Source organism: Microcaecilia unicolor, chromosome 4 (assembly GCF_901765095.1).
Source record: "Microcaecilia unicolor chromosome 4, aMicUni1.1, whole genome shotgun sequence".
In the NCBI taxonomy this organism is placed as follows: domain Eukaryota; kingdom Metazoa; phylum Chordata; class Amphibia; order Gymnophiona; family Siphonopidae; genus Microcaecilia; species Microcaecilia unicolor.
This window is the reverse complement of record NC_044034.1, coordinates 296,753,734-296,897,912: the sequence shown is the minus strand read 5'-3', so window position 1 is coordinate 296,897,912 and position 144,179 is coordinate 296,753,734. Positions and strand designations below refer to the sequence as shown.

The 144,179-nt window shown below is 42.1% G+C and overlaps 1 protein-coding gene across 5 annotated transcripts; it reads left to right on the top strand.

Moving 5' to 3' along the window:
* The first annotated feature begins 38,523 nt into the window (after nucleotides 1-38,523).
* On the top strand, nucleotides 38,524-118,272 carry UBE2D4 (ubiquitin conjugating enzyme E2 D4 (putative)). 5 transcript variants are annotated; one of them, XR_003941982.1, is made up of 8 exons: nucleotides 38,524-38,726; nucleotides 57,506-57,569; nucleotides 69,432-69,463; nucleotides 69,598-69,675; nucleotides 72,448-72,553; nucleotides 85,827-85,920; nucleotides 106,374-106,437; nucleotides 117,698-118,272. XR_003941982.1 is itself a non-coding variant. In XM_030201770.1 (7 exons), the coding sequence occupies exons 1-7, from the start codon at nucleotides 38,703-38,705 to the stop codon at nucleotides 117,741-117,743; spliced, it is 444 nt and encodes a 147-aa protein (XP_030057630.1). In that variant the 5' UTR covers nucleotides 38,525-38,702; the 3' UTR covers nucleotides 117,744-117,801. The 5 variants fall into 5 exon arrangements, 2 of the variants coding, with proteins under 2 accessions (XP_030057630.1, XP_030057631.1); XR_003941981.1 differs by lacking the exon at nucleotides 106,374-106,437 and adding an exon at nucleotides 91,673-91,784; XR_003941980.1 differs by lacking the exons at nucleotides 106,374-106,437; nucleotides 117,698-118,272 and adding exons at nucleotides 91,673-91,784; nucleotides 92,681-93,049.
* The last annotated feature ends 25,907 nt before the right edge of the window (nucleotides 118,273-144,179 follow it).

Sequence of the window (144,179 nt, the reverse complement as noted above, 5' to 3'; positions counted from 1 at the left end):
TCGGTAGTGTCCAACTCAGAAGAGTATAAAGATTGGTAAACTTCAACAAACTGAGCCTCAATACCTTTCGAATGTGTGATCAACTTCCCGGTCTTATCTCTAATCTGTGTAATAGTAGACTTTGGGCCCCTTTTACCAAGCTATGGTAAAAAGGGCCTTGCGATAGCATTGGTGTGTGGATTTGGCAAGTGCCAAGGCCCCTAAACCACAGCGGGTAAAAAGCCCAAAAAAGGAAATAGCCATATAGTGAACACTTGCTGTGTGGCCAGTTCTGGGAGACCCCTTACTGCCACCCATTGAGGTGGTGGTAAGGGCTCCTGCACTAACCCAGCGGTAAGAATTATAGCTAATTTCTGGGAACACCAGAAATGGTGTGCCTGCATAAGGCCGACAGTAGAGTCGGATTGCTTCTCAGCAACCCTTTAGTAAAAGGACCCCGTTGTGAGCTGTTGTCTCAGTTGAGCAGCTAAAAGCCTGTTTATCTTCCTCCTCTTAGCATAATAATGATAAGAGGACTTCCTATATGCCTGTTCTACAGAATCATCAAGGAATTCATTGAGCCACCTTCTGCAGCTCAAGACCCCAAGAGTGGTATCCTCCATTTGTAACTCTATGTGTATCTGCATGCACTTTGGACTAAAATCTGGGAATAACAGAACTCTACGCCCTTGAACCTCGAGCCTCTTCTATTTCCTGGCCCAAGCAGGCAGTAGTTCTTTGTGGCAAAAATTTTGAATTTACACCATAATCGGCTTTAGGGGTTTTTCCTGTGTCTTGGCCATTAGAATGCATGGGAACGCGATGAGCTCTCTCAATGGTGAAATCCTTTGGGAAGGACTCTGACAGAAATAACTCACAAAGAAATTTGTCTAAGAAATCCACCATATTGTTAGTGTCTCCCTTCTCAGGCACTCCAGTTATTCAAATATTTGATCTCCGACTTCTGTTTTCCAAATCGTCTAGCTTTTGCAGCAAATTGGCTATTGTAGTATCATGCAAATCTGTGTGCTTCCTCAAAGTGGTAATGTAATCCTCTACTGCTATAATACATTGTTCTGCTGCCTCCACCCGACTGGCAAAGACCTCCATGTGAACCCCCAGTAAATCATTTTGTATAGTGGTTAGTTGTGTCTCCAGTCTTGCATTGCCTTCTTTAGTCGTCTGCAACACAGAATCAAGTGGATTACCAGAAAGATCCAATTGATTGTCCGCTGAAGCAGTGCTAGATAGGGTTTTGGGGAGGAGGTAAAGCTTGCCGGTGGTGAGGTGCCATCTTGCTGCACCAAGCACTGAAGCATGGTTGGCTGCCTCTTGGATTTTTTTGATTATGCCATTGAATCCATCGATTTGCCAGCTATCTTTGAGTTCTGGCCGAGGAGGAATGCCAGACACCAGCAGAGAGATGACTAAGGTGGGAAAATTCACCTAGAGTTGAGGTTTAAGTGATTCTGTTTATCCCTACACAGAAAACTGAAGAGCAGTAACTACATGATTTAATTAATTGTACATTGTAAATGTGACTAAAATAATGCAAGTGTAACGTTTCTTTCAGTCACCTCAAATTATCGCTTCTACATACACATACAGAAACCTCTACTGGCTCTACCAGGTAAATGACTTGATATTGTCAAAAGTTAACTTGTACATGTCTAGGGGGTTCTGTGTAATGAAATAAGTGTAGGAGAACCAAAAAAATGCGAGAATTAACATCTTATAAACAGTACATCTAGAAAAGGTTTTTGTCTTTGGCTAGGCCACTATTCTATACAGTCTTCGTATCCTTGGCCAACTAAGCCTCTACACCAGTGATTCCCAAAATGGGTTCCTGGGAACCCTAGAGTTCCTCAAACTCTCTTCAAGGGTTCTGATTTTTCAGCGCCGTTTATAGAATTCAGTCCTTTATCACTAGCCCAAAATGTTGGACCGGGTCTGGAATTTTTGTAAATGTAAATGTCATATTGAATGGACAGTAAGCTGATTCCACTGGAAATAAAAAAGATACTCACAGCTCTCCAGACACCCCTTGGATTTCTTTGGAAATATTATTTGGAAATATACATTCCTTGCAATACAAGAAACACCAGCTTTTTGTTGGGGTTTTCTTTTTTCACATTTGTCAGAAAGCAATAGAAGGGAGAGGAGAGAAAATGAGAAGGGAAGCAGGGACAGAATTTTTCATGAATTGTTTCCAGATGTGAGTGGGGCTAATGAATGCAATCAGGCTGTGCACATGAAGTTGGGGGTGGGGGGAGAGGAAGGCCTGTATAGAACTGGAAACAACTAGACCTTCCTAGGGTTACCAGGTCATCCTGACAAGCTGATCCACTCCTGATTGTATCCTATGGCACCTCTGCTTTTGTAGGTCCTGCTTTGCTTACAGAACCTGCAGCTACAGCAAGTTCAGAGATGTCATAGGGATAAAATCAGGACAGGGTCAGCCTCAGCTAAGGAACTGAAGCCCGTCTGTTGCTGTTTGCAGCACTCATCATTTACCCAGCACTACAGCTCTAATCTAGGCTTCCTGACAGCTTGTGTGTCATTGTTGTAATCAGGTACCTAGAATGGAGGAGTAACCTAATGGTTTAGTGTAGTGGGCTCAGAACCTGGGGAGTTGGGTTCAGTTCCTTCTGATCCTGGTCAAGCCACTTAACATTCCATTGCCCCTAATACAAAAAAAGCTTAGATTGGGAGCCCACAAAGGGCAGAGAAAGTACCTACATATAATTAAATGCAAACCAAGGTGGTATATCAAATCCATGATCCTTCACCCTTTTGATACTCTGAATCTCAAGTATATGTCTATCATTTACCTCAGGGGTGGGTAACCTTGGTCTTCAAAGGCCACAACCCAGTCAGGTTTTCAGGACTTCCCAGTGAATATGCATGCAATTGAGGCATTGTGTGCAAACAGATCTCAAGCATATTTATTGGGGAAATCCTGAAAACCCGATTGGGTTGCAGCCCTCAATGACCAAGGTCCCCACCCCTCCGGTTTACCTCTTCCCTCCTTATACGTCTTCTTTCCCCTGTGTTCTGGAGCAGTTTGTGAAGTTTTAGATACAGATCATGAAGGTGTTCTGAATAGAACTAAGATATAGCATGGCATACATGTATACAAAACAAATGGCTGGTGTGCACTCCACTATTGTGAGTCTTACCATTGAATAGTGTAGTGTTATATCATCCCTCCAGGAGACTCTGCAGAGGTTTCAGTGGCACCTGGAAACAAGCACACTGAATTTCAAAGTTCCTTTCTTGAGTTGGGGAGGCAGCATCCACAGGCCGGAGGTGGATGAAGTCCCAGTCATTGCTCAATGGTGGCTCCTACTGGCTAGAATTAGGGTGCACACTCACCAAATTCTAAACTTCAGAATTGTGGTCTGTGGTTTCTGGCCAAGGTCTGTTACTGCAATGGCCAAACTACAGAAAGTTAAAACAATAGGAAAGAATGCCCTAGCAAGTTGTGAATAGGGATGCCTCTTGACTCCATGTCACAAGTAACAAGTTAATCCAGTCCTAGCTTTACACTACTGCATGCATGTAGTTCTGGTTGTCCCATTGAGTTTCCCGAGAAAATCAGAATTCCAAATCCATACATACTATAGGCTAAAACCAGGACTGGAGAAGCCTGTTCTCTATGACATGAAGTTAGGTGCCCACCCTAGTTGTGAATAAAGGCTCATGGCACTGTTACCCAACAGACTGATTTTAATTGAACTAGAAGCCCCTAGGAGCAGAAGAAAACTTCTGATCCAAAATGCAATAATTTCCCCTCCCTTTCCCCAAGAGCTTCCAAAGATAGCTTTCTCTAAGCGTGAATAGCGTTGTAAACTGGAGAGAATCTAAGGGGCAGAGCTAGCTTTCAAGCTGAGCAGAAGCATGGTGTGAGCTCTTTCCAACTTTGAGGCTGTTTTTTAGAACACTGTTCTCTTAAACATACTTATAACAAAGCACACCAATTGTATTCTACAATGGCCTGATCTAAACATGGGTAATCATAGGTACCACTTTCTATATGCTCGGGACAAAAGAGGCACAAATGAGATCAAACCACACCTGAAATGCTTCATCAGATTTGAAGTTCAAAGAACTGCAATTTCTCAAGGATCTTACGAACTCACAACTGGAAGTAATAAAGGGCATTCAGAAAGATCTAGAAATGCTTACTTCTCGAATTTTATCTTCACAACTGAGGATAGAAGATTTGGAAGACCACACAAAGTGCTTGGAGCAATCTGCTGAACAAATGCAGAAAAATACACAAGATGTTCAATGTCTTCAACAAGATATTGAAGATGTATCAAATAGGAACAGGCATAACAACATTAGAACTGGGAATAAATGAAGGCACCAGCATAGGGGATAGGTTATGACATACGGCCTTTCAAAGTGGTTTAGATATTATTGGTACTTATTTTGCTGGACAATGGAGGCTCAAGTAACTTGCCAAAAGAGCTGCAGTGGGAATCAAACCCAGTTCCTGAGTTCTTAGGTCACTCCACTATTAGGCTAGTTTTGTGATTGCTTAGCTCACCACTGTGATTCCATAACTTCTTGGAGAAACTTTTACACCTTTATTAAATAAATAATATACTCTAGCCTTGGCCAAGGAACTCAACAAGACTGCCCTTTATCACCATTGCTTTTCAATTTAGCATTGGAATCGCAGCTACTAGCAATATGTCAAGCTTCCAGCATACATGGAATTGGTATCACTCAAACACCGTTAAATTGACAGCTTATGCCGATGATATTTTATTGTTTGTATTCAAACCTCAAGACTCAATTTCAAAGATAATGTAAATTGCTGATTCTTTTTCTCAATTAGGCTACAAAATTAACTAGTAGAAGTCTAAGTTAATGCTGCTAAATGACTCCACCACACAAACAAACATAGGACTTGTTAAGCTTAAAGGACACTGATGCAACTTAAATACTTGGGAGCAGAACTAAATAAGGATCCAGCTCAAACACCTTCATAAATATGAATAAGATTCTTAACCTGATCAACAATGCAATTAATAATTGGTCAACTCTCTATCTCTCATGTTGGGGAAGAGTGTAATCTATTAAGATGGTACTAGCTCCTCAAATTATTTTTTTTTCTGGCTGTTACCTGGTCTGTGCCCAAAGAAATGTTGTAACCACCTAAATAAGAAACTCAACAAATTTTATTGAAAAGCAAAATGCCTAGGATCACCTTATGCACACTCCAAGCTACTAAAGGTAAGGATGACCTAAATCTCCCAAATTTTTGTAATTATCATTTAGCTTCACTTGCTCAATATGGAGCATATTAGTTAAAATCATCAAATGAATCAAATTTTGAATCTGCATGGTTTAAAAGTGAAAGTGGTTTGTTTTCCCCTATACCATTGAATACTATGGTGCTCATTTTCAAAGCACATAGACTTACAAAGTTACATGGAGGGGCATTTTCGATATGACGTCTAAGTCCGACTTTGAACATTTTGTTCAATACATCCAGAATCCAAATAATGAACATAGTGATTTTCGAAACAGCAAAATCTCTATCTTTTTTTATTTCAAAAAATGGCCACTTGCTAGATGTTTTTGAGCTCTCTGCATTAATCTTTTAGTCCATTTTTGAAAAAAAATGTCCAAGGGAAAAATGTACAAAATCAAGCCATTGGGATATAGGAGGACCCAGCATTCTTAGTAAAACTGGTCAAACAGACATCCCAGCAGAGCAGTAGGGCACCCTAGGGGGCGCTGCAGCAGTGGCGTACTAAGGGGGGGCGGTGGGGGCGGTCCGCCCTGGCGTGCACCCGGGGGGTTCTTTCGGTGGGGTTGGGGGTGTCCTTTCGCCGGGGGGGGGGGGCGCTGCACCCGGGGGGTGGGGCGCATTGGCGATCCGCCCCTGGTGTCAGCCCCTCTGGGAACGCCACTGCGCTGCAGTAGCCTTCACATAAAAGGTCCCAGGTACACATCTCACCATTACCCCTTATATTGTATGGGGAGCCCTACAACCCCACTAAAAACCTACTTTACCCAACTATACACCACTACAATAGCCCTTATGGCTGCAGACGTCACCTATATGTGGCTACAGTTGGTTTATGGTGAGTTTTGGGGGCTGACACTTTCCACAACAAGTGTAACAGTTGGAGTGGATTATGGGCCTGGGTCCCCTTCTCCACAATGCACTGCACCTACCACTAGGCTACTCCAGGGACCTACTTGCTTCTCTAATAAGACTGGCCATAACATCTGAAGCTGTCATAGAGGCTGGTGTGTACTCCTTTCACATCTTTTGGGGAGGGGGAAACGGGACAGAGGGGGGTCAGTAACCACTGAGGGAATAATGGAGGTCACTCCTTCATTTAGGGCACTTTTTTGTCTTAGTCATTATTAAAACAGGTCTAACTCTTAACATTTTAATTTTAGTCCTGGACTTTTTGGTTCTGTACCAATATGACAGAAAAATATCCAAGTGTTAGGAATGCCCCAATCCCACCCCAACACACCCCTGACATGCCCCCTTGTGATCTGGTTTCACTGCAGATGAAATGCATAGATAAACATCTGCAAAATAGGTTTTGAAAATAGCAATTTGAATAATTTGGCAAGCAAAACATCCAAATGCTGTTTTATGCCAGTTTTTAGATGTTTTTCTCTTTTGGAAAATGAGTCCCATAGTAACTTATGGGACTTTGTAAGTCTAAGTATAAGTCTAAGAACGTGGTGAAGACGGTTAGCTTGGCAGAGTTTAAAAGGGGGTTAGACGGTTTCCTAAAGGACAAGTCCATAAACCGCTACTAAATGGACTTGGGAAAAATCCATAATTCCGGGAATAACATGTATAGAATGTTTGTACGTTTGGGAAGCTTGCCAGGTGCCCTTGGCCTGGATTGGCCGCTGTCGTGGACAGGATGCTGGGCTCGATGGACTCTTGGTCTTTTCCCAGTGTGGCATTACTTATGTACTTATGTACTTACTTAAGTGCTTTGAAAATGAACTCCTATACTTTCTATTGATGTTCCTAATTCTTTGAATGCCATACTGTCTATGGAAATAGACAAGTCCTACTAGATTTTGACTGCACTGTAAAAATCTCCTATTGACAATTAGGTTGTATCTCCTTATGGAATAATCTCAAACTTAAAATTGCTAATACAACAATAGCTTGGCCAGTATGGCTGAACTCTGGCATTTGGTCTTTGAATAAAATCACTAAACAAGGCAAATTACTTTCATTTCAAGAAATACAGCAGAAATTCTCCTTACCACCTAATCAATATTTCAATAGAATACAATCATTACGTACTATTTTAAGAAGTTCTATAAATGTAAAGATCTAAAAGAAATTTCAGATTTGGATGCCTTGAGTGATGCTGTTATAAGCATAAAAACTGTTATAAAACTGGATCCATAACCTACAAATTACTGAGTAACAGTAATAACACACTGCCAAGAGGTTTACTCAAAAGGTATGGGAAAATGATCTACAATTGAAATGAGAAAATCTAGATCTAATCTCAAATAATTAACTATGATAGAAGTGAATTCTACTGTGGGTGTCAGTTAGGTGTCCTTTTACGAAGCTGAGGCAAAAGGGGGCCAGTGCTGGCATTGGCGCGTGTTTTTGATGCGTGCCGAGGCCACTTTTTACCACAGCAGGTAAAAGGCAGGTCTTTGTTTTTTTTCAAGAAATGGCCATGCAGCAAATGAAGCACTTGCCTCGTGGCCATTTTGGGGGGGGAGCACTTACCGCCACCCATTGAGGTGGTAGTAAGGGCTCTAACGCTAACTGGGCAATAACCGGGCACCGCACAGCACTGCTCAATTACCGCCAGGTACACATTGGCACTACAAAAATTGAAATATTTTTGCAGCTCTGAAAATGGTTCTCGCTGGGGTAGGGAACTACTGCTGGGCTGCAGTTCTTCACTTTTAGCATGCAGTAAGCCCATGTTGGGCTTACCGCCGCTTCGTTAAAGGGCTCCTTAGAGTGATAACAGCCCAGAAGGTTTGAGGCTCTATTTTCAGTCTATGGTGAATGGTGCACATTTATCACTAAGCGAAGTTTGTGTGCAGGCCTCTAAGACTTGTTGCTATAAGTCCTATATCCCGCCGTACAACCTTGGCACACCAGTTCACACCTGGAGACTCTATCTGTCTGAAAAGTCCTTTATTGAGTAACAAAGTTTACTCACAGTTAACTGCAGATCAGAGGTTCTGCCCACTGGCACAGAGTCTCTGTAGTACTGAGATTAGCAGTAGCTCAGAGTTGGCAGAATTGAATGGTGTACAATGCCCTTTTTTCAGCAACCTTCAAGGTAAAAACTAAGTGCACTAACCAAGGGTAACACAAGAAAGGGTTCTGAACTGTCTTACAAGATGGCAACTACCTCATGACCAGGGTTGCCAGGTGGAAAATTTTTTTCCAGCCCGATGGAGCCCAAAAAACAGCCCAAAACCCGCCCAAACACAAACCCCGCCCCTGACACCCCCCACCCCCGCGTCATCAACCCCGCCCCCGCCTTCATCAACCCCGCCCCCGCCGTCACCGGCCCCGCCTCCCACGTCACCGGCCCCGCCTCCCCGTCATCGCCCCCGCCTCCCACGTCATCGGCCCCGCCTCCACGTCATCGGCCCCGCCTCCACGTCATCGGCCCCGCCTCCCACGTCACTAACCCCGCCCAAAACGTCATTAACCCCACCCAAAAACGTCACTAACCCCGCCCCCCCGCGGCCGAAAAAACCGCCCTGAAGGCCAAAAACAGCCCAAAAAACCGCAACCCGCCGCGGGCAAAAATTTCCCGCGGCGGGTCGCGGAAAACCGCCCAATTGGGCGGTAAAACCGCCCACCTGGCAACACTGCTCATGACTAGAGGGAATAAAACAGGGGAAGGGATGCTCTGACTCAGTAACCAGGGGGGAAACCCACCAATGGGAACAGAGCTTACCAACTGGCAACAGCTTAACCAATCATTTAACAGTTCTAAACAGACAGGCAAGTGGAATCACATTGCCCTATAACTACACTCACCATAATGCATTGCTGATGTGACTCTGCAGTGAGCATAACAGAAAAAGTGTCACACTCACCCCAGAGCCACATCACAACCAAGGAAAGGCTGTCAGAGGACAGAACAGTTTGTTTATAGGAGTAATCAAAATCTAGATCTACCCACCTATGGAAAAAGTTAATAGACCTACACTCTCGAGTAGTCTCCAGCAAACCCTATTTCTTATGGCTCATTACAATTTGAGGGCACCGTGAAAAAGTGGAAAGCTAATCTGAGTATGCATAATTCTTGGCACTGTAGTAAAGCACAGGCTACCCTTTCTCATATGCTGTTTGAATATGAAATACTTTCTTCCTTCTGGAAGAAAATCTGGGCATATATTAAAGCTATCATTCCAATTAAGATAGAACCTTCATTTTCTCGAATCTCTACATCCCTCTTTAAATTTACCCAAATACCAAGATACCTTGGGGTCCTTTTACAAAGGTGCGCTGAAAAATGGCATGCGGTAGTGTAGGCATGGGTTTTGGGCCCGTGACGATCCATTTTTTAGCGTGCCTGTAAAAAAGGCCTTTTTAAAAAATTTTCTCGAAAATGGACATGCGGCAAAATGAAAATTGCCACACGTCCATTCTGGGTCTGAGATCTTACCACCAGCCATTGACCTAGTGGTAAAGACTCACACAGTAACTGGGTGGTAATGACCTACGCGGGCCAAATGCTGCTTGGTGCGTCTTCGTTACACGCACACAAAAATTAAAAATATTTTTCAGATGCGCATATGGGGCGCATGCCAAAAATGAAATTACCACAAGAGCCAGGCGGTAACTCCATTTTGGCATGCATTGGGCTTAGTAAAAGGGCCCCTTTATTTGATAGTTTAATATCAATTACCATTCAACAAAATATAAGCAATTGGAAGGACATATCTTTAAATCCAGTTTTTTGGTGGAACACGTTATGCTTAGCATAGAAATATGAAATGAAGGCACCTGTTAAAACAAGAAAGCATCTAACTGTAATGAAAATATGGAAACTTGTGGAGGAGTATCTTATTAATAACTCTAAATTTAATCCTTGACATTCCATTTGTACACAATCTTTCTTTTTTATTGGACTGACTTGGACTCCTTTCATTTATTGTATTTTCTTAATAAGCATTGTTTTTGTTCTCATTGTGCTTTGTTAAATCTGTGAATAAATCTATACTGATTCTTAATGTACAATTTAGATAATGTTTTCTTTTTTCCTTTGTCAATTATATAAAATAAAATGTTTAAACTAAAAAAAAAAAAAGTAAAAATGAGAGAATTTCAATGTAAATAATATTTGGGATTGTTTGGGTTGCAATACTTTGTTAAGGCACCATTCCATTGGTCATCAAAAGAGGTGCTGACAATGAGGGGCATAATCGACCAGAAACGCCTATCTCCATGGGCGTTAATCTCCGAGAACGGGTCCGTGAAGGGGCGGAGTGAACCGTATTTTTTAAAAAAAATAGACGCCCATGCTTTATTCGCCAAGGTGTGAGCTGGGCGTTTTTGCTTTTCACCGATAATGGAAAATGAAATCGCCCAGCTCAAAAACGAATAAATGCAAGGCATTTGTTCGTGGGAGGGGCCAGGATTCATAGTGCACTGGTCCCCCTCACATGCCAGGACACCAACCGGGCACCCTAGGGGGCACTTTTACAAAAACAAAAAAAAAGGTAAAAGAGCTCCCAGGTGCATAGCACCCTTCCCTTGGGTGTTGAGCCCCCCAAATCCCCCTCAAAACCCACTGCCCACAAGTCTACACCAGTACTATAGCCCTAAGCGGTGAAGGGGGGCACCTACATGTGGGTACAGGGGGTTTGGGGGGGTTGGACGACTAGTAGCATTAAGCAGCACAATTGTAACAGGTAGGGGGGGGATGGGCCTGGGTCCACCTGCCTGACGTCCACTGCACCCCCTAACAACTGTTCCAGGGACCTGCATACTGCTGCTTGGGAGGAGGGTATGACATTGAGGGTGAAAGTAAAAAGTTGTGAAACATCATTTGTTGTGGTGGGAGGGGGTTAGTGACCACTGGGGGAGTCAGGGGAGGTCATCCCCGACTCCCTCTGGGGGTCATCTGGTCATTTAGGGCACTTTTTGGGGCCTTATTCGTCAAAAAACAGGGTCCAGGAAAAGTGCCCTAAATTCTAGCTACAAACGCATCCATTATCGGCGAAGGGCGCCCATCTCTGTTCGGGTGATAACCACGCCCCAGTTCCGCCTTCACCACGCCTCCGACACTCCCCCGTCAACTTTGTCCGTATCCGCGACGGAGTGCAGTTGAAAGCGTCCAAAGTTCGGCTTTCGATTATGCCGCTTTATTTGTTTTTGTGAGAAGAACGCCCATCTCCCGATTTAGGTCGGAACTTGGGCGTTATTCTCGTTCGATTATAAGCTGGAGTGTCAGTTTGTATTTATTTTTATAGCTTAGTTTTGTTGCTATTTGTGTTAGTGAATATGCCATGACCATGGTTCTGACAGTGATGTCCTTGGATCTGTCCTCCTCTACTTGTTGCAGCCCTCTACCCTATCTGAGCTCATGTCGCTGCTTATCCCTCAAATGGACCAAGAATCCTTGTTATATGTGAAAATCCCATTTTCTTAAGATTCAACATGTTTGACCCTTTCCAGGTGTTTACTAGTGAAGGAAGGGGAAATGTTGACCTTCTACCCCAGTCACACTATCATGCTTCAGAATGCTGGCCATCATTGTGAACTTTGATGGGTCAGATGTCCCTGTTTCCTAAAATATTATTCAGATTTTCCATAATTGCCATAGACCTGAATTTGTGTCTGGACAAAACTGTGTCTGGCTTATAGTCTATGCCCAGTGAATTACAGCCCTAGTAATCATAAACAATATGGAGTAGGAAGTTGGGCTAGAAGTGAGATCTGAGCTATAGCTGGGAGGGATCTGATGATTAATATTTCATTTCTGACTTACATATAAAAGAATGCATAGAATTGAATTGGGCAGAGTTTATATTAGGTCATGTCCAAGGTGGTAGAGCTGCAGGCTTGTGCTATAGAAACCTTTTCTTAATGTTCCCCCCTCCTCACCCTCAAAAGCAGACTCAGAAATATCATTGTCATACATGCTAGCGCCAAATTGGTACATTGCTATGATGTCACAAATGACAACACATATACATTTACCAATCAGATACTAATATGTATGATGTCATTAAAGTCTTTGTAGATACTGGCAATATGATGTAGATGTACCTGCAGTCTGTACCTTGAATGATATCTATAACTCTCTTGCTAACAGAGAATTAAAGAGAAGCAGTCTACAGAAATATCAAGAAAGTTCAAGGATTTTCTTTATTAGCCTGGCAGTCGCTAATTGCTCCTTAGGCTTCCAGCTTAGTCAGAATAAAGGCTGGGATCTGTCTCCATGAGCCTTCATTTGCAACTCCCTTTTCCCTGTTTTATATCCTTTCTCCCCAAATCAAGACGACATCACAGTAACAGTGGGAGCCATGAGCTGCAGCTATTCATTGGAATATGGACCTTTAATCTGGCCACTAGGTTTCTTCTTGAACAGAGCTAACACTCAATTCAACCAAGGAGCTGGGGACACTGCCTCTAGTATCCCCAGCTCTGGCTAACCCAGAGAGCAGAGGCTGGGCCTGGGAATCAAACAGGTCCCTCTGAATTACAGTGCTCAGCTCAGCCCAAAAAGAAAAGTGATATTAGCACCTTACACAAGTTCTTTTGCAGTATTTTGTGGTGCACAGAGGGAGTATAAATTATTCTTTTATCTTCTACATTGATACAACTTTAATTCATCATAATTAGAATGCTATTATTCATACATTGCTACTAGATTAATATTCACCTAGAGTACAATGAGAACTACAAAAATGATTGATTTGGGGGTAAGCTGAAAGAATGATCTGTTAAAGCCTTGGAATTGGCAATGCACTTTGAGAAAAAGATGCATAGGGGTTTAGATTAGGGTATTGAAGGGTTGATTATATTGTTAGATCATCAGGCAGCTTCCAATGCAGTTAATTATATAATTTTGTTGATACAGAGGGTGAAGGATGTTCTTCATAAATGAGTGCTTGCTTTTATTCTGTAATGGTTTTACCATTTTGTGTCTTCTTGTTTCTTCATACATTTTTCTGTACTGAATATTTGCTGACACTCAATAAAAATTGCTTTAACTATATAATTTTGTCGAAAAGGCTTTAGGAGGCAGAGGCTATACAAAACTACTAGAATGATTTTGATCTTAATTGGATGATAGAACCCAATTAGTAAGATGAGGTAGTATGTATTCTCCACCTAGATTAGTTAAGTCAAGTGTACCATAGGGATCTAGTATTTCTCCTATGCTAATGAATGCATATTTGCATCCCTTGGCCAAGAAGATTGAGAATATGAGATGTGCGGACAAGATTCAACTATTCTGTCAGTTTTCTGAGGATAGGGAGGAGATTATAAAGAGTTAATATGGGACTGAAATAGATAGGAAAATAGTTGAAGACAAATAAATTGAAACTCAGCTAGTCAACAACTGAATTATTGGGGCTACGTTGGCCATTGGCTGCAACATGTTGTCAACAGATTATACTGTCAGATATTGTATTGGAACTAGTACAGGAGATAACATTGTAGGGGGTTATTCTGGATCACTTATTGGATATGGGAAAGCAGATTGCAACTGTTATTAGAAAATGTTAGTACCATCTTTGGAGCATTCATTACTCGAGTTCATATTTTGGGCTGGCAGAGTTGGTAGTGGTAGTGCATACTTGGAGAGCTGTGTGATTGGATTATTGTAATTCACTATCCCCCAGAGTCTATATAGCATGACTGAAATTGCGCATACAAATCCGGTCATAATCTGAATTTGTGCGCACAATATAATTACCTTAACAAGCCAATCAGCACTGATAATTGCCACTTAAGCAATAATTGACACTAATTGGCATTAATTAGCATTTACACACACAACTTGCTAAGCATATTCTCTAATATGGTGTGCGTAAATTTTAATGTGTGCTGCCAAAAAGGGTGTGGCCATGGGCGGGTCATGGGCATTCTAAAAAATAATGCTCAGGGTTATAGACTACACCTGCTCCATGCCTAACTTAGGTGCCGGTATTTATACCAAGTTTTACTTGGCGTAAATGGCGCACCTAGAGTTAGGTGCAGGCATGACTGCTAGGCGTATTCTATAAACTACGCCTAGATTTAGGTGAGGTTTATAGAATATACCTAGGCAGAAATTTTTTCAGCATCAATATTTCAGGCACCATATATAGAATCTAGTCCTAGACGCTGGATTACCAAAATATCAACTGCACAGACTATAATTATTACAGAATACTGCAGTGAGGGTGGTATTCAACCAGTCTTAAAAGAATTTCATTGGTTGTCAACAGAACACAGGGCAGATTTCACAATCTTGGTTCTTAATTTTTAAAAATTTACATGATCAGCCACCCAAGGCCTTGGTAATATGTGTTCAAAAGTACAAACCAGTCTAGCCTTTGCACTCATCACAAGGGGGTCTTCTGGAAATTCCTGCGGGCATAGTTCTGAGTGAAATAAATAAACAAAAAATTAGTTCCTTTTCTTGTGTGGAGCCAGTACTCTGGAACAAGCATTCTGATGAATGAAAGATACTACTACTACTACTATTTAACATTTCTAAAGCGCTACCAGGGTTGCGCAGCGCTGTACAATTAACAAAGAAGGACAGTCCCTGCTCAAAGGAGCTTACAATCTAAAGGACAAAAAGTGCAGTCAATCAAGATTGAGGCAGTCTAGATTTCCTGGATAGAGGTACAATGGTTAGGTGCCGAAAGCGACATTGAAGAGGTGGGCTTTGAGCAAGGATTTGAAGATGGGCAGGGAGGGGGCTTGGCGTATGGGCTCAGGGAGTTTATTCCAAGCATAGGGTGAGGCAAGGCAGAAAGGGCAGAGTCTGGAGTTGGCGGTGGTGGAGAAGGGTACTGAGAGGAAGGATTTGTCCTGTGAGCGGAGGTTACGGGTAGGAGCATAAGGGGAGATGAGGGTAGAGAGGTAGTGAGGGGCTGCAGATTGAGTGCATTTGTAGGTTAGTAGGAGAAGCTTGAACTGTATGCGGTACCTGATCGGAAGCCAGTGAAGTGACTTGAGGAGAGGGGTGATATGTGCATATCGGTCTAGGTGAAAGATAAGACGTGCAGCAGAGTTCTGAACGGATTGAAGGGGGGATAGATGGTTAAGTGGGAGGCCAGTGAGGAGTAGGTTGCAGTAGTCAAGATATCAATGATGTATTGCAATTTGACAAATAGTGGGCCTTTTTTTACCAAGCTGCGGCAAAAGGGGGCCTGTGCTGGCATCAGCGTGTGCTTTTTACACGTACCAAGGCCCCCTTTTACCCCAGCAGGTAAAAGGGAAGTCTCTCTTTCCTGCAGGAAATGTTCGTGAGGCAAGTAAAGCACTTGCCACGTTGCCATTTTGGGAGGAGCCCTTACCGCCACCTCAACCTGGTGGCAACTGGGCAGCACGCAGCACTGCCCAATTACCGCCAGGTGGTACTTCCTGTTTAGCGAGTGGTAAGCTTGCATTGGGCTTACCACTGCTTAGTAAAAGGGGCCCAATGTAAGGCATGGCTTTTTGTGGCTGTGTATGATGAGCTGATGTTGAGGAATGGTTTCTTATGGAATTGTGTTCTTTATGGTAATGTTATATTGTAAACCATTTTGCTGCATCTAAGGAAAGATGGCATAGAAAAATAAATGTAAAAAATTCTCTTTTTGCTAGATTAACTTAATATATCTGTGACAAGATTTTCAAGGTCAGTGAAGAAACAGTGCAGCTACACTGGGTTTAAATAATATGGAATAATCTAGACCTTAGACTGTCTGCCTATATCATTACAACTCAGTAAAGAGGGATGAGACAATAACACTTTAGGGTTGAGAATGGGTGAGAAAGCCAATGTCTCTGTGTTGCTCTTTTGTGTTAGTTTAAATATTTCCATTATTGTGCACTCCTGAAGTACTCTTAATTTCATGGTGTGGAACAGAATAACAAAGCAGTTGCCAAAGAAAGAAACTCATATATAATAGCCAGGGTACTGGGCACACTAGGCAAATCAGCCTTGTGTCTTCCCTGCCAACCCCAACTTACTTGCCACTCTTCCTCCTCCTTAAAGCTGACACCATGAGCACATTCAAGACACATGGCCACAGGGCTACTGTTTTTCCTGATGCTAATATTGCTGACCCCTTACCCGCATATTTTGAATGTGTTTGCAGTGCCAGTCTTAAGGAAGAGTGATGGGGAGTAGTTTAGGCTCCCATGGCCCTGTCTGATCAACTTTCAGCTGGCAGAGTATGGGTACCACTGCTAGCCATGTTGTTTCTCTCAACCGGCTCTACTGCCTGTTTATCTTCCCCTCAAATTCTGGCACCCTAGGAGACCATCTAGGATGGCCTAAGGGTAGGGTCAGCCCTGATAATGAGCAAAACTTGCCTGCAAGCTCAGATTTGAAAGCTGTCTTAAGGTGAGAAATGATTATTACTGTTTGCAGTTCCATATGTGTGTGGTGCTCAGTTTGCATTCCCTGTGTTTTAGCACCCTCTAGCTGTAGAAAGCGACAGTCATAGATTGGATGCTCCTGAATCCGTTAGAGATCAGCAATTCTAAAGACAGCGTACTAGGATCACGAAATCACAAGGGAAAAGTGCAGAAAAAAAAGAATGTAGACTTAAACTGGCCTACAAACTGCCATCTAAAAGCTTTTTACAAGGATGTTGACTAGGACTGGCATCTCACCCCAGTCACCCAAGCTGGCTTTCACCCAATGTATGGACAGAGTGTTCTCCTTTTCCCACTGATTTGCCTAAAACATGGCTTTCCAAACTTTTCTGGGAGACCCTACAGCCAGTTGGATTTCAGTATATCCACAATGAATATGTAAGAGACACATATGCTAGGTCTCTGATGCATACAGATTTACCTAATGCATATTCATTGAGGCTATTCTGATAAACTAATAAATGGGTCTCTGACAGGTATGAAAATGTACTTTAAGAGAATCAAATCAGAACTACAAATCCTTGAATGCAGTGAGGCAGATTCTGGACAGGATCGGCTTGTTTGATTGACATAGATGAGGTGGCAATCCTATGCTGAAAGGCAATAAATGGAAAATTTGCTTGGAGTGGGAAAGAGGTTTCAAAAAATCTAGGTGTACTTCTGACCAGAGATCTGTCCCTAAAGGACCAAATTACTTTGGTCATAAAGATCTCTCTCTCTCTCTCTCTTTTTTTTAAAACTATTTATAATCCACACTATCTAATATTCGAGACAGAGTATAAACAATATACCAATAATTAAAATCAATGCACAAACATATTAAAAATAAACACACCAATACTAACATCAGACATATATTCAATGCCTACATTACATGGCCAGACCTTAATTATGATACTCTTCAGTGGTCTATACAACATTATTTTATTATCATGACCATGTATCAGTAGATTGCAAAAATGTGCCCTTTTCAAATAATTTTAACTTTGATCCATACCATATGCTTGCTGAAATAAAAAGGTCTTCAATCCTTTTTTAAATGCATCGATATTCTTTAATATTCTTAGATATGCCATGGTATTCCACAATCTCGGACCAATTATGTAAAATATTGAGTCAAGATACTCGTCTAATCTGATTACATGAGACAAGGGCACTTCCGACAATGCTGCATTAGCCGCTCAAGGCCCTTGGTGGCTGATAAATCTTCAGAGTGGAAGCAATAACCACAGAAACACAATTATTTATTTTTTACCAGTTTACATAGGGCTTCTTTTATCAAGCTGCCCTAGTGAGTCCCATATGGCAACACCAATGAAGCCCAATCAAAGTAAATGGACTTTGTTGGCATTCCCGCATCGGGGACCACTAGCGCATCTTTGAATGGGCTTTGTCGGCATTGCTGCACCACGGACCACTAGCGCAGTTTGATTTAAAATGCCCATAATTTTTATTGTATTTTAGACAAAATACAATATAAACAATACTTAACAGTATAAAATAAGAACTATCAATAACCATAGAAACAATAACCAATACAATAAGATGATGGAAAGTATCATGCAAATAATACTATTAAAATCAAAGTAGTATATAATATCCAAAATATTAGAAGAAAAATATTTTTTATATATACAAATAATCCTTAAATAAGAAATTGTAAAATGAAAACTAAACTTAAAAAAAGAAATATCTTAATAGAAGTGTCTATGAGATGTTGAGATACACAGTGGAGAAAGGCGATTGGTGACCACATTTTTTATTGCCAATAACAGATTGGAAAATGGCTTCCTGGGGCAGAAAAAAATGCCCGGAATTAGACCTGCTTTAAAAAGCATCTAGAGAAAGGCTAAACCTGTCTTTAGACTCATTTGTGAATTTGCGGAGTTGGAAAGTGGAGAGGTGGAAGTGGTCACTTTTGAAAAATAGTGGAGAGTTGCTGAGTGCTTTGTTATCTTTTTCTGTTTTCCCCAGTCTGATCCATTCACAGTGAACTTGAGGATCATTGTAGCTGGTAGTACGTTTGTTGTAATTTTCATTATTGCAGAATACATTGTCAAAGTGGGCTCTAGGTCTTTCAAATCTTGTCTAAGAGCAAGAAAAGTTTTCCTTTTCATAGCAGTAGTTTTTGCGAAGTCTGCCAAAATAAGTATTTCCCTGCCTTGGTATAGGAAAGAAGACTTATCTTTTGCAACCATAAGGATTTGAAGGGCCTGTGGGTATCAGAGAATTTTTGCCACCAACGGTCTTGGATAATTGGCTTAATGGTGAGTGGTGGGCCCTTTCAATTTCTAAAACTGTGTTGACGTCAATATTCAAAAATGTAGGTAACGATTTATAAAAAGGATATCGTGTTCTGATTCTCTGCTCCTTCAGGGAAACCCAATATGTTGTTTTTACGAGATCTATTTGCTAAATCTTTGAGATCTTCCCTTAGACCTTTAATGGCTTCCATCTTAGATGTACATTTTTCTAAGGCATCAGCATATAATTGAGAAGCAGCGATTTTTAGCACATATCTCTTCAATATCCTTTCTCATATCGTGGGATAATTCTCAGGATATGAGAGTAACGGATGTCTTTAATAGATTTAAGTTCAGACAGTATCGTGTCTTCAGTGATCGAGAGCCGTCAGTCTTATCCAGAGATAGCAAGTCAGATTTGTGTCTCTTGAAACCAGAAGCCAGATTAAATTGATCATCAGCTTTTGCACTCTTCATTATATAGGGTAAAAGTAGAAGAATATGTTTGCAATAAAATAGGACACAAGCAGGGGTGACATGGTGATTTTCTATGAATATGATCTAGGTAGAAGAGAGGCAGCTCCAAGCGAAAGCAGCCATGCAGTCCACAAGTGGAACCTGAAGCCAAGAGGAGGAAAATAAAAATTCATCTATCCTTAGCCCTGTACATCAAAGACAGGCTGTGGCTCCATAGGACTGAAAATGGTCAGATGTTTTCCCCATTTATAAAGGTGATAATTAGGAGGAGCTTGCAGGTTACAAATTAAACTGCCTGACTTTGGTGGTAGGAAAATTAATGAGAGACTAGTCTGAAGAAAAGGAAATTTCTCTCTCTCATCATACCCTGGTCACAAATCAATGTTAATTTAAGAAGTCAATAATAAGAATAATATCAGTTAATATCAATATAAGAGGTCCTCTAACTAAGGTGCGCTGAAAAATGGCTTATGGTAGTGTAGGCACGGGTTTTGGGCATGCACCAATCCATTTTTCAGCATGCCTGTAAAAAAGGCCTTTTTAAAATTTTTGCCAAAAATGAATGTACGGCAAAATCAAAATTGCCATGTGTCCATTTGGGGTCTGCAACCTTACCGCCAACCATTGACCCAGGGGTAAAGTCTCACGTGGTAACCGGACAGTAATGACCTATGTGCGTCAAATGCCACTTGGCGTGAGTCCAATACGCGTGTCCAAAAATAAAAATTATTTTTTGGCCGCACGTATTGAACACGTACCAAAAATGAAATAACCGCAAGAGCCACGCGGTAGTTGGGAGGTAACTCCATTTTGGCGCACATTGGGCATGCGTAGACATTTACACGGCTTAGTAAAAGGGCCCTTTAGTCTTTATTAGAGTGCTGGTAAGTGAGAAACAGCAGAGTCAAGCTGTCTATGCAGTCTCTGTACACTTAAAATGAAGGAACGAGAGAATGTGTTGACATAACACAAAAGCAACTGTCTATACACAGAAATTAACAGAACAGGGATGGTGCAATTTTACAACCCCCTTCCCCCCCCCACGGTAACCTTTAAGAGCAGTCAATAAAATCCCAATAAATAAAATAAATAATAAATAAATAGGTAACACAGTCACAGGTCGTTCCTTCTCTGCAGCTGAATTTTAATTGTATGGTTATCTCCAATATATAATTCCCCTATCCCCTACCTCCCCACCACCACCATCCAACCTATATACTCCCTCCCTCCCTTCCCGTGGTAACAGAATCTCAGATATCCAATAATGAACTACATTCTCTATGGGAAAGCTCCTCCCAAAATGGAAACCATATTTGTGAAATAGATGCTAGGATTTCAGGGAAACATTTTTTACATTCCATTCTGTATAATTGGAGGGGGGGGCTCCGATGGCATCCAATTTTTTAGTATACATTTTTTGGCTAACCTCCTTTCCTCTTTACACAATGGAGGCTGCCCATCCTCCTTATCAAAAAGTCAATCTTGAGCAAGAGGGGGTGATGTGTAACTTTTTTGAAATAAAAGTAGGGCCTTTTCCCAGAAACATTTTATATATTTACAATGGTGCAGAGTGGAGGAGTGGCCTAGTGGTTAGAGCACCAGTCTTGCAATCCAGAGGTGGCCGGTTCAAATCCCACTGCTGCTGCTGTTGCTCCTTGTGAACTTGGGGAAGTCACTTAACCCTCCATTGCCTCAGGTACAAGCTTAGATTATGAGCCCACCTGCCACAGAGAAATATCCAGAGTACCTGAATGTAACTCACCTAGAGCTACTACTGAAAAAGGTGTGAGCAAAATCTAAATAAATCCAAAACATATGACCTAAGTTAGCCTGCTCTCTATTACATTTAGGGCAGACTCCGTGTTCTGAAAATTGTCCCAAAAATGTTTGCTGAAGGGAAACATAGAGCCCCTTTTACCAAAGGGGCTCTATGGTGGCATTGCCATGCGCATTTTCCATGCACCGATGCCCTCTTTTTGCTTCTGCCAGTAAAAGGCCTTTTTAAAAAATAAAATAAGGAAATGCCCATGTGATAAGTTAAACACTTGCCACGAAGCCATTTCCCGACGGAGCCCTACTGCCTCCACCGGGCACGACCCCAGCACTAGAAAATTAAAAAATATTTTCTAGCACTGGAATTAGCCCCATAAAAAATTATATTGTTGCTCCTGTAACACAGCTGATCGTGAAAGCCCTTTCAACTTTTTCGTCAGCCTACCAATATCACTGCTATCAATATAGGGTCATCTGTCAAGTCTGAGTTTCATTTGTCAAAAATCTGCTCTGGATTCCATGTCAGAAAGAAAGCCTGTATTATTTTTTGATAAAATATTAAGGGCTTTGGTATTTCTATTAAATAGGATAGTTTCTTATATGGAGGGGCATTTTCGATATAACGTCTACATCCAACTTTGAACGTTTTGCTGAAAATGTCCAAAAGTCAAGTAGTGAAAACATCTATCTTTTTTCTTTGAAAATGACCATTTCCTAGACATTTATTTATTTATTACATTTGTACCCCACACTTTCGCACACATAGCAGACTCAATGCGGCTTACATTGTTGTGCTTAATATGTCTATAGCCATTGGGATATAGGAGGAGCCAGCTTTCCTAGTACAATAGCCACACAGGCATCCCAGCAGAGCAGTGGGGCACCCTGGGAGGGGGGGACTGCAGTAGACTTCACATAAAAAGGTCCCAGTTACACATCTCACCATTACCCCCTTATATTGTATGGTGAGCCCTTCAAACCCCACAAACAACCTACTGTACCCAACTATACACCACTACAATAGCCCTTTTGGCTACAGGTGTCACCTATATGTGGTACAGTAGGTTTTAGGGGGCTGACACTTTCCACCACAAGTATAACAGAGTGGATTATGGGCCTGGGTCACCTCTAAACTGCACTGCATCAACCACTAGGCTGTTCCAGGAACCTGCTTGCTACTCTAATTGGACTAGCCATAACATCTGAAGTTGTCAAAGAGGCTGGTATGTACTGTTTCATTTACGGGGTGGGAGGGGGGGGGGGTCAGTGACCACTGAAGGAGTAAGGGGTGGAAATTTTTTTTAGAGCTTATTCATTAATAAAACAGGACTGGATCAAAACATCCAATGTATAGCCCTGGATGTATTTGTTTTGTTCCATTATGGCAGAAAAACGTCAAAGTGTTAATAATGCCCAGATCCCCTGACCCCCCCCCCCCCCCACCCTTGTGATTTGAAAGTACTTCTGATGAACTTGATAGAAAAACATCTAAAACTTGGTTTAGAAAATATCAATTTGGACGTTTTTGTGAGAAAAATATCCAAATGCCGATTTATGCCACTTTTTGGATGTTTTTCTCTTTTGAAAATGAGTCCCATGGTATCCCAAGAGTCCTCATTTAAATTACATGAGGGCAATGTCTTTAGTTAGTGATTTACCCAGAAACACTGTACCATTCATTCTCAGGTTACCCCAATTCAATTTTTAGGGCATTGAAGGATTTAAAACAGCCTTCTTTCATGAGAATATCTGCTAATCTGAGAGTTCGTTCCCCAAACCAGGCTTGTAATTGTGATCTATTTAACTAGCAGACTAAGTCCATATTGCCTACAATGGGTAGCAAAGGTGTAGCCCTACGATTTACCTGCATCCATGCACCAAGCCAATCCCATCCGTGCTTGATGATCTAAGAGGTAAAAATTTAAGGAAACTAAATTGTGTATGGCTTAGTTTTGCGTGCATCATATACACTATATCTAACAGGACCTTCAATTGTTTTTCCAATGCCAATGCAGTGTAATATTCTGTTTCCTTCAGCTAGTTCACTATGAGGGGCATTTTAGAAAGAAACATCCAAGTTGCAATTTGGACATTTTTGCAAAACGTCAAAATCCAGGGGTGGGGAAAACCATATTTCCAAAAAAAGATGGACGTCCATCTTTCATTTCAAAAATACCGTCAGACACGTCCAAATCCTTAAATTTGGACGTCCTTGGATTTGAACGTTTCTGACTTTCAGTGATTTTCGAAACCAAAGACGTCCATGTCAAAAACGTCCAAATGCAAGCTATTTGGACATGGGAGCAGCCAGCATTTGTGTCACGTCTGTGGCCGTGACCACCCTCAGACTTACCTTATTCCTGGGGGTTAGCTTCCTAGCTGGCTCCTGTTTCTTCTGTCTGTCCTTTCTGAGCTAGCTCTGGCTCTCTGTGCTGGCTGCATCCAGCAGCATGACACTAATTGCCTCACTATACTGCACCTGTGGGTGTTGCCTGGGTTAGCTCTCTCTCTCTCTGTGTGCTGGCTGCTTCCAGCATGACTCTAATTGCTTCACTACACTACACCTGGGTGTGGGAAGCCTCTCTGTGTTTCACTGTGCTTTCTGCCTGCTCTGTGGTTTGTGCCTGAACAGCCTCCGTAGTGCTTAGAGATTGCTGCAGCTGTGCCTTTGGTGTTGAAGGGCTTTATTAAGCACTTAGAGACTGCAGCCTTTGCCTTTGCATTGCCAATGCCTACGCAGTGCCTTAGGTCCCAAGGTTAGTGTGCTGTTTGTACAGTTAGCTTTCCTTGTCTTTTCTTGTGGGCTTCCAGCCCTTCTGCTTTGCTAGTTACTATCACCTGTGGGCTTTGCCTTCTGGCTCAGGGTATTATTGCTCTGTGGGCTTTCAGCTCTTCTGTGTTTATTGCTCTGTGGGCTTCCATCCCTTCTGTGTTTATTGCTCTGTGGGCTTCCAGCTCTTCTGTGCCCATTGCTCTGAGGGCCTCCAGTCTATCTGCGTATATCCCTTTTATCTGTGGGCTTCCAGGCCTTCTGGGGGTATTACTGCGGCCTGGGGGTTTTCAGCCTTTCTGTGAGCTTCTAGCCTTTCTGGGTGTATCTCTCTGACCTGCAGGCTTTCAGCCTTTCTGTGTTTATTATTCTCTGTGGGCTTCTAGCCTTTCTGTTATCCCTGTGCAGTGGTGCTGCTCCCTGTCTGAGATTGGTTAGTGGCTGATGCTGCAGCCATTTCTCTCCTTTCTATCTGTTAGCTACTGTAGCTCCAGTCTAACCCTTCCTCTGGCAAGCATAGCTGTCATTCCCATTCCCTTGAGCTTAGCTTGTATGTAGCTCCTGTGTCCTCTTCCCTGCCTGTCTGCCTTGCTTTAGCCTAGGTACCTGGGAGCACGGCTGGATCCTGACTCCGGTTGTTCCTGTTGCTGGTTCCAGTTCTGGTTTTCCTGTAAGCCCTACCGGCTGCTCGAACCTGAGGGCTCAACCCTCGGGGAAAAGCATAGGTGAAGCCTACTCCAGTTTGTTCCGGTCCGGTGTGTTCCAGTCCCGAGTGTTCCAGTGCAGGACTCCAGTCCGGGGTTCCAGTCCAGCCTTGTCTCTTCTCTGCTCCGAAGGTGATCTTGCCTGCCACTGCCGCTCCTCGGCCGTGGTCCAAGGACTCACGTACCCAGGGTTCCCGGGGAAGAAGCCTGACAGAATGCCAAGGTCCTCGAGAACACGACAATTTGTAGTGCACTGGTCCCCCTGACATGCCAGGACACCAACCGGGCACCCTAGGGGGCACTGCAGTGGACTTCATAAAATGCTCCCAGGAACATATCTCCCTTACCTTGTGTGCTGAGCCCCCCCCCAAAACCCACTACCCACAACTGTACACCACTACCATAACCCTTACAGGTGAAGGGGGCCACCTATATATGGGTACAGTGGGTTTGTAGTGGGTTTTGGAGAGCTCGCTGTTTCCTCCACAAATATAACAGGTAGGGGGGTATGGGCCTGGGTCCGCCTGTCTGAAGTGCACTCCAGTACTCACTAAAACTGCTCCTGGGACCTTCATGTGCTGTCATGGACCTGAGTATGACATCTGAGGCTGGCACGACATATTTTTAAAGAATTGTTTTGAGGGTGGGAGGGGGTTTGTGACCACTGGGGGAGTAACGGGAGGTCATCCCTGATTCTATTCGGTGGTCATCTGGTCATTTCAGGTGCCTTTTTGTGCCTTATTCGTAAAAAAAACACTTCCATGTGAAAACGTCCAAGTGCTCATCAGGGACTTCCTTGCTTTTTTTGATTATGGGTCAAAGATGTCCAAGTGTTAGGCATGCCCAAGTCCCACCTTTGCTATGCCTCCGACATGCCCCCTTGAAATTTGGACGTCCTTGCGACGGACTGCAGTTGGTGACGTCCAAAATCGGGTTTTGGTTATACCGATTTGGACGCCTCTATGAGAAAGAAAGATTTATGTCGAAAAATGGACGTCCTTCTCTTTCGAAAATGAGCCTGTATATCACACAGTAAACAAGGCAAGCTATGCTGTACCTATGTAATCAGGACTCCTGTACCAATGGTGACACAGCTATTTTTAAAAATTAATTGAAAACATCACAGGGAAACATCTGGTCTTCTTATCTTATGTTTTTCTCGTGCTTGTCTACATGGCCTCTTCTCACAACACAGGTTTTGTAACAATCACTCCTTCTCATACATTGATCTTCAGCTCTGCAAGTACTAGTTTCCTTTAAACTATTTCTTTACTTACTCTGTACAGTCATTTAACTTTCATTATACTTTCATAATTCCTCCTTTTGATCTTGATTCCATTAGAATCCATGGTCAACTTGGATTCATATCCATGAATCTCTTAACTTCATCTTCCATGTTTTTTTTCCCAGATAGTTAGTCTTTCTTCCCAGCAAGTCTTATATATATACGATCATTTTGTATGTATGGTTGTTAACTGCATAGAATTGTAGATTATCCTGCTTATTTTCGAACGAGATGGCTGGCCATCTTCCGACACAAATCGGGAGATGGCCGGCCATCTCCTAAACCCGGCCAAATCGGTATTATCGAAAGCTGATTTTGCCCGGCTTCAACTGCTTTCCATCACAGAGCTGGTCAAACTTCAAGGGGGTATGTCGGCAGGGTACCGAAGGTGGGATGGGGGCGTAGTTAAGAGATGGCCGGCTTTGGCCGATAATGGAAAAAAGAAGGCCGGCTCTGACGAGCACTTGGCCGGCTTTACTTGGTCCATTTACATTTAGGACCAAGCCTCAAAAAAGTGCCCCAACTGACCAGATGACCACCGCAGGGAATTGGGGATAACCTCCCCTTACTCCCCCAGTGGTCACCAACCCCCTCCTACCCAAAAATAATTTTTTTAAACATTTTTGTGCCAGCCTCTATGCCAGCCTCGAATCTCATACCCAGCTCCATGACAGCACTATGCAGGTCCCTGGAGCAGTTTTTAGTGGGTACTGAAGTGGACTTCAGGCAGGCAGACCCAGGCCCATCCCCTCCCCACCTGTTACACTTGTGGTGGTAAAGTGAGCCCTCCAAAACCCACCCGAAACCCACTGTACCCACATGTATGTGCCCCCTTCACCCATAAGGGCTATGGTAGTGTTGTACAGTTGTGGGTAGTGGGTTTGGGGGTTTTGGGTGGGCTCAGCACCCAAGGGAAGGGAGCTATGCACCTGGGAGCAATTTGTGAACAGGGCCGTGCCTAGGGTCTCTGGTGCCCCCCTGCAGACTATCAGTTGGCGCCCCCACCCCCGTCTAGCATAAAATACCATAAATACCAAAATACCATACTGTGCAAAATATAAAGACAGCAGATGTAAATTTGAAAAAACTAACAAGTACCAATCACCACTTTACAAATTAACAAATAGAAATAAAACAAATATAGAAAATAAAATAATACCATTTTATTAGACTAATACATTTAGCTTTCAGAGGCCAAAACATCCTTCCTCAGGTCAATACAGTATAGTGCTGTTACAGTATCCTATTCTGACCTGAGGAAGGGGGGTTTTGTTCTCCGAAAGTTAACCAAAATGTATTAAAATTACTCCAATAAAAATATTACCTTGTTTACATGTTCTATTATAAACATTTATTAACACAGCTACAATACTACTTTATCCTAAAGCAAAAAAATAAAAATATATATTTTATTTACAGTTTGTTGTCTCTGGTTTCTGCTTTCCTCAACTTCTTTTCATTGTCTTCCTTCCATCCAGTATCTCTTTGTTCTCGCTCTGCCATCCAGTGTCTGCCCTCTCTGTTGTCCCCTCCATCCAATGTCTGCCCTCTCTCCCTTTGCTCCTTCCATCTACATCTGCCCTCTATCTCTGCCCCTTCCATCCACCATCTGCCCGTCTGCCCTCTCTCTCTCCCCCTTCCATTCACTCTCTGCCCTTTCTATCCCTTCCATCCACTGTCTGCCCTTTCTCTCTGCCCCTTCAATCCACCATTTGCCCTCCCTCTCCCATCCATCCAGGATCTGTCCCCTTTCTCAGCCCCCAGTTCCAGCCCCACTATCCCACCAGTCCCCAGTTTCAGCCCCCAACCACTTCTCCCTGTCCCCTTTTCAGTCCCCAGTCCCCACAGTTTCAGCCCCTGCCCCTTTTCAGCCCCCAGTCCCAGTACTAGCCCCCTTATCCCACCTACCCTCCTTTTCAGCCCCTAGTTCCAGCCCCCTTCATCCACATGCCTTGCATTAGGGCCCCCCTTTTCAGCCCAACCCATTCTCCCTCCTGACCCAGGCATGCCCCATTTTCCCTCATGACCCCATCTCAGACCCTAGTTCCAGCCCCCTTCTCCCATCTGAGAACCCCCACCCCACCCGTCCCCTGCTCCCATCTGAGAACCCCCACAACACCCCTCTCCCATCTGAACCCCCCCCCCCTTCTCCCATCTGAGCATTCTATTTTTCTAGTTGGTCTGGTCCCAGTCTCCTTTCCACTTTCCATGTATCAATATTCTCCTAAATTCTTTTCCAGGTTGACTTTTCCATTTCTTCGCCCTTCTCTTGTCTTCTTACTGTCCTTCTCTGCATCTGTCTGGCACTGATCTTTCATTTTACGTGTCCCCCTCCACACACACCCATCCACACACTTTTCTCTCACTCTTTAGTCCTTAGTATCCATCTACCTACTGGCTTTGACCATCTTCTGCTCCTTCCCTCTGCTCACCATCCCTCCCAGTCCCATCCATCTCCTGCTCCCCACCCCTCGCAGTCCCATCCATCTTCTGTTCCTTCCCTCTGCTCACCATCCCTCCATCCCATCCATCTCCTGCTCCTTCCCTCTGCTATGCCTGACCTCTCCTAGTCCCATCAATCTCCTGCTCCTTCCCTCTGCTCCCCACCCCTCCCAGTCCCATCCATCTTCCCTCTGCTGCGCCCCCGCGAGGTCCAGGATTGGGCAAGCCCCCCAAAATGGCGATCGCGACTCCGTCTACCCCCTCTCTTCCTCCCTCCCTCTGGCACAGCAGCCTTTCTGTGCTCCTGGTAGGCAGCGGTAGCGACGTATACACGCTGCCTTCGGTCTGCCCCGGAAGCCTTCTCTTCAAGTTCCTGTTCCCACCTATGCGGGAACAGGAACTTGAAGAGAAGGCTTCCAGGGCAGAGCCGAAGGAAGCGTGTGTACGTCGCTACCACTGCCAGGAGCACAAGGCTGCTGCGCCGGAGGGAGGGAGGAAGAGAGGGGGTAGACAGAGTCGCAGTACCCATGGAGTCGGCGCCAATGAGGCGGAGCAGCGGGAGCGGTATGGTGGGGCAGCACCGCAGCGGCACCCTTGAAGGCAGGCGCCCCCCTGCGGTGCTTACCCCGCTTACCGTGTTGGCACAGCCCTGGGAGGAGGATGTTGTTACCAGTCGCAATTGCCTGTTTGAATGAGTTCATTGCGGACACTAGGACAGTTTCAGTGCTGTGATTTGTCCAAAATCATGATTGGGACTTGTGTAGAATTGAGTGTTTACTTAGGTATTCAGTAAGTTGTTTTGTCACTATGCCTTCCATGAGTTTGGTCATGAGTGGAATAGATGCTACTGGTCGATAGTTGGTTAGGTCCATTGTGCTTTTTTTAGCGTCTTTCGGTAACGGAGTGAGTAGGATGTTTCCTTTCTCCGTGGGAAAGAGTCCATTTTGCAGCCTGTAATTTATGTGGTTCGTGAGGTCTGTATTGAATTTTTTGGTACACTGGGTATTTCTCTGTCCCTGGGGGGCTCGCAATCTAGGTTCGTATCTGAGTACAGGGAGTCTTTTACTAAGGCGCGCTGGCATTTTTAGTGTGCTTTAAAAATAGGTGCGCTAAATGCTAAAGATGCCCATAGGAATACATTGGTCTTTAGCGTTTAGCGCACACCTATTTTTAACACGCACCAAAAACACCAGCACACCTTAGTAAAAGACCCACTAAATGACTTGCCCAAGATTACAAGGAGCAGCAGTAGGATTTGAACCATCCACCTCTGGATACTCCTCCACTATCAATGAAAGAATTTCATTTAAGCTCTGTGTTCTTGTTCATCAGATTCTTTATTATTATTATTTTTACATTTGTATCCCACATTATCCCTCCTTTTTGCAGGCTCAATGTGGCTTACAATTCATCGTGGATACTGGAAATAGAAAAGAATGTACATTTGGTTTTACAGCAAGTTTTGGGTACATGATGGTGAAATACACAGTACTGGAAATAGAAAAGAGTATACATTTGTTTTTGCAGAAGTTTTGGGTACATGATGGTGAAAAACATGATAGTGTTAAAGCCATAGACATTAGGTGCATGATAGTGTGGAAGCAAAAGACATTAAAGAACATTCCTGGATATCTTAAAAGAATGTAGAGTTACGCATGTTGTTCTTTATGATATATTTTGTCGAAGAGATAAGTTTTCAGGAGTTTGCGGAAATTGGTCATTTCGTAGACCATTTTCAGGTTACGTGGCAGTGTGTTCCAGAGCTGTGTGCTTGTATAGGAAAAGGTTGATGCATGCATTGATTTGTATTTCAAGCCTTTACATTTGAGAGGATGAAGATTGAGGAATGTGCGGGAGGATTTTTTTGCATTTCTGGGTGGTAGTTCTATTAGGTCTGACATGTAGGCTGGGGCATCACCATGGATGATTTTATGGACCAAGGTACAGAGTTTGAACGTGATGCGTTCTTTGAGTGGGAGCCAGTGTAGTTTTTCGCGAAGGGGTGTTGCACTTTCGTATTTTGGTTTGCCGAATATAAGTCTGGCTGTCGTGTTCTGGGCTGTCTGGAGTTTTTTGAGTATTTGCTCTTTGCAGCCGGCGTAGAGTGAATTACAATAGTCCAGATGACTAAGTACCAGTGATTGTACCAGGTAGCGGAAGACATTCCTTGGGGAAAATGGTCTGACTCTTTTTAGTTTCCACATTGAATGGAACATCTTTTTAGTTATGTTTTTTACATGATTCTCAAGTGTTAGGTGTCAGTCAATGGTGGCTCCAAGGATTTTTAGGGTGTCTGAGACTGGTAGACTTAGATTAGGTGTGTTGATGGTGGTAAATTCCTTTTTGTTGTATTGCGAGGTGAGTACTAGGCATTGGGTTTGTTCAGCATTTAGTTTCAGTCGAAATGTATCTGCCCAGGAGTTCATAATGTGTAGGCTTTGGTTGATTTTGTCGGAAATTTCTCTTAGATCGTGTTTGAATGGGATAAAGATTGTTACATCATCAGCATATATATATGGGTTTAGATTCTGATTCGATAGTAGCTTAGCCAAGGGTGTCATCATTAGGTTGAATATGGTCAGTGAGAGGGGGGATCCCTGTGGGACTCCGCATTCAGGTGTCCATGTGGCTGATGTAGTCGAGTTTGATGTCACTTGATATGAGCGGGTGGTTAGGAAACCCTTGAACCATCTGAGAACGTTACCCCCGATTCCGAAGTATTCGAGGATGTGTAATAAAATTCCATGGTCAACCATATCAAATGCGCTTGACATGTCAAATTGTAACAGTAGTATGTTGTTGCCGTTTGCTATCAATTGTTTGAGTTTGGTCATAAGCGTGACTAGTACGGTTTCCGTACTGTGATTAGAGCGAAATCCTGACTGGGAATCTTGCAGTACTGAGAACTTGTTTAGATACTCTGTGAGTTGTTTGGTCACCATGCCTTCTGTTATTTTGGTGAATAAGGGAATGGATGCTACTGGCCTATAGTTCGTTAGTTCATTAGTATTTTTCTTTGCATCCTTGGGTATGGGGGTGAGTAGAATATTACCTTTCTCCTTTGGGAAGAGTCCATTTTGTAGCATGAAATTGACATGGTTAGTTAGGTCCATTATAAATTGTTGGGGGGCCGACTTCATGAGGTGGTTTGGGCATATATCTGATTTACAGCGAGATTTGGCGAATCTTTTGAGTGTCTGTGAGATAAGATCTTCTGGAAGTATAGTGAATTCAGTCCAGATCCTGTCTGCTGCTTTATGGTATCTTACCATCTTATATGATAAATCTCATTAAGTTATCACCATGAAATGCCACCTCATCACATTTCCCAAGTTATAAAAACGTAACCTAGAAAACTATCCATAATGCTAATTTTTCTTACCACAGTACCATACTTTGTAACTCAGTAGCCAAGTATATCAGACACTCAGTTGATTATATGTAGTTTAAAAGTTTACTTAAAGCCCACTTCTTTAGATCTGTCTTCAGCTAATATGAAAATAATTGTTTAATAGTTGTATTCTTGTATTAATATTAATTGTCTTGAAATGCTTCTTCTTTGTTATGTAAGCCACATTGAACCTGAGCTTTCTTGGGAAAATGCAGTGTAGAAATGTCATAATAAATAAATATCAAGGGTTCACCCATGTGTTGCACAAGTGTGGATCTGCAGTTTAGAATCAGGCCCTTCAAGGCTTTCTTCAAGACTAGGGATAAATATGATAGGCTCTCCATATATCCCTAGCTCAGTTTCCTTCAGCTGTACTGTTGTCCTTTGGAATGTAAAGGTAAAGAGGGACTGTTTGTTGGGGGTGCAAAGGGATACTAAATAAGGCACTGCTGAGATCTATGACAGTGTAATAGGTAGAACATGCTGGTATAGCTGCCAGTATGGTGGCTGCATTTAAAATGAAGGAAAGGAAGAGATCACCGCAGCATTCACAGCCCAGTCTTGAATGAGCCTCCAGGCTTTCTTTTCTGGCTTAGACACAGGCAGTGCTGGAGTGCTGCAAGATGAATGTATTCAGCTTTAGGGCGCAATGGGACCTGAGCAACCCAAGAATCAGGTTGAGTTGGTACTTCCAAAATTGTCATCAACATATTAATTTTAGCTTCTTTTCCTGCACATGTAGGTACAAACCACCAGGTGTGCAGTAGATGGTACATCCCAATGGCAGCAATCCCCCCCCCCCCCCCCAAAAAAAACATGCACAAAAAAAGAGTGGTTCTGAAGGCTTGACACATGTAAATGCCAGCAACTGATTTTGCAATATACCTGCTGGCAATTCACGCCCCCCCCCCCCCCCCACCACCAATCTGTCAGCACAAGACTATATCGCTGCTGTCACAGAGTCAGGAGTAGTGAGTCCTTGGGCCACTGCCGGCAACCGGCAGCAGCAGGCGAACCACCCAAACAGGGATTGAGGCTGAAAACAGATAGGGCTGGCACAAGCAGGACTGGAACTGAAGCTTAAGGCAGGCAGTACTGGAACAACAGGACTGGAGCTGAAGGCAGGCAGAACTGGAACAACAGGACTGGAGCTGAAGCTGTAGGCAGGCAGGGCTGGAACCAGGGGCGTATCTGCGTGGGGCCACAGGGGCCTGGGCCCCCGCAGATTTCGCCCTGGCCCCCCTCCCCGCCGTCAACCCTCCCCCGCTGCTTACTTTTGCTGGCGGGGTCCGACCCGCAATCTCCATATTTCGGCTTCCTCCATGGCCATGTGCTTCCAGGAAGTAACGCTGCAGCGCTGATTCGTTGAATCTAGTTCGGCGTCTGACGTGCTGGGACGTCAGACGCCGAACTGGATTCAACGAATCAGCACTGCAGCGTTACTTCCTGGAAGCACATGGCCACGGAGGAAGCCGAAATATGGAGATTGCGGGTCGGACCCCGCCAGCAAAAGTAAGCAGCGGGGGAGGGTTGACGGCGGGGAGGGGGTGGAGAGAGGCGGCGGCGGGGGGGGGGGGAGGCAAAAATGTGCCCCCCCTCTCTGGCTCTGGCCCCCCCTACCGCCGGATTCCAGATACGCCCCTGGCTGGAACAGACAGGACTGGAACAGAAGCAGAATGCAGGCAGGGCTGAAGTAAGCAGGACTGGAACAGAAGCTGAAAGCAGGCAGGACTGGCACAGACGCTGAGGACAGGGAGGACTGGAGCAAGCACGAAAGAAGTACAAGAAGCACACGCAGACAAGAACTCGCCTGAAGACCTCTGTTGCAAAGGCAAAGCAGGAAGGTTTCAAGTCGCTTTATAAAGGTATTTACTGATGATGTCACGAGTAAGAGTGAGGCTTGGCAGCAGGAACACCAGTGCAAGGCTTAGCTGCAAGAACACCAAAGCAAGGCTGGAATGCTGGAGGAATGCTGGAACATCAGAATAGGACTGGAATGATCTCTGGAACACATTTGGGAAAAGGAAGAAGGCAGTCCACAGCAGCCACAGGGCCTGGTCACCAGGAGGAGAGGTGAGTGTAGGCATGGGATACAGCCACAACCATGACAGCTGCCATGGAATCCTGTACCTCTGACAGCATCAACACTCTTGTCCACTCCCACCCCCCTGGAACTGCATGACAACATCAATACCCTTATATCTCCACCCCTTGCACCCCTCTGGCTCATACAAAGGGCCTTCCAAGGCATTGGTCCAGCAAGGAGCAGGAATGATCACCAGTCGCTCCTGCTACATTTGGTTCTGGGTTCAGGTCTGAGCATGTCATTTATGTGTAATTGTTTAATTGCATTTGATAGACCCAAGGCCTGCCAAAATGATTATTGAGTTGCAAGCACCCCCCCCCCCCCTTGACTCAGTCTCTGGGCTTATTGGGGGTTCCTGGTACCTAGTGGGGCAGAATAGATACCCACCTATTCCTGCCTCATGGTTGCCAGAACTCTATTTGTCTCATATATGGAAGTCTGACCCCTAGCAGTAATACCACAATATTACCGCTGGCGGTCTCAGAAGCCATTTTGGATACCTGGTATGGCCATGAGATTCAAGTGAGTGGACATCACTCCCATCCCACTAGAGATCATGGACCCTCCTGCTAAGCCCAGGGACTGTGGTGGGGGTCTTGCAGCTCAAGGAATTTTAGTGAGGCAGGAGTGATGCCTACTCACTCCCACCTTGTGGCTGCAAGGTCTTCAAAATGGCCACTGAGACCTTTAGCAGAAATATCACGGTATTACCACTTGGTGTCAGACACCAGAGACCCCTGGTAAGCCCAGGGACTGGGTTGGGGGGGAGAGGACTTGTGGCCTAAGAGCTATTTTGGTGGGTCTTGGGCCCCACAAGGTGTGAGTCTTAGTAGGTCTTTGAGGGGGATGACTTTGCTGGCAGTGGGTCTGGGGTTTCATGTAGGTGAGGGTTAGGGAGGCTGGCATTGGAGTGAGGATGTGAAGGAGGCGGCTGTAGATGCTGGGATCAGGGAGCAGTGATTTCATAGAGCTGCACCCCTGTCTATGTCTTTGTGTGTGGTGGAAGGAGAGTACTTCCCCCCCCCCCCTTCCCACCCAACTTTCTGAAATCGCTGTTCCTTTTGGACATAGAGGGGCTTGAATAGGCAGCTTTGCTCCTATTCTACAAGCAGTTTTATGTTTGGCAGGGCCTCTTCAACATTTTCTCTCTCCCTCTTCCCAGCTCATCATCTCCCCCAACACATCCCCTTAACCCAGGGGTTCTCAGACTAATCCTTGGGACACACCCAGCCAGTCAAGTATTCAGGATGTCCACAATGAATATGTATAAAATAAATCTGCACGAATATGCTCCATTGTATGCAACTCTATCTCATGCATATTCATTGCGGGAATCCTGAAAACCTTACTGGCTAGAGATTGCCTGAAGACTGGGTTGAGAACCACTGCTTCCCCCCCCCCTAACCCCAGTTTGTCTCTCCCCACATTCTCTCCTGCAACCTCCCTTCCTCCAGCTCTGAGTCACCAGTTCTCCTGTCCTTCCCTCTTCTGCATAGGTCTTGCTGCTGCCAGCACACCCCTTCCATCAACATTTGTCTTCCAGCACTGTGCAGTCTTCTGAGATTGTAGACCATGGGGTGTCCAAATTCCACCACGGTTGTCAATATCTCACAGAAACAGTATTGGACTTTGGGCACCACATGGCTCATGCTCCGTGTGAAAGAATATGGAACAGCATCAATACACCCACAGATGGCTGCCCTGGCTCCCCCTTCTGTTGGTTTTGGGAATTACATGATTTAGCACTGGCTCATTACCGATAATTATGTATGTACCTAATAATGTAAATCCCTGGGGTGCTCAAAATGTGCTCACTGGAGAAAAGAAAGGAAAGGCAAATATGAAACAAACATTCAAATATTTATCAGGCCCAACTGGGAATTTTATAGCTGCCCTCAAAGGTGAAAATTGTTTTCATAGTTCTACTGCATTTTTCACTGCAGACTCTGCTGGATTTTTGATTCAAAAATTATTCCAAGGAAAATATCCATACACATTAACATCTACTAATTTTTGCATTTTTTTCACAGTTAAAATATGTGCACGCTTTTTAAAATTCCAAGGTATGTATGTGTAACCCTGGTCTCACCACAAAGTTCCAGGCACCAACTAGCCCTTCAGGTCAGCACCCGAACCAGGGTCACTACAAAAGTTTTAGTTTCTTTCTGAGCTGGGCACAGGTCGGGGCCAGACTTACTCCAGTAGGCCATAGGGTTTTAAGCTACACTTTATTATTTATTTTCTTTACCAGTTTGGGGGGAGCAAATAAACTTCACTCTCACTCCAAAGAAATTCTCCAGTCCAGGTTTTATAAAACAAACGTAATCTTTACTTGAATACTGTAGCAGCCAGTTTATCCAAACTTCATATTTTCTGGTAACAAACAATTCACTCAATAGCAAACAGTTCAATTTGTATCCAAGCAGTTTACTTGATATCAATTAGTTCCAAACTTGCTGAAAGAGGTTTTAGTGCCAGTCCAAGACTTTTGGTGTAAGCTTAATAGTCTTTTATTAATCCTAGGGTATTTGCATATTTACAGCTCCACCAGTCCAATACCCATCCTTTTGGGTAGAATAATCCAAGGCTGTGGACTAAGCTGCCAGACTCACTTAGAACCAGATCTCCCTGTCTGTCCTTACTCCACAGGTGCACTTCATCGTGCTGCTGCCTCTGGTACCGAACAGAATCTTTCTGTGTTCTGCTCCCAGGCTGGGTTAACCCTTCTATGCACCCAGAACACTCCTCACAATCCAGTTAATGCTTTAGTTGGCAGAAACCTCCTCTTAATTGGGCCTATCCAGGACACCCCCTCTCCTCACGGGTCCTGGTGGGGGTGAAGGCAACCAAAGATCATGTGGTCTGCACAACAGCTTTTATTAATTCTTAACCCCACCCCTATATGACATCTTCTATCCATCTAAACCCACAAACACCCCTTTGGTCTGGGCTTCTCAAGCTCCCTTTCCAACCCCCTCCCTCCCTCCAATGATTCTGAAGGAGGGGTCTCTCATCAGGTCTAGTAATCCCCAATATATTGGGGGATTACACTTGTAGCTCCAAAACTCACCCATCACCCCCCCCCCCTTCACTACCACCACCACCAAAACACTTCCCTCTACAATGGGTAGAAAGTATGCACAAAATAGCACTATGCAAGAACTTTTACTGACATATAGGGACGAGAATGGAAATAGTATTAAAATTACTTCCATGAAGTAGAAGAAAGTACAATTTTCAATAAAGAAATTTGAGGCAAAGGGTATAATTGTCTTGTGTAACATACCAAAAATGGGGGTAGTGAAGAGCACATGAAATATGAGGAAATACCTCTTTACAATGAAATATACTAATAAAACCAAGTACAAGAGATGGTAGAAACAGGGGCATAATCAGATGGTCAATTTTGATTGGGCCCGAGCCCAAGGTGGGTGGACGAGCATTGAATTAGTTCCCCACCTCCTACTTGCAAACCCAAAATATTAAATACCTGAGCTGGTGAGGATCCCCATTCCCCACCAGCTGAAGACCTCCTCCTCCTCAAGCAGCCAGCGCTCTTCCAAGTGGTAATCAGCCACACTGTACCTGGACTGTCAGGTCAGCTCGAGGCAAGTGCTGCTGGCTGCTGTTTGGAAGAGCCCGAGGAGGAATAAGGAAGTTTTCAGCTGGTGGGGTTTAGGGATCCCTGCTAGCCACAGCAAGAGTGCCACAATTTTGACCCCAGCCCACTCAGGCGAGAAAGCAAAACTGTTTGATGGAATTTAAGCACACTTGCAACAACTACAAATCATGACAGCAGTAATATGATTGAGAGACTGAGTAAAAGTCATAGATGGAATCTACAACTACTACCAATATACAGACATGCAGCCAATCTGAGTAACTGTTACTAGGCAGAGATTCATTCCTTCCAACTCCTTCCTAGGCTTACGGTTACCATATGTCCAGATTTCCCTGGACATATCCTTTTCAGAGGACTGTCAGGAGTCTGGGCAGTTTTTTTCAAGCCTGCCCATTTGTCCAGGTTTCAGAGCTGGGCTGGGCGGCTGGCTCGCCTTCCCCTGAGCCTACCTTAACGTGCCCTGATGGTCTAGTGGCCTCTTCGGGACAGGAAAGAACCCCACTCTTTCCTGTCCACCACCACTGACCAGCTCGCTGTAGCCACTTCTTCAAAATGGCTGCCGAGACTTCAAGTGGCGGCCTCGCGAGACTGGTGAGGGGACATAAATGGAGGGGGAGAAGGGAAAACAGGAAAATACAGCACATGGATAGAAAGGGGTGGAGAGGAGAGGGGGACATGCTGTTCATGGATGGGAGGAAAAGAAAAGGAGGACAAGCTGCTCATGGATGTTTTAGAAATGTACATCTTTTCTAATTTTGTATTTAGTAGAGTACAGGAGCAAATGTATTTCTGTTACTTTTACCAGTGTTTTCACTGCTTATAGAATCTGGCTTGCTGGGGGGGGGATTGAAGATGACTGTGGCAGGGTGCAGTGCTGGAGTGGGGCCGCATTTTATTTTTTGTGCCCTCTTTTTTTCTCTGCAAATATGGTAACCCTATTTCTAGGCACCGATAGTATAGATATTTGTAAATGTGCATTTGTTTTGCGTTCCTAAAGCCGCAGTGTTTGTGTGGGTTAATGCTAGAAAACCCAGATTTACATTTTGCTTGACAATCCTACCCCGCTTGGGGACTACAGCTCCCAGAATACCACGGTGTTTTGGCCTGCCTGGCGCAAGCGCACTACTCGTTTTTATGGGACGCTGTCAGCGGCGAGCGGCCCCTTCCTCTCTAGTGTCCACGGACAGAAAAAATAAAACCCTGCCCTCCCCTCACTGCACCACCAGCGTGTGAGTCAGGGCCGCGCAGGCTCCGCTTGCCGGCCGCTTTTGTGTGTTGTGTATGTGTGTAAATTCCCCCCCAACCCCCCATTACCATTCACATAATAAGGCGAGTAATGGCGCTGAAAAGAATCCAAAAGGTGAGGAGAGACCCTGACGCGCGTTTCTTTGTTGGTTGGGGGCGCCGTGAATTGCATGTAAGGTGACGGGGAGGGAGAAGCCAGACGAATTATTTATGTACGTATTTTCTTTAGTCATTTAGTTCTGTCTAGTTAAAAAAAAAAAACAATGAAACGAGGTAGTGATTTTGTATCCGAAGTGGGGCTTTGAAATAAAACAATCCCACCGCCCCGAAACTTTATTTTTATGCGAATGCTGGCCCCTGCACGCTCTGATTCACGACTCCTAGTTTCTGAAAAAGGGAATGGATTGTACAGCGTTACAGAGCGAGAGATCTGGCTAAAGGTGGATGTATCAGTCTGGAGCGATTGTACAAGGGCAGTTGAGCCTGTGGCTGCCAAATTGTGAGCTGCAGTGGGTTGCTAGGGAGCGCGCCGGTGCGGCGCATGCGCGGTGGGGGAGGGCTGGCAAGAGCTGCCAAATAGTGCGGCCTGTGCTCACGTTTCCTTTTAAGGGGAGCCCAGACTGGGGGCTGCTGGCCGGGTTGTGCTGCGTGTGCCCGTGGTAGTGGGGGAGGGGTAGCGTACAGAGGCCTACCAGTCAAAGGTGTGCCCCCTCCCCCTCTCTCTGCAGTATCTTAACAGTGAAGATGGTTTGGTCATGGGATGGAATTTTCTGTATATAATAATAATAATATGAAAAAGTCTGAGTAAGTGTATGAGAGTGGTTACTAGAAGCAGCAAGAATGCAGGCTAATATTTTTTCTTGTTGATCATGGAATAACCCAATAGAGAATAACGAGAATTAAATTAGTAAAACGATTTTTAGTGCTGTAGAAGAATTGGTATTCAGAGTAAATGTGGTCTGATTTATTGATGCGTTTTTCCTTTCAATGACCATGGAGAAAAAAAATTAGTAAATAAGAGTGCTCACAATAGAGAGTTCATGGACAGCACTTCTAATGGACTTAAACTTTAATTTATTTGTTTTGGTATTTGTCATATTCTAAACTACTTAACCAATTATATACAAATATAAATGATCCGTTCCCTGAAGAGCTTGTAGTAAGAATATGAAGTAAGATGACTTGCAAGTGTGAAAAAGCAGCGACAGATTCGTTGCTACTCAGGAAGTGAAGCGTTTGCTCCGTGGGTAAAGAGTTGACAAGTTAACCCAGTTTTAGGAGAGAGAGACGTTTCGGCCAGTCCTGGTTTTAAACTTCCCAGGACAGTGTGGGATTTGTAGTCCCTGTTTCTACCAACTGAAGTCACTTCCTCAGGTCCCATAATGCATTAGGATGCAGTGAGAGAGCCAAAAGACAGGCATAAAAGCGCCCTACTGAAACTGGATAACTTGGAGGCTCTGTGGGTATTCTTTTTGTTTTTTTTGCAAAGAAGCTACGTTTCCCTTGGGAGAGGCAGTTTCCCAAACGCTAGTACGGAGAAGCAAATAATTCTATTTGATTGAATAGTTAAATTGTTCAGCCTGTAAATGATACCTCTTTATATCATCAGACATACACTTTTCATTCAGTGTTACGGCATGTGGTCAGCTCATCTTTTTTTGTTTGAACTTGTAAGATGAGTTGCTCAAGGTCACAAGACTGTCAGTGGGAAAACGGTCTCCACTAGGCTGCACCCTTTTCCTAAGTTGTGCCTGTCATGATTCTAAGAATATTCTACATAGGATATTATTTTCATAGTTTCATTTACTTTAGTAATTGTATAGAGCTTCTCCCAAGTTTTTAGTTGAACTAAAAGATACCACTAAACAACTGTGTTTATATTATATAAAATACTTGTTTTGCCTGAGCAAATAAACAATCTAATCACCAAATGTAAGAATAAAAACAAACAATGCTATGGACATAAAATGCAGTTAACAGAAGAATGGTATGAAGTTGGTGTTTTGAATTGAATACAACCATACTAGACAAACAATGTTATGTTGATGGAAGAATCAGCCAGTAAATTGGCTGTTTAAGAGATGCACTTAATATTTTTTTCTGTGATGTAAGGGCATAGGTTAGGAGTGAAAACTTAAATTGTTTTCCCTTCCCTGAGTTGCATAAAAATGGTGCACTATAATGTGGGGGACTTGATAGAACCAAGATCAAGAAAGGTATAGTCTTTCTGGAGTCTTACAAATGTAACTTGGCAGCTGTTTTCTTAGACAGTTACTTGGAAAATGATATGATGAACTCTACAGTAGCATTCTAGATGTTATTGCAAAATCATAGTATAATGGGAAATTGGGTTTGATTTAATGGGCATATGTCAGGAGTTTTCATTTTTAGGGACCCTTTTACTAAGCTGCACTAAAAAAAAGTGGTCTGTGCTACCCCAGGCCTTTTAGGCCACTTTTAACGCAGCCAGGAAATGGCTGATTTTTTCTATTTTGGCAATAATGGACATGCACTACTTTTCCATTGGCACGTGAGCACTTATCGACACCTATTTTATAGGCGGTAAGGGCTCACGCTAACCATAGGCTAATTTGTTAGCATTCGGCAATGTAGCTATGCTAACTGATTATCACAGAACATGCTTACTCTCCACCCCAATGCTAAAAAATTAAAAACTTTTTTAGTGCATGGGTAGCGTGTGTAGAACTACCACAGTAGTGCATTTTAACCTGTGGTAAGCACACAATAGTACTTTCTGCAGCTTAGTAAAAGGACTCCTTAGTTTGGCGCTTTTTTGGGGGGGGGGGGGGGGAGAATTTCTGCTATGGAATGGATGTTTTTCTGCATTGTGCAATGTTCACATACCTCAAGAAATGTGTTTTTGTAAGAAACATTTGTGACAATATTATGGTATCAGCCAGACTATAGATCTAAGAAGGCAAATGGGAGATGCTCACTTTTAAAATTAGTTTTAAATGGGCTTCTGGTTCCGCTCATGACCAGCATGGCAGCTTAAGTGTGGCGCCCTCTCTTTTCCACCCAGATTATCGTTGCAGCAAATTATCTGTCATCCCAGTTGGTGTTCTTTTTCAATATTTTTCAATATTATTTTTTATAATGAAGTCTATGAAAGTTGAAAATCAATGTAATTTGGCCTCTGGTCTTAAATGCCACAAATCTGATTTACTTTCTCCTGACAAACCTGGCAGATCTAGAACTTCTGGGAGCACTGAAGACATGGTAATATCTGAACTTAAATCTATTAAAGACATTCTTTACTCGCATATTGAATTATCTCGTGATATGAGAAAGGAGATTGAGGAAATACATCTCAGTTGTATGCTGAGGCCTTCGTGAAACATATGATGAAAGTGGAAGCTGTGTTGCTTGTAATCCAATGCTGATGCCATTAAAGGCCTAAGAGAGGATCTTGAAGATTTAGCGAACAGATCCCATAGAAGTAATATAAGGATCTTAGGCCTTCTAGAAGTAGTAGAAAATCAAGATATGATATATTTTTTTGACAGATTGGTTACCTGGATTCTTGAATATTGCTTTCACTCTGGCCCTCGAAATTGAAAAGGTTCACCAGTCACCATCCTGTCATTTAGCTAATGTGTCACACAGACCTGTAGTGGAAAAATCCTGTGATACCCTCTGGCTGCAAAAGATAAACCTTTTCTATTGCCCACCTCTTTACCACTGCTTTTGACTCCTAACCATTGCTCACTTGCCCTATCCTTTATCCTCACCTCTTTATTCCCTTACCCTTAATTGTTCTCTGTCTGTCTGCCTGTCTTATCTAGATTGTAAGCACTTTGAGCAGGGACTGTCTTTTTGTGTATGGTGTACAGCGCTGCGTATGCCTTGTAGCGCTATAGAAATGGTAAGTATTAATAGTATCAAGGCAAGACCTAGCAAAAATCACCAAAGTAAAAAGGAAAGCATTTCTAGCCCTTAGACAACGTTTGAAAGATTTGGGAGCCTGTCTCAGATTAATGTACCCTGTAAGAATGAAAATTGCATATAGTAACTGTACCACCACTTGTAAAGAGCCTGAAGTTCTACGTGACTGGATCATGCAAATGAAAATTGGATGACTACTCATATACTGATAATATGGCTACATGGTTCTCCATAATGGGATTGCCTGTTCTTACCTTTTATATGTGAACTAGTAAAAAGGCCCATTTCTGACACAAATGAAACGGGCGCTAGCAAGGTTTTCCTGGGAGTGTGTATGTTTGAGAGAGAGAGTGTGTGTGTCAGAGAGAGAATGAGAGAGTGTGTGTGACAGAGATAGAGAGTGTATGCGAGAGACAGTGAGTGAGTGTGGGCCCCCCACCCCACCTCTCTGGTCTCAGGACCCCCTCCCCTCCAGCCATCCATGTCCAGCGACAACAATCTCCTGCCCTCCCTGAAGCCACCCATGTCCAGCGACCCTCCCCCCCCCCTGCCCCCCTCCAGCCAGGGATCTTACCCGCCCGCCCCCCCCCCCCCCCCGGTGCATTAAACCCGCTTGCCACCCGCAGCTGGCACTAGTAACACTGTCCGTCCGCTGGTGCTTCTCCTGTTGAGCAGTAGTGGACGCTACAAAAAGGGAAAAAGCATAAATGTTTTTAAAACTCACTTGCGGCACCACCGACAGCCATCAGGCATTGGCTGAAGGTTCTGCAGCTGCTCCTCCTCTCCCCTCTCACGTCGCTGCGCTCCTCCGGGGACTTCCTCCAGGGGCAGTGATGTGGAGGTGAGAGGAGGAACGGCTGCAGAGGTGACAGCCAATGCCTGATGGCTGTCTGCGGTGCCGCACTTGAGGTATACAAAACTTTTAGGGTTTTTTCTTTTTATAGTGGTCTCTGCTGGTCAACAGGATAACCAGCAGCGGCCGGACATTGTTTCCATTGGCAGGTGCGGATGGCGAGGGGGTTGATGTGGTTGGAGGGAGGAGTCGATGTGCTTCGGGGTTGGGGAGGATTTTTTTTGATGCGCTGCTCCCTGCCACTTGCAGCAAGTGTCTGCAAGTGGTAGGGAGCGGCACACGCACAGCTGATTCCCTACTCCTTCTCCGCGTGTTTCCCTACTCCTTCTCCTTGGCTGTGAATCAACTGTGAGTGACGTCAGCCTGTCATCCTTTCCATTGGCAGTTGCGGGTGGCGAGGGGCAGTTGCGGTTGGCGAGGGGGGGGTTGATGTGCTTCGGGGTTGTGGAGCTGCGCGGCACACGCACAGCTGATTCCCAGGCAGGGGAAGGAGTATGTTTCCCTACTCCTTCTCCTTGCCTGTGAATCTGCTGTGAGTGATGTCACAATGCGGTTGGTGACATCACTGATCTGCACAGTCTAGGCGACCACCTCAGAATGTTGCTTCAAGCCAGGCACAGAATGTTGGCGGTGAGAATTATTATATAGGATGAGTCTTGAACTTATCATAATAACAACTCTGAGGTCTTGGTAACTATATGATAAATTAATTACATATATTATTTGTTGTTATGTGACTGACACCTTTCTTATTATCTCGGCTATATGTGATTTGCAATCAAAAACATTCATGCTCTTCCAAAATTTATGTTGACTTTATTACATAAGCATTACTTCTTTTTCTTTTTCCCTATATCTGGGTTGACAGTTGTACCTTATTCATATAGAGATCGATAGCTGTTTAAGGACCCGATGCACAAAGCTTACTGTGCTGGGAACATTTGCTTCAGAAGGATTGTAAGCAGTCTAAAGCAAACGTTATTTAGCGCGTAATGTACAAAGGGGTTTTCCATGAGTAATGTGTGCCGTTTAGCAGCCACTGAGAACCCCATGCAAATGTATTACAATGAGCTCATTAGTACTGCCTGCTTGTGCTTTCTACCTCTCCTTGCAACCCCCCCCCCCCCCCCCCCCCCCCGAATCTTTTCAAAATTCCCTGGTGATCCCTGCATCCCTTCTGGACTCTCAAGCATAAAAGCTCTGGTAGTCCTGTGGACCTCACACCCCCTCCTATTCCCCCCAAATCAGCATGGTGGTCCAGTGGACCTAACCCCTCACCCCCTTTCAGACCCCCCAGCAAAGAACTATCTGGTGGTCTAGTGACCCCTCCCCTCACCTACCTTAAAAAGTTTGAGGCAGGAGCAGCATCTGTCCTTCCTGCCTCTAGGCCTGCCCTGAACAAAATGGTGGTGCCTAGCCCCTGCCCAGTACATTCTGGAATGTGCTGGGTGGGGCTAAGCAGCATTCCTTATATAGTGCCTAGCCCTGCCTATCACATCCCAGAATACACTGGGCGGGGCTGGGTCCTGCCTTTTGTTCCTGGTGGGCCCAGCAGTAGGAGGGAGGAGGTGTTGCTCCTGCCTTCCTGCCTCCAACTTCTTAAGGTATGGGAAGAGGAGGGGTGGGAGGTCACCAGTAATTCTTTGCTGGGGGGTCCAGGAGGGGGTACAAGGGGGAGTTGGGTCCACTGAACCACTATGGTGGTTTTAATTGGGGAGGGGGTGTGGGGTCTACCGGACCACCAGGGCTTTATACTTTGGGGTTTGGGAGGAGGTGCAGGGACCACTGCACCACCAGGAAATTTTTAAGAGATCTTTGAATGGGGGGGGGGGGTCGGGTCACGGATTTGGTGCAAGACAGCTTCAAGTTGCAACCAGTGATTGCTGCACGAAAGGGGATCTGTGCATCTCATTTGCATGCGAACACCTTTGTGCATTGGTCGCTGTTTGCGACCTGCTAACTTTTCCAGCGGCACCCATATCTACCGGGTGCTGCTGTGCATCAGTCCCTAAGTTTCCAAATGCTTGAAAAGGATATTAGAATGTCACTGGTTCTTTATTTTAATGATATTTTATAGGTCTGATGATGTAAATACTGATTTAGTCAATTTTTATTTTGATTCTATTGATGTCATGCATTTCCAATGCTGAATACGACTAATGGGCATAATGTGTTATTTAAGTTTTGTCTTGATATGATTTGATGTCATCCTTTTGAAGCATAGTCTCATGGAATGTCAATGGACTTAATCATCCAACTAAGTGCTAAAAAATGCAATCTTGACATATAACCAGTGGTGTGCTGGAGCAGGCTCTCACAGGCTCTCGAGAGCTGTTTGTTAAGTTTTTAAGAATTTTGGGAGCCGGTTCTCCATGGCTACTTTAACAAATGGATCCCAAAATGTGGGCTTGGGCCCCTCCTGAATTCTCTTTTACTTTGCTGGTGAGAGAGAGCCCCCTGTTAACAATTTACCAGCACACCCCTGCATATAACTATTGCAAGAGTCCCCACTTATCAGACAGATTGTATGAGGTTTAATCTTCCATGGATTGGCTACTCATTTTATGCACTTGATCAATCTAAAAAAAAAAGGAGGAATAGCTATTTTATTCAAAGAGAATCTTCCAATTCTTATTTTCCAACAATCTTTTGATCTTCATGGTCAGTGGGCAATAGCAATGCTACAGCTTGGACCTATAAAACTTTCTATCACAAATGTTTATGCACCCAGTATTGATACACCTGACTTCATACATCAAATCAGAGAGGTTTTATTAGAATACTAGTTAAAAAAGCCCATTTCTCATTGAAATGAAATGGGCGCTAGCAAGGTAATCACCTTTTGCCATTAATGTTTTTAAGGGAAGTTCCAGGGTCCCCCCTCTCCCTCCCTCCCTCCCCTCCCAGTTCCAGGGTCGTCATCCCTCCCTCTCTTCCAGTTCCAGGCCCCCTCCCTCTGAATTTTAAGTCATCCTGACTTACCTCGGGCGGTAAAAAGCATGCAGGCTCGGCACTTCAGTTTTCCCTTCTCTGTCTCTCAACTCTAGGCCCACCCTTGCGGAAACAGGAAATGAGGGCGGGACCAGAGCTGAGAGACAGAGAAGGGAAAACTGAAGTAAGTGCCGAGCCGGCACGCTTTTTACCGCGCGAGGTAAGTCAGGATGACTTTTAAAATTTGGAGGGAGGGGGTCTGGAACTGGAAGGGAGGGAGGGACGACAACCCTGGAACTGGGACTGAGGGGGGACCCTGGAATTGGGAGGGAGGGAGGGGGGACCCTGGAACTTGGAGGGAGGGTGGACGGACGACGACCCTGGAACTCGGAGGGAGGGAACGAACTTCCGGTGGGTGAATATTATATGCAGCCTTCCCTTCCCTCCGAGGGCGGAGCACTGAGAGCGAGTGCAAGTCCTGTGGTTGGTCCCTTCTCCTTCTGACCTCTCATTTCTTTCCTTGGCAACTATACAGAGTTCCCTCGAGGGCGGGGCAATTACGAACCCTACGAACAGTACACGGCTTCGCTGATGGTCACAAATACTCATTTTATTCTGCTCCACATCACTCATACTCGAACAGACCTTTTTCTTCTCTCTAAATCCTTAATAACTCAGACCACTGGCACAAAAATTGAGCCAATTTTAATCACACAGCTTGGCTATAGTAAACTGAAGCACAAATGGAGATTTAATAATAAATTCCTTGAGGATTCAGATTACATCCAAAAAAATGATAAATTTATAACAACCACCTACCACCTGGGAAGCCTTCAAAGCTTGTCTTAGAGGTAAAATAGTGATTCATTGCCTGGAAGAAAAATTAGGAATTTATGCAACTTAAAATAAAATTAAAGAACTGGAAAAACATATTAATACTAAACGCCACGATATACTTATGTCTCTTATTCAACTTAAATATGAATACAATAAATTTATGTACTATTAAGCTAATCACAGTCTGGTTGTGCATAAAATTGGTCACTACAGCTAATAAAGCCGGTAGATTATGTGCCAGATATATTGCTATAAGACAACAAGTACATCCTTTATCAACTATACATTAGATAATTATCACATAGCTACCGCGGATAAAGATATTTCCAGAGCTTTTGTCACCTATTATCAATGTTAATTCAGCACTTTATTACACAAATCCTACAGATACTATGAATAGCTTCATAGAAAGCCTGCCTTATCCAGTTCTTTTCCATGTACAAATGGATTCTCTTGGTGCACCAATTAAAGTTGAAGAAATAACCTTGACCATTAAATCTGTCTAGCAGCAAGGCACCCAAACCATATGGGTACACGGCTGAATTTTACCTCCTCTTTTATGGCAATGTGTCTCCCATTTTGTGCTCTTTATATCACGTCTTATGGTAGTATGCCACATCACAAGGTCAATTTGGTGAAGCTCAAGTTATTTTACACAAATCAAGGTGTGACATAACTAAAGTTCAAAATTTTCATCCCATATCTCAATTTAGACTGTAAAATTATGGCTAAAGATTTTTACCTACAAGATTAGAGTCTGTACTTGGTTCTCTAATTCATACTAATCAAGTTGAATTCATATCTGGAAGATTAATGGGAGACAATGCTAAAACATTTAATGACACTGATTTTTATAAACACCAAAATATCATCATCTGCCTTGCCTATCTCTGTGCAGCAGGAAAAGCCTTTGACATGGTCAAATAGCCATATTTATTTAAAATTCTTGAGTGGTTTGGATGTGAATTCAAAAATGCATGGGACAAACACAAAGGAATCCTGTTTAGAAGGATTGGCTCCAAAGAAGCGTAGTGGAGATTAGGTAGGAAAGCCAGTGCCAGGCAGACTTCTACGGTCTATGCCCTAAAAATGGCAAGGATAAATCGAGATCAATGGCATGGGGATGGGGAGTTGTGGTAAACCACAGTAATCCGTGGTAAAAAAAAAAAGAAATTGGCCCATTTACTGCGGGTTTGGGAGCAAAACCTTTTACCACCCCACGGAAATGGTAAAAAACTTTGCTCCCACAGTAAAAAAAAAGTTGCAGTTACGGCTCCCATGGGTCCGGTGTCTCTGTGCCTGCCTTCCTCCCTCCCGCAGCCTTATGCAGCAGCCAGCTGAACCGACATCGATCCCCACAGGCTTGCTCAGGGCCTTCTCTCTGCTGCGTCCTGCCTTCCGATGCAACTTCCTGTTTAATGAAAACAGGAAGTTGCATCAGAAGGCGGGTTCCAGCAGAGATTTCCAATCTAGAAAAACATTGTAATTTTGCCGTTATACTTGGGCCATACTACCTCATTCTTTTAGAAGAAAATGAGAAATAAATTGTTTCCGCGTAGTTCATCTTTAAAAACAAAATGGGAAGCAGATTCCAGTTGGATTGGTACTGACACGGAATGGCAACATTACTTTTGTTGTGTTAACAGCCTCACTCAAGCATTGTACTTTTTAACCCATAGAGCGCCTTTGACCCCACATAAAATGGTTAAGGCTGGTCTTTCACAAGATGACAAATGTTGGCATTGCACCTCATCACAAGGGGATCTAAATCATATGATATATATATTATTGCCCCTTGAATTTGTCTTCCTGGACATCTATGTAGGCGGAAATTAAAAAACTTTCTCCCTATAAATGAAGGTTTGACTTTCCCTATAATTCTATTTAGATCATTAGCTGTCTCCAAACCATTAGATAAATAGCAGTCTCTGTTACTAGATATTGTCTTAGCTGTTACAGTACAGATGATCTTCTCAAATTGGAAAACTGCACCTTTGCTTAATGCTAGTTTTTGGTGGCATACTATTTCTATGATTCATGGATATGAATACAAAGCCGCTGAATGTATTAATAGGTATAAATCAATTGAAAAGTTCTGTTCACCAGTTGACTCTTTCCAATATGTATCTTGACATGTCATAGGCATCCCTATTAGTTTATTTTACACTTTTAATTTCTACAGAAGTACTGTTTATATTCATAAAAGCTTTTTTTTTGCTTTTGATTCTATATATTGATTTGTACTGTATAGCAATACTTGCATTACATTTCCCATCATCTCATTGTAATGGTTATTGTTTATATTGTCAATGGTAGTTCTTGTTTTCTACAGTTAAGTGTTGGTTATATTGTATTTTTGCCAAAAATATAATATAATAAAATTGTGAACTTAAATTGCCAGTTAAAATTATTTTTTTTTTATCTGATTATAATCATTGTCAACAAATTACTTCTTTTTTTAACAGAAAAACTGTTAAGTAATAGCAATGTGTTCTTCTGACTTAGGTATTGCATGTCGCAAGTATGTTGAGCTGACTTGGTATGTAGCACTCAAATATGAGCGCTAGGCAAATTCGGTTGGGTAGAATTTGGTTAGTGATTCTAATTGACCCCTTGTTGTCTGGAACTTCTTGAAGAACTGTTTCCACAAAGCAAGATTGTAACATATGCAAAGGCCGCTGCAAAGAAATGTATGTCCCTGATGCATCTGCAAATTATGGAGCAGGTAGCTTTAAAAAAGATTTATAGCATTGTGTTTTGTCACTATACACAATTGATCTCTGTTGATGTTTTTGGTTGGTGGTAATAACTGCTGAAGGAGTGGTAAAATGGAGGAATGTGTGAGTTGGCTGCTGAGAGATTTGTGTTTTAAACTGCATATTACCTTTCACAGTGTGATTACTACTCTGTTACAGTAATGTTTCTTGCATGTTCAGACTTGAGTAAATGCAGTATGGCAGTAACTAGATATACAAAAGCCTCATCCTGACTTGGGGGGGGGGGGTCATTTACTAACAATGCCATTAGTGTATGTTATTACCGTAGGGTTCATCACACACAATGCATGCTAATATCATTAGCACATACTATTGGTAAATGACCCACTATATTAATTTGACCACCAGAATGCCATTTTAAACTTGAGCTCTTGAGCTATCTGGATTCAATGGTGTAAGGTCTAAACAAAAATTGTCAGTTTCCATCCTGGATAATGTAATTTCATGGTTCTGAATTGTTTCTGAAATTTTCACTTCAACCAGAAATTTAGAATCCTGAAAATGAATAAGGTTATTATGCACTCAGCAGTTGATCCTACACGTACAGTTCAGATCAAAATTGTGCTGCTTCTGGTTTAATTAAGTAGATTTCCTTGAGCCACCACTGCAAGCATCCAAGTCCTTAACCCTATCGAAAATGAGGGGTATTTTGTTTTTCTAAATATTTGGCCACCCAGTGCTTATTGGTGTTATAATTTTACTTATGGCTGCTCCTTGCAGAGCAGTCGCGCCTTCTTGAAAGCCTGATGCAGCCATACCCACCCCTAGCCCATTGACTCTGGTCTTTTTATAGTTTCTTATGACTGAGCAAATACTCGAGCCCCTTTCCACATTTTTTTTCTATTTGTTGCTCCCCACCTGCCCTTATCATTTGGATGTCTCATGCACATGCTGGGTACTGGCCATTGCAGCTTCAGATAATAGAACAATTTTATATTTTATCAGAACTCATTTTCCGCAACCCTTGTTCATGTTCTTTTTTTAAAAATGTTTTCATCTTGACATGGCTTCTATGGAACAGATTCTTGTATTCTCTGTTGGTAAGCCAGATGTAAGCAGGCACATAAGTGGATAACATCATGTCATGTTTTTAGGCCATGCACAGAATGTGGAAGAAGAATGCAGAACTTTGACACCCATGGCAGATTGTTCTTGGAACATACCTAGGCTGAATGCAAGCACTGTGGGAGAGTATCACTGCAAGCCTAAAAGATTGCGGCTGCTGATGTTTCTGCTTCCCTGCACAGTGATTTCAAATGTCAAATTTTAAAGGGGCAGATGTAAAGATCCTTTAGATAGTGCAGATCTTGGCTGAGACTTTTTGACCTAAAGAGCAGCCACTTTTATCATAATCGCACAAGGCAACTCCTCAGTTACCTTCTAAAGCAGTAGAAAAATGTCACCTTTTGCAGTTGAAACAGAAAAAAACAGCACCACGGGCCTTTAAAAATGGAACACAGTTCTTTAATGAATGAGCCTTGACAAAAAGACCCGACACGGGCCGTGTTTCGGTGACTAGCACCTGCGTCAGGGGTCCCCACTTCTCATATAGTAAAAGCTACAAAGCACCAAGGCACTTTCACTTTCTGTATCCAAACGGTCTCATCCGTTTGGATACAGAAAGTGAAAGTGCCTTGGTGCTTTGTAGCTTTTACTATATGAGAAGTGGGGACCCCTGACGCAGGTGCTAGTCACTGAAACACGGCCCGTGCTGGGTCTTTTTGTCAAGGCTCATTCATTAAAGAACTGTGTTCTATTTTTAAAGGCCCGTGGTGCTGTTTTTTCTGTTTGGACTTTAGTTTGTACTTCGTTCCCTACCTTTTGCAGTTGACCACTTCCAGGGTACCACATCTCTACTGTGCAATGTGAACCAAGCAAGGAGCCTCAGCAAGCACTCATGGCCATCAGCACGGAAAGTTCAACAGCCCTACGGTGTAGAGTTTTTTTCTTCAGTGCAGGTAATGAGGAGCCCAGCACAGCGCCATGGACTCTTCTGTGCAGTGATTGATCCAGTGCACATGTTGCTTGTTCACCTACCTTGCTCAGCACAAAAACACATGGAACTTTCAAGGTGTAAAAGTGAAGCTACGGATATCAACTGTCAGTCACCGTGGCAGATGAATCTTCCCCATCGGATTCAGAGTTTTTACCTGAGCAGCCATACTCACTCTGGAAAAAGATGTTATGATTTTATCAAGTGTTATGCAAGGATTTTAAATCCCTAGGTGTCATTCCAGTGCAGAGAGAGAGAGATGTACTCTCCTCAGGATCCAGTGGTTTCTAAAACACAGCAGGGGGCTTTGATTCCCACCTTTTTCCCCAAAGTTGGTGAACTCTTAGAGACTCCTTACAAATGTATCCAGATTTGATTACTTTGCATAACTGAGCAGAGATGGTGTTCATCTATCAAAGAAGGGAAGGAGTGTCTTCAGTAGCAGACCGGCTAACCTATTGAAGAGGGCTTTAAACTTGAATCATTGGGTCAGGGTGATCAAAGCCTCCAGGTAAGTACAAGCCCTCGGTATCCATTTTGGTACACCCGTTATTGACAGAGTAGGTTGCCTAGCAGCTCTTTGATGCGATTTCTCAGCGGAAAGTTAACTGAGTGTTATTTATTCTGCAAGATTATTTCTTTATTGGAAATTTATAGACCCCTGACGCAGGCCTTTACAGCCGAAACACGACTTGTATTGGGTCACTCTTATTAATTTGAAATAAAGATCTTGTTTAGGAAACACCATCTGTGAGAGGACTTTTTTTGGATCCACTGTTTGTCAAGGAGTAAAAGGGGTACTCTGGGAAGACAAAGCCATAGTGGAGAGATTTAAATGAATTCTTCGCTTCAGGCTTCACCGAAGAAGATTTGGGTGGGATACCAGTTCCGGAAATGGTATTCAAAGCTGAGTCAGAGAAACTGAATGAATTTTCTCTATAAATCTGAAGGATGTAGTGGTGCAATTTGACAAATTGAAGAGTAGCAAATCGCCTGGACTGGATGGTATTCATCCCCGAGTACTGATATAATTGAAAAATGAACGTGATATAATTTATCTTTAAAATCAAGCATGGTGCTGGAAGATTGGAGGGTGGCCAGTATAACACCGATTTTTTTTTTTTTTTTTTTAAAGGTTCCAGAGGTGATCAAGGAAATTATAGACCGGTGAGCCTGATGTTGGACCGGGCAAAATTGTAAAGAGCAAAATGACAGAGTATATTCAAAAACTCTATAGTTCACCAGGGATTTTCAAACTAATTCAATATAATTGGGTGAAACGAGGCGCACTTGTTGAAGGGTGACATGGGATGGTGTCATGAATTTATGCTGAATAGCTGGATTATCTCTCCGACTACACTGTGAACAGTTCGACTTCCAAAGGACACCGCAGCATGGAGCCAAGCATTAAAGGATAAGTGAATGATATTTTTAAATTTCACTATTTAAGGACTTCCATGTGGTTAATAACAAAATAACCATTCTTTTTTGTAGAACAACTTGGTTGCAAGCTAGAGGCCCTAGGTGGCAACGGAAGGTAGAGGCTTGATGTATCAGTGTGAGTACGGGGGGTTATCCTAAGCTAATATACGTTGAATTGTGGGTAGCTTTTCCGGGTTTATTCATGGCATTTTTGCCTTTGTAGTTTTATGTCTCACTTTGCTAATTCAAATAAATAGTGAAGGAAAAAGAGTTTTTTTTTTAGATCATTCGTTTTTCTCATGTACACATGAGTTTTTTGCGTTTGGTTTCTTTTTCTCTTTTTTTTTTTTTTTCTCTCAATGGGGACCTATGATAGTACTCTACTCCTGACTTTAATAGTGAATTGCGTAATACTTTTAGTATTTTTCCTATTAGGAGCTTTGAGGTTCCCTGTTGATTTAATTTAAAACTAAGGATTTTGTGGTTTTAATCCTTGAATAACAGAGAGACATCTACAAAACTTGTGTTTCAAACTCTTTTTTTATAGAGAGTATATTCAAAACCATGGATTGAGACAAAGCCAACATGGATTTAGTGAAGGGAAATCTTGCCTCACTAATCTATTACATTTCTTTGAAGGGGTAAGCAAACGTGGATAATTGAAGTAGGAGTAGAAGGAGTGGCCTAGTGGTTAGAGTGGTGGACTTTGGTCCTGGGGAACTGGGTTTGATTCCCACTGCAGGCACAGGCAGCTTCTTGTGACTCTGGGCAAGTCACGTAACCGTCCATTGCCCCAGGTACAAATAAGTGCCTAAGCCGCATTGAGCCTGCCATGAGTGGGAAAGCGCGGGGTACAAATAGAAAAAATAAAATAAAGGTGAGCCGGTTGATATTGCTTAGCTGGATTTTCAAAAGGCGTTTGACAAAATACCTCATGAAAAACTCCAGATGAAATTGGGAGTCATGGGATAGGAGTTAGTATTCTATTGTGGCTTAAAAACTGGTTAAAAGAAAACAGAGAGTAGGGTTAAATGGTCAGTATTCTCGATGGAGAAGGGTAGATAGTGGGGTTCCCCAGGGGTCTGTGCTGGGACTGCTGCTTTTAAACATGTTTATAAATGATCTAGAGATGGAAGTAACTAGTGAGGTAATTCAATTTACTGACGACACAAAGTTATTCAAACTTGTTAAATTGCAAGAGGCTTGTGAAAAATTACAAGAGGACCTTACGAGACTGGGTATCCAAATGGCAGATGATGTTTAATGTGAGCAGGTGCACAGTGGTGCATGTGGGAAAGAGGAACCCAAACTATATCTACGTAATGCAAGGTTCTACATTAGGAGTCGCCGACCAGGAAAAGGATCTAGGTGTCATCGTTGATGATATGTTGAAACCCTCTGCTCAGTGTGCGGAGACAACTAAGAAAGCAAATAGAATGTAAGGTGTAATTAGGAAAGGAATGGAAAACAAAAATGAGGACGTTAAAATGCCTTTGTATCGCTTCATGGTGCGACCGCACCTCAAATATTGTGTGCAGTTCTGGCCATTGCATCTCAAAAAAGATATAATGGAATTAGAAAAGGTACAGAGAAGGGTGACAAAAATGATAAAGGGGATGGAACGACTTCCTTATGAGGAAAGGCTAAAGTGGCTAGGGCTCTTCAGCTTGGAGAAAAGATGGCTGAAGGGAGATATGATAGAGGTCTATAAAATAATGAGTGGAATGGAATGGGTAGATGTGAGTTGCTTGTTTATGCTTTCCAAAAATACTAGGACTGGGGGGCACACAATGAAGCTACAAAGTAGTAAATTTACAATGAATCTGACAGAATATTTCTTCACTCAACGTGTAATTAAACTCTGGAATTCATTGCCAGAGAATGTAGTAAAAGCAGTTAGCTTAGCGGGGTTTTATAAAGGTTTGGATAGCTTCCTAAAAGAAAAGTCCATACGCAATTATTAAAATGGACTCAGGGAAAATCCACTGCTTATTTCTAGGATGAGCAGTATAAAATGTATTGTACTGTTTTGGGATCTTGCCAGGTACTTGTAACCTGGATTGGCCGCTGTTGGAAATAGGATGCTGGGCTTGCTGGACCTTCGGTCTGTCCCAGTATGGCAATACTTAAATATTATGGAAGAAAAGTGGGAGAGGGGAGATATGATAGACAAATACCTGCTTGGCATAAATGTACAGGAGGCGAGTCTCAGTTGAATGGAAGCTCTAAAATGAGGGGGCATAGAATGAAGGTGAAAAGAGATATATTTGGAAGTAAGCTGAAAAAAATAGTTGACAAATAGTGGTGAATTCGTGTAATGGTCTTCTGGTGTAAGTGGTGGAGGCAAAACAGTTTCTGAATTCAAGAGAGTTTGAGACAAGTACATAGGATCTCTAAGAGAGTGATGGGGAGAGTAGATGGCATGGATGGACAGTCTGGATTGGCTATATGGTTTTTATCTGCTTACATTTTTCTCTGTTTCTATTAAACCCTGGAAGTGGAAGAATTTTCTACACAGATTCCTTCTAACAGTTTCTGTCCTTCTGCTTGAAATAAGTCTCCTTTATGATGATAATTTTTACCAGCGCTTTGTTCAACACATTTCCCAAGTGATTCCTTTACCCTTTACTAGAAGCAGAAAGTAGGTAAATTCAGCCTTTTAAAGTTCATGAACGCTCCAAAGGCTACAGTTGCGGTCCCTGTACATGGCCTCTTGCATGACCAACAACTTCATATGTGATGATAATTCTTGCCAGAAGTTTGTTCAACACATGTCCCAAGTGATTCCTTTACCTTTTAGAAGAAGCAGAACGTAGATCTAATACATTCAGCCTTTTAAACTTCATGGACACTCCAAAGGCTACAGTAGCAGTCCCTGTACATGGCCTGTTGCATGACCAATAACTTAATATGTGACTAGCTCCAGTTACTATTCAACCTGTCTCTAAAAGGTTGGGTTTGAGATACAAAATACATTTAACAATGTAGTTTCCACATATCTTTGTGGTGGTTGAGTCAACATTACCAGCTAGTGCATTTGCATTAGCACATGCTAACTAGTTATCGCAGAGTTAATGTGGAAGCACTTGCAGGCTCATTTTCAAAATAAAAAAGGCGTCCAAAAGCAACACAAAAGGTACATGGGCGACCCCATGAAAGAAGGTCACCCAAATCCAATAATCGAAACGGCCATAAGGGCGTCCTCAGCGCGAGGACGCGCATCTATGGTCGTCCCCACAGGGGGCGTGTTATGGGCGGTGTTACGAGATGGGTGCCCCCAGCGTATAATGGCTAGCAAAATGGTTTCGCATGGGTCGGAACATGAGCGTCCTTAGTTAGACCTGAAATAAAAGCAACCAGGGTAAGGGGGAAGTCGTCTTCAGACCCATTAGTGATTTTGTGCAGTTGGAGAGTGGCGAGAGAGCGTTGTTAGGAGAGAAAGCTGAGAGTTTGTGTCGTAGTCAGAACGTTTTCACCCTCACCTGCTTCATTTGTGTTTTACCTTTTCAGCTTTCCCTACCCCTTCTAGCCCCCAAACCCAGACACCACTACTGAAGGAAGGAAGGTTTTGATATTTTGTCATCAACAGGAAATTTGAATGTAACAGGTTATTAGAAACTTCTGTATAGGAAACATTTAAAAGAGCTATTTTAATAGCTACATTTGATAAAGATCAGGATAGAGACGGGATTCTTTTTCTTTTTTAAGTTTGGGCTGGTTAAATATCATGGGCATAAAATAAATGTGACCATCTCTAGAAAAAGATAACTAAAGTCACCAGAAACAAAAAATAAGATTTTAATGAATTCTGTTAGGTCAAACAGTTTGTAATGCAGCAGTCCAAACACCATCCTTTTATGTGGAAAAAGAAATTTACAAAGGTTCAAATATGGAACTTTCTCAGACTGCTTATTACATGAAAAATCATCCATTCTCAACACTTTGGATCTGCTACTTTAGTCACCTATTCCCAGAGATGGTCACAGATGTTTTTCCAGATTTCTGTATATCAACTTTGAAGAGCATTTTTAGACTTGAAATCTAGGTATTAACATTACATTTGGGAGGTTTTTGTTTTAAATCCATGCAGAATATTATTAAATATCAGGCTGGGTTGTGTGTTTTTATATGTATCCTGCTAATTGTCACTTTCTTATATTTTTCTCCCTATATAGGAATTAACAGATTTGCAAAGAGATCCACCTGCACAGTGTTCAGCAGGACCAGTGGGAGATGACTGTAAGTAATTGTTTAATGACAATTGTACAGGCTTCTGTGGAGAGTTCTGTCTTCTAAGGATCCTGGAATGTTAATCACAATAAAGTAGGATTTTTTTAAATAATTTTATCTCAAATATAAATTTTTTCCTCTTTGACATATAACATTGCAAAGGTAGCAGTATCCTTTTTTAAAGGAAAGTCATTAAACTCTACTAAACCCTGAGATTCCATTTGCAGGGTAAGCTTTATGGGTGTGGAACCCAGTATAGTCATACATGGTACTAAGGGGGCAACATGAGCACAATCTTGGATTGGAAACTAGTTCACCAACAGACGACAGAGGGTGGTGAAAAGTGGATTCCTCTCAGAGGAAAGGAAGGTAAGCAGTAGAAGGGTCATTGCCGGGGCCAATTCTGTTTAATATATTTGTGAGAGACATTGCTGAAAGTTTAAAATGAAAAGTTTGCCTTTTTGCGGATGACACAAAGATAGCCAATAGAGTGAATACCCTGGAGAGAGTAGAAATCATGAGAAGAGATCTACATACATTAGAAGAATTGTCAAAGGTCTGGCAGTTAAAATTTAATGTGAAGAAGTATAGAGTGATGCACTTAGAGTGCAGAAATTCTCTTATCTGGGATGTCTCCTTTGAGAGATAGATAAGCTCGGCTTAGGAGAGGGATGTTGGGATGATGGTGTCCGAGGATCTCAAAGTAACAAAACAATGTGACAAAGCAGTGCTACGGCCAGAAGGATACATAAAAAGGGATATAAGCAATCGAAGAAAGGAGGAGCTGATGTCCCTGTCCGAGTGGTTGGTGAGGCCCCTCTTGGAGTATTGTGTTCGGTTTTGGAGGCCGTATCTTGCTAAGGACATAAAAAGACCTGAAGCTGTTCAGAGAAAAGCAAAAAGAATGGTATGATGTTTACATAGCAAGTCATACGAGGAGAGTCTTGATGACCTGAACACGTATACCCAGAAGGAAATGGGCGATATGATACAGACATTCAAATATTTGAAAGGTATTAATCTACAAGCAAACCTTTTCTAGAGACAGGAAAATAGTAGAACTAGAGGACATGAACTGAGGTTGAAGAGGTGCCGACTCAAGAATAATATCAGGAAGTACTTTTTCACCGAGAGGGTGGTAGATACCTGGAATGCCTTCCCGCTGGAGGTGGTGGAGATGAAAACAGTAACGGAATTCAAAAATGCATGGGATAAAAAAGGAATCCTGTTTAGAAGGAATGGATCTAAAGAAGCTTAGTGGTGATTAGGTGGCATCGCCAATAATTGAGAAGCAAAGCCAGTGCCGGTCAGACTTCTACGGTCTGTGCCCTTATCATGGCTGGACAGATTCAGCTTCAGAAGTTTTAGAACAAGGATAGTGCTGGACAGACTTCTTCATTCTGTGCCCTGATCATGGTTGAACAGATTTGGATGGGCTAGAGAGGGGCTTCGATGACAACTTCAGAAGTTTTAGAACAAGGATAGTGCTGGACAGACTTCTATGGTCTATGCCCTGAAAATGGCAAGAACAAATGAAGATCAGTTATATATATGAAGTATCACATCATTCCTTATGCTATGAGTTTATTTTGTTGGGCAGACAATGAATCATACAGGTCTTTATCTGCTATCATCTACGATAATCTCCCTTACCATCCCCCACCACCTTGAAGTCTCTTCAGTTCTGGCTGCAGCCATTGTGATGGGGCCAGAGCAGCCCCATGTAGGTGCAGAACACAATAGGAATGAGCAGCGGGCAACCAGAAAATTGTTGTTTCACATGTTTCCAGAAATGTTCATTTCAATCATTTTTGCTTTGGTTGTGTTTTTTTGACACAGTCACAAATTTGTGTAGTGTACAATCTTTTCCTGATAGCATATGCATATGTGGTAGCTCATACATGCGCAAAGGTGCACTGTCAGGACAGAGCACATCTTTTTCCAAATAAGGCATACTCTTTTGAAAACGTGTGCGCTATTGGTAAATGAAAAAAAAAATGTTTTCTCATATTCAGGTTAACGACATGCAGTGACATGGGATATGTCATTGATATTTTCCTTGTAGTTGCAAATGTTAGCCCATCCCTAGAACACAGCGTCCCCTAAAAAACATGGGAGGCAGCATCAAGAAGTACCCCTTTCTTTTGCACGTTTTCAGTCATTAAAGACAGGATATGTCTTTGTGATCTGTTCAACTTTTGCATTATCATGGGACTGAGTTGTTCATCAACTCTGATACATTTATCTAAGAATCTGGAGCAACCCCGGATCATCTGCTTGTGTGCCTTATTCAGTCCTGTTTACTAATTGAGAAAGCAAAAGTGCTAACCTGTTGCAGGTGTTCTTCATAGACAGCAGGATTAATTAGGCACACAATATCACCTGTTTCCCTCATGTGCAATCCGGGGAACTCAATGAATCTCTTACGGGTGTAGAATGGCACCTATGGCTAATTCACTTGGACCCTGTTTACTAAAGTCTGTTCTCCGAGGACAAGCAGGCATGATGATCTCACATGTAGGTGATGTCAGCTGCGGACACTGCCTTAGTGCACTGTCACCTTAAAACTGAGGCAGTGCCCCACCGCACATGCACAAGTGCCTTCCCGCCCGACGCTTGAGTGTGGGACCGGCAATCTAGCATTTTCCGTGGAGCAGAGAGGTTTGGTTTCTAATCTCTCCTAATTGTATCAAACTTTTCCTTTTAGTGCTTCCCTTTTTCAGGATATTTTTTTCTCATATTTTTCTTTTTTTCGTAATTTTGTTCAATTTGTTGCTTTCATTTTTCCTTTTTTTGCCTTTGAGCCCTTAAATTGGCTGGGGAGCATCAATCATTTTTGGGTACGGAACCACTCGAGCTCCCCAGGCTTTTGAGCCTTTTGACCTTCATCAGCCATTTTTCCCTCCATGTCAATGAGTGTGCCAAGTGGCTTTAAGAAGTCGTCTTTGACAGTATTACATTGCTAAGTTAACAGTATCCCTTTTTTAAAGGAAAGTTATTAAACTCTGTACTAAACCCTGAGATTCAAATTGCAGGGTTAGCTTTTGGGGTGTGGAACCCAGTATATTCATAGTTTTAGGACCATTTCAGGCGCAGACCCCTATGTCTGGTGTATTCAGTGCTTGGGCTCGAAGCACTGGGACATACAAAGTGGCCTCTGTGCATGCAAAAGAGGATACTTAAAGCCCCCAGTGTCCAGTGTAAAAAAAACATTTTGATTCTGCATCAGCATCGAGCATGGCAGGGGATTTGGCTTTAGACATGGAACCTGCAGCAATGTCTACATTGACATCAGATGCACTGATGCAACATTGGTAAAGTTCAACATCGGACTTGGCACCAAGACCACTTAAGGACTGTACGTCCTTATTGATGCCATGTGCATTGAGGGATCTGCAGCATTAAAAACCTAAGAAGATTGCCATCGTTCTCCTTCCAGGCTCTCCGCCGACACTTCCCCTGCATCAACATCCTCGATACACGGGAAGCATACATGCTGCAGTGACCGCTCTCCTTCTCTACAAATTATTTCTCAATGAAAGCTTCTGAGGTTCTCAAGATCTCCTATGCCTGCACAAGCTGTACCTCAGGCATCGCCTTCTACAGGAGGAAATCTGGGCTGTGCTCAAATGAGCTGTCAGGACTACTGCGTGTGCAGTCTTTTTAGGCTTACAGGGTGCTTGCAGTAGCCTCAGCCCAGCCCATTGATATATTGGAGAGGCAGTCACAGGAGAGATCTTGCACACTGGCTTGGTATCTACTGTTTGAGGCACCAGGATCCTGACTGACACATGCGTCAACATCAGCAGAGGAACTTTCTCCCGCCTCAGAGTCTCATTTGCCTTGACGCTTTTCCATGTAGTGCCAATGCTCAAGTCGACACGCTCTTCCACATGCTGGACCTCTCAGTTGAGTCCTATTGCATCTCATCTGACCCTTCTCTGCTGTCTGAGAGATATAAGTCTCTTTCAGAAAGTATATCTTTTTCTGATTTTGTTCATGAAATGGGGGAAGAATCTTGTTCAGAGCTTTTTGAGGTTCTAGATTGACTGTCCTAGAGAGGGAATCGCTGTTCTACTTCATACAGTCATGAAGAATACTCTGATCAAAAACTGGGAGACTCCACTAACAGTTTGTTACTCCAAAGAAAATTGATATAATGTACAGGATACGGAAATGCACTGGGTTTGAAAAAACTCAGTTATCCCATTATTCTTTAGTTGTGAAATCTGCTTTAAAGCGTACTCACAGTGCAAGATCTTATCCTTCTGCTCTTCCAGGCAGAGAAGCTAGAACATTAGACTTTTGCAGGAGAAATTTCAGGCCTGTATGCTAACCAACTGTTTATTAGATTATCAACTTTATTCTACAGTTTACTTAAAGTCTCTAATATGAAGTACTCTCTCCTTTGCAGACTTCCTTCCTCCTGCAAGCCTTTGATGTCTATTTTTGCATTTCTGACTTGGGAGTAGCAATGAGACGTCTTTCTTGGCTCAGAGTTTCCAACCTCGAAGCTGCCATCCAAGACTGTCTGGCAGATATCCCTTGTTAGGGAGACAACTAATTTGAAGACAAATTGGAGGAAGTGGCTGATCTAATAAAAAAGCATACAGATACTATTAAAACTCTGTTCAGGCCACAACCGTCTGCCACCTCTTCTTCTAGAAGATTTGTGGAAAGTTTTTGACACTCTAATTACTATACATCTAAGTGTCGTTATACTCCTCCTCAAAGGTCTAAGCCCCAGCGCTCGCAGTGGGGGCAGAAGTCACAGACCCCTTCTCAATCTAAACAACAACCCAGTTTTTGACTCCTTCCTAGAGAGAATTGCCACCATCCAGTTGTCTGTGCCAAGAAACCTGCCAGTAGGAGGCAGACTAATCCTCTTTCAATGGAGGTGACCACTAATAACCTCAGATTTTGGGGTTCTACAAACCATCCAGCATGGTTACGCTCTATGTTGGGGAGAAAAAAGACCACCTGACCATCCACCAAGAGAGTCTCGTTTCAGCTCCCTCCAAAAGATAGTACTTCAAGAGGAGCTCTCTGCCCTCCTCCAGCAGAATGCAATAGAACCAGTTCCTCCGGAGAGGGGTAGAGGGTTTAATCCAGGTGCTTTCTTATACCAAAAAAAGATGGGAGGGATTACAACCAATTCTTGATCTGTGATATTTAAACAAATTCCTACTCAAAGAAAAATTTGGTTCCCCTGGAATCACTTCTCCCTATGATCCAACTCAACGACTGGCTTTGCTTTCTAGATCTAAAGGAGGCATACACTCCCATACCTATTCTCCCAGCCCATAGGAAGTTCTGTTTTTCTGCTGTGAGACTCTGCATTATCAGTACTAGGTCTTATCATTCAGCTTGCTTTGTTCCTCTAGTTTTCACAAAGTGCTTGATAGTGGTAGCTGCATCGCTCCACAAATGGGGCTTACACGTCTTCCCCTTCCTCAACAATTGGTTAATCAAGGCAGCCTCCCGAGAGGCAGCACAGACTTCAATTCTCTCCTCCATATGTCTCCTAGAACTCCCTGGGTTTGTGTTAAATTACCCCAAATCACATCTTCAGCCAGTTCGGATCTTACAGTTCATCAGGGCTCTCTTGGAAACTACTCAAGGTCAAGCCTTCCTCCCTCAACTGAGAACGGACAGTATAATGCATCTTTCCGCCCAGATATCCAGATCCATCCCAAGTATCTGCACATCAGATGCACCGTCTACTTGGCCATATAGCTTCAACAAGTCCACGTAACATCATTGGCTTGATTCCATTTTTGAATACCTCAGTGGGCTCTTCTCTCAGTGGTCTCAAGACACAAGATTCCTCTCGACCCATATTAGAGTTACTCCACAGCTACACCACTCTTTACCAGTGGTGGATGGTCCCCCAGAATCTTACCCGGAGACTTCCATTTCAGCCCCTTCCACATCACAAAGTCCTCACCATGGATGCTTCCATGGTAGGGTTGGGGAGCTCATCTCAGTGGTCTCTATACACAAGGTTCTTGGTCCCCACAGAAAAAACCCAACATCATATCAACCTGCAATTGCAAGCAGTCTGGAACACTCTAATAACTTTCCAAGACCGCATCATCAATCAGATAATTCTCGTTCACACGGACAGCCGGGTTGCGATGTATTATAGGTTCTTACCACCTCTGTCAACAAGCTAGCCAGGTATGGACTTGGACAGCTTCTCAAAACATCTCTGAGTTGTTTATCTAGCCAGCAACAGAATCCTGTGGCAGACAAATTGAGAAGAGTCCTTCAGCTTTGCAGATAGTCTCAGCATGCCTGTGGCTTGTCAAATATTCCAGCAGTGGGGGGACCCCAGTAATAGACCTGTTCACTTCTCATCAGAACAGCAAGCTTCCCTGCTTTTGTTCCAGAATCTATGCTCTCAACTGTGTAGCTCCAGACGCTTTCCTGCTCCATTTTGGGGAATAGACCTTCTGTACGCCTTTCACCCACTTACCCTAACAGATTATGGATTCCCATCATCAAATGAACTATCTCAACTTGGCTTGCTGACTGTATCTCCTACACTTATGCTCAGGCTGGGCTGACACTTCATGGCTGTGCCACCACTCACAGTGTAAGAGCCATGGCAGCTTCAGTTGCCCATTCATGTTCTGCCTCCATTGAAGAAATGTGTAAGTTGGCAATGTAGTCGTCTACATAAGAACATAAGAATAGCCATACTGGGTCAGACCAGTGGTCGATCTAGCCCAGTATCCTGTTTTCCAATCAAAGGTCAAGCCAGGTCACAAGTACCTGGCAGAAGCCCAAATCGTGGCAACACTCCGTACTAGAAATCTCAAGGCAATAGCAGACTATGGACTTTTCCTCCAGGAATTTGTCCAAACCTTTTTTAAACCCAGATATGCTAACCGCTGTTACCACATCCTCCGGCAAAGAGTTCCAGAGCTTAACATTCTTTGAGTGAAAAAATATTTCCTGCTATTTGTTTTAAAAGTATTTCCATGTAACTTTCTTGAGTGTCCCCTAGTCTTTGTACTTTTGGAACAAGTAAAAATCGATTTACTTCTACTCGTTCTATACCACTCAGGATTTTGTAGACCTCAATCATCAGTCTCTTTTCCAAGCTGAAGAGCCCTAACCTCTTTAGCCTTTCCTCATACAAAAGGAGTTCCATCCCCTTTATCATTTTGGTCACTCTTCTTTGAACCTTTTCTAATATCACTATATCTTACTAGACTGGGTGGCTAAATGGCAGATGACGTTTAATGTGAGCAAGTGCAAGGTGATGCATGTGGGAAAAAAGAACCCGAATTATAGCTACGTCATGCAAGGTTCCACGTTAGGAGTTACGGACCAAGAAAGGGATCTGGGTGTCGTCGTCGATAATACACTGAAACCTTCTGCTCAGTGTGCTGCTGCGGCTAGGAAAGCGAATAGAATGTTGGGTATTATTAGGAAAGGTATGGAAAACAGGTGTGAGGATGTTATAATGCTGTTGTATCGCTCCATGGTGCGACCGCACCTTGAGTACTGTGTTCAATTCTGGTCACCGCATCTCAAGAAAGATATAGTAGAATTGGAAAAGGTGCAGCGAAGGGCAACTAAAATGATAGTGGGGATGGGACGACTTCCCTATGAAGAAAGACTAAGGAGGCTAGGGCTTTTCAGCTTGGAGAACAGACGGCTGAGGGGAGACATGATAGAGATATAAAATAATGAGTGGAGTGGAAGAGGTGGATGTGAAGCGTATGCTTTGTAGCGCTATAGAAATGCTAAATAGTAGTAATAGTAGTAGTAGTAGTGTTCACACTTTCCAAAAATACTAGGACTAGGGGGCATGCGATGAAACTACAGTGTAGTAAATTTAAAACACTTCAGAGAAAATTTTTCTTCACCCAACGCATAATTAAACTCTGGAATTTGTTGCCGGAAAACGTGGTGAAGGCGGTTAACTTAGCAGTGTTTAAAAAGGGGTTAGACGGGTTCCTAGAGAACAAGTCCATAAACCACTACTAAATGGACTTGGGAAAAATCCACAATTCCAGGAATAACAAGTATAGAATGTTTGTATGTTTGGGAAGCTCGCCAGGTGCCCTTGGCCTGGACAGGATGCTGGGCTCGATGGACCTTTGGTCTTTTCCCAGTGTGGCATTACTTATGTACTGATATTAAACTAAATCATAGAAAGAAGTTATCTCCCAAAATCAATTGAGTTTAACTTATATCAAATCAACAATAGGGAGATAATTATATATGGCGTTATCAAACAACTCTATTTATTTAGTCTTAACATTTATGAAGATTAAATGCCTATTAAGAGGAAAAAGCCTCTAGAAGCCTCCAGTGAATACTATTTGTTTTTGTATTTCACTATGGAGAGCTGGACTTCATCATCGGCTTACAAAAAACCTCTTTTAAGCATCATAGTTAAATGTCATTATTTCTTATAACATGGAACTAGCACTAGTGTTTTAATTAGCTACTTAGCTTCGGGCAGAGTCAAAATTTGACTGGTCGAACCCCGACCTACGATGGCCGTCGTTTCGAGAGACCTGCTTCAGGGTACGGTAGTTCGTTGCATCTAGGACAAAATTATGAAGGTTAATCACAAACTTATCTTCATTAAAACTGTCTTTTTATGAAAAAAGTTTTTCGTACCTCTGCTCGGAAGCGCTAGAACTGTGCAGTGAATAGACCTAAAATGGCTACTCCTTTTAAAGACTACGTCAGACGCCTTTGATACTCGTGGCCAACCAGCTTGGGTTTCAAGGGACCATGTCTTATTTAGCATGATTTATTTAAAGAGATATTGTTCTTCAAAAGATCAATAGATCAAGTCAAAAAAAGATATTTTTAATCCTATTTTGTTTTTAGTTTTCTTATTACTTTAAAGACCTTGTCAGATAGAATAATTCGAAGAAAAGGATTATATTTATCATTTAGTTTCGTACACCCACAGACAACTAAAAAATATGTTTTAAAAATCAATACGAATTGTAAGTCTGACTTTGTTGTTTACTGTCTTATCTGCCCTTGTGATAAGATCTATTTAGGCCAGACCACACGCTCTCTACGGGTCCGTTTAATAGAACATAGGAGCATTATTACTACCAAGAGAATTAATTCACCTTTGGTTAATCATTGTACCCAGGAAGGGCATACGTTTGAGCAACTAAGATGTTTTGTGTTACAACAAATTACAGAATTTGGCAATAAGTTAGGTAGAAATAAAAAATTTTTACTTTTACAAACTGAACAACGATGGATATTCCGTTTAAATTCTTTAACACCTAAAGGATTGAATGGTAAAATAGAATGGAGCCATTTTTTCTAAATGATAAAATATACATTTTTTCTAAATGATAAAATGTAGATTTTTTCTAAATGATAAATATAATCCTTTTCTTCGAATTATTCTATCTGGCAAGGTCTTTAAAGTAATAAGAAAACTAAAAACAAAATAGGATTAAAAATATCTTTTTTTGACTTGATCTATTGATCTTTTGAAGAACAATATCTCTTTAAATAAATCATGCTAAATAAGACATGGTCCCTTGAAACCCAAGCTGGTTGGCCACGAGTATCAAAGGCGTCTGACGTAGTCTTTAAAAGGAGTAGCCATTTTAGGTCTATTCACTGCACAGTTCTAGCGCTTCCGAGCAGAGGTACGAAAAACTTTTTTCATAAAAAGACAGTTTTAATGAAGATAAGTTTGTGATTAACCTTCATAATTTTGTCCTAGATGCAACGAACTACCGTACCCTGAAGCAGGTCTCTCGAAACGACGGCCATCGTAGGTCGGGGTTCGACCAGTCAAATTTTGACTCTGCTCGAAGCTAAGTAGCTAATTAAAACACTAGTGCTAGTTCCATGTTATAAGAAATAATGACATTTAACTATGATGCTTAAAAGAGGTTTTTTGTAAGCCGATGATGAAGTCCAGCTCTCCATAGTGAAATACAAAAACAAATAGTATTCACTGGAGGCTTCTAGAGGCTTTTTCCTCTTAATAGGCATTTAATCTTCATAAATGTTAAGACTAAATAAATAGAGTTGTTTGATAACGCCATATATAATTATCTCCCTATTGTTGATTTGATATTACTTATGTACTATCTGAGTAATTTATAATTTATATGGATTCATTGCTCACTACTGTCTGGAGCAGTATTCTAGGTGGGATAGCTGGTTTGGACAATTGGTCCTGCAAAATCTTTTTATTACTTGAATGACAACTCCGTCCTCTGGCCCTTTTATCAACCAGGCTCACTTTTTCCTTAGTTGCTGGGTTCATTATTAGATTTGTGAGCCTGATAGCTAGTGAGTCCCACACGTGAGAATATCATGCCTGCTTGTCTTCGGAGAAAGCAAAGTTACTTACCTGTAGCAGATGTTCTCCGAGGACAGTAGGCATATATTTTCACATCCCTCACACCTCCCCTTCTTAGCGTTAGTGTTATACTGCTTGTCCCATTCTCGAGTATTTGGTAGGAAGGCACCCGCACAAGTGCAGTGGGGGGCACTACCACAAAGTTTTAAAGTAGCAGTGGAATATAGCAGTGTCTGCACAGGGCTCTGTGGATGACATCATCCACATGTGAGAATATATGCTTGCTGTCCTCAGAGAACACCTGCCTTGGGTAAATTATTAGCATTATTAGCATTTGTATAGCGCTACCAGACGCACGTAAATAACTTCGCTTTATCTGCTTAATGTGGGAATTATTGCACACTAACATCATGACACCTTAATAGTATGCAATAGTATCAGTATTAACTGCCTAATGCGGAAGGGGCAGGAATTGTGCCATATAGTTACCACCTCGAGTTGTAGCAAATTACATCACTTTATCTGCCATGCAGTTACCCCCCGAATTCTATAAAAAGTGTTAAAAGTTGCACATATTTATAAAGTAAAAAAAAAAGTTGCACATATTTAGTTGAATAACGAGCCAATTAGTGCCAGTGATTGAAATCTTAAGCAATTATTGGTGTTAATTGGAATTAAAATTTACATGCGTAAATTGTATGCATGGGTTCAAAAAGAGGACACGACTATGGGAGGGTCATGGGTGGTTCAGGGATGTTCCTATATTTTATGCATGCAGTTATAGAATTAGGGGGATGTGTGCCTAATTTAGGCATGAGAATTTACACCAAGGTTTTGTTGGTGTAAATGATCATGCCTAAATATAGTTGTGGTTCCCGGTTCTAAATGCTATTCTATAAACTGCGCCTAACTTTAAATGCTGTTTATAGACGTTAGTGTGTTTTGTGTTTTTTTTGGTGTGTTTTTTTTTGTGCCAATATTTTAGGCACCATTTATAGAAATCAGTTCTTAATGTGAAAATGTTTTCTGTGTTAGTTGTATGGGAAACTACTGGGGATACCATTAATGATTTAATTCAGAAGTTTTACAGTTAGCATGTGTTAGGTTTTGCAGTTACTGCATAGTAATTTGCTAGAGTTACCACACTTTAGTAAATGGGTTCCTTGATATTCAAGAGGTACAGCTTTCAACTGATATTTTATGAGTACCCATTAAAGTGGAAATTCTGTATATTTAATATGTTAATGCAGATGACCTAAAAAAAAAAAAAGGTTCATCGTGTGTAACTAAGTTTGTTAGAAAAATATGCAAGGATATGGGAAGGACAGATTTTTAGGTTCTGTTTTAGGACATTTAAAAACTTTCAAGTAAATATCTTGCAGAAGTATGAAGGGAAATTTCATGAGCCTCATTTAAGGTGTCTTGTAACAAAGTAAAAATCCTAAAGTAGATTACATACAGAAATATGTTTGTTTAGATCTGGAGTTATCAATGTGACAGTGGTATTTACTATATAAAAGACTTTTTGCTTTTTGTCCATTCCCCCACCCTTTTAGTGTTCCATTGGCAGGCCACCATCATGGGGCCGGTGAGTACAACATCCATTGATTTCATCTGTTTTGCTTTCTCTCTCTCTCTCTCTCTCTCTTTCTGTCTCTGTCTCATTTGATTTTTTTTCTGGTTCTCTCTGATGACTTGATGCCTGACATTTTGTCATTCTAGAATGATAGCCCTTACCAAGGTGGTGTTTTCTTCCTGACTATTCACTTTCCTACAGATTACCCTTTCAAACCACCAAAGGTAAGCAGCCAGCAGAGTTTGAAGAAACTTAACCAATGTTATCTTCGTGGTTATGATGAAGCATTTCAGCATTGCAACAGTGGGCCAGTTAAACTGAAATAGTATTTTTTTTTAAATTTAATAGAACACACACACTCAATAGGTTTTTAGATTACAAAACAAAATAAAACCAAATAGAAAATTGGGATTTGTAGAGAGAAACAGAAGCAAAGTGACAGACATATATTTGATTCCACTGGAAAAGGTATCCAGTAGTACCTGTGGCACAAAAACACTGAAACACAAATTGTTTGTACCCTCAAAGAACATCTGATTAGCTGGAAAATAAACCTAAGTTTTTAATTTATAAACATCTAAGAACAGAAGCTCTAATTTATAATATTATACCATCATAAATTACTAGAGACAGGAAAGACCTAGAGTTCAGGTGTCAGAAGCTGAATACCTGCTAAATTTCTTTCAGAAAGTATTAATCTCCAAACAGACACTGATTCTGTTTCTTCCTTCCACCTACCATGCTTATATTTTATTATAATACAATTCCCAAAATTAATATGCATAAGTCACAATATAACAGTGAATGCTAGCACATATGGTATTTCAGCTGTTTTCCCACAAAGCAATTCTTTCTCATTTTTACATAGTTTTTTCCCCCTAAACTTTTCCTATTACTGCTTAAGTTCTCCATTTTATAGCCCTTTCCTCAATAGCCGAGCCATTGCATTTTTTGGTTATATTTATTTATTGCAATTTATTAACCACCTTTTAGAAGAGATTAACCCAAGGCAATGTACAACAGGTACAGTTTAACATAAAACTCTAGTTTTGTTAACAGCATAACATGCCCATGAATCACTAGAACAAGTATCCTGAATCTCTGCATGGTGGGACTTCCTCTTTCAATGCAGAATGCACAAAATTCTATATCTATTTCAGGGTATATTCCACCTTATCAGACCTGAAAGAAATGCCCAGAGTGGCTTTCAAACAGGTTAATAGGATAGAAATTAAAAACAATATGTAGCTGCTATGCTTCAAAATTGGACTTCCTTTTGCATATAAAGCATCATCACAGATCTGGCAACATCTGTGCAGGTATAAAAAAGGTAGTCCATAATAGTCCAGCTGGTTAAAGGAAACAGCAAGCAGCTTTGGATTCACTGTTGGCCATATACCCCCAGATTCTATATATCATGCTGAGATTTCTGTGTGGAAATCGAATTTTATTTCATAACAATGTGAGTAATGAGTGAACAAGCCAATCAGCACTGATAATTGGATGTTAAGCAATTATCAGCACTAATTGGCATTAATTAGAATTTTATGTGCATTTTGCAAAGCGGTGCAAAACTTCAGGTGCAAAAATTCAAATGCAATCTGTTGAAAAGGGGGCGTGGCTGTGGGCATGGAATGGGCAGGCCGTGGGCATTCCGAAAAACTATGCACAGGGTTATAGGTGCAGCGCAGGTGTACTCTAACTTAAGCGTTGGCATTTACACCAAGTTTTGCGTAGCATAAATAGCTGCACCTAGAGTTGGACACTGTCATGGCCGCTAGACGTATTCTATAAACAGCGCCTAAGTGTAGGCGCTGTCTATAGAATACGCCTAGGTGGAATTTTTTTCGGTGTCAGTTTTTCAGACACTATAAATAGAATCTAGTCCATAATGTGTAACTTTATCGGTGAATCCAGAGGTGTAGCTAGACACTCAATTTTGAGCAGGCCTGAGCCCAAAGTGGGTGAGCACGAGAATCCCGTACTTTCCTAGCATCTCTTCCTCTCCTCCCCTTAAGGCGATCAGGGGACTCTTAACGCCACTCCCCCAACTTCCTGGTGCCTTTTTAAGTTCTTTAGTTCTTCAGTAGCTGCAAGCAGCGACTCATACCTGCTGCTTGTGGGCCCCCCCCCCCCCCCCCCCCCCCCCCGCCTCCTCAGCCTTCTCTCTGATGCAACTTTCTGGTCCCACAAACAAGAAGTTGCATCAGAGGAAAGACTTAGGACTGGCACAAGCAGTGGATATGAGTCACTGCAGGCAAAGAACTAAAGGACTTAAAAGTTACCAGTGGCTTGGGTGAGTGGAATTAAGAGACCCCCTGATCACCTGGGGGGGAGGGAGAGATGCTGGGAGTCTTCAGCTGGCGGGGCTTGGGGATCTCCACCAGCCCCATCACAGCTGTCTAACCTGTGAAAAACTTGAAGAGAATCATTCTGCCCAGGGGCTTTTAGAGTGCAATGACTCGGCCCCACTTCATGCTCAAGAAGAGGCGTGCACACATGAGTTTAAGAAGTGGGAGTGTTGCACAGGACTAAGCTGCCACTGAGAAGAGTAGGGAACATGAATTTATAGGAGCAGTCAAATCATATGCATGTTGCATCCACACTCAGGGCAGTACCGGGAGTCCAAGCTTACTAATATAAATCTGAAAATATGATGTTGGCTCTGACTGCCATCAACAATGGTATATGTTGTGTTTTGTGTGCAGTAAGCAGGGTCTCCTGAAGCTTTTTTATATCACTGCTTATCTGAGTGCAGTGCAAGTATTATTTAGTTTTCTGTGTGACAGCACTATTCTTGGTGACGGTAACCTTGTCGTGCATCTTTGATTGTAATAGTCAAATAATGTCAGACGTATAAAGTAGCAAAATCCAATTGAAAATATTAGAAATTTAATTTGGTTGCACATTTACACTATTGTTGCCTTAAATCATTTTTGGGATACTCTTAAGTAGCCAGCAATTTTCCATTAATGTCATAATGTTTGTTCTTGCAGGTTGCCTTTACAACAAAAATATATCATCCCAACATCAACAGCAATGGTAGTATATGTCTTGATATTTTAAGATCACAGTGGTCTCCGGCACTCACGGTATCAAAAGGTAGGAACAAAACTTGTCTGTGCTATAAGAAATTTATTTCAGGATACATACTGATGACTCCAGTCTTCCATTTCAAATTGTGGCCATCCCACTAGTTTCCATAGTGGTGTCATGTCCCATGTTCTGAGAATCCAAAATTTTGTTTTCAACTTTTGACACTGTAAGTTGATTGGGGCTACAAGTACAGGGGAGAAAACACATTTAGGTGGCAATTTTATAAGTGGGTTCCCCTTTTCTCTGAGGAAACCATGACAATATGTACTCGCTTGTGGGTGACATCATCCATGGGGCTTCCGTACCGATGCCGTCCAGTGTTCTATTTATTCTAGAAGCTTTTGGCAGGGCCAGCTATACATGTACACATGCCTTTCTGCCTGCCTGACTAGTGTGGGACCTGCAGACAAGATGTGCCTTTGGACTCTCTGGTGCCAATTTTTTTTCTCCTCATGGAGAAATAATTTTTGTTTGGCCTACCTGCCCTTTTCTTTTAGTAGCACAGGACCATTTTTCTGTAATTTTCTTCTGTTGCCTTTATTTTTTGTAGTTTTTTTGGCACACATCAGCATCAAGGAGGTTTCCCCCCTGTCTGATGTCTGACATCAGTAGCTCTTGACCGGGACAAGCATCATCAGACCCAAGACCCACAAGAATTCCACATTGTTCTTGTTGGCACCAAGGGATCCCGATATTGCACATTGAGTGGAGGCGAAGAAGCACCAACATCGGTTCTCCTTGAGGCATGGTGCCAGGAGCTCCGGGACACCAGCATTTCCGGTACAAGAGAAGCACTGGTGCTAAGAGGACCACTCCTCCTTTGTGGAAGCAGTGCAGATGTGCCGGTCTCCCCAGTGCTGGTACCCCGTTTCCAATTCAGCTCCATCTTCACAGGCTGTCCCTGTACCGGCACTGCCCATGCCTTTACCGATGCCTGTTCCTGAGGAGTGAATCCAGGCCATGTAACGAGAAGCTGGAGCATATCCTGCCTCGACGCAATGCCAAGGCATCGAGGGTGTTGGTGTCAGTATCAACCATGGTGCCACACCAGCCAATCATGGAGACCTATACCCTGCTTATCAGGTGTTTGACGCCGGAGCTTCGTTGGGTGTTGGAGCTGGCACTGACTGATGTGGTGCTCTTGCCTAGCCCATCAGGGGAGGAAGCAGTCCCAGAGAGTAGGAGAATTCCTGTACTTTGGCACTCTTGCCTAGAGCCTGGCCAGGTGCCCAGTGCAAGGCAGGTGCAGACTTGGGCATCTCATGAAGATTGCTTTAATTTCTACTTCATATTTTTGGTTGCGACTCTGTCGGAAACTTAAAATGATCTTTTCAGTATCGGATTTAGAACAATTCCAAGTGCTAATATTAGTCCGTGTAGTCTACTGTAATTTGTTCGTACTTGGATTACCATATAACATGTTAAAAGCTTTGCAATCCATTCAAAACTCAGCTGCTAGACTCCTGACTAGTTCCCCCTGTTATGAGCGTATTAATCTGATATTGTTGTCTTCACAATGGTTATTAATCTGGTCAAAAGTGAAATTGAAAAACTTTTGTCTTGTTCACATGACTCTCAGGGAATGTTCCCTTGAACATCAGGTTTGAAACCATATACTCCTATATGCACATTACAGTCTGAGAACACTAGGTAGCTACAGTTACCAAGTTCTCGGTGTTGTCATCTTGCTCAGACTTGGATCATTTTTAGTTGCAAGTATATTTTAATGGAACAAACTGCCGAAAGAATTTAGGATAATGGGAAGTCTTTCTAAACCTTCATTCAGTCAGGACACACCTGATGGATGATGTGCATATACATGACACACTGCATATATGACACTCACATACCTTTGGTCTGATACAGTATAGAAGTTCTTATTAGTTAAATTGATTTATGGTAACATAATGATTAAGGAATTATACTTTTCAAACTGCCTTCCTCTCTCATCTCCTCTGCAGATGACAGACACAGATAAAAAATTAATGAAGCCTACGTGCGTAGGGATTTATAGATGCCCCTAGGTTATACAAAAATTAATTTATCTTATAAAACCCTAGTTATTGTATGTATATCTTTTTGACTTGTATATTATCTTTGTTGTGTACCTGGGGAATTGTGATTTTTTTTTTTTTAATGAGCAGAGTATAATATCTATCTTCTATTGCTTGTATAGGGTTTTATAAGTCATTTAGGGCCCATTTTACCAGCTGCAACAAAAGGGGGCCGGGGCTGGCGTAATGTCTAGGTTTCAGAAAAGTGCTCCTGGTGACCAGTACTTCACTGCAGGGGTTAGGGAAGGTTGCCCTCTTAGTTGATATTCCCCCCCCCCCCCCAGCACCCCCCAAGTGAAACAGGTAAGGGATATTGGGCTTTGTGACAGGTTCAAGAAAAATAAATGTTTCTAAAATGACTGACATAGACATGTTCTGACATATGTTGCTATTTCATAGCATCTAATAGTGCAGGTCATAGCAAGCATAGATATGCTAGCATACGAACATTTATATGCCCATGTTGGCCTGTTGATATTTTTAGATGTTTATGATTCTACAATGGATGCTCCTGCTGCATGTAACCATTACATAAATGTCCATTTCACCGTGTATTTAAAACAGGCTCTACTTTAGCAGATCCTGTCCTAAAATCGCAAATGCATCGGCTTATAAAAAGAGGTTTTATTTAAAGTAGAGATTGCTGAGGAGACTGCATAATTTGTTGAGACAAGAGAATTTTAGGGAGATTGGGACAATTCCTCGGTGCAATGCAGGTTGCACAGAATGCAGTGGCTCGCATGTTGTTGGGATGGTCGCGATATGATGAATTATCACTTTGAAGAGTCTCCATTGGTTGCCCATCTCATGGAGAATTCAGTTCAGATTTTGTCTTTGGCTTACAGAGCATTGCATAAGGAGGCTCCATTGAGGATTAGATCTTTACTTCAGTTCTAGCAATCTGGCAGTTTTATACACTGGGTGGATAAGCTGTTGTATGTCCCTTCTTTTCACCAGATCAGACAAGACCTATAGAGCAGCCATTTTGGGGGTTGTGGGGGAGGTTTTGTGGAATTCTCTACCACTTGAGTTAAGAAATATTACTTATTATTTCTTACTCATTATTTACATTTTAGGAAGCAGTTGAAGGCCTATTTTGTTTTTGAGCTTTTGAATTATTTTGATTTCTGTGGGATTTTTGGGAGGCGGGTTTGTGGATAGTTACGTTTTGTAAGGTCATTATTCTGATTTATGTTTTTTTATCTGTTTGTGGATATATAATTATGCATTTAATGTTGTAAACTGCACATCGTAGATGTTGTGAGATTTTACATTTCTTAAATAAAATACTAGCATAGCTTGAGATGTATTATCTTAGTACTTGGCTTCAATTTGCAGTTTCCAAGTTTACTTCTATTTATATCTGGCTATTTTACTATTGTTATGCTGTTTAACTTTTATGTTATAAACTATATCTGCTGTACACTGCCTTGGGTGAATCTCAGTAAATAAAATGGGGAACCACAGAGCAGGCCAACAGTGAAGAGGAAGTTCTGGTTAAGAACCTGCAGACCCGAAAGTGTGCACCAGTGCACTTGCGTGGGAATGAGCCCTGGCAAGGTATTGGGAAGTTTTGCAGACTGTATGAGGCAGCAGGAAACTCTGTAGTGACGATTTGTGTATATTATGAATAGAAAAGATTTAAACTAATAGTACTATATAAGAGAGAAAATGTAGTAATAGCAAATGTGCCTATTATTTAACAAGGAGAATTGATAATGGTTTTGGAATTCTATGATACTATTTTAATGGAGTGTTTTATTTCATTAGAAGGTAATTTTTCAACAGGGTGACTAGGTAAAAAAGGCACGTAGATGCATATATTTAAAAAAAAATCCTATATAGGTAAGAGAAAATGATCATATAATTACAAACAACTCCACCTAAGTTAAAATAGAACCATCAGGATATAAAGCTTTATCACAACTATATAGATAACACTGTATATTACGCTCAATACTTTCATCATTGGTTTCTTGAAACTTTTTAGATTATCCCCCAAATTATTCATAGTGCGACTAGAGTTGTGCGCTCAAATCTGGGTGTATTCTCTAAAAATCTGATGCTTGATATTCCTTTTTTATGGAATCTGAAGCTGAAATCAGTCTGGGAACATTCTCTTCTTTTTTTTTTTTTTTTTTCAAGGCCCAACTTACCAGTTTCAATATGGACGCTGTCAAAGTACAGTCTTTTTCAAAAGGCTTTAAAATCCTGTTCACCTAATATATCTGATGATTGAAAGTTTTTATAGAAATTATTGTTGGTCATATCCGATTAGGATATTTTGCTTGTCAACCACCTTGAAGACTTTGTTAAAGGTGATATAGAAGTATCATAATAAAATTTGTGTGTGCATCTCGGTTAACAAGCTAATCGGTGCCGATAATTGGATGTTAAGCAATTATAGGCACTAATTAGAATATACATGCACTACTCGCTAAGTGTATTCTATAAAGTAGTCTACGTAAATTCTTATCACGCAGATCTCAAAAGTAGGCATGGCCATGAAAGGAGCCATGGGTGGGTCCTGGGTGTTCCTAAACTTTACATGCAATGTTATAGAATAACTTGTTTCGCACCTAAAGTTAGGCATGGGCATTTACACCAGCTTTTCATTGGTGTAAGTGGCTGCGTCTAAATTTTAGTTGCGTGGACAGTGCTATGTGTATTCAACAAACCGTGCCTATTTGACGCCAAATGTAGAATCTGACCCTATGAATGCATAACCCTTCTTTGTGTACTGAAAAATTGAAGGAGCTAAGAAAATCCATGGTCCCAGAAATATGTGAAAGTAATTACAAAGAAACAAACACCATGGTGATACCCATCTTATTAAATTGCTTCCAGTTGTTGGTACTTTCAGTGCCGCCGTTCTTCTGCCTCACTCAGCGCCAAGTTGTGAGAACTCTTTCTCTGGGAACAGCATGACCCTTCATTCAGTCTTCCACAATTTGCAGAAAATAAATTCAATCCAATCAGGTCATCCCATTTTGGGAAGGCACCTGAAGAGGAGGGAGTGCTAGCCTCTCCCTCCTCCACTCTCTACTACTACGGAGAGGTAGGCTGCTAAGGGGGGGGGGAGAGAGGGCGGGCTAGCTAGATAAATAGTGGTCCCACTGGACCACCAGGGTGTTTTTGTTTGATGTGGGAGGGAGAAGCTAGCGGTCCCACTGGACCAACATGGGGTTTTTTTTTGGGGGGGGGGGGGGGGGGGGGTTCGGGTGCCACCAGACCTCCATGTCTTGTGTTTAGGGGGGAAGGACGGGCTTGGGTCAAACCTCTTCAGTGGGTCTCCCTCATTCCTCCCTTGCTGGCAAACCCTAACACCAGCTCCAAGCTGGCGTAGGGTTTGCAGCACCCTTGTTTGCCACGCTGCCTGCTGATCATGAGGGTGGAATGCCTTGTTTGCATGTATTTGCATGCAATTAGCATTCAGCGCCAGCAAACATGTTATTACATGCACTAGCCGGCTCTGATCATCGGGCAGGATCAAATGTGGGCACTATAATATGGCGCTATTGACCTCTAGTGCCCGCGTTTGCTTCTGATCATCGGCCCCTTAGTGCACACATTTATGCCTGATAATGAAATGGCGTAAATGGGTGTGCCTAAATGTGGGCACATAGATTATTTTTTGTTACATTTGTACCCTGCGCTTTCCCACTCATGGCAGGCTCAATGCGGCTTACATATTGTAGCAAACACCCACAGAAGGTGAACTCTCCACAGGAAAACCAATGAAAGGCAAAACACACAGTGGATCCAAAAAAGTCCTCTCACAATGAGTGTCTTCCTGAACAAGGTCTTTATTAACAGTAGCAGAAATGACCCGACACGTGACGTGTTTCGGCCGTGAGGCCTGCGTCAGGGGTCTATAAAATAATATAATATACAAAGACATGCATAAAAATACAATTATAATTAAAACCATGAATAAAAACTTGAGCATACATATACAATTTCTTGTACAAATTTAGACAAATAAAACATCAGAATGAAAGATGCAAAATATATATAATAAAAAATATGATAAAAATATAAGAGTATATGACTTTAAAAGAATAGAGAATATTGAATTATATAAAAATATGAAATTATACCACATAGAGATAATGAGGACAAGGCATGAAATAAAATACACAACATGATGAAGTATAAATATAGAGGACATACCTAGTATTATCTGTAGAAAAAAGTACCTTGTAGATCAGATGAACAAAATAGCACTAAAGCTGCTAACAACGATATCTATAATAAATATGTAAACGAAGGCATAAATCACTACATCCTCTCCATACATACATATACAACAAAATGAAATGATACTGAAAAAAGTGAAACATAGAATATATGGACAGGGATCCCAAAAAAAGGTGTGTATTGATGATGGAGAATAATGAAGAAGACCACATGGGTATGAAAATAAATACCCATGTGGTCTTCTTCATTATTCTCCATCATCAATACACACCTTTTTTTGGGATCCCTGTCCATATATTCTATGTTTCACTTTTTCAGTATCATTTCATTTTGTTGTATATGTATGTATGGAGAGGATGTAGTGATTTATGCCTTCGTTTACATATTTATTATAGATATCGTTGTTAGCAGCTTTAGTGCTATTTTGTTCATCTGATCTACAAGGTACTTTTTTCTACAGATAATACTAGGTATGTCCTCTATATTTATACTTCATCATGTTGTGTATTTATTTCATGCCTTGTCCTCATTATCTCTATGTGGTATAATTTCATATTTTTATATAATTCAATATTCTCTATTCTTTTAAAGTCATATACTCTTATATTTTTATCATATTTTTTATTATATATATTTTGCATCTTTCATTCTGATGTTTTATTTGTCTAAATTTGTACAAGAAATTGTATATGTATGCTCAAGTTTTTATTCATGGTTTTAATTATAATTGTATTTTTATGCATGTCTTTGTATATTATATTATTTTATAGACCCCTGACGCAGGCCTCACGGCCGAAACACGTCACGTGTCGGGTCATTTCTGCTACTGCTTACATATTGTATACAGGTACTTATTTGTACCTGGGGCAATGGAGGGTTAAGTGACTTGCCCAGAGTCCCAAGGAGCTGCCTTTGGCTGAAGTGGGAATCAAACTCAGTTCCTCAGTTCCCCAGGACCAAAGTCCACCACCCTAACCACTAGGCCACTCCTCCACTCCTTAGGCTAGAATTCTGATTGAATCTTATCTTTCCTATCCCACTACAACATTTTGTACTTATCCCATACCGGACTTGGCGAATGCCTTCACGGTATTATGTAAGCCACATTGAGCCTGCAAATTTATTTGTTACAAATGTAACAAATAAATAAATAACAGAATCTTGGTGCCCAGGTGCTGTTATAGAATTGGTGCTCAGTACGCTGCATCTAGGCGCCTAACTTGTGGCACCCACTTATAGAATTGCTCCCTAAATGCTGTTCTAGATGTAAGAAACAGGGGCAGGTATGGTTGTAAATTGATTAACATGACCTATCAGCAGAAGTGGTAGAAGCCAATACTGTGACAGAATGTAAGCATTCCTACAAAAAAATGTAAAAAATGGTAGTATGTACAAGATTGTGGGGTTGGGCAGAATATGAGAGCTGGGGTAGAGAAGGCATTGAACATTTGTTTTAAATATGATAAATCGTCTGCTAATCAATCCAGAATGGTAGAGGACAAAAAGGAAGCTGACAAAACTGACTTGGTTAAGGAGCAGCCTCATACAGATAGTTGAACTTGTATGTCTAGCGGCTGAGAGATAGTGGTCCTTATCTTCTGTAATCTATTATGTGAATATATTAGTTGAATTGTTTTCAGATTCTTACTTGGAATGAAAAATATTTGGATTATTTATGGTAAACCAGAGCCCCAGTGCAGAATGCTTTCTTTCTAAGCAGCTTAGTATCTGTGTTGAGGAATATTTTGTCACTTTAAAGATGGCAGCTTTTAACTTTCTTTTGTACATTTTTTTTTGAATGCTTAGACACAGATAAAATATGTTATGCTATTTTCCTGGAAACATAAAGCAAATGCCCAAAATGTCTATTAGTGAGATTGATTTGGAAAGAATGAGGTTGACCTTTTGATTGTAAGTGGTAAATTTTAAGAACTGGCAAATATCCCTCGGTGCTTTTATCTATAAGGTTTTATTTGTATGATTTTCGTCTTTCAGACATTGCAGGAAATAGGGAAGGCAATAATGATTGGGGACTGAAAACACATTTACAAAGAGAACATATTGAGTTTCCCTTTGAAAATGTCTTTATTTAAGAAATATGTAGCCTGCAGTTTCTCAAGAATTTAAGCAGGTTACAATAAAACATACATAAAAGTCAACAAAAATCTTATGTAGATGATATTTAAGACAAGATATCATATACAATCTGTAGATTCATAGTGAATCAATAGACTCATTTTAGCAAGATATCATCACAAGCGTTTGCTGAAACAAATATAACTTTAATAATTTCCTAAAAGGAAAAAATGATGTTATCTGCCCAAGTTCCAATGGTAACCTATTCCAAAGAGTAGGACTGGTAATACAAAACAACTGTGTCCAATCTTCTAAGCAGACCTGATGGAAAGTTGAGACATCAAATAAGCATTTCCCCTTGGACCTCAAAAAGCTCTTGTAGGCTAATAAATCTTCAAGCAAGAAGCAAGGGTATGTCATTAAAGTTTTGAGTACTAATGTCTAGATTTAAACTGAATGTGCGAAGCAATTGGAAGCCAATGAAGCTCTTTGAAAACAAGAGTAATATGACAAATTCAAAATGCACTCTTAATTGAAAGATAAGTGGTTAGATGTCATCCATGCACAAATAGTTCTTATACTGTATATAAGTCAACAAAACTAAATGTTTTTTTCAACAGAATTACCTACTTGAACAAAGGATTACAGGTCATATCATACAATCTGTAACGCGCTTTCCAATTCTATCAACAATTTACAGATTAAATAACAGGACAGAAAAAGCCAAGCCATGGGTTACACCTGATATTATTGGGGTCCATTTTGGTTCTGATTCTCCTAAAACTACCTTAAACTGACAACCAGATTAAAAAAAAGATTCAAAGTAAGCACTGATGCAATAATTATGGCCAAGCTGGAATTTTGGATGTGCCAAAATTATTTCTTCTCTCCCTGCCAGATCCCAGTGCCACCCACTGTCCTTTACCACTGACCTCCAATTCTTGGGAGTAGGGCCCATGCCAGCTCACCGCTCTGTAGCTGGGGCGGTTCTCAGGAGCAGCCAGGAGTCCTTGAGCAGAAAGGAAATATGGGCAGCCTCAGACGGTGCCTGTGAGGGAGAACAGTTCTTCTGGAAGCCAGTTCTGCCCTCCCTCACAGAGACCGCCTGAGGCAGCCCACATTTTCCTTCTGCTAAAGGATCCCCGCCTGCTCCTGAGAACCCGGAGGTCAGTGGTGAGAGACTGGGGAGCCAGCCAGAGGCAGCCCCCCCCCCCCCCCAGTGTAAACTGTGTTCCTAAGAGGACACGAATCAGGAGCCAGATACGAGGTGCGTGAGCACAGTTGCACGTGTAAAAACAGTGACACAGAATATATGTAGAGAATCGTGTCCGACACATCTATATGGATAATGGTGAGATTCCACCGCAAATTATATAAGCTAAAACCCCATTTTATATAGAACGTAGAAATCGGAATTGAGACATTCAGGTCAGGATGTGCTCAGTTCCAGTGGTATTTTGGAAAAGGCTCTGCCAGATTCAGTTGAGCAGGATAAAGGATGGTAGGTCCAAGGAGTAAAGTCACACACCGGTATGGTAGAAGTCTGCTTTATTGAGCAAACATCTCATTCATATAGACCCAACACATTGACATTTTGGCAAATTCCTGTATCAGGGAAATGTCAGGATCATTGAGAAAAAGATAATTATTTATGCATACTGAAACACAATAAATACACGTCAATGTCAGAATTGATAGAATTCAAACTGAAGAGCAGATCCTTTTGTAAAATACTTTTAAGAATGTGCAGCACTGCCCGTGTATCTGCCATCGTTTCCAGCGGGAGCAGCAATTTTTAAAAGCTGTATAAGGAAAAAAAAAAGTATCCTGCATTCCTCAAATCTTCACATATGTAGCTTTTCAAAAGTGTACTCTGCATACCACTACTACTACTTATCATTTTTATAGCGCTACTAGATGTACACAGCGCTGTACACTTGAACATGAAGAGACAGTCCCTACTCGAAAGAGCTTACAATCTAATCGGGATAGACAAACAGGACAAATAAGGGATAAGGGAAATAAGGTGGGAAAGATAAAACATACAAGGGTACAATACAAGTGAATAGGGGTTAGGAGTTAAAAGCAACATCAAAAAGGTGGGATTTTAGCCTAGATTTGAAGATGACCAGAGGTTGACGTACTGACTCAGGAAGTCTATTCAAGGCATATGGTGCAGCAAGATAAAAAGAACGGAGTCTGGAGTTGGCAGTGGAAGAGAAGGGTACAGATAAAAGAGATTTACCCAATGAACGGAGTTCCTGGGGAGGAGTGTAGGGTGAGATAAGAAAGGAGAGGTACTGAGGAGCTGCAGAGTGAATGCACTTGTAAGTCAATAAGAGGAGTTTGAACTGTATGCCGAAATGGATAGGGAACCAATGAAGAGACTTGAGGAGAGGGCTAGTATGAGCATGGCAACACTGGCAGAATGTAAGTCATGCAGCAGAATTTTGAACAGATGGAAGGGGATAGAGATGGCTTAGTGGGGAGACCTGTGAGAAGCAAGTTGCAGTAGTCTAAGTGAGAGATGATAACAGTGTGGATAAGGGATCTGGTAGTGTGCTCAGAAAGGAAAGGATGAATTTTGGTGATATCATAGAGAAAGAAATGACAGGTTTTAGCAGTCTGTTGGATATGTGCAGAGAAAGAGAGAGAGGAGTCAAAGATAACCCCAAGGTTACAAGCTGATGAGACAGGATGAGAGTTATCCACAGAGATAGAGAATGGGGGAAATCGGTGGGTTTAGGGGGAAAGACAAGACGCTCAGTCTTGGTCATGTTTAGTTTTAGATGGTGGTGAGACATCCAGGCAGCAATGTCATACAGGCAGGCTGATACTTTGGGCCTGGATTCCTGCTGAGATTTCTGGTGTGGAGGGGTAGATCAGTCGTCATCATAAAGGAGATACTGAAAACTATTGGATGAGATCAGAACACCAAGGGAAGCAGTATAAATGGAAGAAAGAAGAGGTCCACAGAGCCCTGAGATACACCAACTGATAATGGGATAGAAGTGGATGAAGATCCACCAGAGTATACACTAAAAAGTGCGATGGGAGAGATAAGACGAAAGCCAGGAAAGAACAGAGCCCTGAAATCCAAGTGAGGACAGTGTGTCAAGAGTAGGCAGTGATCAACAGTGTCAAAAGCAGCAGATAGATCAAGAAGGATGAGGATAGAATATAGACCTTTGGATCTGGCCAATAACAGGTCATTGGAGACTTTAGCAAGGGCTGTTTCAGTTGAGTGAAGACGGCGAAAGCCAGATTAAAGTGGATCAAGAATAGCTTGAGGTGAAAGAAATTCAACACAACTACGGTGAACAGCATATTCCAGTATCTTGGATAGGAAAAGGAGGAGGGAGATGGGGGTGATAGTTGGAAGGACAGGTTGGGGTCCAATGAAGGTTTTTTGAGTAGTGTAACTACGGCTTGTTTGAAGGCATCAGGAACAGTTGCAGTGGAAAGTGAAAGATTGAGGATATGACAGATTAGAAGTGATGACCATAGGAGAGACTGTGCTAAGTACAGGATCAGAGGGAACAAGTAGTCAGTTTGGAGGAGGAAAGAAATTGTGCAGTTTCCTCTTCAGTGATTTCAGAAAAGGAAGAAAAAGAGGCAGGGGTTGAGAGAACGGACTGAGGGAAGGAGAGGTGGAGGTGAGATGGTGCGCGTCTTTGATCCTCCCCCAAACTCTGAAACTCCTCCTCCTTAGTACCACTCCAGTAATCTGGCGCTCTTTATAATCCCTGCACCTCGCAACTCAGGCAGCACCCTATCCCCCTAATTCACCCCCCCCCCCTTGGGTCCTACCTGCATTTTCCATGGTGTCTATTGAGGATGGGCACAATCTCCAGTCCCTCCTGCCTATGTGGTACTGGGTTCAAAGTGGTGCCAGCCTAGTGGTGGTCTTTCGGGCAATTCGTCCTTATTTAGCAGCTTGACCACTAACGGTAGTAATGTGAGACTACCATGAGAATTGTCTGACACCATTTTTTCAATTTGGCACTGCAACAGGCATGAGCAACTGGGGATCATTTCTACCTCCAGTAGACATCAGGGGGGACCCCTGGTAAGAGCTGGGATGGGGGAATTGGAGGGACTGTGTCTTTGTGGGAGCGGGTGTGTAGGATGTCGGTGATGCCAGATTACTTTGTTAGGGGGGGGGGGGGGGTGTCAGGGATGCCAGATTGCTTTGTTGAAGGATTGCAGAGATAGGTGGTTCTGTCTGTGCACTCACCCCTTCAGACTGGCTTCTGTATATGCCATGGGGTAGGTGTAAAGGTCACAGTCTAGATTTAAATGTCTCTATATGTATTCCCCTTGTAAAGTGGGAAATACACATGTAAATGTTCAGCCCATACAAAACCACACTCCCTTAAAATCTGTATATCATATGGGTCTCTATGTGCAAATAACAGCTTTCCAAAATCACTATTTACAGGTGGAAGTATTTCTAAAATAAGGATGTAAACAGATTAGCTTAGCTGAATATCACTAGCTATCGATATAATTGAGTGAAATTTGCGTGCTCTGTCCTTGGCCCCTCCCCCTCCCTATTCTATTCAGATAATGTTGGGTGGTATGTAAGAATTTTCAGTGGGACTATTTAGTTAGTGCCACTAAAAATTCACAGATACGGTATTTGTCTTCATAGTGGCTATCACTGTATGGATAAATACTTTTGAATATTGGGCCCATAATATCTTTCAATATTGCCCCCTTAATGTTGGGGGGGGGGGGGGGCTAAAGATTTGCTGTTTCCATGTTGTTCAGTCAAATTGATTTGCAAGCACTTTGCACTTTTGGGTCAGAACTGAGTTTTTTCCTAGTATATGTAATCTTACATTTTATTGCTAATGTGCTATTGAGGGGTTATTTTCTATGCCAGATCTAAGCCATAGATAATCCCTTTTTTGCTTGTAATTAATTGTCTCTTCTTTTTCTTGCAGTTCTATTGTCCATCTGTTCCCTGCTATGTGACCCTAATCCAGATGATCCTTTGGTACCAGAGATAGCACACACCTACAAAGCTGACAAGGAAAAGTAAGACCTTTCATGCTCTCTTGTCATTCGTTCACTTACATAAATCAAATCTGTGCAGAAAATTGAGTTTTCAGGAATTATTTCTGGTTTTATACATATATTACTAAAGGCTGCCCATCATAAAACCCCAAACAAAATTATCTTGCTTTCTTGATCTTTGAAAATCTTTCATAAACTGTAAAAACATGCATGGCAACAATATAACAGGAAACAGGAGTTTTAAAACTGAATATTGTATTTATGACCATTTGTTACTCCAATAATTGCTCCTAATGAAATGAAAAAACAAAATTTAGGAGGAGGGGTTGCATTCTTGAATGAATTATTCACAAATTCCTAGTCCTTAGTTTAACAGTGGTTCCTTGTGACCCAGCACATCAGCATGCCACTGGCTTGACAGTGGTGTTTTGTGAAGATTCTGGATCACATAGATGGTCATTTTAGAAGCATCTACACATGTAAATTGGCTATACATGTGCCGGTAAATAGTTTCAGAAAGCTGCTATTTGCATGTAGAGATGCTTGGGACACAGAGATTCAAGGGGAGCGCTTTGAGGGCTTGATTTGGATGAGCCTATTGTTTATATGTGTAATTTCCATTTTAAAATGAGAGTATGTGCATAATCACAAAGGCTCGGTATTCAGTGTGGTTTAAGTGGGCAGGAGAGGCTGCTGCCCAGTTAAACCATGCTGACCGGGCCATTCCAGGATTTTAACCACACAGTGCCACTGAAAATCCAGTGTAACTGCTGCGGCACTGTTCAGTTAGCACGCGGGCGGTCTGGGGACAAAGTTGGGGTGGAATCAGAAGATATGAAGGCACTGGTGATACTTGGTATCGTCATACTTAACCAGATAGTTCCGCTTAAAAAAAGCCATTGCCCAGGTATGTATGTGGATACTGGCACTAATATCAGCCATCATCCACATAATTTCCAGGTCCATCAAAGCCCTGGATATTCAGTTCTGGTGCCTGGGCACAGCCTAGCATTGAATATCAGGTTTAATTCAGCCTGCAGCTCTCAGCAGCTTTTAAACCACTGACTGCTGTGGGCTGAATATCGCCTAGAAAGATTTTCCCATTGGCTTTTGCACCAGTTCCAAAACAAGCACAACACCCATAAAAGAGCTTGCTTTGGCACCAAGGCTTAATATTTTACAATTTACAATTTATTTATACTTATATACCTCTAACACCAAAAGTTGTAGTGGTTTACAATAAGAAAAATCAAGACAGTCTCTTGAGAATACAATTAAAAAAACAGAACTTCAGTGAAATTACAGAACATTCTTAATTTCAATGTGGCTTACATCAAACTTTTAAAGCAAATTACAATACGAGAACTATAATGAAAATACAAAACAATAATAGGTAAAAACATCCAAGCAGTAAGATGACTCATTTTGAAATAAATTAACTAAAAGAATAACAATCGCAACAGTTGCAAGGAATTTACTGATTAAGAATGTTTTCAACCATTTACGAAATTTCAAGTAGTCAGTAACATATCTGAGTGACTTTGGTAGGGAATTGCATTTCCTAGTAGCTTGGTATGTGAAGCTTGCATTATGAATAGATCTATAACGAAGATTTTTACAACATGGAAAATGGAGAAGATAGTCTGTCGATGTCGGATGAGCATTACATAAAGTTAATTCTAACAAGTGCATATAGTCAGGTAAAAGGCCAAATAAAATTTGATAAACAAGTACGCATAGTTTAAAGGTAACTCTTGCATTTATAGGAAGCCAGTGCAGTTTGATTAAAAGAGGAGCTGACTTGGTGAATCGAGGGGCTTTATGTACGAGATGAGCGGCAGTATTCTGATCTTGTTTGAAATTTTTTGTTGAGAGACTTTTAGGCCTCAGAAGACAGCATTACAATAATCACATTTGGATAGCACATAAGAGTGAACAAAGAGCCCGAAAAAACGAGTTAGAAAAGAAAGGCCTCCATCTTTTCAATCTCCACAGAGAATTAAAGACACTAGAAATCACTACAGAAACCTGAGGTTCAAATGATAGGTATTGGTCGATAGTTATTCTAAATATTTTCATGGTGGTAGAGAAAGAGTGGGATACATTATCAATAGTGAAGTTTTTATTGGTCATTGAGTTGGCAGAATTAGTTAGGATTTAGAACTTGGTATTATCCTTATTCAGTTTTAATTTAAAATTGGCAGCCCAAGATTCCATCAGATCCAAGCCAGACTTAATTCTAGGCAAGATTTCATCTAAGTTTTCTTTAAATGGTATGTAAATAGTGACATCATCAGCAGGTATTAAAGCCATTTGATTCCAATAATCTACCTAGTAGGACCATCATTTTATTAAACGGAGTAGTCAACTAAACATACTAAACCTCTCCTTAAGAAGCCTTCACTTGACCCTACTTGTCCCTCTAATTACCGACCCATCTCCATCCTTCCTTTTCTCTCCAAATTACTTGAGCGTGCTGTTCACCGCCGCTGCCTTGATTTTCTCTCCTCACATGCTATTCTTGACCCACTACAATCTGGTTTTTGCCCGCTCCACTCAACCGAAACTGTGCTTACTAAAGTCTCCAATGACCTATTACTGGCTAAATCCAGAGGTCAATATTCCATCCTCATTCTTCTTGATCTTTCCGCTGTTTTTGACACTGTCGATCACAGCATACTTCTCGATACCCTGTCCTCACTTGGATTCCAGTGCTCTGTCCTTTCCTGGTTCTCTTCCTACCTCTCCCTCCGCACCTTTAGTGTTCACTCTGGTGGATCCTCTTCTACTTCTATCCCTCTGCCTGTCGGCGTACCTCAGGGTTCTGTTCTTGGTCCCCTCCTCTTTTCTATCTACACTTCTTCCCTTGGTTCATTAATCTCATCCCATGGCTTTTCCTACCATCTCTATGCTGATGACTCCCAAATCTACCTTTCTACCCCTGATATCTCACCTTGCATCCAAACCAAAGTTTCAGTGTGCTTGGCTGACATTGCTGTCTGGATGTCTCAACGCCACCTGAAATTAAATATGACCAAAACCGAGCTTCTCATTTCCCCCCCCCCAAACCCACCTCCCCGCTCCCCCCATTTTCTATTTCTGTTGATGGCTCTCTCATTCTCCCTGTCTCCTCAGCTCGAAACCTTGGGGTCATCTTTGACTCTTCTCTCTCCTTCTCTGCTCATATCCAGCAGATTGCCAAGACCTGTCGTTTCTTTCTTTACAACAACCGTAAAATCCGCCCCTTTCTTTCCGAGCACTCTACCAAAACCCTCATCCACACCCTTGTCACCTCTCGTTTAGACTACTGCAATCTGCTTCTTGCTGGCCTCCCATTTAGTCACCTCTCCCCTCTCCAGTCGGTTCAAAACTCTGCTGCCCGTCTCGTCTTCCGCCAGGGTCGCTTTACTCATACTACCCCTCTCCTCAAGACCCTTCACTGGCTCCCTATCCATTTTCGCATCCTGTTCAAACTTCTTCTACTAACCTATAAATGTACTCACTCTGCTGCTCCCCAGTATCTCTCCACACTCGTCCTTCCCTACACCCCTTCCCGTGCACTCCGCTCCATGGATAAATCCTTCTTATCTGTTCCCTTCTCCATTACTGCCAACTCCAGACTTCGCGCCTTCTGTCTCGCTGCACCCTATGCCTGGAATAAACTTCCTGAGCCCCTATGTCTTGCCCCATCCTTGGCCACCTTTAAATCTAGACTGAAAGCCCACCTCTTTAACATTGCTTTTGACTCGTAACCACTTGTAACCACTCGCCTCCACCTACCCTCCTCTCTTCCTTCCCGTTCACATTAATTGATTTGATTTGCTTACTTTATTTATTTTTTGTCTATTAGATTGTAAGCTCTTTGAGCAGGGACTGTCTTTCTTCTATGTTGGTGCAGCGCTGCATACGCCTTGTAGCGCTATAGAAATGCTAAATAGTAGTAGTAGTAATCATAAGAAGCTGAGGCATTAATTCCCTTCATTCCTCTTGATGCTTTTTAACCTTTGAAGAGGGGTAATAAAAGCTTTCACAGGTTTTTTAATTGGCCACACTTATATATATAAAATTCCATTTTAGAAAGAATGTATTGTGAGGAAAGAGACATTTAGGAGGCAGTATTTAAAAGAACAAAAAACCTCATGTTCACCACTGTCTAGTGTATCCTCCCAAGAGAATGCTGTAGGGAAGAAAATGCAGATAGGGGACATCCACGTTCAGCTTTCTTGAAATATCCCATCATATTCACATGTAAAATATCCATAACCCAAAGGAAAGTCAGCACATGCAAAGTGTGTTTTGGCATTTCGGTGACTTGCACGTGAAAAACAGTTGAGCGAGTCATGGTTATGTTCTCATGTAAATGATGGCATTTTTGTATTGCTTCTTCATGTATACTGCATATGCAAGTAGTGCTTTGTTCACCACTTACACGTTCCTTTCTGCACTCCCCATGCATGTTGTGGTCATGCCTTACACAGTAGCCTTTTATGTGTCCTCTTTAGAGAGCACCAATATGGTGACCATAAGGGAGAGAGGGGAGGGTGACCTCCTGGCACACCTGGTGTTCTCTGTCATGGGCATCATATACTGGCCGGGGGACCAAAGACTAGACCACACTGCAACAAAGAGGGTCTGGGAATCCATTTTGATGACCCTGGCAAGGTAAGCAAATCCATATGCTCATGCAGCAAGTTGAATTATGGTAGCTTTCACAGAGCAGAGGGATGAAACAAATGGGGGTAGGCCCAAATGCATCTAATAGGCATAAATGCCCTGCAAGCTTGGATGGGATTCCCCATACCTTCCCACCCCCACACACAAATATACTGCCATAGTGTTCCTGGCTAATCAAAAATAATCTGTACTAGTGCTGTACAGTAAACCCATATGGCCACACGCCAGAGCCATGATCCTGCTTACAAGAATATATAGACAGTGGTCCTGTCAGGCCACCTTAAGGAAGAAAGCTGGCAGGCTGCAAGCAACCTCCTCCCCCCCACCCCCCAAATCAACAAAACATGCACAGTTATCAGTATGGCATCAACAAATTCATGGACACTGTGGCCTGCATATCTTTTTACGTACAGGGACAGCACCTAGAAAGAGCATATGAGAAAGGCCCTAGAGTACATGGCACCATTTGTGCTATCACCAAAACAGTTGTAGGGGACAATTCTATAACTTGGTACCACAATGGGGCATGCTTAGTGACAATTCTATAACAGCTTCAGGGTATGCCTAAGCCATTAGAGAATACTAGCACAAAGCTGAATAGGCATGCCAAAATGTAGGCGCGCCCACTTATGACGGGTCAATGGCTGGTGTAAATTGGTGCGCCTAAGTGTGCCATGCAGTGCACACAATTGGCCTGCCCACACTCTGCCTCTTAGTACACTCCCCTTGCAGTTACGTGCTAAGCGACTTTGCTGCATACATTATAGAATAGCCCTTAGCACTTTATGCGCCTAACTGCTAATTATTTCCACCTCCGACGTACATGATGCTATTCCATAATGTACGTTTGAACTTTGTGACTAATGTCAGGCACCAAGTTATAGAATGATAGGGATGGGGTGTTAGTGGCAGTGGCAATAGCAGGAATTGTATCCTGCATATCTGCATGCCACAGCCCTTCAATAACAAGTATATCAATGCGTAGCTTGTGAGATTCATTTACCAGATATCATTTTGTATCTGGCAGGGATTAGGGATGATAAGGTAGGACAATAGTGACGATGGCCACTTAATATGTCATGTCTCTCTTGACCTCCAGGCAATTCCAAATCTGAACTGAAATAAAGGCTCTGAAAACCGCTTCAGTACTCTCTGGAGGACCCATTCTCATATGCTGCAGTAGCTGAGAGAATAGCTGACAGAGAAATAGGGTAAGTGGCAGCCCTAGCAGCATCTATACTAGAACCTGGCTGACTCTTGTTCAGTGATGCCAGCCAAGTATGAACATGTACATAAAGCCAAGCCATGCAGTGCATGCTCACACCAAGCAACTAGGACACATACCGTGCAGATAGTGTGCACAGATCTGCAACCTTGACATGCACACAGCTAGGGGGAAGGGAGCTACCAATGTAAGTAACATCAGCTTCCACATAAAAGGTGACATGACGTGTTGATCCGAATAATCGCTATACTACAGGGGATTTTGCACCAAATTTGGGGTGCCATGGATCCTCCAAAACATTGAATTGAGTATATTTTCAACCTACTACACTCCAACATCAATGATGTTATTACTGTATCGCCCATGTCCAGGATTACTACAATCAACCAGTGGGCCATATATTTACACTGGGTCCCTCCATATTGTGCCATAAGGGAGGTCAGAGAAGTCCCCGCTGCACTAACATAGTGAGAGATGGAAACACGACATCTGACCTAGATGTGTATACTCAGCTACAACACTGTTCTCACTTTATACCCCTAGTTGTGTCTTCACTCCAAACTATCCATTCAATGACAATGCATCCAAAGAAGCAGCAGAAGCACCAGGCATTCTGCATACTTATTCTTTCCTCCCATGTGCAATCTATCCACAATTGTGTCACTTAGGTTACCTCCTGCACTGAAAATTTTGTATAGTATCTGACCAAGCATTACTGTTGCCCTAGCTGTTGCTTCTCGCCTAATATATGGTCTGGCCTTTTAATCAAAAAAGCAACATGTAGAGATGTTTCTCCTCTGAGTTCATAGTTCATACCAGCCATGGCTTGCTGCAAACTGTGCTCTAGTTGCACTGCCAACACATATTATTTTGCTCCAACAGTTGCAAGATCTGCCAGGGGGAAGGAGGTGCCCCAGCCTCCCCAAAAGGAAAGATGGAGAAGGAAGAAAGGAAGGAGGTGAAGCTACAGGAAGAATGGGGATATGAGCCTGGGGGTACTAGTTACCCATCCTGTTCCCATAGCTTCTTTACTTGACCAGATGGGTCCATATGAGGTCCCCCAATTGTTTAGCGAACCAACAGTCTTCCTGCAAAGATAGGACATGCAACAGGGCTTCAAAGACATTTTTCACTTGATGGGCCTCATATTGACCCATCTAGAGGGCATGAGGGCAGAGCTACATGCTTTCACTGATGCTGTTAAACAGCAAGAGGCATGTATCTCTGCACCTTCCGAGCCAGATAAGTGAAGTATTCCAATGGGTGTTTAACCTGTGTTTTTTTTAAGTGTTCTACTTGCTGTAAATAAATGCATATTTTGGTTACCTGGTCTGCTGTTTGTTGTGTCTACCACAAGGCCCACACATGCTACTATCATGTCACCAATACATCATAGTCCATTTCACACAGACCCCCACATGTGCATTAATGCATATAAAGCCTATATCTTCTGAAACACCATACAGGGTTTGGCATGCCATGTGAGAACGTCTAATTAGGCCAATGGGATCCATGAACATTTCCAAATAGGACCAGCCAAATTATTGCTTAGCCAGTGATAGGCAAGATGCCCAAGGGTGAAGGCGCAGTCATCAAGCTTGACAATAGTGATCATAACATAATCAAATTTGATATAATTGGAGTGAAGATGCAAAGGAAATCTACTGCAACTGCATTTAATTTTCAAAAGGGCAGCTATGACAAAATGAGGAAAATAGTTAAAAAAAAAAAAAAAAAAAAAGCCAAATAGAGTAGCTGCAAAGGTTGAGTTCAAATCATGCATGGACATTGTTTAAAAGTACCATCTTGGAAGCCCAAATCAGTTATATTCCACATATCAAAAAAGGTGGTGGGAAGGCAAAAAGACAGCATGGTTAAAAGGTGAGGTGAAAAGGGCAGATGACACGAAACTAAGTTGTTAAAGTTATTAGTTGTTAAATTGCATGCAGTTTACATGAAATTGCAGGAGGACCTTGGGAGGCTGAGAGACTGGGCGTGCAAATGGCTGATGAAATTTAATGTGAACAAGTGCAAAGTGATGCACATTGGTAACTTTAGCTGCATTGGTGCTAGGTTCCACAATAGGGATCACCACCGAGGGAAAGAATTTAGGGGCCATCGTGTACATTATTTTTTATTATTTATTTTAAAAATGTCTATTCTGCCTAAAAACTAAGTGGAATACAAGTATCACACACAGATAAAAACAGATACAAATACAATTTCTGTGTAATATTCTAGCTCTCACAGAAGTTGAAATCTTCTGCTCAGTATGCAGTGGTGGCCAAAAAAGCAAACAAACTTAGGAATTATTAGGACAGGAACAGAGAATAAAAAAAAATCATAATGCCTTTTATTGCTCAGTGTTGAGACCGCATCTTGAGTATTGCATGCAATTCTGGTCACTGCATCTCAAAAAAGATGTAGTTGAACTGGAACAAATACAAAGAAAGGTGACCAAATTGATTGAGGGAATGGAATGACTCTTATATGAGGAAAGGCTAAAGAGGTTAGGGTTCTTCAGCTTGAAGAAGAGAGGGCTGAGGGGATATGTAATAGAGATCTGTAAAATCCTGAATGGAGTAGAATGGGTAGAGACAAGTTTATGCCATCTAAAAGTACAAAAGCTAGGGGACACTCCATGAAGTTACATAGTAGCACATTTAAAACAAATAGGGGAAAATATTCACATAGCATATAGTTAAGTTCTGGAATTCATTGCTAGAGCAAGTAGTAAAAGCAATTTATGTAGCTGGGGTTTAAAAAAAAATCCTAGAGGAAAAGTCTATAAATCATTGCTAAGGTAGTCCAGGGGGAAGCCACTGCTTATTCCTGAGGTTAAGTAGCATGGAGTCTTGCTACTTTTTTGGACTTTACCTGGCACTTGTGGCCTGTACTAGCCACTGTTGGAACCAGGATACCAGGTTAGATAGACCCTTGATCTGACCCAGTATGGCAACTCTTATGTTCTTAAGGAAATATAGGTACATGTGAGAATATAAGAGCAGCACCAATGAACAAGGTATATATAAAAAGAAGGTAAAGGCTACACACAACTCACCCCCTTATGTACAGCCTGATTAAAACAGCATTTAGCATTTACATACCTTGAATACATATAGTATGAGTTCACACGTTAATTTGTCCAAAAACCTGAGGCACATTTTCAGAGGTTCAAATGGCCTCTGTATTATAGCCCTGGTATGTTGGTAGGCCTTGTTGTACCTCTCCTCTTCCTCACTCCGTGATGTTGCTGCAGAGATCATGAGCCAGCTCTGACGGTAGCTTCTTTCACCTATGAGGGAGAATGTGCATAAATGCTTAATGGTTAGTAAGAGATAAACAGGCAGTTGTCTACATGCTGTTTGCAGATTTTTTGGTTATGGTTGTAGTGGTGTAGGCTAGGACAGTGGTTCTCAATCCAGTCATTGGGGCACACCTATCCAGTTAGGTTTTCGGGATATCCACAATGTTGATGAGACAGGTAGAAATGGTGACAGCAAAAGCTAGAAAGATGCTTGGGTGCATAAGGAGAGGAATGGCCAGCAGGAAAAAGGAGGTGGAAATGCCTCTAAGTCTCTTATGAGATCTCATTTAGAGTACTACGTACAATTCTGGAGCTGCACCTTCAAAAAGATACAAACAAGATGAAGTTGGTCCAGAGGGTGGCTACTAAAATGGTCCGTTGTCTTCGACATAAAGTGTCTGAGCGCAGACTGACAAATTTCAATATGTATACTTTGGAAGAAAGGTGGGAGAGGGGAGACATAGAGAGATTTAAATACCTCAGTGGCATAAATGTACAGAGAGTGAGTCACTTTCAATTGAAAGGAAACTCTGGAATTGAGGGGCTATAGGATGAAAGTGAAAGGGGACAGACTAAAGAGTAACCTAAGGAAATACTTCTTCACAGAAAGAGTAGTGAACCCATGGCATGACCTCCTGGTGGAGGTGGTGGAGACAAAGACTGCATCTGATTTTGAGAAAGCTTGGGACAAGTACATAGGATTTCTAAGGGAGAGGAAGGGATAGTAGTTAGCATGGCTAAGCCATATGGTCTTATCTGTCTTCATTTTTCTCTGTTTTCTTTGCAGATGCCCAAATGTTAGTATCACTGCCTCATCCACATGTAGATCATGCCAATTCCAAAAATTGCTATTTAGACCACTTCCACATGTATTATGTTCCTAAAATAAGGGCCATAGGGGTCCATTTACTAAGGTGCGCTGAAAAATGGCCTGCGTTAGTGTAGATGCGTGTATTGCAGGTTCATTTTTCAGCGTGCCTGCAAAAACTGCCCTTTTTGTTTTTTTTGCTGAAAATGTATGTGCAACAAAATGAAAATTGGTGCGTGTCCATTTTGGGCCTGAGACCTTACTGCCGCCTATTCACTTAGCAGTAAGGTCTCACGCGTTAACCGGGCAGTAATGGTCAGAGCGCATACAATGCCGATTACTGCCCGGTTAATGCCACGTGCCGGAAAATAAAGTATATTTTCCGGCACACGTAGTAGCCACACGTAAAAAAATGAAATTACCACCCAGGCCACACGGTAGCCGGGAATTCCAAATTGACACGCTTATGCGCCTACGCAGCTTAGTAAAAGGGCCCCATAATGTTCTGAAATGGTTGTAAAATGTACCCATCACTTTACCTGTTTCTTAGCTTCAGCCCTGTGGAACTCTATCTCTTCTTTGCTGCTTAAGAGACCTTCTCATATTAAATTCAAGACAGGCCTAAAAACTTATAGATTGATATAGTGACCTGGCTGAGGTAATCCACTTCTGTTTCTTGTTTGAGACTGATAAGCCTTGCTGTGGCATCTTTGCTGGAGCCAGACCCTAGTACGGTGATGGCGAACCTATGGCACACGAGCCCTCTTTGTTGGCACGCGTGCTGCCGGTCGCCTCACCCGAGACTTTCAGCCCTCCCGCCCACCCAGCGTCAAGCATTCCTTCCTCCCTCCCTCCCTCCCACCCAGCGTCAAGCATTCCTCCCTCCCTCCCACCCGGCACCAGCCCGCCCGGCCTCCATCCCTCCCTCCAAACCCGAAGAAATTTAAAAATCTTCCCTTATCCGAGTAGGCGGGATCAGCAGTAGCAGCGAAAAGCGAGCTGCTGGTTCGGCGCATCTTTAGCCTTCCGTCTCTCAAGCTCTCTGGTCCCGCCCTCATTTCCTGTTAGGGCGGGACCAGAGAGCTTGAGAGACGGAAGGCTGAAAACGCGCTGAACCAGCAGCATGCTTTTCACTGCTACTGCTGATGCTGACGCTGCCTATTCGGACAAGGGAAGACTTTTAAATTTCTTCGGGTTCAGAGGGAGGGAGGGATGGCAGGCTGGTGCCGGGAGGGAGGGAGGGAGGAATGCTTGACGCCGGGTGGGAGTGCTGGGTGGGTGGGTGGGAGGGAGGGAGGCCGGCCTGCCTGCCTGCTTGGTGCTTGGGTGGGAGGGAGGCCTGCCTGGTGCTTGGGTGGATGGGAGGGAGTGAGGCCTGCCTGGTGCTTGGGTGGATGGGAGGGAGTGAGGCCTGCCTGGTGCTTGGGTGGGTGGCCTGATGCTGGGAGGGAGGGAGGGAGGCTTGGTGCTGGGTGGCCTGGTGCTGGGTGGGAGGGAGGCCTGCCTGCTTGCCTGGTGCTGGGTGGGAGGGAGGCCTGCTGTTGGGAGGGCAGAGGGGAGGAGGGTGGCTGGACATTGGTGGCTGGAGGGGAGGGCAGGGGGAGAGGAGGGTGGCGGGAATGGAGGGCAGGGGAGAGAGGAGGGTGGCTGGACATGGGTGGCTGGAGGGGAGGGCAGGGGAGAGAGGAGGGTGGCTGGACATTTGTGGCTAAAGGGGAGGGGAGGGTTGCTGGACATGGATGGAGGGAAAGAAATTATGAAGAAAGGAGGAAAGTAAAGAAATAAATGGAAAGGAAGTCCTGGAAATGGAGTTAAGAGAACAGATAGCAGCAGAATCAGCGACTAGGACCAATATGGATAGGAAAACAAAATCACCAGACAACAAAGGTAGAAAAAATCATTTTATTTTCATTTTAGTGTTTGGAATATGTCCAATTTGAGAATTTACATCTGATGTCTTATTATGCATTGGGTATACTGGAGCTGTAACAACTTACAGAAATGATTTATAATGAAAGAAAATCATGTTTTTTTTCTCCTATACTAATATAATATTTTCAATGATGTCTGTTTATATGCGCCATGGCTGGTGTAAGGGGGTGTGTCTATCATAGGGGTGGAGTCATGTGACCCCGCCCATAATGAGTACCAGCACTTCGCGATAAATAATTAGATTTTGGGTTGCTGTTTGGGCACTCGGTCTCTGAAAGGTTCGCCATCACTGCCCTAGTACTTGGAGAAGAACTGAGAAAGACATCACAGGCTGTGTTTAGGGCAGGCCGTCCTACCAGCCACAGACTGTGTTCAGGCCTTGCCAGCTTGAGGCTTAAGACTGCTTATTGAATTGCAGAGGTATTTTTCCCTGTGTTCCTGGCCCTGTGATGTTAACAGGCCTCATGATGCAATTAAACACTTGTTTTCATTTATATCCCTTTGTCCGGCTGTGTTATTCCAGAAGCCCACCCCAATCCTCTCTCGGGGTATCGCTGCATACAACTAGCATTTGCAGGGAGGGCATTCGCATTATAAAATATGCATATTTGTGGACAAAATAGGCTGGAAAATGTGCATACTTGATAGCAGATTTAAATGTGTGTAAGCTCTTCCACTGGGTAATTTTCAAATGGAAAGTTTGCACAGTAGGCATGTGTAGGCCAAAAATATTTGTTTTTAGTTTTACCCTGTCATGTTTTGTTTTTTTGTGTGTGTGGGGGGGGGGGGGGGGAGTTTGTTTGGAGGGCAGTTATCAGTAGTGTTCTTGTTGATAAAGTATTGTCAACAGATGATAAAACCCCAAATTTCAAGGTTTTTTTTCTATTTCCTATTGTTTTGTGTTATGAAATGATATGGGACATGTTTCAAACAGATAGACATCATTAATGCATCTTAGAAAATTGGTGCAACTTATTTGCATACCTTCTGCCTAAGTTAGATAGGCCATTATAAAGTTATCTAGCTGAAGCAAAATTCAGTCATAATGCAAAGTCAGATAACCAAGAATAGTCACTGTAGGAAATAATGAAGTAATAGGTTTATTTTATACTTGTTATACCACCTTTCAGCAAAATCAAAGCAGTTTACAGTCAAAAACGAGTAAGAAAGAAAAGGAACTACAATATATTTATACGATGATGGAAAGAATTATAAAATAATATGGGTCAATATGTAAATTCCATAGGCAGTATGTGTTTCTGTTTTTTTGGTTTTTTTTTTTTTTTTTGGGGGGGGGGGGGTTTAATGCTTGTCATGGTGTTAAATAATATCTTGATAGTGAACAGTACTGAACAAGTATATTAATAGGACAGATGGAAAGAAGTGTAAAATATATATGGGTCAATATGTAAACTCCACAGGCAGTGTGTGGGTTTTTTTTTTAATGCTTACGGTGCTAAATAATATCTGGATAGTGAACAGTACTGAACAAGTATATTAATAGGACAGATGGAAAGAAGTGTAAAACTTATATAGGTCAATATGTAACTTCCACAGGCGGGTTTTTTTTAATGCTTGCCACTGTCTTATATAATAACTAGATAGTGAACAGTACTGAACATCTGTATACAGTGGCCCATGCTGGTGCTGTCCAGGTTGCTGTCCAGATTAAATTAGGGCAGGAGTTTCTCTGTCTAACTTAACCTGTTACCAGTCTGAATGTTTCTTCTAACTGGATAACTCTTGAGGATTGCCCATGCTCTACTCATATACTACCAAGGCACTATCCAAATAGTGCGGAAACTTTATTTTGATTCTGCATATTGGCGGGAACTATAAGAGTACAGATTCACTTCAGTTTAGTGCTGTTCTTTATTGGAAGTGGGAGGGGAGATTGGGGCGGGGGGGAGGTTTCAAAGAGGGGAGTTGGATGGTGGGTACAGAGAAAAGAAGAAAAAGGGGAGGGGGTTTGTTTCATACGTACATCAGACAGGGTGGTTCGTTATTGTGTTATGTCTGGGGGTTCACTTTACTCGTTGTGCAGCACTTGTGAGAGCTGTGATTTTGTACTTTGTCAATAAAAATTTGTTAAACTATAAGAAGGGAGACAGGAGGATGGTTAGGGATTGAACTGGGAGGGATTTTTATGAGGAGAGAAAGTACATGTTTTTTTTGGGGGGGGGAGGGGATGATAGGAGAGGGATTATATGTTTGTTTGAAAATTGTTGAACTGCACAATGAGTAAAGTGAACCCCAAGACATCCTACATAATAATTTGCACCTCTGTCTGGATGCCTGGGTTCGTAACACACTTCCCATTGGTCCGCCCTGGGGATGACGTCGCAGGGCGGACTAATGGGAAGTGAGAGGGAAGGGAAGCCAGCACCAGCCACCAGAGATGAGTACAGAATCGCCCCCCCCCCCCCCCTGAGTTCCAGCCCCCTTCCGAGTTCCATGCCCCCTACCTTCTTCCCTCCTTCCACTCCCATCCGAGTTCCACGCACCGCCCTCCTCTGAGTTCCATCGCCCCGCGCCTCCCTCCCTCTGTCTCCGAGTGGAAGCGGGACGTGTGCGGCTGCCCCTCCCCTGCTGGGCAGACTTATACGGTCTGTGCCCTGAAGAGCACAGGTACAAATCAAAGTAGGGTATACACAAAAAGTAGCACATATGAGTTATCTTGTTGGGCAGACTGGATGGACCGTGCAGGTCTTTTTCTGCCGTCATCTACTAAACTAAACATACCTCCTGGTCCGCTGGCAACAGTGAAGTCGAGCAGGCATGGCACGGCGCTTCAGACTGCCCCCATCTCCCCTCCCCCTTCCAATAAAGAACAGCACAAAGCTGCTTGGAATATTCTGCACATCACATCCCATTTCCCCACATACCTTTAACATAGCTATATAAGACATTTTTTCAGCTTCCAGTAAAACTGTCACGTTAATTTGTAGCTTTATATTTAACATTCTTTTATGTGGAAATTGTTTGGTTTCTGTACAGGATTAGACAGAATCTCAGTAAAAACCGTGAACCTCCAGTTCTGTAACACACACTCCATATTCCCCATGTGTATAGCCAAAGAAAAATTTTGTTGATTTTTGCAAATTTTCCAGATTTTTGCTGATCTTTATGTGGGTTTTTTCCCCCATGTTTTTTCGCAGTCATTGTGAATGCGCACCTTTTATCTGCACTAAAATCTTTTGTGTGCACACATGAATTCTACATACTTTCACAAGCAATTTGCACACAAACATTTTTAGACTACCAGATTAACCAAACGTGTGTTGATGAATTCACACTCTTACTCAGCAATGGAGCTATTCCATTTAGAACACCCCATACAAAACTATTCAAATCATGAGGCCACCTCAGGAACAGCATACATTCCTTCCATTGCCAGACTCTTTGTAAATTAACAGAAAACCCTCCAAAAAGACATTCAGGTCCTGATGCTCAGAACTCCCGCGGTAAGCCAACAGCGCTAAAACTATACTGCCGGAACAGTGCAGAAAATTAGCTCACCAATGCTCAAAGGAAATGGTATGCAAATTATATGCACGCTGTTAAAGCGAAAGCAAGGAGGGGGGTGTGCTTGGTGCATGAGCAGAAGAGTTTTGTGGTAAGCTCAGCTCCTGTGCTCATGCGCCAGGCAAACCCGAACATGAAGCACTCATTGGCTTCTGTTTCTGCGCCTTTAAATATAAGCTTTTCAAACTTTTTTTTTTTTTTTTTAACTTTGAAGACTGATATTTAAATGCAGGAACCAGGCACTGATGTGTGCTTTCACTTTCGGGTTTGCTCAGACTTGTGAACATTTGTTTCTCACTATGGGTGCTTAGTGGCTTGCAAGGGCTTCCTTCTGCTTCAGAATGAAAGAAAAACCAGCAGATTTTTAAAGAGAGAATCCCGAGAAATCCTCTCTGCAAACACCTTAACGCCTGTTCTGAGCTGGCATTATTTTTACAGCGATAAAGGCAGCTTTTTTTTGTGCACTATTCTCTGAGCATTGGGAGGGAATAGGAAATGACCTCATTAACATGCTATTTGCACTAATATTTGGCACGCTTGTTTCTCACACTAGAGCCTCTGAGCATTCTGCGTTGGGGATAGGGACAGATCCCATGGGGTTGGGGATAAACTTTGCCCCCATGCCACTTTCTACTTTGAAGCCTGTTAATCAACTGGACTGTTATGTTTGATTGATGCAGATGACAATATTTTTATTTTTTGGAAAAACAAGCAAACATGCTGGCCACAGCTAGCAAAATTTACATGGGGGATCCTGTACATCCTGCTACCAGCACATCTTCTAAGAAGACATCTTCTATTGCAGGAGGGACTGTGGAAGACAGGAGAGCTAGACTGTATCCTGAGATTATTCATTCTTATTCATCCGTAGATTAAAAAATCATAATAGTGCTTCATAGGGCATATTTCTCCCCTCTAGGGCATACAGAACGGGTTGTATTTTGTACTCCTGGACATTTTAACAGGGTGGATTAGGATTCCTTGGGGTAGTAGAAGTCAGCTGTTGTTGGGGTTGGAAGGGTGGGGGGGGGGGGAGGGTTTATTATAGTTACTGTTTTCTATTTGTAATTTATACACAACAGTTGCACAGCATATTGTTCCTTTTTATACTTTTAATAAAAAGATTTAAATATAAAATCATAAGTGTTCGAGGCTTCTGCAAATGAGAACAGAGCCCATGGGGATGGGACAGGGATAGAGACTGAGCCTGCAGGGAAGGGACGGGTATGGAGACGGGGTGGGGACGGAGTCAGAACCCACTGGGGCGGGGATGGGAACAAATTTTATCCCCGTGTCATTCTCTATTCAGCGCTAATGGCCTCTAACGCCTGCATTTGCTTCTGAGCATTGGGGCTCACCATAACAGCCTAACAGAAGTTCAACTGCAGCAATGCTACCTATGAAAACAGAGCACTGTAAATTTTACCCCAGGCCTTAGTGCACCAATTATATCTACTACAGGTAAATCATAACAGCTCGAGCCATTACAGAGTCCTGCACAGACACTGTACACTAGCAGAATCCCCCAAAGGCTTTTTTAAAAATGGCCAATCCATGTTATATGGAGATTCCTACTTTTCTTAGCACTGCCATTATGGCTTTGTTCAGCATTCTGGTCTTTCATTCCATATGCTCTCATTTTATTGCTCTTCTGCTCTATTCCCATAGTAACATAACAATAAAACTTATATTCCGCCATATACCTTTTTCAATGTAGTGCGGATTACATTTAAAAAACTGGACATTTCCAGGCATTACAAAACAATAAAACCTAACTATAAAACGACAACTTATTGTTCATTACAATTAAGTACAAATTTCCTAAACAGGTTTTCAAATATTTCTGGAATTGATTATAGTCAGTCATCTGAAGTATTAAAGTTTGGACATATTTATCCAAATGCGCTGCCTGATAAGCGAACAAAATATAGCTTAGTCCTTTGTAAGTTTTGTATGGATGGAAAAGTTAAAAAAAAAAAAAAAAAACCTGAAATTCTAGTATCTCTAGTATCTCTAGTATCTCTGTGTAAAAAAACCAAAATGATTCAAGAAATATGATGGTACTGAACCATACACTGAAGTCAATATAATTGTATGTTCTGTCAGCATCTATTGCATTGAACAACTGACAGGTAGTATGTAGAAAGCTATGGGTCTGTAATTTATAGGATCCAGTCTTGGATCTACCTTTGGAAGAAGTGTTATTCCTGTTATTAGCCACTGTGGTGTTGTCTGGCTGCCAATTGATTTTTGCAGTCTGCCAAGTCTCAGTGAATGTTAACTATTTTAGCCAAAAAAAAACCTGGTCACTCCATCTGGGCCAGAGCTCTTCTTAAACTGCTTTCCAACTTTTGTATAGTTACTTCAGGCCATTCAATAACTATGATGTTTGCCTTTTCAAAAGTCTCTTCTACACAGTATACCACCCCTTAGCTGTGCTGTACATGGCCCTCTTACAAGTTTATTGGGAATGTTTCTGCTGCACTAATGCTGTTCCCCAGTTCCCTGAAGACCTGTTTTTGTATTATCTCTACACGTTATTTTGATATCTCTCTGTTCTGTGTTCTTCATATCTCTGAAGTTTCTTTGCTTTAGTGGCTACTTTAAATTTTTTGTTGGCGCATATGAATTTTTAAGGAGGATGTTTCAGATCTTTCTCATTGTGGCTGATATTTAAAGTGCTGCTGAGAGTGAAATTCAGCAACACTAACTGGATAGTACTGCTGAGTGTTTCCTCATACTGCCTCAGCACTCTCTGGACAGTGCTAGGGAAGTTTGTGGGTAGATCTTAGATGGAGCGGGAGGTGATCTTCTTTGCTGACTTCCTTCTATATAGTGGACAAACCCCTTGCTGGTTCAATGTGTTTCCTCTGGGAATGGGGACTTCCTTTCTCCGCCGTCACTCAAAGGCTCTAGGATTTGGATTAAGACTGTGCAGAAACTGTGGATCATGATAAGGTCAATGGTGTCCAGACCACAGGACTCACCTTTCTTTGCTTTCTGGTTAGTGAACTGAATGTGGTTGCTATCTGGATAACACCTCTGGTTGGTGCTGAATCTCATGTTTTATTTTAAGTGTGGCAACTGACATTTTGCGCCGTTGTTCAGTATTGGCCAGATTATCTATATTGATCTTGATCCTTGTAGTTACCTATCAAGGACACCTCTGGCTCGCAGTGATCTTTTACATTTTCTTCTGGCCCTGAATCCTTGTTGGTATAATTCTATTGATATTTTTTTTCCTGCACAGTATTGCATTTGATTTAAATTGTGTGATATCAATAGATGGTTCCTTTATACAGATTATGACCTTATTCATTTTAGCTATCCTACTCTAGACGTTAAATTCAGCGTGGGTAATCTTTCCCTCTCCTGGAGGAGCTCAGTGGTTAATTCCTCCACCTCTGGGTCTTCATTCAACCTTCCTTCTTCCCTTTCAGTTGACTTCTTTGCCCATTCTTATAAGGAGTGCCAAGGCTTGAGCACGAGGCCCTGTGGTCTGGACACCATTGACCTTATCATGACCCACAGTTTCTGCACAGTCTTAACCCAAATCCTAGAGCTTTTTGAGTGACGGCGGTGAAAGAAAGTCCCCATTCCCAGAGGAAACGCATTGAACCAGCAAAGGGGTATGTCCACTATATAGAAGGAAGTCAGCCCAGCATACCCTTGTTCTTAGAAGTCATGCTTGGCTTGTATCCAGCTCTGCATTTTCATTGTTATTACACACTTATTCCTTGAGACCTTGCTAAATATGAGCTCTAAACTAGTTGATCGTTTTTTTCTTTTTCCTTCAGCTTTGTCCTGACCTGACAACCAGGAACCCAGAATAACAAGGCCAATGCCCTCTCCTAGAGAAAAGGGGATGAGCTGCCCAGAGCCAGTTTCCTATCACCATTCTCCGTTTTTGGAGAATTTAGTCTTGGTCGCTCAAAAGATGGACATTCTAGAACATGTAAAGGCATGTTTATCCAATGATGAATTTGCATAGTATCCACAATGAGGAATAACAAGATCAAGGGAGGAAACAAGTTGGAGCTGGCGTCAAGAATTCCTGTATAAGCTCTATATTCCGAATAGCAAGTCATGCCTGGAATTGTCCTGGGCCTAGCTTATATTCTGCTATGCCTTTTCATTTTTGCTACGTGCTTATTTACCTGCTGCCCCATTGGCCTTCTGTTCTTTGTTCCTGCTGTTTTACCTAATTGTCTGGACCATCCTGCCCTGTGCCTAGTCTTACTGCCATGCTGTGGCTGAGGTCCTGACAGTCCTTCATTAACCTTGATTTCCTGCATTTCCAGATCTCCTCTTTCCATTTCTACCTCGCCCTTCCTTCCAGTACCCCATACCAAGCCTCCTGTGTCTCTCTTATCATCAACCTTTGTTCTGATGTTCCTTTCTGCTTTGCTTCTTTCTGCTTCAGCCTTTCTTCTTCTAAATTCTGTTTCTCTCTATGTACCATCCTTTTCAGACCCTTTCTTTCTCTTTCTGCACCAGCATTTATTTTGTTGTTCCTTTCTGAGTCTCTTTCTTCTGGTGCTCCCACTTAGTCAGTCTCTCTCTCAACCTTTGTTATTCTAAGATGTCACTTGCATACCTCTTTACTTTGGTCTTTATAATTGATCTTAAATTAACATAAGTTGCTCTTCTACTACTTTTCCTTTGGCAGTATTTCTCTTTACTCCAGATTTTGGTAGACCATCTTGGTATACCTTCTTTTATTTAAAAATAGGGTTTATAGCATAAAGGTAGCAGTACATTATCTCCCATCTTCAGTAGTCCACTTAATTTTAGTTAATCCTGCTAAATTTGTCATCATCTTCTGTGGTTTATCTTCTGTTACAGTGGATCCATGAACCAGTTCATCAGAGCCTTTGTCTGTAGCAGGAGTGTTATATCTGCTGTCATGTTTCTATCTATCTATCCGTTACGTCTGCACTATTGTTAGCCCATCTCTAGCCGTAGTGCATAAGGTATGGATGAATACCTTTTTTTTACCCTAGGTGACATGCAATCAACCAGATTTTATATGATGGGGTCACCATCATACAAGGTACTCAGCAAAACGTAAGGAAAACAATTTATTCTGTCCCCTTGAGATACACAACAATTCTCCAGCTGATGCTGCTGAATTTTATGTAGGGATTATGTGTGGTGTTTGGTGTTCCTGCTCCCCTTCCCTTCCCCATGTGTACTCACAGTCTTCCCCTCTTCCTTGTACAGGAACTATAGGACTGCTGATATAAATGTTGAAAAGTTAACATGGAGCACGATAGGAGAGAGTGGAACAGAATGATTACATGAGGGTTTATTTGAGTGCAGGTTATTGATGAGGAATGTTGTATGATGATCGAGGATGGTTCATTAGTGAATGAAGGAGAATGTATTGAGTGTGTGATGATTGAGATTTGGCATTTAGGTTTGTATATTTGTGTTACTTATTTCAACATTTTTATATTCTGCCATTCCAAAAACATACTTGTCTAAGATGGATAACAAACATAAACAGTAAAATCTACATGTCTAAACAAACACATAAAAATAACATGAATTAGGGTAAACCAAACCAAATAAGTTTTAACTTTCTTCTGAAAGGGTAGAGGAGTGTGGTAGCCGTGTTAGTCCACTCTTAAGGTTATCAATAGAAATCAAACAAAATAAAACATGGAAAAGAAAATAAGATACCACCTTTTTTATTGGACATAACTTAATACATTTCTTGATTAGCTTTCGAAGGTTGCCCTTCTTCGTCAGATCGGAAATAAGCAAATGACTGAAAGGGTAAAATTTCTGAAAGGGTAAAAGATCTTGACTCTTGTTGAATATTGGGAGGAAGTGTATTCCACAGATAACCTATCATTAATGTATGGTCTCATGTGGTCATGAGGTGAATTGCTCATACAAAAGGCACCACTAAAAAAACGGTATCAGCAGACTGCAGGGTCTGAGTGGGCACCTGAAAAGCAACCAGAGATTTCAAATATGATGGCGCATCAGAATGCAAGGGTCAAAACGACAATGAAACAATTACCTTAAAACAAACTCTTCAGATAATAAGCAACCAGTGTGTAAAGATTTCAGATAGGGAGCAACATGATCATGAACTCTACAGGTGGTCAGAAGACACATTGCAGAATTTTGGACCAACTGGAACGTACATGTGAAATAGGGGCTCCTAGTTGTGAGTGCAGGAATCCAAATTTACATGCACAAAAAATTGTATCACAGTGAGAGAGTTGTTAAAGGGTAACACATACTTCCACTGGAATACTAGTTATAGGGGCCCTTTTACTAAAACGCATAAGTGTCTATGTGCACCAAAATGGAGTTACCGCCTGGCTCTTGCGGTAATTTTATTTTTGGTGCACGGCCAAAAAATAATTTTTGTTCAGACTTGCGCATTGGGTATGTGTAGGTCATTACTGCCTGGTTAACACGTGAGATTTTACCGCTAGGTCAGTGGCTGGTGGTAAGTTCTCAGACCCAAAATGGACGCTCAACAATTTTCGGCAAAAATTTTAAAAAGGCATTTTTTACAGTTGCAGAAAAATGATTCTGAGCGTGCCCAAAACATGCGTCTACACTAATGCAGGCAACTTTTCAGCATGCCTTTGTAAAAGGGCCCCATAGTGTCTAACGGGCTGACCACACCACAGCCCTCACTTGGGCGTGCATTGACAACTTAGAATCCAGGTAAACCCTAAGTTTGGGACCTTGGAAAGCAAAGTTAAAAACAGAGAGAAGCCACCCACTGCTGCGCCTTAGACAGAATCCGATAGTGTTGTCTGAGGTGTGCAGTAGATGAGGGATATATGACATGTATTGAGTAACGAGTGGTATTAGTATGGGGTGAATGAGAGGTGGGCTATTATATTTATTTAATCCAAACTTACATTCTGCATAGTCTGACAAAAATGTAAATTAAATTAGAATAGATTAGATTTCATTATTTATAACAAAAGCAACATATATAATATTTACATAAATAAAATTAATAAACAGTATACCCAGACAGATGTCTTCAGTGATAAATCAGGTTCCAATATAGTCCAAAGTTCCCGGGAAATACCAACCGCATCTGTCATGATGGCACATAATTTTGAATCGCATGTTTCAGTTAGAAGAATCTTGATGTAACACACAATGGACCATCAGTAACAATTTTAATTTTCTGCAATTTGTGATGGGTAATTGCAACCTCTTCAGATAAACAGTAATGTGCTCAGACATTGGTAGGCTGGAAAACAACCGCACTTCCAAATTTTGCACAACTTGGAGTGATTGTATACAGGCTGCGGGCAGCCCCAAATAGACAATGTTACAATAGTCCACTTAAAACCATAGCCTCTATCACTCTCACAAAATCCATTCTGGGCAATAACTGCCACAGTCTCCTCAACAAGTTCAATTTGAAGTAGGAGCTGCAAATCAATTGCTGAATCTGGGGCCTAAAAGAAAAATGAAGAATTGAACAGTATCTCCAGATTCTGCACTTGAGTCAAAATCTTCACTGAAGTACCAGACAATATCAGGCAATACAAAAGCTGAATCTACAGCAGCATGCAGCAATACAGTTTTCTCAACATTTAATTTCAAAGATAGCCTGCAATTTCAGTACAATATAGCTGAAACAGAATCTGTTATAAAGGACAAAAGAACTGAATATCATCCGCATAAAATGGTATGATACCACCATGGATTGCAACGAACAACACAATGGACCCAAATAAATGTTAAACAACACTGCTGACAGTGCAGAACCTTGGGAAACCCCCGTACATAGGGAATGCATTGCCGAAACCCCATCTACACATGCAACTTGCTTTCTGTCACTCAAAAATGATTTAAAACATAATAGTATTGTTCCTTCTGGGCCACATTCACCCAGGTGCCTCAGCAAAATTTCATAATCCAGCATATCAAGCACTGCTAATTCCAATAAATAAAATATTTTTAAAAAACAAAAACATAATTTATATGTTTATCCATCCCTAACCGAACCTCATACACAGTTGCTACTACAAGCACCTCAATGCTGTGTGCTAATTGTCACATGCTAATGGGAAAATTAGCACTTGACCATGATTGCACAAATGGAAAATGCGGCCAATTTATAGCCACATCAAGTGTCCTCAGTGTGCGCGAAACCCATGTGTTAGTAATAGAGCAGTACAAAAAACAGAAGAAACCAGTCTTCGCAAAAAACACCAAAAAAGCAAAACAGCGAAGATGACTAACAAAAACAAAAATAATCAAAAATTAAAAACAAGAAAAAATCAAATTTGTATTTAAAAATACAAATACATAAAAAATATGAAAAATACGACACTTGTTTATAAAAAAATTAAAACACTTTATTAGCCAAAGGATAGCAGGGAGAAAGGGACTCGACATAGCTGTGTTTCGGCCGTACAGGCCTGCGTCAGGAGTCTTCTCACCGTGTGTTGATTTTTAATTCTATCCAATTGTAAAGGGAATATGTGTGTCTCTTTTTAAACTGTAGCGTTAAATGATCCTTTGAACAAAGTGAAGCAAAAAGCATCAGAGCAGCGTCTCAACTCTGTAATAGAGCAGGCCACTTTTTAGCACAATTTAGTAAAAGGACCCTTTAGAGGTATATAACAAGGACAAAATTGAACCTTGAGGCACACCTGCAGCTTAATGTGCATTAAGCTTTAGTAAAAGGGCCCCTGAATAAGAATGCTTATTACAAAAATTACATTATTGACTTTGTTGACTTTGGTTTTCTTTATTGTTTTCTTTGTTACTTTGCAAAATATAAATAAAACTTAAACAGAAAATCATCAAGAATATTGTTCTTGTTTAGAAAAAATCCAGCAATATAGAGGAAGTGACGTCATCGTCCGAGATGGTCACTTAGCCACGTTGCTCTGTCTCCCTAAGCCCGTTTGCAGCGATCAAAAGCGATTTTAAGCAGCTCCGAATCGAGAAATAGGGAGTTCAGTGACTTCTGCACCCCAAGCAGCGAAATCGTCATGAGCAAAGCGGCTTCCGCCCGTAAAAAGGAACTTGAAAAACGGGAGAAAAGCGTGGGTGGAAAAAGTGCACACCGCCATGAATCTCCTGAACGAGCCTCACCTTCTGATTCAGATTCGGCCCTGTCCGTGGCAGAAACCCGCTCTCCACCATCGAAAAAAGGTATCTCCGGCGAGCTCCGCAATTGTTTATCTAATATACAACATGAGATTAAGAACTCAAAAGATGAGATACTGGAGCGGATGGATACCTTGAGCTCAGAACTGCGGGAGCTGGGGGGCAGGGTGGAGGAGGCCGAGGTTAAATTGGACGAGCACGCAGAACTGATTCAGGGGCTGGAAACACGCAATGCAGACCTCGAATATAAATTGGACGACCTAGAAAACAGGGGCCGCAGGAATAATTTACGTTTTCGTGGAATACCTGAAGGAGGCGAGACTGAAGACGTGCCCCGGATTATCCAATCCATATGCAATACGCTGATGGGAGCTGAAGCTGGTGCGGCATCGGAAGAGTTAGACCGGGCGCATCGCGCCTTGGGCCCACGGAAAGCACAACAAACCAGAGACATAATAGTTCGCTTCCAGAAATATGAAGCTAAAGAAAGAATATTGGCCCGAGCAAGGAAATCAACAGATCTGGAATATGGAGGAGCTAAGGTTTCTGTTTATCAGGATCTTTCTCAGTATACTCTCCAGCAGAGACGGCTGATGAAACCCGCCCTGGACATACTGATTAAACATCAATTGCAGTATAGATGGGGGTTCCCCTTCTCTCTGAATTTTGAGGTACAGGGCATAAAATGCAGAGCGCTAAACCTGGCAGAGGCGTGGGAAGCGCTACTCAAAGGAGGACTGGTGACGCAGCAGATACCACCTGGGACAGTAGCACCAGTAACCAGAGCCAAGCTGCAAAAATGGAAGAGGGTGCCAGAACCCACTAAGCGTACAGCCTCTAAGCGCTGAGGGGGCGTTCGAGCTACGATCTGGTAACAAACTATCTGTGCTGCACTAGGAATAGTGCAAGGGACTGGTCCTTATTTAACTGGACTGGTCTGGCGAGTCCACGGACTGTTAGGATATGACTTAAGAATGTATGTGTATTGTCTATTAGGGACACGTTTGAATGTATGGGGGAGGAGGTGGAAGAAAGTACGAATTGTGCAGGAACTCCGAATGCAAGTCAGGAATTTGAGCTGCTTACGACACCATGGGGGGAGGAGCGGGCGGGGGACTTAACCGGGTGGTGGGTCATTTCTCTCTAATCCCACTTGGAGGAGTTAATCTCTGGGTGGTGTAACAAACAAGGGGAAGGGGAGATATAATGTGGGAGGGGGGGGGAGAACAAAGGGAGGTGGGAGGGGTGTGGGTGGAGGGAATGGCTCGAAAGGATGGGAGTCCATAGGGACAGTGTATGCAGCTAAGCCTGTAAGGTTGGAATGCCATGTTTATAACTGTATGATTAAGACATGACCACAGACTTAAAGATATTATCCTATAATGTTAAAGGTTTGAATATGCCACAGAAGAGACAGAAATTATTTAAGGAGCTACAACACCATAGTCCCCATATAGTCCTCATGCAAGAAACACATTTAAGACGAAAGCATGAGAGACTTTTCACACATCCGGTGTTCCCAGTAGTCCATTGTGCATCCTCTGAGGGCTCAAGGGCAGGAGGGGTTGCAGTACTGATGCATTCATCCCTGGCTATACAGGTTCTAGAGGTAAAAAAAGACCCGGGGGGGAGATTTATATTTTTACATATCAAAATAGACCAGGTGGACCTGACCTTGGCATTGATATATGCCCCAAATGTTGGACAGGTGGAGTTTTTTGCGAAGCTGAAATTGGCATCGGCAGCATTTGCTAAGGGCACATTGATTGTGGGGGGGGACTTTAACGCAGTGATGAACCCCAGCCTCGATCGCTCAGGGCAACACAAGTTAGATGGTATTAAAGATTCACAGGCGTTGGGTTCTTTAACATACTCCCTGGGCACCCTGGACCTGTGGAGACTGACACACATGAAGGACAGGGACTATACATTCTATTCATCAGCACATGGAACGTACTCACGTATTGACTACATCTTCTTAGACACAACTCTAGTGGAGTGGGGCCCCACAGCAGCAATAGGCAGTAAAACCTTATCCGATCATGCTCCAGTTTGGGTGGTACTTCCGAAAATAAAGGTAGAATATAAGGATAAGAGATGGACACTTAATACCAGTTTATTACAGGAAGGGGAGGTGGCTGAGGGGTATAGAGCGGTATTACACGAATACTTGGAGTTCAATAAGGAATCTGGGCCGGATCTCAGTGTGGTATGGGATGCGATGAAAGCCGTCACTAGGGGATATTTTTTGAAACTAGCTAGTAAGAGATCTAGAACGTGCAAAGCTCAGATTAGGGGGTGTATGGGCCGTATACACAATCTGGAGGCACAACACAAAGCAAATGGTTCCCGACAGATCTTACAAGAACTGAAAGATCAGAGAATGCTGCTGGATTCCATTTACTCGGAACAGCTGAGCCATTTGCACAATAGACAGAGGATGGGGTCCTATGAACACACAAATAAGGCAGGTCGCCTTCTGGCCATAAAGCTACGAAGGCAGAAAGTAGACCGTACAATCACACAGATACGCGATGGGGAGGGAGGCCTGATACGTACCTCAGAGGAAATTCGTAAACGTTTTAGGGATTTTTATCAAGCTTTGTACGACCAGGAGATACACCCTGCTGAGGACTCTGTGGAGGAGTACTTGGCGGACAGTGACCTCTCACCATTGACTCTCCAGCAGCAGGCCCAACTAGACAGTCCTGTTACACCATTAGAAATACAGGAAGCTATTCGTGGCTTGCCATCTTGTAAGTCCCCGGGTTTGGACGGGCTCCCAAATGAATTTTACAAGATGTTTGCTAAAGAACTGGCACCACTATTAGCAGACTTATTCAATCTGGTGGGAAGGGGGGAGATACTGCCTCATTCTATGAAAGAGGCATGGATAGCGGTCTTGCCTAAGCCGGACAAAGACCACTCTGAATGTGGCTCCTACAGGCCTATTTCAGTATTGAACTCCGATGTCAAAATTTTGGCCAAAGTTTTGGCCAATAGGTTGGCCCCGGTGCTTCCAGTATTAATTCACCCTGATCAGGTGGGCTTTGTCGCGCACCGTAAGGCTATGGACAACATTAGAAGAGTACTAGACCTTATATACTTGGCCAAGCGAAGCCAGCGGCCATTGTGTCTTCTCAGTTTAGATGCTGAAAAGGCTTTTGACAGGGTACATTGGCCATTCATGTATAAGACATTAGAGGTGTTAGGGTTTGGGAGTCGGTTTAGAGGCTGGATACAAGCATTTTATGAGTCTCCAAGGGCATGTGTGAGAGTCAATGGGGGCAACTCAGGGCTATTTGCTCTTCACAGAGGAACTCGGCAGGGCTGCCCTTTGTCTCCTTTATTATTCGCAATGGTAATGGAGCCTTTTGCATCTCGGATACGGTCAGAACCGGGTATCTTCGGTTTGGCCATAGATGGCAGGGCTCACAAGTTGGTTCTTTTTGCGGATGACGTTTTGCTGTTCATTACTAGACCACTGACATCGTTTCCTAACCTTTTGCGTACTATTGAAGAATATTCAGCATTGTCCGGGTTCAAAGTCAATATGAACAAATCGGAAGCCCTTAACATTACGCTGCCGGCTCCGGATATGGACTCTTTAAAGACTTCTTTTCCATTTCGGTGGGCCTCTAAGTATATACGATACCTGGGGGTTAATTTGACCTCTGAATCATCGGAACTTTTTCAAGCTAACTATAAAAGACTAGGGCGGGACATTGTGGTGGACCTAGAATGCTGGGGGGACATGGTGTTTTCATGGTTTGGACGGATAGCTATAGTTAAAATGAACTTGTTACCTCGTTTGCTCTACCTCTTTCAAGCGCTGCCTGTATTAATGCCCAGACGATATTTAACAACGCTGCAGGATAAAATAATGCGGTTCGTCTGGGCAGGAAAGCGACCACGCTTATCGCGTACTTTACTATACCAAGATAAACGAAAGGGGGGGTTGGGGGTCCCGAACCTCATGTGGTACTATAGGGCGGCCCAAGGGAAAGTAGCTGTTGAGTGGTACCAAGAATACCCAGATAGGCAATGGGTCCAACTGGAGCAATACTCATTGGGGCAAACACCTCTGGGAGCACTAATGTGGATCCCAAAACCATTTAGGGCACTAGGGGTGGGTGAATGTCCTTCCATTGGGGTAACACTCTACTACTGGGATAGTCTCTTCCCTCAGAAGAAATGCACTCTCACTAGTTTATCTCCAATAGCATATAATCCACTTTTTATGCCTGGAACTACACCGGGGATATTTACTCGATGGTATGCCATAGGTCTAAGAAATTGGGGCCAAATGTTTGAAGCAGAGCAAATACTCCCATTCCAAAGTTTGCAATCACAATATCCTGAATTGGAGGAGGACACCTATGCATACATTCAGTTGACCCACTTTCTCAAAACAGAGGTAGTGAGAGGGGTCATAAAGCGGGAAAGGTCTAGTTTGGAGGATATCTGCGTGGGGAGTGAGTCTTCTGGTGGACTGATTAGCCGATTATATAAATGCGTCAGTGCACAAGCTCCTCGCTATTGCCTCCACAGAAAGAGCTGGAATAGCGAGCTGGGAATGGCCCTGGGGGAAAAAGATTGGGAAAGGATTGAAAAGGGGGCAGGTGGCGTGTCGGTACATGTACCGCTAAAAGAGAACGCAGTAAAAGTACTGTTTCGCTGGTACCTCACTCCAGCACGCCTCCAAAGAATATATCCAGCAGGCTCAGGACTGTGTTGGAGAGGATGTGGTCAAAAAGGAACAATGGGACATATGTGGTGGACATGTGGCAAAATTAAAGCGTATTGGAAAACAGTACATAGTAGACTGCAGAGATGGGTAGGAAATACCTTTAGGTGGGCCCCAGAAATTTTTCTGTTCTCTGTTAAGGTAGGAGGGTTAACACCTAGCCAACAGATTCTGGTGAGAATGGCGACCGGAGTAGCTAGACAGGTCTTAGCCTCTCATTGGAAGCAGAAGGGTGTACCCTCCATCAAGAGATGGATTTCAAAGTTGAAATATGTTTGTGAAATGGAAAGGTTATTAGCAGAACGTAAACGCAAGCTGAATCAATGGCAAGCTGTTTGGGGTACCTTCTTGGAACAGTACCCATAATGAATGGTGAGGGATATCTAGACCCTGTGGACAGGAGAACGCTGAGCCATACTTTTGAAGGGGGTGGGGGGAGGGATGGGAGGGGGGGAGGTAAGGGGAATTAATATCTCTAAAAAACTCTAAAAATGTTGAAGTTCAAGTGTTCAATATTGTTGTATGTAAAATGTTAGTATCTTGTATAGTGCAGAAAGGAACTGTATCATCTTATTCTTATTGATAACATTTTGTAAGGAAGGAATGGTGTGTTGCTTTCTGTGTTGAATTTAACATTCAATAAAGACTTCTTGAAATAAAAAAATTAAAAAAAAAGAAAAAATCCAGCAATTTATCTAAAAGGCTTTTCTCAATCAATTTGCTCAAAGTAGGAAGGTTCAATATTAGGCAATAACTTGCAGAATCTGACACATTTCAATCTACCTCTCTTTAATAACAGATGTCCCAAAGCCTTTTTCAACCCTTGGATATAAAAATTTACAATGCAAATAAGCATTCACAATAGATGTTAAAATTGACACCACACCTTCCTTTTTATATCAGAATACCCAAATAGGACATGGATCCACACTATTAAATCTTCCATTCAGAGTAAAATCATCTTTTCAACTCCAAAGTATCCCAACAATTTTCTGCTCCATTAGCATTATTCTTACAATGAAGCTGGAAACCATATTATGCAAATCCAAAACCATATCTTTAAAAACGTGAGCTAAATTTTCTGTTGATGATAACACATCCCTATTAGAAGCAACTGACTTTGATATTACAAATCATACTAGTTGAAAAAGTGCCTTGGGAACATTCAGGGGTCCTTTTACTAAGGTGCACTGAAAAATGGCTTGCACTAGTGTAGGCACGTGTATTGGACGCGCGTAGGTCCATTTTTCAACGGCCTGTAAAAAAAAAAAAAGGCCCTTTTTGGGGGGGCCGAAAATGGATGTGCGGCAAAATTAAAAATTGGCGCGTGTCCATTTTGGGTCCGAGACCTTTCCGCCACCCATTGACCCCGCATGTTAACCGGGTAGTAATCGTCAGCGCACGTACAATGCTGATTACCTACTGGTTAGCGCCGCCCGTTGGAAAAATAAATATTTTCTGGCGGGCGTTTCAAGACGCGCATAAAAAATGAAATTAGCACCTGGGTCACGTGGTAGCTCCAAATTGGCGCGCGTTGGACGCGCGTAGGTGCCTACGCGGCTTAGTAAAAGGGCCCCTAACTGCACTGGCAATCCTTTTGATAAATAACTCCTGCCAGCCTCAGGTACATGCTTAATATAAATATTCTGCCTTTTTATCAGTACTCCTAGTAATCCACCACAATCTTTCTATCAGTCCTCATCTCTTCTCACTGTTGGGTGAATACCAGGGCACATTCTATCACCATTTTTCAAAAAATAAATAAGTTTTTACCATGGGATGAAACGTGAGGTCCCACCTTCTGACCTTCTAGTAACTTAGACCTGAAGCGCATAAACAAATGAGAGTGATACAACTTTCTGTGGGTGAGACGTGGCAGAGGAGAGGCCCCGCCAGTCGGAGATGGCCAGTTTTCAGTGCTGCTGCTGGCTGGCCACCCATGGCAGCACCAGGGAGAAGCCAGAGAGACAGTTGGGGGGGGGGGGGAGGGGGAGGATTAATGCTGGGCTGATCGCAGTGGGGGAAGGTAGGGATGTCAGACCTGCGGGCAGGAGCAGCTTCAGGTGGCCTGTACAGTTGAGCAGCCCTGGGCACTTTGCCAGGTTCGCTCAATAGTAGCTACGTCCCTGATTGAGGGTGCTCAGCACCCACAGAGCCAACTCTCATGAGTAGGAGAAGGAATTGAAAGAGAACAGCATTTAGTGGGGGGGGGGGGGGGGGGGGAGTAATGCAGAAAGAATTTTAATACAAGGGCAGCAAAATTATATTTAACTGACAAGCAAATATGGCCTTTTACACAGAGGGCAAAGCTATCTTTAAACTGATCCTTCTACATTCCATACGTTAATACCTTCCTTTGGATTGACTAGAATTCCAACTACTGAACACTTCCACTGAGTAATGCCATAGACACATGTTGAATTGTGTTTTCCTCCTTTTAACGTATCTATTTTCTCTTTCTTTCAGATACAACAGACTAGCAAGAGAATGGACACAGAAATATGCAATGTAAAAAGAAAGCAAAATAAACTAAGCTGATTTTACAAAAAAAGGTTTTCTTTTTTTTTTTTTCAAATGAAGAAATTAAAGAGACAAGTTTCTTGCTTGGAACTTCAGTGCCGTTTAGAAATGAGAAAAATAAACCACGGACTGGCTACTGATTTGTTTACCTAATACCATGTGCCATTCATGAAGAATCTTCTAAAACAGAAGCATGAAGATGCGTGGGCTTCTGAGTACTGTAGACTCCGTATTACTACACCACCTGCACCTATTTTTCAGTTTTGGGTTTTTTTTTAATTAGATGAAAGTCACTTGCTTGATGACAACAGCTGGTTCCAAGGCAGGCACTTCTGATTGGTACTGAAGCCATCCATATCGCAGACAGTCTACTGCTTTGTAAGGACTCCTACAGGATTTTTTTTTATCAGTCACCTCTTGTGTTTGGAGAAATTTTTGCCCTATTGGCCAGTGTGTTGCTTTTAGGTCTCAGCAGAAGACACTTAATCGCCCCCCCCCCCCCCTTTTTTTTTTTTAATATCCTTTGAGGCATATTTTCAAAGCACTTTGGGAGGCTAAGTTCCATAGGTTTCTATGGAACTTTGGGAGGCTAAGTGCTTTGAAAATGAGCCTCTCTGAATTGTACCCGCTGTTTTGTAGCCACTAGGATTGTGAAAGTTATTTGGGAGCTAGATGGGGGGAGAGAGCTGTGATCTTGTGCTTGGAGCATAGGACTATAAGTTGGGCAGAACCGAGATGATTATCCAGTTCTTGCTCTGTGACTTGGTAGCTCTGTGTCAAATATACAGAGGTAACTCTGGGTAAGTCTAGTTACCTCCCAGTACCTCATCTGCAATCCCACTTCTGCTACATACTGTGTAGGACTTTGGGCAGATCCTGTTCTTATCTCTCTGTGCCTCTGTGGTACTCCTGGCTCTGCCATGTATTCTCTGTGTGACCTTGGGCAAGTCACTTTATTTCTCTGTGGCTCAGGTTATACTATCCAAGTGTAAGTGGGTAGTAATCATAACACTTTTCCTTTCCCTGTTTGGAAACTGTCATGGGGTTAGATGAACTTCCAGAGCATCAGCCTCAGGGGTGGCTATATATATGGTTTTTGAAGTCATGTAATTGTAAAGTATATAGGGATCCTGTTTGAATGGAAGGTGCTATACAAATCGAAGTTATTATCAAATAAACCCTGTCTATGCACCTAATTTGCCAGTTGTTCTTACAGAAAGCACCAATACTAGACTAATTGTTACAACTTATAAAGATCAATACTCTTTCAAAACACAGTTATACCTCTGGGTTAATTAATGTAACATCTGTAATACAGAGGATAGTAAAGAAGTAGTTTAAATGGTGACCAGATTACTTAATTTTAATGGGAAAGTGGGTTAGTGATACCCTTTTACAATGAACACTTTTATATATGAAACAAATCATCTGAAACATCAGAAGCCCATATCATATAGAGGGAATAACTTACCTGGACAATTATATCAATTTAGCAAAATAAGATATTTCTACCAGCTGGTCTGCGCTGAAACTCTGTGAGCCACAGTTCATAGTGTTGGATTTTTAAGTGTTGATGTTCTTTGGTAAAACTGCCTAGAGAACTGTTAGACATTTTCACTTGCTTCAGGAACAGGGATTATCTCTTACCTATGTCACTGTGTTTGAATGCAGACTTGAATTTAGATCACATTTGCATTTATAATTTGATTGTGGAAGAAAGAGTGTAAAGCCACTGTGCTGGCCAGCAGATGTTCACTATAAAGTATGCACTCCTTCACTACAGCTAGATCCTGGCTTTATTTAAGAAAATGGGGGCTCCAGCATTGCTATCCATATCAGGAGAGTCATTTTAACAGGGTCTTGCTTGATAGATTAATTTTATTTACTTTCCTCTATTTTGCATCTGCTTTTATTTTTTACATTTGACTTGGTCATACCCTCAGCCTCCTAAAAGCAGTTTTTCCTACCCTTGAATGCTACTCAAGTAGAACATTTCATTGTTTGTTGGCACAAGGTAGTCACATTGGTTACTTTTAAGCATGGGAGCCAATTTTTCAAATCAATTGGGGGTGCTAAACTCAGTATAAATGACACCTCCCCTAGAAACTGTGCTCAAGCACCCACAGAGCTAGCACCTGTGCTTTTAAGTAACTAATAATCTTTAACGGATTACAGTTTTGAGGCAGTAAGCAGTAACCTGTAAATCATTACTTCACAAAGGTGATGTTAACAACTGATAGGCAGATGATCAAAAGCCCTGCGCTGTTCCAAACAGGGCTCTAAAATAGCACTGGAACAGCGCGGGGCTTTACCGGACCTATGATCAGAGATAATTGCATGCAAATTTAAACACCCAATTCTCTCTGATCATGGGGTAAAAGTGTGGGAAGATAGTGCCTGAGCGCATTCTCTCACACTTGTTTGACAGGTCTGGGCTGTCAAAAGCCCAGACCTGTCAAACACAGGGGCTTGGAGGTCTGGCGGACCTCTGGTCCCCCCAACCTGACACAGGTTTGGGGGGGGGGGCGGGTGATCTGGTGGGTCTTCAGCCCTCCCCACCCCACCCCACCCCACCCCCCAGCATCCCTCCGATGTTCCTGGTGGCCCAGTAGCTGCAGGAAAGTTCCCCCCTCTAACCTGGTGGTTTAGCAGCCTTTCCCCACCCCCTCTTGCAGTTGGAGGAGGGAGGTGGCCTCCCTCCTCTTCCATTGGCATTGCCTGGAAAATGGCGGCACCCAGCCCTGCTGAGTGCATCATGTTGCTGGGGAAGGGTCGGGGTTCCTGCCAGGGCTGCTGCATTGGGGGGGGGGGGGGGAATGGGGGCCAGCTAGCATGCAAATGCATGCTGGACAGGGCTCACCATTCCTCCCCAATGGTCTGCAAACCCTAATGTCAGCTCCGAGCTGGCGTAGGGTTTGCCGCGGCCTGTGTGCCAATGCTTGGTGCACTGGTCACTGATCATTGGGGATGAATAGGTTTAGCATGCATTTGCATACTACTTACACTAAGAGCCCTGTTTTGCATGCATTTGCATGCTAGTTACGTTCAGAGCCCTAGCATGGCACTAACAGCCTCTAGCACCTGCGTTTGCTTCTGATCATCGGCCGGTAAAGGATTAGGAGTGGCTGACAACGTGATAGATTGACTGTGGGTTAATAATGGATATGTTGACTGCTAGGAATATCAAAATATTTTACAAATTATTAAGCCTTTAAATCATCATTTTGGACTAGATTCAGTAAATGGCATCCAAATTTGGGTGCTGAAACAAATGAGCGCTATGCTGTAAACAACACTCCAAGTTGGGCGCCTTTTATAAAATAACACATGGTGTGAGGATTTATACCAACTTAAACCTGATGTAGATCCTCATGTGTAAATTAGGTATGGGTCCCCTGAATTCTATAATAGTGCCCACATTTTTAATGAATGCCCCTCCCATAGCTGCACCCCCTTTTCAGTTGCACGCTAAGGGTCCTATTTACACGCGTCCATCGTGTGCCAAATCAGCATTATTGCTCAGCTACCGTGTGCCCCTGGCAGTAATTCTGAATTTGGCGTGTGCCGAAAACATAGGGTAGAAAATATTTTCTATTTCTACCACATGGCGATTACCCGATGGTAAACGGCAGTGGACGTGCGCTGCATGCCTACCACCCGGGTAGTGCGTGAAACCTTACCGCTAAGTCAATGGGTGGCGGTAAGGTCTCAGGCCGAAAATGGATGCTCGCTGGTTTTTGCTACACAGCCATTTTCCAGTCCCTTAAAAAAAAGGGGGGGGGGGGCCTTTTTCCAGGCTGCAGCAAAAACTGGCCCGGCGTGTACCCAAAAGATGCGTTTGCACTGCCGCAGGTCACTTTTTGCCGCGTCTTAGTAAAAGGGCCCCTAAAAGATTTACATGAGCATCATTATAGAATAGCATGTAATAAGATGTATGCTTAAATCCAAATTGTTGCCAATTAGTGCCAATAATTGTTTGCAAAGCCATAAACAAAATATCAAATATAGACCATTGATGGCCAGTTGCAATCTAAGATACTCCATCAATGGACAGAAGCCTCTCAAAGAGGAGTTTTCAGTCTTTTGTGAAATACCAAGTCATCAAGCTGGTCCTCGATTGCCATTGGCAGTGAATTCCACCACTTAGCACCCTGGTATCTAAAGTCAGCAGAGTGAACTGATATAACACACTCTCTCGCAATCTGGAAGATGAAGTCTAAAGTAGAGGTTATATTGCATAAGGGAATAGTTATTAAGTGCTGCATATAATCTGGTGTCATACCATATAATATTTGAAAGACAAAAACACATAATTTAAAAATAATCCTGTTTTAGTGGGCAACCAGTGCAGCTTGCACTAATGGACTTGTTACTCAATAAATTGAGTACATACTCAAATTTGCATACACAACTTTGAGTGCCATATATAGAATCCATGGATTTATGTCTATCATATCATCTTAGATTAAAGATGGCTTTTCATGAGTACAGACCCTAACACAGTCTATAACATAGCATAAATTGTCAACTGTGGTGGGGCTGGCACAGGTGTCATACTATCAGCATCTCACGGCAAGTGCTGTTTGTGTTCTAGGCTTGGTTAAAATAGACTCCACTTCTAGTTTATGAATAATGTTTCATAAAATTTGGCAGATAAGTTAGTATTTATCAAAGTTTTGGAGTTATAGAATGGGCCGGGCAAAGAGAAGAGAAGACTAGATATTGGAAGTACAGATACTGGTTAGATGGGTAAGTGTAGCACTCCTTTGAAAGTTCAGCAAGAGCTTTGTAAGATGATGTGACCAATGTGACAGTAATAACAAGGTCATGCGCTGTTATAGGTACACGTCTGTTACTAAGGATATGTGTTTGTATAATGCACCATTTGAAAAATAAAAATATTTTATGTGGTATATGATGTCCCTTCCCCCTTAAAGATTAGCAATATCTTTGCATCAGTATCTATTACAGAATCTTCAAGGTTTTGAATGTCCATGATTGTAACCTGTGAGAAACTGACATGCTAATGGGAAGCATTCTGTATAGGCTTTGTGAATATAAAGTAAACCTGGGTGAATAGATGTGTATTAACTTGGTGCATTTTACTGGGCAGACTTAACAGTACCATCAGAGCTGATGTGTTTCACTTTCACAGGTGTGAAACAATGTTAGAATAGATTTAGTGTTATTTGTGGCCGTTTTCTTCACATCTATGTTAAAATGTGTGTTCTTTAAAGCCTGGAAGCAGATTAAACTACTGTATTTAGCATGTCTGGATAGCGACAGTCACATGCAAAGGAAGAAATGTATGTGGCAAGCAGAGTCACCCTTCATAGGCTGTGTTGTAAGAAATTAAGAAATTTTAACAAACATTTCCAAAACAATTGACTTGGCACAGATAAATCAAATTTGTGATATCTTAGATGGGGGGGGGGGAGGGAATGGGACTTGATATACCGCCTTTCTGTGGTTTTTGCAACTACATTCACAGCAGTTTACATAGTATATACAGGTACTTATTTGTACCTGGGGCAATGGAGGTTTAAGTGACTTGCCCAGAGTCACATGGAGCTGCAGTGGGATCTTGTTATAACTTCCAAGTGCTAAGATGAAAGTGGTTGTCAAGAAAATTACCTTATGAGATAAGCAAGGCAGTATTTTTGGTTACCCTTTAGACATGTTCACCAGGGCTTTTCAACATTATGTAGTGACAATAAATGATAATAGATAAGGACTAATTGACCAGGAATATAAGTTCTCATAAACCAGGTCCTACTATCCCATATCTCTTGGCCTCTCATCCCTGCTCTCAGTATTGTTCATTTAATCTATCTGTTCAGCTCAGTGATGTTAGGATTATGCATCACAGCTGCTCTGTGTGTATTATCTCAGAATCCTTGAAAGCCTGATACAATCAACCACTCTCTGTTCATTTGCTTATATTTTATCTCATTGCTCCTCAAGTTTCATTTGACTGAGCAAATATTCAAGTTCCCTCCTTTATTTCTTCTACCTGTTACCCCCACAACCTTCCCATATACCTATGCTCCTTGTTTATCTCTTGACATGTTTAAGTTCTGTCATGGTTTTGGTTGTCGTTACTTCTGCTGGTAGGCTTTCAGAATTAGGAATCTAATTCTCACAGTTCTTCCAAGTAATTTGTGAAAACTTAGAAAATAAAGGGCTTATTTTCAAAAGAGAAAAAGTCTCAAAAAAGGCATAAAGAGGCATTAGGCGTTTTTCTCTGAAAAACATCCAAATTGATATTTTCAAAACTCAGATTTGAAACGTTTTTCTCTGCAGTGTGTGCAAATCACTAGAGGACGTGTTGGGGGAGGGATCTGCCTGGTCCTAAAACTTGGCCATTTTTCTGCCATAATGGAACAAAGCAAAAACGTCCAGGGCTAAAAGTTAGACAGTTTGGTCTGGGCCTGTTTCAATCACAATTAAGTTGCCCTAAATGATCAGAGGATCACTGGAAAGATTAAGGCATCCCCCCCCCCCCCCCCCCACCCCATTACTCCCCTATTGGTCACTGACCCTCTCCCCACCCCCCAAGGATGTGGAAAAAGAAAGTACAAACCAGCCTCTATGACAGCTTCAGATGTTATGGCCAGTCCTATTAGACCACCAAACAGGCCCCTGGAATTGCCTAGTGGGTGGTGCAGTGCACTGTAGAGAAGGGGACCCAGGCCCATATCCCATTCTAAATGGTACACTTGTGGTGGAAAGTATGAGCCTTCCAAAAACCTACTATACCTACATATAGGTGGCACCTGCAGACATAAGGGCTATTGTAGTGGTGTAAAGTTGGGTACAGTAGGTTTTTGGTGGGTTTTGGAGGGCTCACCATATAATGTAAAGGGGTAAGAGTGAGATGTGTACCTGGGAGCTTGTATGTGAAGTCCACTGCAGTGCCCCACTGCTCTGTTGGGATGTCTGTGTGGCCAGTCTACTAAGAATGCTGGCTCCTACATCCCAGTGGATTGCTTACTACTGGATTTTTGGACATTTTCCGCAAAATGTCCAAAATCGGAAAATGCCCCTCAAAGTGGAACATGTTTAACAAAATGTGCATATTTAAAACTACTATTTATAAGGAACTAGTGGCTTAGCATGGTAATATCACTTGATTTACTGTTACCTCCCTATGCAATCTTAATAGTGTCCTTAGTAAAGAGGTGGCATTGTATAATTTAACAAATTAGACTATTTCTATATGGTACTGATAATTTAAGCTTTGAACAAGAATGGCTGTAAATAATGGTAATCTATTTTTGTTTGCTTGTTGTCATTTTAAGAACATAAGCAGTTCTGTCCTACTGGGACACACCAAAGGTCCAACAAGCCCAGTATCTTGTTTCCAACAGTGGTCAATCCAGGTCACAAGTATCTGGCAAGATCCCAGAACAGTAAAACAGATTCCATGCTGCTTATCCTAGAAATAAACAATGTTTTTTCCCAAGTCCATCTCAATAATGGACTTTTCTTTTAGGAAATTATCCAAACTATTTTTAAAACCTGCTAAACTAACTACTTTTAAATAGTTTCTCTGGTGTGTTTTAAATTTACTATGTAGTAGCTTCATTGCGTGCCCCCTAGTACTAGTATTTTTTGAAAGAGTAAACAAGCGATTCACCTCTACCTGTTCCACTTCACTCAGTTGATATTAATCAACTAGGTGAGCCAAGTGTTGCTGCATATCTGCATATCTGCTCATGGATAGGGCTGAATTTTAGGGTCTGATGATGTTAGAGATATCTTTAGCTTTGATTTCATATTCTTTGGTGTGAGAAGAACTGTATTGACATTACAGCCATTGTTTGGATTTTCTGGAGCTATCAGAACAGTCTGTTTTGGCACTTATTAGGCATGAAATTGAGATGCCATTGAATGAAAAAGCTTACTGATAACATGTATACATGGTCAGTATGCTCTCATATAATGGCAAGAAATAGTATTTTTATCAATAGACTATAAAGTCTGTAGAGTGCATCAACTTTTAGGAGGAAAATAAGGGAAAAAGCCTCTGAATCTAACCCAACCTCCAACCCAGGTAGTCATTTAGTAATAACAAGGGTTGAGAAATTTTTTTGCTCGGAGTTTTAGCACCATCGGCAAAAAAAAACCTTTTAATTCCAAATATATGTAAAAAAAGATGCTAAAACTCTATAGAATCAGCTAGGGATCCATACAGCATGTGAAAGTCAAAATCGTAACTTAGCTTTCAGGTGCAGATACAAAGCAACGTGTGAGTCATCGGTCCAACACACCAACTTTGGCAAAGGTTTCGCTAATAACGCTGTGTCAAGGCATGAGTAACCTTCAAAGATAAAAAAAAAAACATGTGATTCAAAAGTGAAAACAAATGAACAAAAAAGTGTATAAGTAGGATCCATAAACTTAAACTTTAAAGCTTATAATATTCATAGTTCAAATATAAATACTTGCCAAAAAAGTTCAAAACACAAGCGTGCTTCCTGCTTGCTGGTCCCTAACAAAATTGCTGCGGTGTCTCCTTTTTATGTGTATTACCTGGGGTGTGTGATGTCATATCCTGTGCTGTTGATCACATCAGCTGTTATATTTTTGATCATCTAGAAAGAGCCCTACAGGTCCTAAAGGGGAAGTCTTGTGTAACCAATAATTACGTTTATTTAACAGAACCTCAGAAAGAATTCTTAGGAGACTTTCTCTTTAAAAGTTTATTTATTGTTATTTATTAAAGAAAGCTTCTCCAATCAAATCTTAAATTTAGCCCCGTAGGTTCCTCTGTTTTAAGTGTAAAAATCCAGAATTGTTCTCGTTGTAATAGTCGTGTCAATCTGTCAGGGAAATTTATAGGAATGTGATCAATCGCACAAATCCTTAATGAGGAAAATTCATGTCCTAGATTTTAGCAATGAGATACAATCGGGGCTTCCTACCTCCATTGTTTTAGGCAGCTTTTATGTTCAGAAATACATTTTTTTAGGGGGCGAATAGTTTCACCCACATAGATCTTGGGACATGGACAGATGATTAAATATACTATGAGGCATATTTTCAAAGCACTTAGCCTTCCAAAGTTCCATAGAAACCTATGGAACTTTGGAAGGCTAAGTGCTTTGAAAATATGCCTCTATGTAGTCCGATGTACAAGTTAAGACATTTAAAAAGAATTTTTTCTGTGTAACAGGATGCATAAAAAATTCCTTTAATTCCAGAGTATTCTGACAGAGAAAACAATGAGAACATTTGAGATGACTGCCTTTTGAAATCAACTTCGGTCTTGTTTTCGTAATATCCGAAGGACTCATTAATTTTTTCAAATTAGAATTTCTTGTGAAAGCAAAACAGAGAGTTTCTGAGAAAATGCAGGTGAAACATTCAAAATCTGCCAGTGTTTCCTGATGTTGTTATGAGACTTGGCTATACCTGGTGTATGTTTTAAAATACAGGTAATACTATCTTCAGATCCCTCCCCTCCTAATCTAGGGGTAAATAATGAATCTCGATCTGAAAAGCGAGCTCTTTTATAAGCTTTCTGTATCACATCCTTTGGATAGCCTCGTTCTGTAAGATGTGTTTTAAATGTTTTAGACTCCAATTTAAAGTCAGAAACATTAGTACAAATATGACGAAAGCTTAAGAACTGTGAAAATGGAGGGCTTCGTTTAAGAAAAAAAGAATCATCGCTGGCAAAATGGAGAAAAGTATTACAGTCTGTTTCTTTTTTATATACTGTTGTCACAAGTTGGTCTTCCTGCTAAAATATCCAGAAAATAAATCTGGATGGAATGATAGTTCAAATTAAATTGAATGTCTGGGTGGCATGTATTTGACCAATCAAAAAGTGGAATGAGTTTGTCCTCTATGTCCGTTCATAGAACAAAAACATTGTCTATGTACCGGGCCCACATTGTGATAGATTTTGAAAATGGATTTTGCAAGATCCATTTAGATTCAAATTCTTGCATGAAAAGGTTTGCTACTGAGGGGGCAAACGTAGCCCCCATTGCTACACCGGAGACTTGCTGGAAAAAATCCTCCCGATATTTAAAAATGTGATATAAGAAAAGGAGTAGGTATTTGATTGTTAGGTTCTTCCTGTAATAATCTAGCACAAAAGAATTTGCAACGCTTCTGTTTGAGGAATCGAAGCATAAAGTGCTTTAACATCTAAAGTCACTAGATATGTGATGTTATATACAGATAGTGGTTCTAATACTGAACCAACTGTAGATATAATAGGGTGACCGGGGGGTTGGGTCAATGTTTTATGGATTTTTGGGAGTATGTAGAAACAAGTTCTCGGGTTTTCCTTATTCAGAAACTCATGTTCTAATTTACTGAGGTAGCCTCTCTGTAAACCTTCATCTGTGATTCCCTTGATTACAGATTTCAAGGATGGAGTTGGATCCTCAGGGAGTTTAACATAATCCGTATGGACTGAAAGTTGACGATAAACTTCTCTATCATACTTCTCAGTATTCATAATGACCACCTTGTCGGCCTTACAAATCCTAATATCAGTATTGTTTCTGAGGGCACGAAGAGCTTGCTTTTCTTTAGATGTTAAATTCTGATGTTGATGTATTGATTTAGAAGTATATTTATCTACTTCTTTAATAACTATGTCCTTAAATAGAGATAAATGTGGAATCATCTGTGTTGGAGGGATCCAAGAAGATTTATTACGAACCCTTGACTCGGTATCGGTGAAAAACTGATGTTCTGAAAAGAATTCTTTGAGATGTAATTTTCTAAAAAAAAAAAAAATTGTTCTAAATCCACTCATAGCCAAAAAGGATTAACAGGTTGCACAGATACAAAAGACAATCCTTTATTAAGAAGTTGCTTCTCCGTTTTGTTCAAAGAATAGTTGGAAATATTAATGATCGAGTCTAATGGATTGTCATTTAATCTTTTTGAGACCGTGTGATTGGACGTTGATAGTCCGGTTCTGATCTGAGGTCTGTGTTGTGACCTGCCTCGCCAATTTTGAGGGCCTTTCCCTCGTGAACATTTGTCTATAAAAGGGGCCTCAGAACCTGAAGAATTATCTTCTGAGGAGTCGGATCTATCAAAAGTGACCTTATTCGTCTTGGATTGAGAGATGGTATTATCTTGTAACCATAGATATACTGATTCTTTCGCATAATCCAAGGAGTCTCTCTTGAATTTCTTTATTTTAAATTTTTGTAAATTTTGTCTAAAAGAATCACTTATTAATGTCGTTTAATTGATTTTCAAAATCTATTTCAGATGGATAAGACTCTTTTTTAGATCTGTCTTTTTGAAATCCAGATCTTTTTGGAGGTCTTCAGTCACAATCCGGGTCTTTTCAATAATCAAGACCATGAGGTCAAGAGAGCATTTGTTCAATATAAAGGCCCATTTATTACGAAAGTCTTTATCTTCAATGAACAATTTGGGGTTTTTTTACAATCCTCAGTTCTTGAGAAATCATCTCCTCTTTACAATATTCAAATATTGTAGCCCCATGTAGGGTTGCTCGTATCAGTCTTTTAGATTCATTCAAAAAAAAAGTCCCAGGAAACCGGTTGGATGTTATTCGAATTTCCCATGTCTAAGATGGAAGGTCTTTGTAAAATATCCGATATAAATTCCGGTGTGAAACTCAAACCGCTTTGCTAAGTAAGGGAAGCCATAATCCTCAAACACCAATAGTTATATATCCCAACTTAAGAAGAAGAGAGTATTACATATAAAGTTCCATCAAAGAAAAAACTCTCACATAATGGCAAGAAATAGTATTTTTTATCAATAGACTATAAATTCTGTACAGTGCATCAACCTTTAGGAGGAAAATAAGGGGGAAAGCTTCTGAATCTAACCCAACCTCCAACCCAAGTAGTCATTTAGTAATAAGGGTTGAGAAAATATTTTGCTGGGAGTTTTATCATCATCTTTGAAGGTTACTTTTAGATTAGATTTCTGTAATACCAAGCAAATAAAAGGGTATGTTTGACAAAACCATATATATCTTTTTCTGTTGACAAGCATGGTTGACTGAAGTACAAGGGTATCAACATCCAACAGTACTGCAACGAAACAGCTCTGGACATGTGAGATCCTTTCCCTTTACTACTAAAAGTGCCTGTACAGCAGTCTCCTCAGGCTTTCAGGGTTTTTTTTTTTCTGTGCTGTTCTGAATCAGCACAGAAACAAAACTCTCCTGTTTTAAAGGGCTTTCTTTACCTCAGCTTGTCTTTGATGATGTTTTTCTGAAAAAAAAAAAAAAAAGTTTAATTTCTTTTGTTAGTTTCTTATTTTGTTCTGCAAAAATGTCTTGGAAAAAGTTGGGGTTCTGGCCTTGAGCTCTGTGTAGGAGAGAGATCCAAAACTTGTATCCATTCCAGATGCTGTCTTTATCTGGGCTCAGGATTGCAAGCATTGTGATAGGACATCTCCGTGAGGCCAGAAGGATTACCTGAACCACCTCTTCAGTCATGATGAGGTGGACAAAAAAAAATCTTCTCGTCCAGAAAGAGGAAAAGAGAATATTGTCTGTGCAGAGATAAACTGACTCAGCCCAGTCCTGAAGACCCTCCTCTACAGATGTTGCCTCTACCTCCCTGTGCAATGACTTTTTAAATAGAGTCCAACTGCAACGGAGCAGCACCAGGGATCTTTCAAACAGGGCTGTGCCAACCCAGTAAGCGGGGTAAGTTTGCAGGGGGGGGGGGGGGGGCACCAGAGACCCTTGGCATGGCCCTGCTTTCAAACTGGTGCAATTCCCCTCAGAGGCTTCCAGGCCCTAAGCACAGTTGTTTTCAGTACAATCCCACAGGTCTGATATCAAGGCAACCCCAAAGATTTTATTTAAAAGCACAGACACTTCAGTGCAAATGTTACTTAGAGCACTACCTCTTGAGTGCAGATTGTGCATCTGTCTGCGCCTTCAAAACAGATCCACCTAATAGCAGCACTGATTTTTATCTTGCTTCATCAGAGCAGATATCATGGAAGTCTCTCAGTGCAGATAGGTCAGTGTTCCACACCAGCACATATTGTGAAAAGACTGCCACAGTGCAAGAATCACTGCACACTTAACAATACAGATGATGTCTTGCTCTCCCATGCAACAATCGACCAGCCTCACATAGCACCCATGCCAGTTCTTGTCATGGTAGTTGCTGAGTTTTCTCCATCTGTTTCACTTTTTCTGCCAAAGCAGCCACAGTTGTTTGTGCAAAAGATATTTAATTTTATTTGATTGGGATCTACTTTCTTGCAATTCATTTTTGTTAAAGGCAGAATATAAAGTGTAATACATCAAATTTAGTGAATGTTTTAAGGTTAATGTAAAATATCTACCATCTGTTCAATAGCAACAGCCTACTGTAGTGTCATCTCAATTCACAGGTGTTACTCCTCAGCAAACACATTCATTCATCTCAAGAGCCTATAGTCTCTTTGCTGTCTACTTTAGACTGTACGGAAGGGAGCCATTCCCTATCCCTCATGTCACTGTATTCAAAGCTTTCTCAAAGTAACCTGGAAGATTACCCAGACCTAGACTTTATTCCTCCAGAATACTCCTTAGAAGAAGAGTACTGTATGGGAATTTTCTCCAATACATCTTCTTTATGAAATAGATCTCCCTATAAAGGTATCTCTTAACTGAGATTTGTTCAGCACACATCAAGACAGGTCCACTTCCCTTTACAACAGGAAGCAGAACACTGTTTATATGTGTTTAGGCACTTTGGTACCAATGCACAAAAGTCCCCACAAAAAAAAAAAAAAGAAGCTTTTATATCCCTGGTAAAAGTTAACAAGTTTGAAATAGCGAACAATGCTTAAAGGAAATTGCATGCAAATGAGCTGCTCGCAATTACAGCAAGCAGCACGGTAGGGAAAGCGCATGCATAAAACAGCCACTCACTAAGCAGTGCATGTGTAGGATAGTCATTCGCTAAGCATAGCTGCTATGCACATGCCCAGAACAGCATCTGCTATGAATGCACCTCCACAGCGTTCCACTGCTACACATGGTTTTCATACACACATATGAGCAATATGTTTATATGCATATGTATGAAAGCTGTGTGTAGCTTGTTTTCAGAACTGTGGGTGCTGTGGGCACGCCTCCACAATGTGCTTTTTGGTTTCAGACAATTTCTTCACAGCACTGTTATGTGCGGGACTCACACATGCAAATAATATGACAGTAGACTGCTCTACTGAGAAGCCACCATTACGACAGCTCCTGTAAGTTTGCTCATTAAAGGGAGGTGCTCCTTTCTGTGCATCACTCGGAAATGGCTGTGCATCACTTGAGATGCTCATTTTAATGTTAATCAGCTTGTTGAAATATATTTGCATACAATTCTCATTGGCTGCTACTGTGAAAGGTAAAACCACGCAGGACCACTTTGTGCATTACTCACTGAATAATGTACAATTTAAATTGGAAATCGGACATTCCTAACACAGTAAGCTTTGTGCATCGGGGCCTTAAAGCTCAAAGAAGCCCCAAGCCCACTGAGCCATCCCAATTCATGGCATCTTCCAAGAGCAACAGCTTCATATATGGCAAACTCCACTAAAAGATTCAGCATATAGTAAAAAGATGGAGTAAAATATAAAGTGTAATCAGCACATGCATTAATACAATACAATACAATGGACATTTATATCCCACATTTTCCCAGTAAGAGTTCTATGCGATTACGGGGTAAAGAAGCTAGTTATACCTAAGCATTTACACAGTATCACAAATTTTGTAATTCATATATTATTGATAAATTTCCTGAAGAGAGAGGTTTTTAACAATCTTCTGAACTGTCTAAGATCGGTTGGTAAAGAATTTCACCAATAAGACTGATTAGAAAATAGACCAGAAAAAAAATGTTTTATTTGATATTTCTCAGATCTGGGAAGTGCAACAATGAATATCTTAGAGCCTATATAACCTGGAGCACATCCATGACCAATAAGATAAAACATAAAACATTTATTTATTTATTTATGACATTTATACTGTATCCCACATTATCCTGAAAACAAGCTCGAGTTCAATGTGGCTTATAGTTTAAATTTGAAAATGATCTGTTCTTTTACTGGAAGTCAATGTAATTTTAAAAACAAAGGAGTGATTCTTTCAAATGTAGAAGATTTATAAATAAAGTGTGCTGCTGTATTTTGTAGAGTTTGAATTTTCTTTAATAACCGAATCCTTAGCTACACGGTATATAGAGTTAAAAATAAAATAGTTAATGTGGGTCAAAATTAAAGTTTGAACTACGAGCTGGAAAGAATCTTGATCAAAGCTAGCTCTACCTGTGCGTAACTTTCTTAGTAATCTAAATACCATTGTAGTAACGGCTTTTATCTTAAGTTCAAAAGTAAGATAACTATCAAAAATGGCACCTAACATCTTAAGTTGGTATTCCAGTGTAAATGTTAGTTCCATTAACTAACAGATTATTACAAGTAATAGAGTTAAAGGAGCTGCTTAATACTAGGAATCCCAGTCTGGCTAGCTTAATTCCTAGTTGGGACATAAATAGATTGAATGTGTTCTGCAGTGGTTGTCAAATTAGCAGTGAAGGAGGTGAATAAATGCAGAAAAATTTCCAATGTGCCATCTGTTAAATGTCATACCCCCTTGTTTACTAATAAGCCATGCAGCAATGCCAACACAGCCCATGTATCGGTGCTAGCGTGGCTTAGTAAACAGGGGGTCTAGACTTCTGGACCACTTAGGCAAAAACGTATTCCAGAGTGCAATGCAATCTGCCCAAACTGCAACTCATCAACTTTACATGGTCCAGTATATGCATACTATTTGACAAAGAATGCAGTGGTTTTTCATCTGACCTGTCTCTCTAGTGGCTGCCATTGCAATCTTATAAGGTCAGTGTATGACATACGCGATATGTCATTCAGAATCTCAGCTTCCACTATTGCTACCAGACATTTTGCATTTGTCTGGCCTCTGTGAAGATGTTCATATGAGGCTAGCAGATGCTCTATATACAGGAGAGTACCTTTTTCGTGTTAAATTAAGAGACTGTGGACACCATTAATCACAACTGCTCTCAACTTAACAAAACGTCTTCACTGTGTCCCTCTCATTTAAATCATCCTGTAGGTAAATGATCACAACCCAGTATCATAGAAGATTTTTCTCTTCGTTGGCCAACTGCAGCAAGTTCAGAGTTCAACTTTCATAAAATTTCATTAGCAGGAAAAGGGACAAAGTAGGCCACCACACCTGTATAACCAAAACAGTCCTCTTCTTTTTGACTGTTCTCCACAATACACATTGGTACCCCACCTGTAGAGGGTCAGGTGCAGTGGGAAAAGATCACAACAGATTCCTGGGTTCTCATAGTTGTCAAAATGGGCTACCACCTTAGATTTCAATCTGTCCCAAACCTGCTTCAGGAAGTCATCACCTTCTGCAATAAAACCCAGTAGAGCCTTTTCCAGTTCAGGAAAGGAACCAAGTTATCTACACATGGAGGCTAGCTGTAATGCTCAATCTCAAAAGATGCTTATGCATCCCAATTGCAGAAAGTATTTCTGGTTCCTTCTATATGCTGACTATTTACCAGTACAAAGTGCTTCCCTTCAGCCTCGCATTGGCCACCATAGGTTTCACCAAATATCTAGAAGGGGGCCACTCACCTGCACACAGTCATTTAAAGGGCAGTTCTATAAACAGGGTGCATAGTAGGAGCTTATTCTATAACAGGTACCCACTTTCCTTTATAGAATTTTAGCTTGAGTTAATTGGTTTATTTTGGTTATCCTGAAAACCAGGCCTAGTGCCAACTCACAAGAACTAAATTTGAGGACACATTTGTTTTACTCAGAAAGCTACTTTGTTATGCTTTCTCCATGAACAAGCAGGATAAGGCAGCACATGTAGGTAAGTCCCAAGCTAAGGTCACAAGGGCTCTCAAAGACCCTGTATTTGAATATGCCCTTGCACCTGGCTATTAGCTGTGGTAGGTTGAAGCAAACAAAAAGAGCACAGTGGAGATGCACAGCAGCTCATTTCATTTTGCAAACATGAACAGAAGAAAAAAGCATTAAGTAACATTACATTGGAAAGAGATCTTTATTTCCTAGTAAAGGGCTAGGCCTCTAGACAGCAACACACAATAATATAGTTCAAAACACTGTGAAAAATAGTTCTACCATTAGAGCAGTATCAGATATACTAGTCTGACTTTCACCCTGAAGACTGCTGATGAATATATCCCTTCATTCCCCTTTTTCTTTTTACAACCAAATGAAATGGAGGAGAGTACACTTGCAAGCCAGTGTGAACTTCTTGCATGACATGTGGATGGAAGACTAAAAGTACACTAGACTGGTTGTTGTGAAATTCTGAGATCACATTGGGTAGGAAGTAGGGATGGGTTAGACGAACTGGATATAAGGTGGATAGTGGAACAGCTCACTGAAGCACCAAGCCAAGGAGATGTCAACAATAAATATTTTTCCATGTTGCGTACTTGGGCTGAGAAGTTGCCAGAGGTTCAGAAGGTGTGTCCATGAGCTGAACTAGGACAACATTAAGATCTCATTGCATAGCAGGTGACTTGATCAAGGGCTTTAAGTTTAGGAGTCCCTGCATAAACTGGGTTATCAATAGTTAGGTGGACAGCAGCTCGTCTCAAACAGGAACATGGTATGCTGAAATTGTCCTGAGGTGAATCTTGACAGAATTTGTCATGACACTTGATTGGGACTGCTGCAAGTCATACTTGAGGATGCCCAGCAGAGGGCATGTGGTGACATATTAACAATCTTTTCCACTTAAGGCTTTATGACCTCCTGGTAGAAGTTTCTCTGGATATGGTAAGGATGTCTTGCAGCCTTACAGCTTCCATGCAGTCAGTGTCAGGTAATGGTGTCTGCTTATGCCAGTGGAAGGAAGGCTTTGGATGCTGAAATGATTTTCCTTGCACCGATGAAACCTATACCCTGAGTTGGAGACAGAGTTAATTTAGAGGTATTGATGAAAAAGCCAATGCTCTGTAGGAGGGCCACTGTTGTTTGTAGGGCCTGGACTGATTCTTTGGGGAGGGGGGGGGGGGGGGGTTGCCAATGATGACCCACCTATTTGTGGACGTGTGCTGCCTTCCATGCACTTGGTGAAGGCTTGGGCAGCTGATGAGAGGCTGAATGGTAGATACTTGTATTGATAACACATTTTCCCAGAAATTAGAAATGCATTAATTTGTAGTGCAATGGATGAATCGGGATATGAGTGTAAGTGTCCTTGAGGTAAAAGCAGTAAGCTAGTACAATGGAGAAGAGGCAAAATAAAACCCAGAGAATGCATTTTAAACTTTAATTTTTTGATGAACTTGTTCAGATGTCGGAAGCTGTGATTGGTTTCGGAGTCAGGGATTTTTCTATTGCATCAGATATAAGAAGGAACTGACTATCCTGCTGCAAGATTATTTCTTGTTTTAGGGTGCATGGGTGGGATTTGGGAGGTTATGGAGGGGGGGCACAACTGGAGGAAATTGTCAGTACTTCTACTTAGACTACCTTGCGAACCCATTTGTTGGTTGTGATCGTGTCCCAAGTCATATGGAAGAGGTGGAGCCAGCCTCTTCTTGGGGTGTGGGAGTAGTAAAAAACTTGGGATGGTCTTTGCCATCACTGAAGTGAATGACTTTTTTTGTTTTTGTTCTCTAGGCCTGTGATGTGTTATTGTGATTAGATCCTGGGACGATGGCTCAGATTGCGTCTATAAGGTTGACAGTGTCTTGAGTGTAGTAGAGTTTTCTGTGATAAGGATAAGACTTTTTGGAGACAGAAGGTGTGTTGATACCCTCAGAGGAAAATGTTTGAATGATAGTACGGATGTCCTTTATAAGGTTAACTGCTTCTTTGCCTCTTTTGCTGAAAAAGTTGTTTCCTGTGCAAGGAGATGTCAGCAAGACAGTCACACACATCTTCATGGAGTCCCAATACTCTGAGCCTTGCCAATCTACTAGCACTCATGGCCACTGAAGCCTCTCTGGAGTAGATTCCGTGCATGTCAGAAGTAGTGCAGAGAAGATGTATAGCAAACTCATCAATGTCTTGAAGCAATGGAGACAAGGAATATTTGGCCTTGGCGGAACAAGCATTGACTGTTGCTTATACCTATTCAACAAGGGCATAGAGTTATTGTACTAATTGAAACTGATGCACAGAGATTCAGGAACCAAGCATGGCTGCATGAAAGCCTTTCCTACCCACCCACTGATCTGAGGATTTGATGGGCCTCTCACAGAATGAGGGGGGAGGTAGATAACAGGAGCACTTAGCTCCAGGAGCATAGCCAGATGACCTATTTAGGTTGGGCCCAACACCAAAGTGGGTGGGCCCAAAGTTTTATCTGGCCTCCTCCCCCCCCCAGCACCCCAAAACACAAACAGAAGTACCTGAGTTGTGGGGATCCCCAAGCCCTGCTAACCAAAGACCTCCTCACCAATTGAACTTATATCTTGTGCAACCGACAGTAGTGTCCCCAAGCAGCTGCAGCCGCTGGCCATTGCGCAAGCTCAGTTTTGCACATATGCACAAACTGAGCATGTGCAAGGGGCCGGCAGTGGCAGCTCAGTGACACTGCTGCCACTGGCTGCTCAAGATGTAAGTTTGTTAGTGAGGAGATCTTTGGCTTTCGGGGCTTGAGGATCCCCACTTGCCTTGGGTGGGCCTGAGCCTTAAGGGCAGACTTGACAATGAGGGAACTGAGGTGCAAATTGAACCATGTACTTGAGTATGAAAAGGTAGAGATACTGGTGAAAGCCAGATCTTGAATTTTGTGTATGGGTGGGGTAACCACATCCTTTGGAGTATTGAGGATCTTTAAAACACCCATTACCTCATTGTGTGGGCCAGACTGTGCATGTAGTGAGATGTTGAGGAATCTTGTTACTTGCTAGATTAGACAAGTCTTCTGGAGGGGAATCTGGTTGCAGATATTCAGAGGGTGGCTCTGAAGGTGGGCCTGGGAGGCCTGCTTGTGCTGTGGGGTTTGGAGAGGAAGATTACTCCCAAGAGATACTGGAGAAGGATAAATGGTCCCAGTACTCATCTGATAACAGCATTCACTGAGATTTTGTTGAAAAAGTGGTCCCAGTGTTGTGGTGATGGCAAGTATAAAGGTTGCAGTTCCTGGGCACTACCCTGAATTGATGGCATGGTGTCTGATGGTTTTGCCTTCTGGAAATCATGGAGGACTTGCTGAAGCATGAGATCTTAATCTCCTGAGCCATCAGAGGAGCCAACCTGCGGGCTGGAGATTGGGGAGTCTTGCCATAAACCGGGCTCAAGGGTAGGACGCTGTCTGCCCATGGCTGGTGATTTCCTTCAGGGTAGACCCCTGAAGGGCTGGGACGGTAATTCTGGATCTAAATCTCTAATGCTAGTGATGTTACATTGGAGAAATGGACTGTGGGGTGTTATCTGGTTACAGGTCAGGCTTTAAGGGGTTTTGCTCTCACGTATAACCCAAGAAGGAAAGATCATCTGTTCTTGTGACTTTGTAAGATCAAGTCTGGTTACCATCATAGCTGTGTGCTTCCATGACAATTGATGCAGTGTTCCAGTTGTTAAATAAAGTTCAGTTAATTTTCTTGACTCTCCTGGCTACTGTGTGGTTCCTATGTGAGATCCGGAGGAAACCTGAAACGAGTAGTGCACATCTATTCTCACAAAACCACAAGGTCAGCTCTTGGAGGCAAAGATCAGAGAGCTTAAGCTGCCTAAGTAAGAGGAGCGGGTTACCCTCACTGGAGAAGATTGTCTTTGCTGAGATGGTTTATGATTACTATGGAAAGATGAGCTGCACAGTCTGCACCATGAAGACCTGTCAGCGCTGTAGCTCCTGTGTTGAGAACAGGAGATAGAGTATGTGCTGGTGTAGTGGGTGGCACCATTGTCATCAATCACTGCACTGTGAGCTTCAATGGGTAGAACCATCTGCGCTGTGGTTCCTGCTGTACTGATGGTTATCTGAGTGGAGGGCGGCACTGGAGGCAAAGTATGGGCTGTGATTGAACCAGGCCCGATGCTCACTCTGTGCGCCTTTGCAATGTTACAAGTGGAAGATGAAGGGTGAAGTGGCTAGCAGAGGATGGAGAAGCCTTGGGTCAGGTCCCCACAGATGGGTCTGGAAATGTTACCACAAATGCAGAATGCACGTCAGCACTCAGTAGTAGGGGCATGCCCAAGTTCCTTCAGAATGTGGCTGCAGCTTTTTCAGGCCTGCAGAAACATTTTGGAGCATTTACTGCAGGCTGCCACATTGTAATCAGACCCTGAGCAGCAAACACAGTCATGGTATTTTTCAGACAGGGCCATGTTTTTGAAGCACTGTGGGTATTTTTTTGTACACAGGTTTCTACATTTGTTGGTCTCCATGCAGAATAGGATTTATGCTAGATTAAACTGAGAAGTAATTTTAACAGAGAAGGCGTAGTATCCATCTGTACTGTTCAAGTGGATTGAAGAGATTGACATACGCTCAGAAAGTCTTCCAGATTTTTCTGAGCTGGCACTGTCACATGATGGATTCACCTATATGTGGCTGTTTTATCTGCTTGTCCACAGAGAACTGTTGTTGCTTTATTACATAGCAGTTGTAGGTAGACGTGGACAAGCCAGGTATAGCTGTAGGCAGATTTCAATTAATATTCTTTCATAAGAGCTGTGTCCACAGACTAAAACTTCATAAACGTTTTAGCTACTGCCAGTCTGTAGGAAGCTGCTTGAAATAATTTTATTTTGTCAGTTGCATGAAACTGTAGCTACTGAATACTCTGTTTATCTCATCTCCTGCAGTGAGCGCTGTATGTCATTGATTTTGAACTTTCTGTTGGCATAAGCACTATTCCCTCTCACTCAGCTTCTGGGAAAGCTGTGCTGACTGCCATAGTCTTCTGCTGTTCCTGGTTGCTGGAGCTATGATTGCTGACTTATTTCTGGCTTAGCTCCTTATAAAGATAAATATACCAGGATCATCCACTGGTTGGAAAACGTTTTTGTTTGCTGTAGTTCTGTTTTTAGTTTACAGAATCAATGTCAGCTCTTAGACCCAGCACATGCTTTTTCAATTGTATGGTGGTGTTTTCTTCTTCTAGAAACTTTGGTGACTGTGAAATGGGTCATAGTTTATTATTTAGTACCGAGCATCTCAGGAAATTCTACCCAGCTGTATTTAGAGGACATGCTGTGTCATCATACGATCTTCCTAGATACCATAGATCCTGATTATTTTACAGCTACAACACCTGCTCTTAGAATAATAGTAAAAGCAGGATTTTATGCCCCTTTTTTCACTCTACTAAATGTGCATGGCTCATCTGCCAGTTGCCTGTACTGGCCTTCACTCACTCCCTTCTCCAGGCCTCTAGAATTGTGCTGAATTTAGTCTCCCATAAAATCATCTGTTAGTTCCCATTGTATGTTAGAATCACTGGCAAAGTTCCCGAAAAACTTCAGCACATGTCTGAAAACTCTTGGTGAACTTAGAGTTGATTAATACATTCATGCCCTGTGAGAAAGATTGTGAATGTTTCCCATAACACTTCAAGGGGATAATCTCTTATTTAATCAGGTCTTCTAAGTCAGTGCTTCTCCAGGGATACCACAATGAATATACATGAAATAAATATTGCATGTATTGAAGAGCTGTGGTATGCAAATCTAGCTCATGCTTATTCATTGTGGTATTCCTTAAAACCTGACTGGCTGGGTCCATCTCCAGACGAGGCTTGAGAAGTACCGTTTGCTCTAAGTGACTAGATCCCATATATGAAATCCTAAAATAGAAGTAACAAACACAGGGGTACTTTTACAAAGGCGCACTGAAAAATGGCTTGCGGTACTGTAGGCATGGGTTTTGGGCGCGCGCTGATCCATTTTTCAGCTTGCCTGTAAAAAAGGCTTTTTTAAAAAAACATTTTTGCTGTCCTAGATACACAGGCAGCTTTTGCAACCCAAGCGAAAGGAAATAGAATCTGGTGTCGTAAAGTATGTCTAGTGGCGTGTAAGACCATCCTACACAGTTGGATAGACCCAGACCCACCGATGTATTGGCACTGGAGGAACCAAGTACATGAGTTGGCCACCTGGGAAGCTAGAGAGGCGAGAGGAGCCCCGAAATGGGAAAAACAGTACATGTTAGTATGGGGCCAATATATGCAAGGGCTCAGTCCACGGGGGAGAAGTCTGCTTCTTAATCTGCTGTGAGTACGACTTGGAAGTGCACATGGTTTGAATGCTCAATCCCACTATTCCCACTATTGGTTGGCATACACAGAGGGAGGGAGGGATGGGGAGGGGGGGAAATGGGAGGGAGAAAAAGGGAAAAATTACAGATAGCAAATACAGTAACAACTCGTTTGGTTACAAAAATGTAATATGATATTTGGCTGTATTTTGAGTTGACTGACTCTGTGTAATAAGATGACCTTTCAATAAAGTGTTGAAATATATAAAAAACATTTTTGCTGAAAATGAACATGCGGCAAAATGAAAATTGCTGCACCTCCATTTTGGGTCTGAGACCTTACCGCCAGCCATTGACCTAATAGTAAAAACTCACGCGGTAACTGGGTGGTAATGACCTACGTGTGTCAAATGCCACTTGGCGTGTGTCCGATAGGCGTCTCCAAAAATTTATTTTTTCGGACACGTGTATCGGATGTGCGCCAAAAATGAAATTACTACAAGAGCCATGTGATAGCTGGGTGGTAACTTCATTTTGTCGTGCGTTGGGTGCGCGTAGATGCTTACGCGGCTTAGTAAAAGGGCCCTACAGTGGGAAGTTTGAGTCAAGCGTATACAAGCAGTACATTGTTTTCTCCCTCAAGTTCTAAGACAAAAATAATAACATTGTTTATTCTAGAAGTTGTCTCTAACACTGCCAACTCACATATAAAGCTTCTACAGTTGCTTGCAACAGTCTTCACAACCTTGTACAATTTTTACATTCTCATGTCTACAAAATACAATTCAAAATGCATTTGAGTGTTTATTTCACTGATCTGCACAACACTGTGTTTTCAACATGAGAAAAACAATTATAGAAATAGTCAAAAAATAAATGAGACTAAAAAAACAAAAAACCTTGATTTCATATGTCTTTATACCCTTTATCATAACAAACCCAAGTTAGCTCTGGTTCAAAAATTGCCTTAACAAGGCTCATGATAAGTTAAACAGAGCACACCCCTGTCCAGTCAGGACTTGAGCTGATCAGAAAACACCTAACTGAACAATCAAGCTGTTTCTGTTGTATGTAGTGTGACTTTGAAACATGCTGAACACAGAGCTGCTGAAAGATAACTGAGATCAGGGCCGGTCAAACCCAGTAAGTGGGGTAAGCACTGCAGGGGGGCGCCAGCCTTCAAGGGCGCCGCTGCGGCGCTTTAAATCTTTAATTTACCTCAGTTCCAGCAGCCGCGTCATTTGAAAGCCCTGCCCCGTCTCTAGCCTTCCCTCCCTTCGTGAGTTCGTTCCGCAGTCCCGGCTTCTGACGTCATTTCCTGGAGGGCGGGACTCTGAGGGAACGAACTCACGAAGGGAGAGAAGGCTGGAGATGGGGCAGGGCTTTCAAATGACGTGGCTGCTGGAATGGAGGTAAATTAAAGATTTAAAGCACCAAGGGCGGCGCGGTATGGCGGGGGATGGGGGCGAATGAGAATCGCTGGACAGGGGCAAGGTGGGAGAAGAGAGAAAAGAGGTGCTGGGGGTCCGCCGGCGCCAACTCATAGTTTGCAGGGGGGCACCAGAGACCCTATGACCGGCCCTGTCTGAGATAGTTAGTGAAAGGCAAGAAAATAAAGTGAGAAGTGGACCAATGACTTTTAATTTAGCAGACTGCAAAATATCAAGAGCATGCTGATACCGAAGGAGACTGAGGACTATGGGCTGCGGGTACTTTTGATTAGCTGATTTTACCGATGGAACACGATGAGCACGTTCAATTTCTAAGGGAGTTTCAAGTCTCAGATCAAGTACTGAAAACAAAAAAGCATTGGACATGTCTATGTTAATCCTCTTGGTGCATTACCCAAGACAGACAACCTTTCAAACAACATTTTTACACTGTTAAAGACTCCTGAGGCAGGCCTGTGTCCAAAACACTGTACTGTGTCGAGTCTACAATAAAGTTTGCTTCGTGAATATCATCTCAGTCTCTATGTCCTGAAGTCATTGGTCCACTTCCCACTTCATTTTCTTGCATCTTCGCTCGTGGGATTTAGCGTTCATCCACTCTTGTGGAAAATCTACCCCAATAGTTAGTGAAAGGTACAGGTAAGGGAAAAGCTATTTGACAATTTCAGTATTTCTGAGTATCCCTTGAAGCGCTGTCAGGCCTATCATTGTAAAGTGTAGACAGTTTGGTACCACCACAACATGAATCAATTAGGTTGTCTCTCCAAAGTCAGCTGTCACTTGTAAAGGTCACTATGAGACATGAATACTAAAATAAAAAAAAAAACACTACAGAGGTCTCTTACTGAGACTGGGGAAAAAGTTGACTGTTAGCAATTTCAAGATTACTTCACAAATGTGACCTCTATGGGCAAGTGGCAAAGAAAAGTCACTACTTGTTATTGCACGTGTGGGAGAAGTTTTTGTGGTCTGATGAGAGTAAAGTAGAACTTTTTGTCTTGGTGTTAAGTGATCGACCTTTGCTTTATGCCACTCCTCCAGAAAAGCATATTTGGCTTGGTTTACCTTCACCATTAGGCAAACTAGGTGATTGCTTAGGGCAGCAAAAAACAGCTGCAATCAAGGCAAAACAACACGTCCTGACAGTCATATAACTTAAATAATCAGCAGCATAAGTTTTTAACCACTGGAAGAGGAAGTTTTTAACTAGCCATTTACTTGGGTAAATAGCTTTTCAAAATTACCCCCATTTTGTATTTGTGTGTGTGTGTATGTATGTATGTGTGTATATATACACCCGCATAACCCCCAGCTCCTTCCCAATGCCACCCCCGGTTCTACCCCTGACCTGCCCACTTTTTTGTTATATGGTCTGTGGTAAAATTCAGTGGCACTGTCTAGTTAAATGCCGCAATTTAACCAGGTAGGAGAGGCTTGCCTACTTAAATTGCTTTGACTAGCAGCCACTATATATTTTGACTAATTATATATATATTACTCAACTTCAGCAATGTCTGGATACATTAGCAGATTGACTCACTAACCACAAACTTGTTCTCAATCCCTCTAAAACAGTCACTTCATGGATTACTCCTGTCCTCTTCAACAGACCCATCACAACTGGAAATTCCTTTCATTATCTTGGCATCACTATCAACTCAAAGTTAACTTTTGATCTTCAAGTAGCTCATATTACTAAACTGTGATTTTTTTAACCCTAAGGAAGCTTCAGTAAATCTGTAGCTACTTTGGTTTCCTTTCTTACATACCTTGA

Coding starts and splice junctions, on each gene's coding strand:
- UBE2D4 (XM_030201770.1), top strand. CDS start 38,703: ATGGCGCTGAAAAGAATCCAAAAG. Junction 57,570..69,431: donor AGGACCAGTGGGAGATGACT/GTAAGTAATTGT, acceptor CCACCCTTTTAG/TGTTCCATTGGCAGGCCACC. Junction 72,554..85,826: donor GGCACTCACGGTATCAAAAG/GTAGGAACAAAA, acceptor TTTTTCTTGCAG/TTCTATTGTCCATCTGTTCC.